The sequence below is a fragment of the Lissotriton helveticus genome, chromosome 1_1 (genome assembly GCF_964261635.1).
Source record: "Lissotriton helveticus chromosome 1_1, aLisHel1.1, whole genome shotgun sequence".
Classification (NCBI taxonomy): domain Eukaryota; kingdom Metazoa; phylum Chordata; class Amphibia; order Caudata; family Salamandridae; genus Lissotriton; species Lissotriton helveticus.
The window spans coordinates 1,295,709,416-1,295,853,594 of NC_136057.1; the positions used below are offsets into that span (position 1 = coordinate 1,295,709,416).

The following is a 144,179-nucleotide window of genomic DNA, read 5'->3' on the forward strand; positions in this document are numbered from 1 at the left end:
TGTATATACCCGTGCATCTCTGCCTTTGAGCAGAGCATGACGGGAAATGATGTTTTGTTCAGTTTTAGGATGCTGTCTGTCATCCATATGGCAAGGCCTTCCATACCCTAGCAAAAGTTGGGTATGGCAGACATGTGTCATTTGGATGTGAAGAGGCAGATTTTTTGCTTGTTGTTGTATGGTACAATGGAGATTCCATAGCCTAGGAAGATGCTTTCAGGCGGAGTCATGTAGATGTTGCCACACCTCGGGCGGAGGGTGGTCCCCGTGTGGACTCCACAGGTTACTGCAGTGGGGTCTGAGAGGAAAGTGGGGACTCTGTACCACAGTGTTTGTATGTAAATAAAGGAGCAGATCCAGGTGGGGCCTTCTCTTGGATCCATGCCTCATGGATTTTGCACATTGGTGTGTGTTGAGAGACAGTGTTGAACACCTCTGAGAGGTAAAGTATGATGAGGGCAGCACTGTTACCTTTGTCAGTTTCTGTGCAGTTGTCATCCCTTGTGTTGATTATGGGGGTCCATAGATTGTGGTATGACTTGGTGTAGTATTGGGATGTGTGCATGATGTTGTACTGTCTGATGAAAGTTGCAAGTAGGCTGTCAATGGATCTCTCAATGAGTATGGCTGGTATAGCTAGCAGGGAGTTTTCCATGGAATGTTTGATGTGTGTGGGCTCGACCTTGTGTCTAATCAGGAGTGACTTGAACTCACCGTGTTCCATGTAGTTGGTCAACAATGCATGTGCCTGGGAACGTTTGATGTTGTGACAGAGTTTGTTTGAAATGAATCTTGCATAGAATTAGAAGATGTTTGTGCGGCAGGGTTCCATGCGGCACACGGAGTGGCTTGACTTCATACACTACAGTGTGTCAGCGTTGATGATGGGTGTCCAGTTGTTGATTACTGGTTTGTGGTTGGTGGTTGTGTAGCTGTTGGAGATACATCTGTGCATGTCTTGTGATGCAATGGAGTTGGTGTAGTCCTCCTCAATGTTTGTGATGGAGTTCCTGAGTGATGTGTGTGGATGTTGAGCACCGATTCAGGTGCTGTCTGTTTGTGGGAGTAGGAGTATGTTTCAGTGGATGGTGACAGGATTGAAGGTGTAATGGACACAGCAACAGTAATTCGTTTCCATTATGGGGATGTGGCATGAGCTCATTAACTCTCCTGTTGTGAAGTGTAGCGCACCTGTGGGTACCGATGAGTGCCTGTGCTCAGTCACAATCTGGCAGAGTACAATGTTATATATGTTGTGCTGGATTACATTTGTGCTGGGCTACAGTTGTTTAGCAAGGTGGGATTTGTGGTTCACAAATGGGGTGTAGTTGATGGTTGCAATGGCATGCAGGGAGAAGATGTTGGTGATGGAGATGGCAAGAGGATCGCGGGACAGCATCGGTGGCCGAGAAACGTGTGTGGATGGTAGAAAAGAAGGCCAAAAGGACATATAGAGTGAGTAGCAGATGACCAGGAAAGAAAGAGCATCAGTAAATGGATGGGGGTGAAAAGTTTGGATGGTGAAAGGTTACAATGATTGCAATATTGAGCGCTAAGCAGGTGACAGAGGTCCATTTGTACACCATGGATGAGGCACAGGTGAACCGGTCGATGGAGGAAGCCATCAGACAATCACACTAAATAGTTCAGGTGCTTGTGTGAGGCCACATGCAATGTTGGATCTTTAAGTGGGTAGAGCAATTCCAAAGAGAAATAGTCATAAGTCCTGCTCCTCTCTCCCGATAGCGGACGTCATTGAGTAGTGTTACAATCATTAAAAATTGCAATGTGTCTAGGCATGATGTGGTTACATGAGACACACAATGCTGCATAATTTTGGCAAGCATTTGGGGCTCTTATGTGTGACCCGCAGTGCAGGATCCAGACTTGGCACTGTAGGGCCAAATCTTGTACAGTTGGGCAAAAACTGTGTGCAGGATGCCGTGTATGTGTCCAGTATGGGTAACTGTACATATAGAAGCAGAGCCATTGTGTGTGTGACCTATGTGCAGGACAGAACACAGTGTGACAAACGCTGAGCTCCATGAGAAGCAGAACTGTATCTACACTGCCACTGTACATGGTTCATGTGCAGTAATGTCCTTGTCAGGTCAATTGACACTACGGTAGTTTGACAGCTCCAGAGTGTCATACATCCCAAAGCACTGCGTAACTGCCTCTTACAAACTGCAGAGATGACATCATACACAGTACAATTTAGGCATCATGCCTGTGTGGAAATGGTGCCTTACATTTGCATTACACAACTCTTATGTGCATGTTTTACAGCACAGATGTTTTGTGTGGCCCACCACTGCATTCACAGGCCATGTGTGCATGGCAGTCAAAGTGAACAGGGTCATGCGGACAACATGTCATTCACCTCCACAGTGATGTTGTTTTTCCTGTGACTGTAATGTTTTTCCTCACGTTTCTTGATGCCTGGTAATGACACATATTTACATTTCTTCACTCACAGATGGTCGTCAACCCATCACACGGGGTGACGTGGATCAATTCCGGGACCCACACGCCACTGGTAAGTATTGGCATTTAAAATTGCCATGTTGTGGTGTCATGAATGTCAGTACCGAATGGTACACGTGGTTGATTGGCATTATGGGTGTATACCGCATGTCACTCTGCCACAATGTGCAGATGTATTTTGGGAATCCGATTTGTCTGCGAATTGGTAGTTGGATGTGGGGCAACACATATCATTCTCAGTTGTGACTTTGACCATTAAGAGACAGTGATGCAGCTTTCAATTCCTGCACATGATATATAGCACCAATTCAAGCTAACTAGTCATTCTTCCAAAAATGATGCAGGCAATACACTCCTTGATTTTAGAACATGGTGAGTAGCACTGCATAGTCAATAAGGCACACTTCCCTGCTGTGTGTATTGTCCAATGTAGGTGCAGTGGCTGTAGTGTTGTGCACAAGGATGCAGTGCGGTTAACGCCATGTAAGCGTAGACACGTTGGCACAGTGAGATCAGAAGATATGCTGCATTGCTGCTTCACAGTAGTGGAAGTGTGTAGCTCATAGTGAAAAGTAGAAATGTAATGTTATCCACACATTAAATGGATGTGTATATCAATTGCAGTTGCATATTAGTGCACTGCAGTGGTGTGCTCAGGCTGTGTCTGTGGTGACATACCATGCTTGTCTCTGGATCATGTGTACAGACTCCTCTGTCACAATTGGTGACATCACACAACAAGCATTTAGTGAGCATGCTTTCACTCTGTATCATCTGATCTCACAGTGATTTTGCTATGCGTGGCTCTCAAACACTCTGTGAGTAGGACTTTGGCATTGGCAATACCATAACCTCATGACCCCAGGGTGCAGTTGCTATGTGTAATCCATTTTTACTGTTTGTGTTGTGAACGCACGTGTGTTGTCATCTACTAGACAGTGTGATTAGGGGTTACATGACACCCATGAGTGGGATGAAGGGTTACAAGATATCTGCCCCTCGCAGTTTCAAAAAGTCAGATGTATAGTGATGGTTGAGTGAGTTAATGCACTTAGCGGTAAAGTCTGTGTTCATAGGACAACCTTGTTTCAAGTGTGATGAGTGATGCAGCCAAAATCTATTTGGTAGTAGGGGTGTCCCAGTCTTGTTCCTGTGCAAGTAGGCAGAGCTTACAATAGGTTGACATTCACTCCTGCAGACAGCCACACTAGCACTCATGTAAAAAAGTGCCAGTCTTGGCACTGACTAAATTAACTGTACACAGTTGCTGGTAGACACACATGGCTACACATGTGCATTGTACAGAAGTAGCTCAAACTTCCTTGAACGTCACCATGTTATCCCCCACTCCCCTCTTTTCCCTTGCCACTATGTTATTATGTTTTTAGACGTGTAGTTAGTATTGTTTGTATTTAGATTGAGAGAGTAGTTTTAGAATAGGTATAGTTAGTTTGTTAGTGTAATATATTTATAGGATAGGTTAAGATAGTGTTGGGGCTAAGTTTATTTTATCTTTGGGTGTGGGAAAAACTCTTCAGCCGAGAACATGGCAAAACGATTGAAAGTTGGGATATTAAAACCATTACGGCTAAAGTCAGCTGATCTACCTATATAGGGGTTTCCTGTTTGATATCTTACCAGTGGCATGGCTGGGGGTCTGGGGTAAAAGTAACTTAGGTTCGGCGTGGATATACCTCCATCACCTCTTTGAAAATACCAGCTTTGCAAATAAGGGATTACGCGCCTATCCTTAAAGTTAACAATGATCAAATCCCCTGGTACATCCTTTGGCCTATGCCCCAACCACCCCACTCTCCTTACATGGAGCATTTCCCCATCAAAGCTTGGTGGAAGTGGTCTGTTCTTACTCAACCAAAAGACTACTTTGTTTTTTAGCTCTTGATATCCCTCTGTTGTCTCATTGACTAGTTCTGGAACCCCAGAAAGGACACTTACATAAGGAGCTGCCTCTGGGGGCAGATCTATACGGGGTAGAGACCTGTTTAATTTTCCCTGATTACTACATTCCTTATCTATATTGGTCACTTTGTTTTCCTGTCCTACGTTGCCTGCTTCTCTCTGTGGAGAGGTGCTTCCAACATTTTGTAGCGGTTCCAAAGTGTTTAGTAATGATACTAACATGGGCACCGGCTCACTTGGTTTCTTGCTTTTCTCCGACCCAATTATTTTACTTGACTTGTTGTGGGTAGGAATCTGATTTTATAAGTAGTCAGCCGATTTCTTAATAAGTATAGTATTCGACTTAATCACTTCCTCTATAGTCCCCAATTTCTCCCCTATTCTCTTGACTCGTTCAACCAGGGGTAAAATTAGAGATTTCACAAGTAGTTCAATTTTTCCTAACAGGTCTTGGGTTTGGTTTTGGTGGGGCATTGGTGGGAATCGATCTACCACAGTTTTTTTGGGAGCTAAACTATTTTCCTTAAGGGGACTTCTATGTATTTTAGCAGTTTTCGCTAATCTTCCCCTGTGTCTGCCCCCCCCCCGCATTCTTTTTGAGGTTGAACCCTGTCCTTGCGGAATGGACGCAGACTGTCTTCATTTATCAAGTTTGGAGAGCCTAAGGCACTCTCTTCAGATATAATTTCTAGGCAGGGCTCAATGCTTAAATCCTCACGTGTAGATTCCCTGTTCAAAGCCCTAAAGGATCCCGAACCCATCAATTGGGACAAAGTACTGGGAATATTATTTAGATCCTTATCAATGCTAGGTGCTGGTGGTGTCACAGCTAACTGAACTGGTCCCAGCGAAGACCGCCTGTTACATACGGATTCTAAGGATAAACGCTGCTCAGTGAGGGCTATTTCACGTTCTATGGCTGTTGCAGCCCTAGTTATAAATTGGTCTAGGGTCCCCGTGAGTGTTCCCCCCGCTGAGGTCTTCCTTTGTTTACCCACTTTTGTAGCCATCCTAAGTATTTTTGTTTTCAAAAGTTGCCTGTCGGTCTATATATATGGCCACTAATAGCTACACAATCACCTATCTACATTGAACAACAACCTTTAACAATATTAAAGTCTATGATGTTGTCTTACTCCTCGTGTCCTTAGTTCAGAGCTTAGGAGGGTGGCCCAGCCTGGCTGCGTCCGGCCCCGGACGGCCACAGACGGCCCGCCCTTTGCCCGGGCTTCGCCTGGCACAACCCGCGCGCGATCCCGCGACGTGGGGGCTGTCCTGGATTTCAAGCGCCTCCGGGCGCGGAAATGGCGGTGATGACTTCCGCCGCGGAGGACCCTGGGAACTAGTCCCCCTCCACACAGCGGCCGCAAGTTGACAAGGTGCGGCGGCGGGAGGGAGACAGGGACAAAGGCAGGCGATGAGAGGGCAGGTCTCCTGGTGAGTTCTTCCAACTTCTCCCCCAAAGTGTGTTGGCAGCACCCGCTCCACCGGGGCAGTCCTGGATTTCAAGCGCCTCCGGGCGTGGAAATGGCGGTGCCGACTTCCGCCGCGGAAGACCCTGGGAACTGTGGTCCCCCTCCACACAGCGGCCGCAAGTTGACAAGGTGTGGCGGCTGGAGGGAGACAGGGACAAAGGCAGGCGATGAGAGGGCAGGTCTCCTGGTGAGTTCTTCCGACTTCTCCCCCAAAGTGTGTTGGCAGCACCCAGTCACATTTTTATAATATGTTATCTCTGTCTGCTTTTGAAGTTTCTACTAACTGAATACTTATAAATCCACAATTTAATAGAGAGCTAGATATCACTGAGATTATAAATTGGAGTGAAGGGATGTTACTAATTCCTCTTCAGTGCTCTGCGACCCTTAGGTACTAGCGATGTCATGGAAGGAAATCGTTTTTGTTTTTTTAATTATTCCCTTTACGTTATGTTCTATTTTTTTCTAAACGTATGATAACATGAGCACTAAATAATCACAAAGAGACCAACGCTAATATTACATTGTTGTGCCAAATCATGCGAAAAAAAACCAGTGACCGCGAGTACCAGGGGGATTTTTACCAAATACCGTAAAACAAATAAATCAAGGATTTCCAACTCGGGGGTCTTTAAAATGTACAGGGAATTTTGACAGTTTTAATTTTTGGTTGAATTGACAAACTTGGAACATACCTATCTACGAAGCAGAGGGTTGAGGAATTAGTTTAACGAAACTAATCATGGAGTTCTTCACTAAAAGTAACTGACTTTAATTGTTGTAGCAATTTTCTATATCTGTCTACTACCAGTAGTCTAATTTAAAGATTAGGAAATGGTACTAAAATGTAAAAACAGACAGAGATACAGTGACACCATAAACCCAGAATTTAATACATTAAACACAACCGATATAGGCAATATTACTGTTAATTAAATTGGCAGATAAATCCTGTAGTTCTAGCAAGAAATATTGGTGGTGTAATTAAAGCTCACATGCAAATTTTAGCACCATAACATAGGGCAGACCTGAGACACGTGCTCTCTGTAACCCCACAACAATCTCTGTCAAACTTTGGACGTCTACGAGTGTATCCACCTATGGTGCATCTGAAAATACTATTTAATGAGAGTCCAGTGGCGTAGCAAGGGGCATGGGGGGCGGACCTCTCTAGGCAGCAAGAGTTTTGGGGGCAGCGACCTCCCCTTAGCTCTCACCTAACATTTCGGGGCGGCAATCATCCCGCTCTTTAGTGCGGCCATCGAGGGGGTGGCAACAAGGCAAGAAAACAGCCAGCACCCCCCTGCTCCTCAATGCGGCTGCCTCGGGCGGCACACGCAGAGCCTCCCCTTGACAGTCTAAGGGCTAGCTACGCCACTGCGAGAGTCATTGTATATTTTGTAACTTTTTTTCCTCTATGGAAGAAATATTGTTGCCTTTCGAGATAATAATAATTCTCATTGTTGTACACAGATATTACTGAAAAGCATGCATAGCCCCAAGCAGTAATTCTGTTGTAACTCTGTACATTTACAACTATTGGGGGAGAGCACCTGATATGAGATTCACATTGAACGCAATGTACAGAGGCCCTCCCACTCTGGAGAGCTGATGATATACCGGGAAGATGGGGCCATGCACAAACGCCCCTGGTCCCAATAGTAAGGGCAGTGGTTATTGGGCTAGGCTTCCGAGGTCGCGCCGCCTAAACCCCACCCATATTTAAAGGGCTGCACGGTGGCAACAGCTCTCTTTGCTACGGCTTGCAAACGAGGTCAACGCAGCCAATTCTTCATCCGTACGCCGCGTGTAATCCAGCTGCAAGCAGAAAGGACATCTGGTGCCCCCTCCATTTCATGCCCTTGCCAGCAGCCGCACAGGCTGAAGAGTTTTTCCCCATCCATCATGCCAAGAGCAGAGTCCCCAAGGGGGAGGGAGGCTGATCTGGGTTGAATCCATCACCGTTCTTTAGCCCACTCTGCCACCCCAGTTCAGACATGGCCATATGCAAATCAGTCTGACCCTGTGCCTCATGGGAACAGTCCAGCCCGAACTGCCAAGCCATGGCTTCCCTGGACCGGAAACAAGCTACCGAGGACCGGTTTCTGGCATTTCAGCCGTCTTCAGCCCGGCTTGCTTGAATCCAGTGGCAAAGTGAGCAAGGGACTCACGTCTGAGCATACCCTACCAACTTATGGCGAACAAAGAAAAACCAAAGGAAATGAGGGACGGAGCGTTGACAATACAAGCACTCACCCCCAGTCAACTGATCTGGGTTTAATCCATCACCGTTCTTTAGCCCACTCTGCCACCCCAGTTCAGACATGGCCATCCCCTTTTAGTCTGCAAGTCAATGTAAAAGAACATTTCCAAATTAATGCACAACTCCTTTAAAATGTTAACTAATCCATCAACTTGTGGGTTCCACAGCATAAGTTTGTCTCTCAATTGTGGTATTATGTTCAGAAATGCTGCAAGTTCACTTTTATTCTGTGGCATATGCACATACATTTCTCCCACCTTTTCTCTCAATGAGTAAGAAAAAGCTTCTCCCTCATTCTGCTTATTATTTTTCTCAACTAGCTCTGGTGGCTTCTTTTCCTTATCCAGTTTCCTCGCTAGGTCTGGTGGTTTCTTTTGCTTCTCATGTTTTCTTGCCCACTGGTCTCCTAATGTCTCAAGCCCATTGCATTTAAAAATATATTTTATTTCTGCAATGTGCAAATGCATTCCTGAAGAACACATTTTCTCATTTACTTCATCATCCATATGTACCCTAAAACCTTTCTGAAATGGAAAACGTCCTGAAACATCAGTTTCATATCGGTCAGTCCATTATGTGTAGTTAATGCACATGCAGCTGTTTACTTACTCAGGGAAATTAATTATTTTTCCTGACACTGGTTCACATGTTCATTATTTAAATCGCAGGGACTGTTAATGTCTTCATGTTCACATGCTCCATTTAAAACACTAAGATGTTTCTCTTTTTCAGGGTCAGGGTTAATATGTTCCCCCATGTTCTCTAAGTTTTTAATCACTGCTGCTTCCTCAAACCAGATTTGAAAATCCCATTTTCAAATATATTTATGTTATCCTGGCTGCAGATGTTGTAAATACCATTTTCCCCTCACCTTTCAGTGCTTGGGTTAACTTCTGTTCAATAATCTGTTTATTCTGAGTTTCTGAAATAAACCCTGTCATAAACACTGCTTCTGCAGCTCTTTGAACCTTTTCAGTAGGGACCATATTAATTGGGACAGTCATAATTTTTCTAGGCATTATCTGTGCATCTGCAGTTTGCAATTCTTTGACTGAATCAGGCACATTTGAAACAGTAACACCTGGAGGTATCACTGTCAGTGCTGAATCAACAGGTAATGGGTCAATATAAAATCTCTGCATAGTTCTCTCAGTCTGTATATCTCTATGTTCAACAGAAGCAGTAGCCCCTGTAGTACTTACTGGTGTACTATTCTCAGTATATTTCAAGGAAACCACATAAAGTGGTGGACACTCAGTTAACATTGCATCCATTATTTCATCACCTGAATTCATATTTTATTTGAAGCTCTTTATCATCATAAATCCCCTTTTCCTGCATTTGGTGCTTTACCTTGTTATCCTCACTTGCTTTCTCTCTTGCTGTCTTTTCCCACAGGCTTAAGGCCTTACATCGTGCAGCTTTAGATGGTGTCTTTATTTCACATACACTTCCCTTAATTTGTCAATAATTTGCAATTCATAAGTACCATCTTTTGGAAACCTCAAAGCACCCTCTTTTTCAGTAATCTTGCACCATTGGTGAACCCACATACATGAATTTTGTCCCAAATTGGTAGACATAAAATGCACAGGTGTTCCTTCAGGAGCATCGTCAATAAAAAACACATTTTTCACTTTACCTCCTAACAGCTTCTATAAACCTTCAAACCTTCATGTTTGCAATAGTTCAATGCCATTTCTTTTCTCAACAGCTGTCGGTCTCAATTTTAGTCAGTTTTACTCCTACCACTGACCCTCCACAAAAACCTTACTGCAATATTTTCTGAGTTTTCTTAATCACAATTCTGTTAATAACAACATAAAAACATTCGCTACTCTGCCTGTTCCACTAAATAAAGGATAGATGTATTTTCACTGCGAGTAACACATTCCGCTTACTCTTCACAAAATAAGAACTTCCGTTTACTCTTCAAACACTACAGGTAAATCCATTCCGCTTACCTTTCACTCAAGCTCAGAAGAACCTGCTACTCCTTCAGTTTTACCCTTTCTAGGTTATGTAAGACCAAAGTTTCACAAGCGAACTCTTTTGCTGTCAATCAAGCTCAGAAGAACCTGCTACTCCTTCAGTGTGACCCTTTCTAGGTGATATCACACCAAAGTTTCACCAGCGAACTCTTTGCTATCCTTCACTCACACTTTTACACAGAAATTAGTCCCTAATTTAACGCTGCCAGCCCTACCTAGCTTCTCAGTGTTATTCCAACAGACAAGTAACCTCAAAGCAGTGTGGCTTCCGTTTACCATCCGCTATTCCTTCCCGGGATTCCCACAGGTGTGCATACCTGTGTTTCCAGACAACATAGAACAAGACACTAACTTACTTAACATGAAGAGTTAAACATGTAATCAATAATCAAAACAAATATGTCCTATGAAATTACCAATATAATCAATAACACCATCAATTCAAAATGCTCCATAATTTCACCAACAGTAAAAAAAACGTAATATTTTCAACACATCAAAAAATACATCCTAGCACATTAACAACATTTCACAACCCTATTGATACTCACATCACTTCAGCAATCACCTTCTTGCATCACCTTCCAGTACTGCTTTGCCAGTCTTCAGGTTCTGAGCATTGGAGTCAGGAATCAGCACTTGGACATTTTATCTAACTTGGGCAATTATTTTACTTCCCTCTTAAGGTCAATGATCCATTAGTTGAATAGTTGATGGTGAAATCAATCATCATTAATCACCAAACTAATCAATAATGACCATCCTCTGATTACCAAAAACTGATAGAGCGGTAATTTCATCTGGTAATTTCTCAAAGCAAAACCCTCATGCTCCCTCTATTTTACCGCTGAAAAGGTGTTGGGCCCTTCACACCATGTATTACCTTCAGGAGATTTAAATTAACCTGAACAGTCAAAAATGCAAATATTATTTAAGCTAATGAAGAGAGTTGTTGAGTATTTTAAAGGGTTTTATTTTCTAGTCAAAAGTTAATTTTCCTCTGACCCTTTATTCATTAGCAAAATATCAATCAGGTTATAGAATTTGGAAAACAGGAAAAATAACATTAATGCAAAACACTTTACATTCTGCATATAAGCATCAAATGTAGAAAAGAAAATGTGGCGCAAAATATCAGTTAAAACTCTTAAAGAGTTTCTAAGAAAAATAGTCTTGCAAGGCTAATCAATAATTAAATAGTTTGCAAAAATCTCCCAATAAGAGAAATAAATGCATAAGTCAAATGAAATCTTTTCAGACCTAATTAATTAGTCAAAGCATAAACTTAAAGTTGAGCATCTAAATCTAAAATGCCTTTCTATCTGTTGCTGCTCTTCTGCCACTCTGATAGGAGCTGCTCCTTGAAAGCACCCCTCCCTCACCAAACCTTAAAGGAATGTGGCCTGGTGTCAAAATATGACGTGCCAGGACTCTGGAAAAAAATGAGCAGGGAACCCCCCACCTGACTCTCCTTGGACGCCCACCCAAGGCTGCACCCATGACGATCTCGTGCCTAACCCCTAGAATGTCTGGTCAAATCTGTTCCGTCTCTCAAGAGCTCACACGCCCCCCTACAGCTTAGGAGCCTAAAGCCTAATGAGCCGAGAAGCCAACCATGCCTCCAAAGACGTCATTATTTATACTCTAATTCTTGGCAGACTACACAAAAATGTTGCATCTTCAGGAAAACTTGTAAGTGATTGGTCAGCCATGATGGCATGAGGTCTCACTATCCTGACTCATTCTAAAATCCTGACTATTCCAGTTTTAACAAAAGAAGCATAAATGAGTAAATACATTTTATACGTTTGCAACATTTGCTAGGAAAAATGTTTCTATCCTTTCCTCTTCCTTCCTTCCACAGCGCAGGCTAGCAGGCTAGATGGATACTTTAGCTAACTGGTACATTGGCAACAATCACAAGAATGTTCAAAGTTCAAAGTGGCCTTGACTCCTTCTGTTCCTGAGGGAAGGTGGCACAGTTTACGCATGCTATCTTCTCTTTAATGCAAGTCACAGCCTTGCTGGATTCACAGGCAGCCATTTAATTGTAAGCCCAAAAAACAAAACAGACACAAAAGAGAAAACTAAAGACACATTCTATTAATCTTCAAAGCTAAAAAGGCCACTTTTCTCTACACTGTAAAAACACGTTAATTCAGTGCAAGCATTTCAGACTGACTAGGCCTTACTTTCATATTTTTCATGGGCCATGTGTTTTAACTTGCACCAAAATGTGCGTGTCAATTTTAAATGCAGTCTGTGTGAAGCACAAAAATAAAACAATGCCTGGCTCCAGATGAAACCTGCTCCATCATGTCCATACTAATTTTAACTTACCCAAGCATCATTATGGTATGTCAGTGGTCGCTGTAACATCTCTGGTATCCAGCATACTAGGAATTGACTGCATGTGCCAGGGAGCGCCATCTTAAATCATCTTTGCAATCAAATGCACGGATTTCAGTCATATGCTATGGATATCCATCAAATACCAGGAAATAACAATATATGCAATAGGTCGCAAAGTATCACACTCATATGCTAGTGTTGGAAATAATATGGCAGGTGTTGCCATCATGGACCAGTCCAAACCACTGCAACATAAAAGGCTATACAATTAGCGGACATAATCATACTGGGTTTGATTACTTCAAGAAGATGCCAACCGAAAGCTGACTGTCATGAAAAAGAATAGAAGGCAGGCGTTTTTATTAAAACTGCGCAAGAAGTTACAGCAGAATTACACAACAGTGACTTTGTGATCTGTTCTATGCAGTGGATAGTCAGATCAACATATTGAAATATCGAATGCTGTGCTTTTTGTTATTTGTAACCTAAGGAAGGCTTGGGTCCTAAGCTACCTGGAATAGAACACTAATAATTATATACCGTAGCTACTATTTAAAGTTTAATCAAGAAAAGAGCCAATGGATTAAATACATAGGTTCTTGGGATTTATTTCACAATTTTTCTAAGTTATTCCGTAAATGCAACAACATTCAATTCATGTCAAACATTAAGGACAACACAAACCGATGACGTTTTTCAACATAGGAAATACAAAAACAATTTACAAATATGAAACAGTATTTGCAAATGTGTATAATAGATTGATAAGTTGTGTGTAACCAAAGGACAATTACAAAAATACAAAAAGTGTACATAAAGCACCAGTCCATAAATCAAACACAGCATCAAGGCGGAGTAGCAAGTCACAGCTTAATACCACTATTCATACTCCTGCCTATATGCACAGCTCTCGGTATCCCATGAATTTAGTTGATAGTGGCTTATGGGGGGAATAAATTGAGCCTTCTCCTAAGCCAATAGGGTTTGCTTTTTCTTGATTAAACTTTAAATAGTAGCTACTGGATACTTTAAAGTATATTGTCCTTTTTAGGTCTCACCTATGCCATCACGTTAGCGATTCCCTGGCGAGATATTAAGTAAGGGGTCTTTCAAAAATGCTCCCAAAGTCTGCAGGCGTATCAGGCACAGTGCATGTGCGCCAGGCGCGCGCACCATTTGTCCGCCTACAGCCTTTGGGCAGACTTTGCGGCCACTTTGAAGTTCTCAGTGAGCCGTGCGGCCACTGAGAACATCAAAGCAGCCGCAAAAGTGCTCTCCATTTGCCACCCCCTCCCTTATCCCACTTCCTGCTTGTTTTTTTTAGCTGGGGCGCCTCGCCATGCTGGGAGATAGCCTAATTTGACATGATAAGAGCACCTGTCACCGCAAGCCACGCTGCTAATTTCTTTACCTCTCCTTGCTATGTTAATTGCCCTCCTTTCTCTCCACTCTTTCCTCTGTTCTTCTTTTTGACTGTCATTCTGCATCTACTTTTAGCTCTCTCCCTACTTCTCGAAATCTCCACCTTTCTTTTGAAGAATTTTTCTCCCTGCTTTTCTCCTTGTCTGCCTTGGGCCAGCCCCGTGTTCCTCTCTTGTTCTCCCACTCAGCGCCCCCTCCCTTTTCTTATTATTGTTTTCTTTCATGGTGCTTTCTCTCTCTCTCTTTCATTTGCTTCTCACTTCGCTTATCCCTCTCGTTCTCATTCTCCTATTACTGTCTCTTACCTTTGCCTCCAATGTCCCCCGTAGCTTGCTTTGGCCCCCCCACCCATCTCCTCCGTTTCCACTTTCTTGTTATTATTATTTATTTAGTTTTTTACACTGTATCATAGTAAAAAACGTTTCACCCCCTTAAGCATTATTCCACCCTGTGTATTCGGAAGTATATATATCATTTCTTTGGGAACTTTACATTGTGGAACCTCTAGGTCAATGTTTTAACTAATACAGAAAAATAGGAAGAACAAAATTACAATAAAGCTGTTTTAACGGGCAATGCAACCTAAACATGTTTCGTATTCCTAATGAGAGCAAGCGTGCCACTTTCCTGCAACACTTTGGGAGAGTCCAAGTGTACATATATTACTTTGTCTCGAGAAGCTTATGTGCTCGTTTCATACACAGCTCTGTACACCATGTGCATGCGCGGTTGGAAGGCAATGGCGCCGCCCATCTGCTAAATGACCTTGCTTGTTAACAGCAGCTTCACGCGACGGGAAGGTTCACCAGCTTATCATTGCATTCTTCACTGAATGCTGCCTTGGATTGGTCGGTTTCCACTGAAACTGTCCTGGCAGCAAGTGGTACGGCAGAAGCGTTATTCATCACACTAAACGAGATGGCACAGACAGGCAAAGGACTCTGGCCCCTGACACTTCTACTTTACCCTGAACAGGCTTCCCACAACTCACTCTCTGCTCAAGCGGCAGTGGTTACTATCTCCCACCAGCTTACCGCTAGGGCCCCCCATTAGAATCAGCTCCGTCTGGTTCCGTGCCCCCAGTTAGTTTCTAGGTATTCGTACCTGCAATGTGTGGTTCAGTCATCCTTTATTACAAGGAGGACAGACCTGAGCTCCTCCTCTGCTTAACGCCTGACCATGAAACAACCAACCAGGCACCTTCGTTCAGAATAGAAGCCAATGAATGACCTTGTGGAGATATAGCAGGAGGTGGCTGTCGACAGAAATGTAATTTTCAAACTATGCAATCCAATTCATATAATCTCATATCACCTGATCCAGTCAATGAGATCACAACTGGCGAAAGAAACATGATGGGTGATAGAATTTCTTTTTGGCACAACTGATAGCATTTTCTTTCTTTGTACACATCAGTTAACTGAACACTTCTCACTATCATAGGAATGCCTCCCTCTTAAGATAGTTCTATACTTGCATCCCCTATGCTTTCATAAAATTGTGCAAAAGGGACTACTACATTTCTTCTTCCAGTCCATTAAAATAACTTCACCAGCCACTTGTTGTACACTGTTTTCAGCATTCCCTTTTTGTTCTTCTGAATGTACCACAAACAGGAGGATCCACTACAGATGCTAATCGGAGTCCCATTCCCTATCGATGCAGTAAACAAGGTATTGCATGACTTTCCCTTTTCATACACCTTGCCTTTTGTTCTTCTCCCTCAAAAACCCATCCCCACTCTTAAATCTCTTACATGTATATTTGACCCTGTGTAGACACCCGTCTGACAAAAGTAGTGTATGTTTTTCTACTTTCCCAAGGTTTATTAGCCAGACTCTTCTGTGAAAATGGTATACTATGCACAGGCATCTACTGTTATGTTAACTAGTCTCACATCCATATCTCTTTCCTCTGTTCCTCTTTTTGACTGTTATTCTACATCTACTTTTAGCTCTCTCCCTCCTTCTCGAAATCTCCACCTTTATTTTGAAGAATGTTTCACCCTGCCTTTCTCGTTTTCTTCCTTGGGCTAGCCCCGTGTTTCTCTCTCGTTCTCCCAATCAACGGCCCCTCCCTTTCTGTATTATTGTTTCTTTCACGGTGCTCTTTCTCTCTCTCTTTCATTTGCTTCTCACTTCGCTTATCCCTCTCGTTCTCATTCTCCTATTCCCGTCTCTTACCTTTGCCCCCAATATCCCCCGTAACTTGCTTTGGCCCCCCACCCCTCTCGTCCGTTTCCACTTTCTTGTTATTATTTGGAAGTAAACCCAGATCGCTGTATCATAGTTAAAAAATGTTTTAACCCTTAAGCATTAGTCCACCCTGTGTATTCGGAAGTACATTTATCATTTCTTTGAGAACTTTACATTGTGGAACCTCTAGGGCAACGTTTTAACTATTACAGAAAAAATAGGAAGAACGAAATTACAACAAAGCCGTTTTAACGGGCAATGGAACCTAGACATGTTTCGTATTCCTAATGAGAGCAAGCATGTCACTTTCCTGCAACACTTTAGTAGCATCCAAGTGTACATATATTACTTTGTCTGGAGCAGCTTGTGTGCTCGTTTCATACACAGCTCTGGCGCACCATGTGCATGCGTGGTTGGAAGGCAGTGATGCCGCCCATTTGCTAAATGACCTTGCTTGTTAACAGCAGCTTCGTGCCTTGGATCGATCTGGTTTCCACTGAAACTGTCCTGGCAGCGGGTGGTATGAGAGAAGCGTTATTCATCACACTAAACTAGATGGCACAGACAGGCAAATGAATCTGGCACCTGACACTTCTACTTTCACAATCACAAGCACACACAAAACCACACACACACACAACCACGAACACAACACGCACAACCACAACCACACACACACAACCACAACCAGACACACAACCACAACCAGACACACAACCACACACACAACTACAACCACACATCTACAACCACACACACAACCACACACACACTACCACAACCACACACACATGAACCACACACAACCATACACAACCACACACACAACCACCCACACAACCACACATACAACTACACACACACACAACCACACACACACACAGCCACACACACACACAACCACACACACACAACCACACAAACAACCATGGATACAACCACATACACAAACACACCATCAGTGCACACTTTCAATGGGCACAAACACCACCAGCCCTCTGTGCTATCTTCCACCAGGCACAAACACCACCAGCCATCAGTGCACGCTTCCACCAGGCACACACCACCAGTTGTCAGTGCACGCTTTCACCAGGCACACACACACCACCAGCCATCCGTGCATGTTTTCACCAGGCACACACACACCACCAGCCGTCAGTGCACGCTTTCACCGGGCACAAACACCACCAGCCATCAGTGCACGCTTCCACCAGGCACACACCACCAGTCGTCAGTGCACGCTTTTACCAGGGACACACACACACCACCAGCCATCAGTGCATGCTTTTACCAGGCACACACCACCAGCCGTCAGTGCACGCTTTCACCAGATACACACACCACCAGCCATCACTGCACGCTTCCACCAGCCACACACACCACCAGCCGGCAGTGCACACTTCCATCAGGCACATACACCACCAGTGCACAATTTCTACAGGAACACACACCACCAGCCATCAGTGCACACATCAATTGTTAACGCATCCATAATTAACTATTGTAGCAATCGTAGTATGGTGCACTTTACTTTTAAACATATTCATCTAAAGCCCAGCATGCCACCATTGCTAAAAAAATAAATATACTTTTTTTTTTGGCGTACAATTTATAGACTTTTATTGCAATTGATGTTGCAATATTTAGCAATGCCAATAGCGCAAACGTAATTAATGCGAGACCTATTGCATTGCAAATGCTTGTTGTTATTGGCACCATCTCCTGTTGTCTTTAATAAAATCGTTTTGCGATCTTTAACCAAAGTTGTTTCACCTTTTAGTTGCTACTAACAGAAGGATGTCCATGTAAGCTTCGGATGTGTTGAAACGTTTTATTGGTCGATAGAGTTGGCAACAATGATTTCGACTGTGGTGGTGTCAAGTACAGTGTGGTTAAACTCAGAAAGGTGGTATCTTTTTTCAAGTTCCTTAGACTGCAAGCAGGTATTGGTGTTTGAAATAAACTTTCATAGTATTTGTGTGAAGTTCCATATAATAAGACTAGAGGTCACAAGTCTTTTATGGTATGTTTACTTTCACCAGCGTGCATACACAAACATATGATAGTTAACACAAAGATAAAGGCTGCTATTGGTTCGATAAATACTGTAGTCAACAACACTTATGTTACAGGCTTCTGTTTCTGCCCATTTGTCTACATCTACAACTAACCCACAAGAAAGGTAGGTGGAACTCACCTTGTTGCCAGCAGTCGATGAGTCCTCTCCTAACGTGTGGATACAGCAACTAAACTGCAGTTCCTTTACAATGATGTTGCTGACCACAGTGTAAAGCATTTTCAGCTGTGTGACAATTTAGAGTCCAATAATGTACAGTTACCTCTTTATATCAATTTAAAATGGTGTGTTACAAAGTTGGGTTGGTATTGGAATAGATCAACAGATGTGTGTGTTGTAAGGAAAGGTGGACTTCCTCTTGCTAATAGGGCAAAGCAACGCCCCCAAAAAAAACACACGGTCAAGAGGCCAGCCCAGCTTACAAGGTGCTCGCTTTCTTCTCACAGAGCGCAAAACACTGGTAAGTACAATGCACATCATTCCATTCACCGTTAATCCAGAGATGGGCGCAGTCTTCATTTTTGTTACTGTCATTTGGCTCTCCAGGTTTCCAAAATCTAAAAATAAAAAACATCAAATTCATATTCTCACATCCAAGGATACAGATTGTGCTCCTAATGACTGAATATGTCAGTAATGCATACAAATATTAATTTTCCACAGCACCTTACATTGGAACCTGTCTGACTTCCATATAAAAGACACAACCCGACTGATGAGTCCTAATAAGGGTACAACTGGCTGGAACTTATGTTCTAGATTAGGGAGAACCTGAACTGGCAGTTTGGGCTGGACTGTTCCCACTTACAGCGTGAAGGCTTATTTACATATGGCTGGGTCCAAACTGAGGAGGTATGGTGTGCAAAGTAATGTTGGATTGGGATGCAGCCACTAGTAATTACCAGTGGCTTAGGTTAATTCAAGCATGCTATCCATCACTTTTTGTATACTACTGTGTGATGTCCTAAGTGGGAGGGTATGCCCAGATGTAGGTCACGTACACACTGGGCCACTGGAACCAAGCTATTCCTGACGGATGATCCTTAATAGGGGCAAAACCAGCCTTGGTTTGCTTCTGTGCTGGTTCAGTGCAAACTTGACCTGGCAATTCCAGCTGAACTGTTCTCACAGGAGCACGATCAAGACTGATTTGTATGGTTGGCTCAAAACGGAGGTACCATGATTTGCAAAGTAATGATGGACTGGGATGCGACCCTGAGTAATTACCAGTGACTGAGATTGAGTCAAGCATTCCATCCATCAGTTTTTTTTTGTTTTGTTTTTTAAAGTATACTTTAGTGTGATGTTGTAAGTGGGATAACTATGTTCAAACTGTCCCTGGCACACTGTTCCACTGGAACCAAACTGTATTTGACTGATGAGCCCTAATAAGGGTGAAACGGGTCTTGTTTGCTTGTGTTCTGGTTCATGGAGGATCTGGCCAGGCAGGTATTGCTGGACTGTTCCCATTGTAGCATGGTCAAGACTGACTTGCATATCACTGGATCCAAACTAAGGTGGCATGACATACAAAATAATAATGGACTGGGATGCGCCCCTTAGTAATTACCAGTGGGCGAGATTAGTTCAAGCATTCCATCATAATTCTACTCAACTCAAAGAAGTACTATTCATCAGCTGCGAATGAAAACCTGAGCCATTCATGCAGGATTAAAAAATGGACCTAGCAGATTTTAAATCTGTGTATGCAGAAGCCAGCTAATCAGCTGAGTTATCTTTTTAGTGGGATGACTTATCTTTCTATACAGCTCTCATTTTTTTAAGGAAGTTGTTTAATTGAGTGGTGAATGTTTTTTGTCTCTGGTACAGCGTTTTGATTTATATATCAGACCAATTGCTTGACTGATGATGTCACCTTATCAGATTTATTCAATCACCTATGAGGTTTTCACTGACAGATTTACGGTAAACTCTCTGGGACAAAGAGTAGATGTGTGGGGTATAACACTAGTAGCTTTCACTTCAATTAAGAGAAAACAAACTGATAGAAAGTTGGGTAATATTTGCCAGCCCAATTGCCTGTAATTTTTCTTTTCGCAGCCCAGAAAGCAATTGCCTTTTTAGAGTTTTGGAAAAGTCTGTGATGTTTACATCAGCCTACAAAATCTATGCATAAATGGTGATTGAGCTATACCTACATCACTCATTATTTACCAAAGATGTATCACCTCTCAAATTATAAAGGAAATACAAACTCAACCTCCCTTCTTGGATGCTCTGAAGTAGTGAGAAAGTACAGTTTGCCCAATAGCACTCTGTCACCTTTTAGAAGTCAATACATGAATTGCATGTTCTGTAAAAGCTACCAAATAAGTAGTTAAGCAATTAGCGTACTGGGAAAGACTAAATGATCATCATATTTTGGGACCTACTTGACTTCTAATTTGTGTGCGTGACAACCCAAATTCAGTTTTTCCCAAGGAGTGAACTTTGCTAAAACACTTGAATATTGCAATCTCTATGATTATTATCTGACATACCTGCTCTAATCATGTGATTTTATTGCAAGACCAGAGACTCGGATTATGTGCATGGCTCCTTTAAGGATTTTTTAATTAGCAACACAGTTACATAGCAACAGTATGATAAAAAAATGTAGAACATTCTAAAACAACAGGAATGCAACCTCTTTTAATGATGTTTCCTGATAAGTCATGTTCTTTTTTTACTCTGCAAGAGTGATTTAAATATGGCTGAGAGGAGTGGGCAATTTACTGGAATGTTTTCCTTGAAAACGTACTTTACTGATAATACTCAATGACAGCACACTTAAAGGGATAACTATTTGTGTTAATGTTTAAGATGATTTAAAGGTGGTTTGTGGATGACAAAGGAAATTTCATTGTAGGAGAGATTCATATATAATGAACCAAGGATATAAACTTTGGGCCATATGTATCAACACATTTCCCCATAGACACAGAATGGGCAAAACCCTTTGATACATCTGGCCCAAAGATTATTGGGATTAGGCGATTTTGATGACCTTATTATACTATGTATTAAGAAAATCTGATAACTTTATAATCATAGAAGAAGAGACTAAATAACTTGTTGACTGCTTACCCATTGGAGGAAGCACAAGATTTCTAATCTTATATGAGCATGCACGGTCAGAATTCAAAGTTATAGCAACGTTGCAGGTTACCGCACACAGCTAATGCTGTAACTAGTACTGCTTGATTAGCCTATTTTAACTTCAGTCTTCTTTGTGAGCTCTGTTTAGTGAGAGCTGGTTTTTTAAAGGCATGTGTGTTCACGTGGAAAGGGAAATAACAATAGAGATGTGATTAAGATGTCTTACTATAGGCGGCCATCTTAAATTGAGACATCATTCTATTTAGGAGGAGGAAAACAGGTGTTTATTTAGTTTAACTGTTTTATTTGCGATTCTATGATGACAGAGTAGGAGATGCTAGACAGTGGTGATTAGCTCTAGGGTTTTGCCAATTTGTAAAAACAGAATCACTTTAAAGTTTTTGAAACTATAAATAACGAAGGATGGATTCTTTGCCTTTCATAAGTTGAATTACTAGAAAAGAGCTTAGGAGCATGATTGCCTGGGGTAGTATGGCACAGCTACGAAAATAAAAGTAGTTAAGGGAAAAGTTCCTTTGCAACAGAAAGAGAAAGAACAAAATGTGTCCTTCTCTGACTCTGAGTAGAAAGATGTAAAGAGAAAGAGAAGCGGTAAGCAACGTTAGTTAAGCTGTGCCAGTTAATTAATGATAAAAAAACTGCAGTACAGGCTCTATCATAAAATAATTTTTGTTATGATAAAAGCATAAAGTGGTTTCTGCAAAAAATTGTAAAAAAATCTGCCTGTAAGGCAAGGAAGGATGACTCTCTAGGTACCATCTGGGAAATACATTAGAAAGGAAAATAACCCTTACATAGTCAGATGATGATATTTTGCAGGACGTTTTAACACTGCATGATTCGGATGATTAACATGATGATCTGTTTTTAGATGAAAAAAATGATTTATTTAGACCTCCAAGGCGTAGAGATGTTCGAGCCTGGGGGCATTCAGCATCCAAGATCTGGAGAATGGTGTTCATTGGACCAAGTATCATGATAAGGGCTCCCGGTTTTATTGTATTTCTTTTTTTTAATATTTCCGTCTGTATTTATCCATATTTAGTTTTTAATCATCTTAGTGGTATTTATCCATATTATTTTGTATTTTGTGCTGATAACTTGTATATTTCCACATTTATGTATAAAATAAACGTGCACTCCGTCTTTAATACCCACCAGGTTTTAGCACATTACACAGCCAAAATATAATAAAATATTAAACCCACGTGAAAAATATTTGCATAATATCACACATGCATGTTGAGCAATGCAGTCATTCAACCAGATCTCCTTCAGCTTTCTAACTCCCCATGATGCCAATATGTACAGCTATTGGCCAGAAATACATTAATCTCAGCATGGTAATTCACTCAAAAGAAGCCAAATTATCTGGATTTTTTCACTTTTAAAAATAAATACAGACTGGAAACACAATGCTTTCTGTCTGTATTTATCTGTAAAAATCTGAAAAAATGGAAAACAGGGAGCCCTAACCATGATATACGCATAAAAATGCGAAAGCCTCTAGAGCCAGAGAAAATAAATGTTTTAAGACCTGAGTGCTCAAGACCAGTAGTACCCAATAAAGAATGTTTAACCCCTGATTTAGACTGTAAAGTCACAAGCTACATGATGTTCAGCTAAGATCCAAAAAAAGGACAAGGGCACTTTCCCATCTGAGCTCTGGAGCCCTGAATGCCTCTGTATCTGGCCTCTAACTGCAGTAACGCGGAAGTTGTTTCGAAAGTCTTGTAAGAGATCTATCTCCAACCGACCCCATATCCTTTGTAAGGAAACAAACACTTCTGTTCAACTTCCACTCACTAGAATCTGTTAAAAAATCATACTTCCAACTGGTAATTTACACCATTCAAGACATCCCAATTGTCTCACCCTCGAATGGTGGGTGGAGGAGCACAACCTGCAGTTGAAAGGTTAGGTTGCAAGTAAAAGGGAAACCCATAGGCTGCTTTGGACACATCCTAGTCAGGCCAAGTCTATCTTAAGAGTTCCCCAGCTGACTCAGTTCCCACTCGCATATAATCTCCAAAACCGACCAAGTCAATGGCAGAGCTAACCCTATTCAAATTGCCATCCTTATCCATTCGACGGTCCACACCTACTGACCCTGCGTTGTGACCAAAGTCATCAATGGGTGAGATTATTACGATCAACATTACTGTTGTGAACCACACAACAAACAAATGCACTTCTCAACTTCCCCTCTGACCCTTAATATCATATCATTAAATGTCAGTTCCCTGAACTGTAATTTTAAAAGGCAACACTTTCTAACTTAACTGAAGAATAGCCAGGCAAATTTTGCCATGATTCAGGAACCTCCCCTCCCACCTGGGGAGGTAGAAAAACTGAAGGGGGTTGGGTAGGGACAGTCATTTCTAGTTGCTGCACTGCCCTGAAAGAGAACTACCAGTCCCAATCCAGCTTTCTTAACAAAAAATGTGGAGTTGTTGTGCTTATTAACAAACCTCTCCCACTCAAGTCTTGCACTCATTTACTGATGAGTAAGGAAGATATGTCTTGGCAAAAATACTGATCTGGGGTGGCAGAGTGGGCTAAAGAACGGTGATGGTTTAAACCCAGATCTGTTGACTGGGTGTGAGTGTTTGATTGGTTCAGATGCTCCGTCCATCACCACGCCCTTTTGTACCGCTTTGGCCGCCATAAGTGTGGCAGGGTATGCTCAGACGTGAGTCCCTTGCTCACTTTGCCACTGGATTCAAGCAAGCCGGGCTGAAGACGGCTGAAGTGCCAGAAACCGGTCCTCGGAAGCTTGTTTCCGGTCCAGGGAAGGCATGGCTTGGCAGTTCGGGCTGGACTGTTCCCATGAGGCACAGGGTTAGACTGATTTGCATATGGCCATGTCTGAACTGGGGTGGCAGAGTGGGCTAAAGAACGGCGATGGTTTAAACCCAGATCTGTTGACTGGGTGTGAGTGTTTGATTGGTTCAGATGCTCCGTCCATCACCACCCCCTTTTGTACCGTTTTGTTCGCCATAAGTTGGCAGGGTATGCTCAGACGTGAGTCCCTTGCTCGCTTTGCCACTGGATTCAAGAAAGCCTGGCTGAAGACGGCTGAAATGCCAGAAACCGGTTCTAGGAAGCTTGTTTCCGGTCCAGAGAAGGCATGGCTTGGCAGTTCGGGCTGGACTGTTCCCATGAGGCACAGGGTTAGACTGATTTGCATATGGCCATGTCTGATCTGGGGTGGCAGAGTGGGCTAAAGAACGGTGATGGTTTAAACCCAGATCTGTGGACTGGGTGTGAGTGTTTGATTGGTTCAGATGCTCCGTCCATCACCACCCCCTTTTGTACCGCTTTGTTCGCCATAAGTTGGCAGGGTATGCTCAGACGTGACTCCCTTGCTCGCTTTGCCACTGGATTCAAGAAAGCCTGGCTGAAGACGCTGAAATGCCAGAAAACGGTTCTAGGCAGCTTGTTTCCGGTCCAGGGAAGGTATGGCTTGGCAGTTCGGGCTGGACTGTTTCCATGAGGCACAGGGTCAGACTGATTTGCATATGGCCATGTCTGAATTGGGGTGGCAGAGTGGGCTAAAGAACGGTGATGGTTTAAACCCAGATCTGTTTACTGGGTGTGAGTGTTTGATTGGTTCAGATGCTCCGTCCATCACCACCCCCTTTTGTACCGCTTTGATCGCCATAAGTTGGCAGGGTATGCTCAGACGTGAGTCCCTTGCTCACTTTGCCACTGGTTACAAGCAAGCCTGGCTGAAGACGGCTGAAATGCCAGAAACCGGTCCTAGGAAGCTTGTTTCAGGTCCAGGGAAGGCATGGCTTGGCAGTTCGGTCTAGACTGTTCCCATGAGGCACAGGGTCAGACTGATTTGCATATGGCCATGTCTGAACTGGGGTGGCAGAGTGGGCTAAAGAACGGTGATGGTTTAAACCCAGATCTGTTGACTGGGTGTGAGTGTTTGATTGGTTCAGATGCTCCCTCCGAAAAATAAGAACATTGGACCAGTCTCTGATTCTAGGTACTGCTTATGCCCTGCATACCAACATGTCATACTTCTTCGCCTATCTATGTAGATCGAATTTGGATATGCAGGAGTAAATAGAAGAGAAGGCTGGAACATAACCATTGACTTAATCATGGATCACTCTGGCCCCCTAATAAAGGCAATGCACAGCACAGAGCCTTCCTTTCTGACGAGATAAAGGACCAGGGTTTCGGGGATGTCCGGTGCTTTGCTCACCCCCTGTCCATGGCACCTCTTCTAGGGCAGACTTTTTTCTTATCCAAGGAACTGCTCTAACTACCATTTCAGTCTCGCATAGCAGCTCGGGGAATATCCTGTCACTGCCTGGTCTCACTCTCCCTTCAAATAGATCACAGTCGACTAGTATGAGGATGCTGAAGGGTGCTCTCCTACAGCAAAACATCACCAGAGAACAAAGGCTTTCTAAATGCACATGCCCATACATACCAGAAAACATGCCCTCAGTGACATCTTCCCAAACCCTATCGGCATCAGGTCAGGTAACTTGGAGGCCCCTCCTGATGAGGGACTCTGCACACAAACCAAGGAATGCCCAGGCAGAAAGAAAACACATTTCTGATATCACAACAACCTAAACATTGGAGTATAATACCTTGCCTACTCCCTTTCTGCACCAACAGTTGGAGGTCAGGAAATTTGCTCTGCATACCCATTAGATGAAATTTTATTAGATTTGCAAACATCAAATAATCCCTATGCTCAATGGAGCCTTTTGGGAGGTAGACACATCACACTGAGCTATCTCCAACAAAGCCATCATTACCGTGCTGCCTAAAGATGGCAATGACCCATTCGAATGAGGGAGTTGTAGGCCCACAGTCTCTCTTAAAAAAAAGAAGGACATTAAAACCCTGACTAAAATACTGGTGACCAGATTGGCCAAAGTAATTCTTTCCCTAATACACCCCTCCCAGTTAGATTTACTTCTAGGGCACTCATCCAGGAACCACTGGCGCACCTCCTCTGGGCATACAAGAACCTGGACCGGTAAACATTAGACCAGTAAACATTGAATGCAGAAAAAGTCTTCCACCTGATCAAATGGTCTTACCTCTTCAAAGTTTTAGACAGATTTGGACTGAAAAACCACTTCATAACTAAAGTCAAATAGCTATACCAAAACTCAGGTGCATTAACTTAACTGTCGAGGTTTTCTGTCACACAGCTTCTACATTAGGCAGAGAATGAGAAAGAGTTGCCCTCTGTCTCTAATACTGTTCCTCATGGCCATGGAACCTTTAGCAATGACACTCAGACTCCATTCATATTAGTGACATGTCAGTCAACAGTACTACTATTAAGTCACTCTTGTACGATGATGACGTACTTATTACCGTCACCAACCCTGCTAGGTTGCGTCCCTTACTGACCTTGTGGGTACCTTCTCTAAATTCTCAGGATATAGAGTAAATGTAAAGGTGATGCTCATGTCCCAAATCACTAAGACATCCTGCATAGAGGGATTCCAATTCTGATGGGTACCTACAGGAATGATATACTTAGGGATCTTGCTCATTACCCAAATAGGGTGGGAGATAACCTTCTCCCACTTTAACCAAAACTTGAAGCAACTTCGACAGATGAGCTGTTCTCTATCTGTCTCTATGGGGCCATCTACAAGTGGTACACATGGTCATTTCACCCTCTTACAACTATATCTTCAGGATGCTTTCAATTATAACCCCTGAAAAACTATTAGTGCAAATTGACTGGGTCATAAAAACCTTCAGAGCAGTAGCTGGGGAGGGGGAGGTGGCGGGAGAGAGGAGGAGGGGGCACAGGGGCAAGGCCAGCCTATATTTTTTGTGCCTCCCATAAACATGTACACCCTTGTGCCTTGTAGAGTCGTCTTTAAACTGTCTGCTGGCAGGCCTCTTCATAATCAGGCTTGCTGGGGCAAGCAATGCGTGGAGCAAGGGTTTAGGGGGGATTATGGGGCAGCATTTCCAAGCTCTACCAGCTCAGAAACTGAAAATGAAAGTGAGGACTAAAGTTGCTGAATCTGTTTGTGCCCGTGCTTGTCTTTCTTTGCGATGAAATCAACACCATCAGTAACAGACAAGCTGCTTCTCCCTCTTTGCCACTAGGGAGTAGTGCCACAGAGCCTGTACAAGCGCTGCTGCGCAAGGCACCAGCGTCTGTTTCTGTGTGTCCCTAGTTTTGTCACCATGTAGGATGGTCAAGGTGTTTTTTAAATGCAAGCAGCTGAGCCCCATGTTTGATTTGTAACTCATGTGGTCGGCACCTTCCTTCAACGCTGTGCCAGACTGTCAACAACACCAGAGCAAGGATACTGAAACTGGTATGGACTCCTAAATGCCCTTCTTTAAGATTGTACTTCCTTTTTTTTTTTAAGAACACTGACTTGTGACAGATTAATTTACCACATGACCACAGTATTTATTTAATACAGTGTATTACTTAGCTCCTGTGAGAAATATGGGGCCAGATGTAGGTGGCTAAATACCGGTCTGTAACGCCGAAATTCAGTAAATTTCAGCATTACCGACCGGTATTTAGCCATTTCTAATGTAGGTAAGGCATCGGTAAATAAGGAATCTGTAAATACCGATTCCTTAATACCGATTCCTTATTGCTCTTGTATTTAAGGAATCGGTAATACCGTTCCTTAAATGCAATGTAGGAAGCACATTAAAGAGTGCTTTTGAGCCTTAAGAAATCGGTAATTACCACCAACTTCAAGTTGGTGGTAATTACCGATTTCCATTAAAAAATCACTTTTTTGCTTTTTTAAAAGTGCCATGTGGCACACATCCATGCCCCTAGGGCATGTATGTGCCCCACATGTGCACACATGCACATTTCAGGGGTGCAAAAGGGTGTCATTTGGACACCCTGGCACCCTTGAAATACCTCCCAGTATTACCAATTCGGTAATACCGAATCGCTAATACTGATTGTCTTCACATTCATTCCTATGGGTCTCCAAGCCCATAGAAATGAATGGGTAGGTATTCCTTATTACCGAATCTCAATTACCGATTTGGTAATAGGGAATATTAAGGATGTAGGGCCATATGTATGAAGCTAAATTTTCCTCGCAAACGCTGCGAATCGCTAAAAATAGCGTTTGCGATTAAAAATTAGCAATTTCCTATGTATGAAGCCAAAATCACATCGCAATTTAAGGAATCGCTAAAATAGCGAATCCTTAAATTGTGTGAGTCTGAATTCTGAGATTCCCTTAGCGATTCCTTATTGTGCGAACATCCAGTTAGCGATAATCGCAAAATCAGAAATCGCAAAGAAGGAATCGCAATGGAATGTATCAAAAAATCGCAAATTGCGAATTCACGAAATTCGCAATTTTAGAAATCGCAATTACCACCAAGTGGGGGCAGGTGGTAACCAGGTGAAAAGTATATAAGGAAGCCCACAATGCAACAGACTCTTTTCCACAATGTCTGGGCTGTACGTCATTGCGAGGAGGCGAAGACTGAGAGCTGCTGCGCAGAGGAGGAGACGCCAGGAGAGGATTTTCCGTGCGCGCACCACAATCTACCAGCGCACTGAGGAGGACATCTACACCCACTACAGACTGGAGGAAGACAGTATACTAGATTTAATTGAAGAACTAAGACCCTATCTTGAACACTCCACACGCAGGACACAAGCCATCCCCACTCACATCCAGGTCCTGTGTTCACTACACCTGCTGGCGTCAGGTAGTTTTCAGGGAGTGATAGCCACAGCAGGGGGGGTGTCACAAAGTGCCCTGTCGCCCTTTTTCTATGCGTTCCTCGATGCCATGGCACAGAGGATGCAACACCACATTCACTTCCCCAGCACCCCACAGGAAGTAGCCCAGACCAAGCAGGACTTTTACAATATTGCCCAATTCCCCAGCGTCATAGGATGTATCGATGGGACACATGTCGCAATATCACCCCCCTCAAACGATGAGTACATATTCAGGAACCGGAAATGCTACCATTCACTTAACATACAGGTGGTGTGTGATGCTAAAAACATCATCACTGACATAGTAGCAAAGTATCCAGGCAGCACACATGACTCGTTCATCTTTCGTCACAGTGGGCTATACCGTAGACTCACAAGAGGTGAATTTGGCGAGGGATACTTACTAGGTAAATGCATTTAAACATAGGGCACATTTCTACTGACTCCCATGTGCAATTCAGTGACTAACCATTTACATTTCAAACCACAGGTGACAGTGCCTATGCAGTCCGGGACTTCATCATGACACCCTACCTCAATCCTGCTACTGCTGGGGAGCGGCGATTCAATCGCTCACACATTTCCACAAGAGGCACCATTCAACGGACTTTTGGCATACTGAAGAGACGATTTTGATGCATTCATAAAAGCGGAGGAGTACTCCAATACAGCCCAGAAACATGTTGCAAAATAGTGGTAGCATGTGCCATGCTGCACAATATCGCTACCAGGAAAGGCACATCAGTGGAGTTGAGCGAATCTGAATCCTCTGACGTGGAGGGGCCTGGACCTGGAGGCATGGCAGCTGGTGTCGCTGGTGCTGCAGCTGGCCGCCAAAGGCGTGATGAGATCATGCGCAACTACTTCTAGGTATGTAATAATGACACAATGACAACTCTAATGTGTGTAACTGTGTTTTAATAGCAGGAGTAACAATGCCACATATCCTCTATGGCAACTACTCACAATCCTAATAACATGCACATTTTAAAGTCACAGTGCAACAAATAAACCGGTGTGACTGCAAAGTCATTCTAATTGTGCGTAGTAGGCCTATTGTTCCTGCCACTACGGCGCCTCTCCATGACGGGTGGTGGGGTGCTGTTACTCCGCACTGATTGTGCGTCTTCCTCACTGGGAGTAAGTACTCCAGGGCCTGCAGTACGGAGGGCCCGCAGCTCGTCCAGAGCAGATGTTGCCTGCACAACTGCAGTGGCGATATCCCGCATGCCATGTGAGTACTCACGCTGCATTAGGATGCTGCACCTGTTCTGGACGTTGATAGCAGAGGCCAATCTATTGATTGCCCGTGTGTAACGGTCCATGCACTCAAGCTCCCTGTGCCTTGCTGCACGTTCTGCTTGCAGCTCTCCACAAAGCGCTTGCATGGCACCCCTCACTTCTCCTTGTATGCCCCTGAGCCCTGCCCTCACCTCTCGCTGTAACGCCTTTCTGTTTTTTGCTTGCAGGCGCTGCACCTGGAGCATGTTCAATTCCAAGCCTGCAAACACTGATTCATCTGCCTGGTCCCCAAGCTGCTGGCCGTGCGGTTTCTGCGCCTGGCTGTGCCCTGTAGACCATGGCTGTTTTGAGGCCTGGACTCCTGCTGTGGCCGTGTGTCTTCGCACTGCAAATTGTTGTTGCTGTCCTCTGCCTCGTCCTCCATTGGTGGCAGTGGCCTCACTATGTGCCGCCTCTGTCTCTTCGGAGGATTGACAGGGCTATCCTCCCTATCTGATTCTGGCTCCTGCCCTGCGTCTCCAGTGTCTGGAGGTAAACAACCTTTACAGCGCAACTTTTACCACGCAGTGCCTTTACAACGCAACTTTTACAACGCAAACCATTACAACGCATCGCGCTGGGGGCGCTCTAGGATAGGGAATAGGTTTAATGTACTATCCAACATCTTCCCTACTATCCACGGGGACTGGAGTTGGAATAGTAAATTAAACAATTCACTACCCAACGCCTAAAAGCACTATGCGTTGTAATGGTATGCGTTGTAAAAACCGCGTTGTAAAAGCATGCAATGTAAAAGCATGCGTTGTAATGTCATACATCCGTGTCTGGATGTTCCCTCACTCTTCCACTGCCTGTTGGCTGTGTAGTTGCTGGTGCTGTGGACAGAACAGCACACATTTATTTATTTTACTCATTCGCAATGTGAAAATAAATTGTTTCACAGTTTGGGTTCACATTACTTTTTCTTTCCCCTTTCTTGACCTGCACACGCCAAAATTGCCTAGCGTTGTTGTTTACACAACTTTGATTTACATGTGACTACATCTCCCATAATGCATTGCTGTTACTGCCTTTGTACCTGCTCTAGCATGAAATGTGGTTCCCCTACCCTCTAGGTTGCTGCAGAGGGTCTGGGGGGTGAGGTGTGGTGTGTGATGGCATGCTTCTTACCTGGTTTGGATGTTTGTTGCTCCGAGCTGTCTAGGTCAGCCAGGCCCGTCACGCTCTCTGGTACCAGAGTACCCTCCACTAGTTCCTCCAGAGGTGTGGATTCTGGCACAGTTGAGGTCCCTCCACTGGTGATTCATGACTGCTCCAGTCTGGAAGCGACCTTTTCTTTAGAGCGCTGGTGCAGGTCGTACCAGCGCTTGCGTAGTACGTCCACACTCCGGTGTGTCACTCCCACCGCATTCCCTTTAGCCTGTATGGCTGCCCAAATGATTCTCTTCCTGGTCTCTGGCACCTTCAGGGAACTCCTCCCAAACAGCACATCATGGTGGTTTGGCACCATCTCCTGTATCAGGGTCTCAAGTTCTGCTTCTGAAAATTTAATTTTTCTCTTCCTGGAACATTCTCCTTCCTGCTGTTGCACCTGCTGTGTTCCAGCCATTTCCATGTTGCCACTTTCAGCCATGGTGTACCTGTAGCAGTTTTCAATCTCCCACTCTCCCTCTCTGTGACTCTTCCTCAGCAGCACTGTTGCAGCATGGGTAGTCAGTCACTTCCTGGTCGTGATGTCATCAAACTGCACCAGGTTTCCGATTGGCTGTTTAGCGAAATTCGCTAAATTGCGATTTTTCCCGTTAAGGAATCGCAATTTAGCGATTTTTTGGGTTTAAGGAATCGCTTTTCGGATTTTCGCAATTAAATAGAGATTTTTACCGAATCGCTATTTATTTGCGATTTGTTACATACATATCGATTTGCGATTCGGAATGTGCGATTCTGTAAAAATCGCTAATTCCGAATCGCAAATCGTGAGCTTCATACATATGGCCCATAGTATTTTTTACCGAAGCTTTACCTACATAGGAAATACCGATTTCTTAATAGCGAACGGTAAAATTCGCTATTAAGAAATCGGTATTTCTCATTTACCTACATCTGGCCCATGGTCCTTTGGTGTCAAATGTGCTTCAGAAGAAGATAATAGCTGAAAACATGGGGTTCAAATTCCAGTTTTCGCCTTAAAAAAAGTGTGAACTTATTCAAATTACTGACCAGCTCCTAAGGCATGGGTATTCACAAACATTTGCCCGGATGCCACAAAGATCTGTCTGTGGCATGCCCGAGGGCCGCATCAATGCCTGCAATGCGAGGGTCGGATTGATAAAAGGTGGGTGTAGGGGGATGTGAAGGAGATGCATGGTGTGGACAACAAACCAGGCCTCATGTAACTTCTGTGTGCCACTAACACTCTACTCATCTGGTGGCTGAATTGCAATATGTGAAATCAGAAAACCTGGTAACAGACCTGGCTTCTTAACTTAACGAAATTGTGTGATCCTAGACAATAGATTAACTTCACTTTGACTCCTAATACTTCACTATCACGTATGAGAGTCCTTTAAAATATACACGGTCAGTATGTGTGCTGTACAAAACCTCTGTTGTGTTTAATAACCATAATGTTGTTACAAATATATATCAACCAAGGCTACACACAAGGTGCACCTCACAAATGACCTGCCCCTTGGTACACTGATGGCAATGTTTTCAGAATGGGGGTGTCATGAGTGTTTGGAAACAATCACTGCTAATAAATGCCTCTCAATGTAGTGATATTATCTAATCTACTAAGGTAAAACGATCATGCATGATAATAAAATTCACGTTTGAAAAGTTTGAAAGAGTTTATTATATTTTAACATGTTTAGTGCAACTTGTCTTCAAGACAAAAGGTGCTCCTAAAGATACGTTGTCTAGGACACATTCTGTTCGTCTATACTGTTACTTTGGTTAACATGTAAATAAAGTATGCCTGTTTGTTTCACAGCTTTCTGAATGTTCCTGCTCTGTCAAGTGAACAGCAGCCCAGTGCTACTGTTCACCGAGGGGCCGCAATTAGAGGTCAGGAGGGTCGCATGCGGCCCCTGGACCGTACTTTGAGTATCCCTGTCCTAAGGTGTCAAAACGCAGAATGGTCACACCAGTAGGCCATCTTCTAAAGTACCCATTTGGGCCACACTTTAGCATAATATACCACTACCTTCCTCCCTAGCTTGTGCCGTCAGAAAGAAGCATATGTGCCTTATGTCCGCCACATCAGAGGCCCTTCAGCACTCGACTGACCACCAACTTCACCTGCGCAGTGAAACGGGTATTGGCTCCTGACTTCCTATAATGGTAAACAATTTTATTTGAAAGAAAGATGCCTTGCATATGATTAATTTACCAAGTGACCATTTTATGTATTTAACGCAGTGCACTATTTAATTCTTTGTAGAATTAAACAAAATCATTCTCCTTTTTATGTCAAAGGCAAAATGGAAGAAGATATCAATCCAATAACTAAATAGCACATTGTGTAACCAGGAAACCTGGGGTCCAGATCCCTGCTTCTTGCCTTTACCAAGTTGTGCGATCATAGCCAAATCCCTTTATTTCACTGTTTATCATTATCCTTGCATATCATGTTTGAGAGCACTTTGATGTGATCCAGTTCGGTATGTGACCTACAACATTTTCTCTTATGTATTTGCAATGTTGTTCATCTACCATAACAATATAGGCCATTTATAGGGGAGTGCATAACATCTGTGTTGTCTCTTAACTTGCTAGTGGCATCATTTTACAGTGGCAACAGGGGGTGGGCTGAGAAAGCAGTTAATGAATGTCTCAATGGACATATTTAGAAGTTTCATTTTTAATAAATGTCACTAAATACAGTGATGTAATCTAATCGAAACCCTTCTAAAGTTTTAAGAAAACCATGTATGGAATTTTAAGACTGCATCGTGTTTTTCCACATTTGTTGTATAATTTACACAAGAAATTACACAACACAAGTGTGTTAGCACTTAGGTAAAAGCCAGAGCGTCGGACTCAGCTTGACTCACCTGTCCCTGTTAATTTGCAGTCTTGCCCGTCTGTAATCCTGATTTCATCCATGCTTACATTAATGCTTTATGCAAGATGGCAATACAATATTACTTTTCTGAGCATAACTTTAGGATGTTCAGCATTGCTGAAGGTTAGATGTTTACATCATTTGCTTGAAATTGAGGAGTTGTATTAGTTATTTATATAGCGCTTTCAATGCCCATTGTGAGACCTAAAGTACTGATGGCCCAGCTGCATTACTTCTGAAGTGCCTCATACCCTGGGCAAAATCATCAAGCGCTTCGATTTGCTTTGTGTTCCTGAGCACACTTTGTAATGCACCGTTGGAAGGGGATATATCGAGGTGTGTGAGGTTTGGTGGAGTGGAGTGCTGCTGCGCATAAGCATGGGTTCTGCAGAAATGCGGATCAGTGGGGTTTCATCGTGGTGTATGAGGATCACTCAGTAGGATCAGAGGAACTGTAGCACTGACAGCTCTGTTGCATCATCAAGAGGTATTATATGGAAGAGGGAAGCAAAACAATGCAGACACCATTTAAACGCCACCTGGTAGCATCATAGAAATCACAGTAGGAGACACTGTTAATTTAATGTTATAGGTCTATCCAGGAACACCATAGAAGCAATGGAAAAACAACCCATCGGAGGCATTGTTAAAACCTCAGGTACTTTTATTTGAAGACTGTCCAAAAGCGACAGAGATGTGACCCATTACACTGCTAAACCCCTATGGACTAATATATGGAGAGATTAGGAGCAAATGAGGAGAAACACATTGAGGGCGCTGTTAAACCAGCAAAGCAATTGTGTGTGATATTCACACAAGATTAAATAGAGTGGCTGAGGGTTGGACAGGAGAGACGAAGAGCAGAAGAGAATGGGTTTATTGCCCCCACACCCTTCCAGATCCAAATGGGGAAGGAACCATTGGAAGCTGCTCTCAACATTCCACCCTCATTTGTATGCCTCGCGGGAGGCCTGTATAGAAGAGAATCAAGTAGCTGAAAGAAAGCAAAGGGGGAAAGGGTGAGGCCAGAAAAGAGAGGGGTAGTCCCAAACAACACTAAAAGAAGGACTCCAGTAGTTCGAGAAAGAAAAAGAAAGGGAGAGACTAGGAGATACAGAAACTAACACAAAAAGAGCATGGAATAAGAGGGAAAGGGAGAAAACTGGGAGAGAAAAAAACAATAGGGAAATGAAGGGGACAGGGAGGTGGAAGAAGAAAGACCCAAGTAAAATTAGGTGGAACAAAGTTAGAAAAACAAACATAATAATGTATAGCACAGGTATAAATCTTGTTAAATGTTGCTGTAGTGCCTTTCAAGGGAGTCTAAGTAGATTATATTTTACTGGACCTCGAAAAAGGAGCTCTTCGTTTTCTTTCAGGATGAAGTGTAGCTAGGCTGTCACTGGTGAATATGGGGCTCTGTCCAAAGCCTCCTCCTGGTCCTAACAGGGCCAAACAGGAGATTCATCACAAGGCAACCAAAGAATACTCTGGCAGTGGGATGACCTGGGGGAATATGAAGAACCAAGCATTACTCATACAGCACAGGAGGAGAAAGACGGTGGGATAAAGAGAGCGCCCTGGTTCAATGCTCCTTATTTTATTCTGCAAACGTTTTGTTGTACAGGGAATGTTAAGACTCATCACAGCTTCCATAGCTTTAGTCTTCGTGATCTTTCATGCACTTCTAAGTATTTAGCAGATTTTTCTGACATGCTTTCCCACCAAGAGGATTCTCTTTATCACTTTATAGGTCCATCTGTATGTGTTTTTCTTTGTTGTGTATATGGACTATTACTGTGTGTTTGGTCGTGGTCTGATTTTACTGTTTTCTTTTTCTTTTCTCAAGGCTTTAAGAGGAGGATGATCCTTATGATCTTGTTGCCCTCACCATAACTTGTCTTGAAGGTTGTGAACCATAGAAATAGAGCCTCATTCACATGGAGGTGATGTGAGATCAGGGTGCTGAAGCGGGACTGAATGTGAATGGGTACCATGGCTCACAATATTCAGTGAAATGAGAACCCATCTGTTTTAAACTCAGCTCCCATTAGTGATTGGGGAAGTTGCAAAAGTGGAATTCATCATTGAGAACATATATATAGTGATAGACACTCTACTAGGAGAGTTTGATCATTCATACTATATTTCAGCAAGCCATCCATGATGCATTCAATCTCCTGGCTGAAGTTATTCTGCAGAAAGAAGGGGCTCAACCTCGATGGTTTATGGTATCGAGATTGAGTCTCTGCGATACCGCTGGTTTATGCAGGAAAAGTCCTAGTGCGAGAATGTAGCTGGAGTTGTGGTGGAGTCATACCCACCAGCGATGCACCCTCGCAGGATTGGCTGCATGTTGGCCCTGGTCCCTCAACGGTTCTTCAGGCAAACATTTAGCCAAATGTTTGTAAGTCCCCATATTTTAATGTTAAGCAAGAGAAGTACACTCGGACACTAGCCAGGGTTTTAGGACCTTAGGACCAGCACTTGGGGTTCAGGTCTCACTACACATGAGCCACCCGCAGGGTCCATTTGAAAATGTCATCTAGACTCTTCCAGGAAAGTGGGCTTCATACTGCTTTTGTGTCCCCATAGCTTAACAGGTGGTCAGGCAACTGGCCTTTGGAGTCAATTTGTGTGTCCTGCCTACAAGTGGGAGCAAGCCCAGCCCATAGAATTCTCCTCACAGGTCTCAACAGCAGGCGCAGTCTTCCTTCTTTATTCCACAGGGACAGTAGAGTTCTGGACAGTCAAGAGTGCCACATTTTTGCCTGACACTAACCTGTGGGTTCGGGCTACTCCTGTCTTCTCCCTAACCAATAGGAACAAAGTTCCCAGAGATAACCATACCCACTTTTACAGCAGCTTCTGTGTGCCCTTATGCAAGCAATCCCACAGTGCCCCTCACTCCAAAAATCCCACATGGCAGAACATTCCTTCCCCTGTGCAGAGCTCCTATGGCCACCATAGAAGTGTGGGGAAAGGGGCAACCCCGTGTCTGTGGTCACTTAAAACTGGTTCTGTGGGAACTCTGCTTCCACTGGAATTGGTGCATGGCTGACTAGAGGAACAAAAGAATGGGTAGGCCTAGGTGTTAGCTACATTTGCCTGTGACATGGTAGACCTCTTTGAGGTTAAGTTCCTAGACACTGCCCAGAGGGTCATCCTGTAAGAGGAACAGTACACCCCTCACTGCCAAGGCCTTTGTCTCAGCTCTAGGAGCAAGTTCACAGCTCATGAAAGGCGCTATTCAGCTCTTGGGTGACATGTGGAAGCCTATGCAAATGAGCTACCAGGGTCTTATGGTAGGTAAAAGCAGACTTTTTAAAAGTACCGTTTGTACAACATATAATACAATTACGACTTTGGCATTGAATTGGGTTTGTAATAAATATTTTTGAAAAGTCCAAGAATTACCTTTTTAGCTGGTTCCTAGGCAGAGATAACTTTATTAACTTGAATAATATAGCCCAATGCTTTCTTGTGGGACAATTAACCATGCTATAATGAAAATAGATTTTAGGACCTTGTTACTGTAGGGAACATTAACCTTTTACATGTCCTACTTTTAAATACCAAGCCCCCTGTCCTCTGGGTATTTAAGGCCTACTTAGGGGTGACTTATTCATATTCGAAAGGAGGGATTATGCCTGTTAAAACGGGTTGTTTTGGCAAGTTTAATTTACCGTTTAAAACTGCACATACAGGCTACAGTGGTAGGCTTACAGACATTTTTTGTACTGCCACTCTAGTGATAGCACAATGTGTGTCACAATCCATTAGTGACATTTAACTTACAAACTCTGGGTACACTTTCTGTCAGATACTAGAGGAATAAGTAAAAAATGGCAGTTACTAGTATAAACAATTTTGACATGTTTTAGAGGTCAGACTACGCTCACTGGGGCTTGTTTAGCAGAGTACCAGGGCACAAACAACTAGCAGCATCAGTCCAAAACATTGGGTGATCATGTAAAAAGAGGCATTTAACTACAGGGTATAAATAATGACAAAACCAATGGTTTAACTTGTATGTAGTGCACACACACAAAACAATCTAAACATTCCTTGGGAGAGATGGCACATACATGCAAATATATAGATGTGACAGAACACTAACGGCGATCCCTGCACATAGATCAGCCGAAAAACATGCACTCATGTATATAGGCCTACAGGCACTCATACACATAACCCATCTGGCATGCAAAGACCCATACACACATAAGAAATTACATGTTATGTTGTTGTTTTTTGTATAGTGTTGTGGGCTGTAGGAAGGCCGTTTACTAGTGCTAGACGTGAAAGGAGCGAGGAGTGGAGGGAAGAAGATGCAGGGAGGTCAAATCATGTGAAGAATAAGGGGTCAATGTATGTTTAGAAATGGTAGACTGTTAGGAAGAGGCCAAGGCAAGCCAGGTACCCATGTCCCCTAACCATGACTCTAAAGCTAAGACGTAATCAACAAACATTCAAACACTTATTACTGTCCCAGAGAACATAGGTAAAAGTAAGTCAGTAAACAAGTAGGCATAAAAAGGGGGTCTAGTGAATGATTAGATATAAAAAAATAGACATGTATGGGTATATGTTTAGATCCACTTAACCCTTAGATCCTTTGCTGATGTAATCTAATAGAGCAAAGATTTATTTTATTCCCTAATCAATCTTTGGCTTTTCCTTAGATAACACATTTCTACAGGGTGATGAAATATATCAGTCTCCTATCATTTCTCTTTTTGAAACGAGTACCTGTTGTAACAGTGCACATTTGTGGGGGTTATATAAACCATACTGCTGGGAAACAATTGAGTTCTGAACAGAAGGACTAGAGCAAAGGTGCATTGTTGAAAATAAGTACAGAAATGCAGAGAAAAAGTGGGTAAGCTGCAATGAGGAGATAGCCTTCTATGAAGAGATTAGTTTCAAAAGTGAGCACCTAGTGTAATTTCTGAGAAGAGATGCATTTTCAGTCCCTTCCTGAATGCTGTTCTAAATGAGTGCATGGATTCAAACAGCTTGTATTCTGGTCCTTTCTAGCCTCTTTTTCTTCCATTGTCTTGTTTCAGATTTGAAAATGTATTCGCTCTTGATGTGTTGGACTTGGCCCTTTTTGGCAGGTTCACCCATAAACTTTTTTGCCTGAAGCCTCTGACGTAGTGGTAGTGACTTTAGGCCTCTGCGCACTTTGGCACTGTGGCCCAGTGTAAAGTGCGTGCGCTCTCTGAGTGTGTGCAGTAAGATGGGCCTTCCCTCCCATAGGAATGCATGGGGGATATGTGTGTTCGTGGTAATTCCTGATATGAGGGAAGTGCAGGGTCAATTTTAGTATGTGCGAACTCGTGAAAATAAATGCTGCGCAATAGTGTGCACAGATTCATTGTGCTTATTTTAGAAATGCCACTTTTAGAAGTTGGCATTTCTGTGTGCTTTGTGATGTGAATTGCATGTCTGGCTTGTGAGTGACAGGTGCTGGATGGTGCGACTGGATCCAGGAGCCAGGATGAGTCTGCCCAGTGGTGAATAGGGAGATCTGCATGTAGATGGGAGGGGGGAGTTGCACCTGGGACCTGAATAGGGCTGTGCCTTCCCTCCAAAATGCTGGCTCCACCTCCTGTGGTGCGTCTGATGTCCCTGGCCTGTCCTGTGAAAGGGAGTGAGGAGCTGAGCAAAAAAAGTGCTCCAAAGCTCCCCTGAACCAGCTGTATCTGGTTCTCCCATTGCCTACACTTTAAACAAGGAAAATTGTATATAAAAGAAGGGGGGGAAGGGGCTGTGACCCCATGAAAATGTTCATTACTTGGGTGCTGAATCTGCCAGGGGCCTGCTGCTGATGGGGCCAGGGGAGGGCTTGCCTCCCTGGGCCCTGACTTGCCCCTGGATACCATAAATAATTTTTCTATGGGACCCTTCTGCCTTGCCTGGGATGACTGGAGGACTTTCCTTTGCTGGGAGCTGTTTGCTCCAGTTCTTTATGCCCCCAGGACCTCTTGTGCTCCCAGCGCCCTGTGAGCACTTTGTCCTGGACTTTCCCTGAAGGAGAGGGAGAGCTTGGGGGCTGAGCAGCATCTCGCTGCAGCCCTTTCTGGGGGAATCCCCAGCCCTGGGATTCCCCCATTGTGCTTTTACGGCGGGTGCCCACCCCGCATTTGGCTGTGTTTTGTGGGCGCCCACCCCGCTGCTGTGCCGCTGGTGCTTTGGTGCTGCAGCATGGGTGCCCACCCCGGATAGTTTTATTACAATGCGCAGGTGCCCACCCTGCGTCTTTGCTCGTATTTGGATTGGTGCACGGGTGCCCACCCCACGACTTTGCTTTGTTGAAGGAGTGGGTGCCCACCCCGCTTTGTATTTTTAAAGTGGAGGGAGCCTACCCCTCAATGTGCCCGAAGAGAATTCACCGCCGCGGCCCGTTGGCAAAAGTGGAAGTCAGGCAGCATTGTGGGACATTCAGAGGAAGTCCCGCGCACGCCGCCGCCTGAGAAGCCGCCCGGATGAGGAAGCTAGCGCCTGCCTGTGCAGGGCTCCCATGCCTGAGGGAGAGCCCCGTGGGTGCCAGCAAGTCAAGAGGGTGGCAGCCAGAGTGGAGAAAAGTCCCAGGTCCCAGGAGGGGGCCCAGGTGAAGAGTACAGTCAGCGCGGGGCTCCCAGGAGTCCAGGGAAGCCCAGCTAGAGGTGCTGCCATCGCCTGTGAAGAGAAGTCCCCAGAGAGCAGCCCGGTGAGTGAGAAAGGGCTGGGGGGCTCCGTGTGACCAATTATTGGTGCCTGATCAAGGCACAGTGTCATTGTCCCATTTTTGAGCAGCCCCGTCTTTCAGGGGTCAGCTCCAACGACCAGGGGGCATGTTGTCTTTCATAGAGCCTAGAGGACTCTACCGTTTTGGGCCTAATTCATTTTAAGAAGGCCCAAAGGGGTCCAGGCTGTTTCCCTGTTGTGTGGCCACTCTTTACAGCTGCCCCGCTTGCGAGAGGGCAGCTGCACCATTCTTGGGGGTCATAGTTATTTCAGGAACCAGTGCGCTCCATGGGGGCATGGTTATTTTCAGAGCCAGATGGCTCCAACATTTTGCATATTGTTTCAAGGGCCATTGAAAGACCATGCCGCATTTTTACCTTTTACAGCTGCCCAGCAAGTACTGGGCAGCAGCACCGTTTAGGTATTGCTTTACCTTAGGGGAAATGCTGAAGTTAGGAGTGAGATGCACTCCTTCGCCCCCATCTATTCACAGCTGCGCTCCACTTAGTGCCAGCTGCTACGTTTAGGCCTGCGCAAAGTGTGCACCCTTGACTTTCGCTGCATTGGCAGCATGCCCTAACTTTTGGACAGAGGGCATTTGAGCCCCTTAGAGATGGCCAATTGGCCAAGGGGACTGTTAGATTTATAGGGCACCAGGCCCTAGTGTGATTTATATAGGTGCTAGGAAATGTAATGTATATACTATGTTTTATGCACCCTGATTTATGCTTCTAGATGTGTTTGTGATTATGAAGTTTTGCATACTGTGTTATGTTTTATTTTTATCTTCTACTGTGATCTATGTTTTTTTTCCCCCTACTGCATGTTTAGGAGATTATGGTCTTCTATGTTTTGGCTTATGAGGATGGCGCAGAGTAGATTTCTCACCTTATGGGATACTGTGCCTGATATGATTTATGTTACAGGTTGATGCTGAGTATAGTGTCTGGCAGTAGTTACTGGTTGTGATCTACATTTATGATATGCTCTTACTTTTACTATTTTTACCAAGTGATGATTCTGACAGCGGCCCACGTGGCCCTGTCATGTGTAAATAATCCCCTGTAAATATTGCCAAGTGCCAGTTGGCACTGTGTATATTGTGTGATTACTATGTAATGTGTTTTATGATAATACAAAGGCTATTTTTATATATAACCTTGTGTGGAGTTCCTTTTGTGGTGTGCCTAGTATGTTGTTACTGTGTGCATTGTGCAAATGCTTTACACATCGCCACCGGGATAAGCCTGACTGCTCGTGCCAAGCTACCAAGGGGGTGAGGAGGGGTTATCTTTGGTGTGTAACTGCCTTTCCCTGACTAGAGTGGTGGTCTCTGCCTGGCTCTGGCGCAAGCCTTAGCTAACCAGAGAACACAATTTCTAACAGTGCAGCATTACCATTCAAGATAGATATCTTCTCTGCTAGATACACTAGGGATTTTTGATTCTGGTTGACATTTAGATGGTACACCAGGTCTTGAGGCTAATGCAGCTTTCTAGGAAGAAAGGTGATCTCCTACTGGCTAGAAGGCCTGTCCTGATCCTCTCAAGTGTATCCTGGGAATTGTAATACATTCCTTATTGTATCCAAGTGTAGAGAGATCTAGTAGCTCTTGGCATACGTGGTTCATATTGCCGTACACACCAGAAAGGTGAAGTTTCAAGAAAATGATGCAGCCCTCAACTCCTCAATCAGTGAAGCTGCTTTAGGTGATGTGTTTGAATTTGATCAGGTCCCCAGTATGTAAGATGTCTTTCAAAGATGACTGTATGGAATTGGAGAAGCCTTTAAACAGAGTGTTGCTTTCATTCAAGTGGGAGGGGACCAGTTCCTGCACTTGTCTTACTTTTTTTATATGATATGTCCACAGTAAGAAGCGTATTACTTCTATTAGTGCACAACTTTGGGATATTGGTATGGTGTATCCTTAATCACATGCTGTCATTGTATTGCAGTTCACAATTTCCTATGCACTGCTTAGTAGCCCCTACTAAATTGGCAACTTTATGTTTACATTATTAACACTGATGGTAAAATATTTTTATAAACTACATTTAGGGCAATACATTTTAAACAAATTGTATGTAGATCATGATATTCTGGGGTCATACACTCACTGCCCAGTGCACCAAGGACAAGCCATTTCCTGTATTTCATTACGGGGTGCCATGCAACCTAAACAAATATTTCTAGCTACAGGCTTGAAAACCTTAATATGGGGTTTCTAGTCACCCTCGTTTAAAATCAATCAATCAATTAGGGGGTTTGTATAGTGCAAGCTACTCACTCGGAACGGGTCTCAAGGCGCTGAAGGACAGGGGGGCGTGGGAAGGGGGGCTCCATAGATACTGGCGGTTCACTGAGTTCCATCGAAGAGCCAGGTCTTGAGGTCCTTTAGGAACTTGGGGAGCAATGCAGTCTGTTGGAGGTGGAGATGGAGGGAGTTACATGCCTTGGTCGCGAGGAGAAAGAAGAAGCGCCCTCCTGTTCTGCTTTTCTTGATCTGAGGTACTGTTGCAAGGGAGAGCTGAGCAGAGAGAGTGCTGGGGAGCGTGGAACACATGGTGTTGTGGAGGGCCTTGCGTGCGTGGGTGAGAAGCTTGAAGGTGATTCTCTTCTCGACAGTGAGCCAATGTAGGGTCCGTAGGTGTTGGCTGATGTGGCAGTGGCATGGTAGGTTGAGGACTGGTCTGACGGCGGCGTTCTGGACATTCTGGAGTTTGCGGGTGATGTTCTTGTTGATCCCGGTGTAGAGTGCGTTGCCGTAGTCCAGTCTGCTACTGAAGTAAGCGTATGTGACCATTTTTCTGTGTTCAGAGGGTATTCACGTGAAGGTCTTGCGGAGTAGGCAGAGGGTGTGGTAGCAGGAGGAGGTGATGCCGTTAATCTGGCGGTCCATTTTGAGTTTGGAGTTCAGGATGATTCTGAGGTTGCGTGTGTGGTTCGTGGGGGCGGGGAAGTCCCCGAGGGCGGGGGCCACGAGGTGGTGTTCCAGGTGTTGGGTGGTGTGGGCCCATTATGAGTATCTCTGTTTTTACCGTATTGAGTTGAATGCAGCTGTTCTTCATCTATCTGGCGACTGCTTCCATTCCATCTTGAAAGTTGCATTTGGTGACGTTGGGTTCATTGAATAGGGAGAGGATGATTTGGGTGTCATCTGCGCATGATGTGATGTTGAGTTTGTGTGCTCTGTTGTTGGCTGTGAGTGGGGCCATGTGTTGAACAGTGTCGGGCTGATGGAGGATCCTTGATGAACTCCGCAGGTGGTTGGAGTCGGTTCTGAGAGGAATGAAGGGAGTCTGACTTGTTGCATTCTGGTGGAGAGAAAAGAGAGGATTCAGTCGAGGGCCTTGTTCCGGATTCCCGCGTCGCGGAGTCTGCGGGATAGGGTGCTGTTTCAATCAATTATATGCGCACTCTGAATCAGGAGGGTTACAGTTACCCCACATGCTGTTGTTTTATGCAGTGCACCACATATCTCAACTAATACACTGGATTCCCACATCCCCCAACAGCCCCATCAGTATTAGCACTTAATGCGATATGCTTCTAGGAGTAAGTAATTTAGGGGCCCTCTAGAGATCCCACCCCAGACAGACAATCCTGTGATTAAAGTCAATCGGACAATGTGAAAACATGTACACAGCCTTCTGAGTGTCCACCAATGGCTCCAAACCTCGCCACCCAACTGGAATAATTATGGCATACAAATTGGGAGCTTTCTATTGTCATGGATGAACTGCTACGTACATGCACTCAAACACCTAGATCAATTGTTTGTAGACGATGCCTGTAAAACTTTCCCGGATCTGCTCTCTGAATTTAACCTACCACAACCTAACAATGGTCTTATACCCAACTGAGACACTGTTTATGGAACTGGCTTGGGGGTGATATCCTTACACTTCAGCACTCCCTAGAGACCAGGTGAAGATAAAAGAGGGTGATCTCTAGCCTCTTGCTATAACTAAAGCAAGCACCAGGGGTAAAAGGGGAATGTACGCTGACACAAAGCAAAACATCTCCGTGATAGCAGATTTACCAGTAGGAATTACTGACAAACAGAAGTTACTGACATTATTTCATAATCTCAGAAGATGGTGGAGTTTATTTAGAGAATTCTTAGGGTGTACCAGAAGCAGAATTTCAGATGGAGAAGGTTAGAACTACATGAATCATTGTAGAGGTCAATTGCTCTATAACCTTTTGTAATTAATGACTCAAAATAACCCGGAAGAGCTATAAAAAGAGATTCCAGTTGAGAAACGAAGCAGATTATTCAGTCTCTAGATCCTATCTGGTACTTCTGCTGTTTTCCGAAAATCCTTGTACTTGTGAGGTGGTAAGGGTGCTTGCACCGATTCCTGTTCATACGTTCTACAAGTCTAAGTCTGTGCTTTCTCATTGACATTGTAAAAGTCTATGTCTGTGCTTTCTCTGTGACATTAGAGTAAAGATGTATCTACTGAATGCTTTCAAATGTATTGCTGATTTTCTGAAACCCCCGAAACCGGTCCCAGGAGGCTTGTTTTCGGTCCAAGGAAGATCTGGCTTGGCAGTTCGGGCTGGACTGTTCCCATGAGGAATAGAGTCAAGACTGATTTGCATATGGCTGAGTCTGAACTGAGGTGGCAAAGTGAGCTAAAGAAGGATGATAGATTCAACCTAGATCTGTGACTGGGGGTGAGTGTCTGAAAAGTTTCAGCTCTCTATCCATCATCTCCTTGTGTTTGCTTTGTTCGCCCTAAGTTGGCAGGGTATGTCCAGACGTGGGTCCATTGCTCACTTTAACACTGGATTCAAGATAGCCTGGCTGAAGAGGGGTATTATCCCGAAATCAGTCCCAGGATGCTTGTTTTCGGTCCAGGGAAGACCTGGCTTGGCAGTTCGGGATGGACTGTTCCCATGAGGAACAGGGTCAAGACTGATTTGCATATGGCTGGATCTGAACTGGGGTGGCGAAGTGTGCTAAAGAACAGAGACGGAATCAACCCAGATCTATGACTGTGGGGTTGAGTGTCTGAATTGTTTCAGCGCTCCATCCATCATACCCATTGTTTGCCAACGGCATTACTTACCCCATTGCCAGTGTGTTGAACGGCCCTAAGCTTGTTAGCAACTTACTTAATACCGGATTTGTAGTCTGTTCCGTCTATCCATCGCCACTCCTGTTCTTCGTCCACATCCGTGAGACCAATCCAAAAGCGCTGGTCCTTAGTTTTGCTTTTGAGGAAGTTCTGTAAAGAATGTGAAAGAAGCCATGAGATTTCAGTGAATTACTCCATTCTTTGAAACAACAGTCAAGATTGACATCATGGATCTGCAGTCTAGTCTAATGACAGCATATCTGCGAATAAACATCCATGTCAGTAGCATTAGGCGGCCTCCTTGAGGAAGAATGTGCGCTCCACAAATATGCCTGCTTTATTATGTTATTTGTCTCAAAGATTACTTTTATAGCAGTCAATCTTCTAGAATTTATGTAGAATGCAACTCAAGAGGCACCCAACAAAGTGGCTTAATGGAAAGTTTGGGGGTGAAAAATCATTCTGTCCAATTTTATTTTAAAGAATACAAAAACATTATGGGTGGACTGCTTGAATTAATCTCAGCCACTGATAGGTACCCAGGGCTGCATATCAATCCATTGTTTTTTATGGCACCATGCCACCTGTGATTAGACCCAGCCATATGCAAATTAGCTCTGGCCCTGCTACACTAGTAACAATCAAGTCACAACTACCAAGCCATGTCCTCTCTGAGCTAGAACACAAGCAACCTGAAACCAGTTTTGACCTACTTTGGCCACTCCTGTCAGTGTAGCTTGCTTCCAGTGGCACAGTGAACCCAGGACCTACGTCTGGGCATATCCATCACACTTAAGGTGTCACAATCAAGAGTAGAGAAACGTGCTGGGTTGAATGCTTGAATGAATCTCAGCTACTGGTAATTACTCAGGCCACATTAGAATTCATTTTTTTGCCCACTATATATCCTCAGATTCTAATTTTTCAATGCAGGGGCCACCGTCTCTTTCACTGATGATAGGCATCTGCTTCTATTGGTAATTATTGCTTTTAAAGGCATTCAACCCACCATGTAGCTCCCTTTACCTGTTCTCCCTCACTGGTGATGACAGCCAGGGTTGCGTTCTTAGATTCGCACTTCATCTTTGCAGCCATCCAGTTGGATTTCAAATTCAAGATCAAATAGCAACTTCCACCATAATACTCCCAGGTTTCAGGGCCTGTCCCGCATGGATTAGCTGGTAACACAGAAGTGACATTTGAAAGAATAATTAGTGAAGCAGCCTCCCTAGTCTGGGTATTCACCAATGGCAATGCCACACACAGCTCTTAGTATAATGTCTTTATTCTTCTGCGTGTAACTGCAAACTCAACATTATAAACCTGCATTCACTTCACTGTGCTTTAATGCTTATGTCACAGTTCTACGTAGTCCACCAGGACCCACAAAGGTTCTGTAATTGCTAGCTCATACAACACTACAATTAATGAAAATGCCCATTAATAGCAGATGCTCTATACAGGATATTTCATAGCATAATGCTACATACTGCAGAACAGCCAGGCATTTCATTCCATTGTGCAACCAAAACAGTAATATATTTAGCGAAGACAAACTAAAACAAAGACAATAAAAAAACGGCCTCATTATAAGGTAAACGAATGAGGACCTCTTAGTGTTGTGGCCATATATGGTGCCCAGAATCATAGTCTAGTCTAATGTTTTTATTTTTGCTAAGACATATCTTCCTTCCTCATCTGTCCAAGTGTGCAAAAGTTTCTGGACGATATTTATTTATAAGGAGAGCAACTCCATATTTTTTAGTTGGATTGCTCAATTGGGACTTGTGGTTCTCTTTCGGGGCGGTATGTCAACTAGAAATTACTCTACCCTCCAAACCCCCCTCAGTTTGTCTGTCTTACCTGGTGAGAGGTTGGTTTCCTGAATCATGGCAATATCCGCCTGGTTAGGTAAGTTAGCATGCATTTTAACATAGCTGGTCAGGCCATTTGACGTTTAATGATATGATATTAAGGGTCTGAGGAGATACAAGTGCTATGGAGAGGTTCCCATGAGAAATGAGGAACAACGGCATAGCGTGGGTTGCCAGCAAGGCAAGTTTTGTGTGACACATTTTGCAATTTGCGCCAATAAGAATTTTGCACTCGGGGCAACCATCCCTCCCCCCACCGCTTCCCCACTGATGTGCTCCAGCAGATCCTTTAATTGCGGTCTCTGAATTGCAATCAGAAGGAAGTGACCATTCGTAAGGGAGGCTAAAGGGGTGAAAACATTGCAAGAGCTGCTTATTTTACAAGGTTGCAACTATAAAAATAGTGCTTGTGAGAGTAGGGGGTTCAGTGTGATGAAAGAGAATTATTACCCCCCCTTTTGTCGCTATTTATGCAACAAATAAGACCAGAGAAACACTATACTGGTGAACTGCTGTGACTATGATTTTCAAAAACATGGAGAGAAACAAGTGTGGAGGGAAAAGTATGTTATAAGGTAATATAAGGTTTGGCAACAAGAAGTATGCATCCTTTGCATTTTCTGCAATGTTTTATTGTTTCACTGAAACACTAGCGGAACTTTTCACAAAAATATTATTTGGTAGTCGTTATTCAACACATAACATTGAATGGTAGAGAGACAAAATATCGAAATTAAAATATCGATGTTTTAATTTCAATGGTATAGAATATCGATGTGCAATAATATCGATAGACAGAATATCGATATTAAAGTATGTATGTTAGTAATATCGACATTTTGTTTAGTGTTATGTATTTTATTATGTTGTTTATATGTTTGTTAAACATGTTTTTTAATGTATGTTTAGAATTACTAAATTTGTTTAACTTTTACGTTTTAGTATCAGAGCGGGTTGAGGGTTTATAGGGGAATAGGGTGGGAAGTAATTTAATTATAAATAATTGATTAATATGTTTCAAAAATATTTGTGATTAATAAATAATAATTAATTAATAATTAATTGGTAATTAATTATTATTAATTAGTTAATTAAATGAATTAGAGTTAATGTAGTAGTATTTATTATTTTTTGTTATTGTTAATTAATCATTAATTCGTAATTAATTATTATTAATTAGTTAATTAAATTAATTAGAGTTAATGTACTAATATTTTTAATTTTTTGTTATTGCTAATTAGTAATTAATTGGTAATTAATTATTATTAAGTGATTAAATGACAATTACATTTTTTATGTGATTTATTTATGTGTAGTGGGTTGTGTGTTTATAGGAGAATAGGGTGTGACATAATTAAATTAAATTAATTAAAGAGATTGTATTTATTTATTGGTATTTATTGGTAATTAATTGTTAATTAATTAATTGGTTATTAGTGTTTTTATTATTTCATAATATTAATTATAAATAATGTATTAATAAATATTGTTTAGTCTTGTAAATATCTTGTTAATTAATTGATAATTAATTTTTAATTGGTAATTAATATGTGTTAATTAGCTAATTTATAATTACATCAATTTAATAATAATTGTTATTAATTTATTAATTGATATTTATATTAATTGTGTTTTTTTGTATCTGTAGTGTGTTGTGTGTTAAAGGGGGAGTAGTGTGGAAAGTAATTTTTACCCCTACGCTATCCAACGCTTTCCCTACTGTTGCACCCTCTGGAGTGGGAATAGTCATTTTTACCCCTACGTTATCCAATGCTTTCCCTACTGTTGCACCCTCTGGAGTGGGAATAGTAATTTGTACCGCTACGCTATCCAACGCATTCCCTACTGTTGCACCCTTTGGAGTGGGAATAGTAATTTTGACCCCTACGCTATCCAATGCTTTCCCTAATGTTGCACTCTCTGGAGTGGGAATAGTAATATTTACCCCTACGCTATCCAACGCTTTCCCTACTGTTGCACCCTTTGGAGGGGGAATAGTAATTTTTACCTGTATGCTATCCAACGCTTTCCCTACTGTTGCACTCTCTGGAGTGGGAATAGTAATTTTTACCCCTACGCTATCCAACGCTTTCCCTACTGTTGCACCCTCTGGAGTGGGAATAGTAATTTTTACCCCTACGCTATCCAACGCTTTCCCTACTGTTGACTCTCTGGAGTGGGAATAGTAATTTTTACCCCTAGGCTATCCAACGCTTTCCCTACTGTTGCACTCTCTGGAGTGGGAATAGTAATTTTTACCCCGACGCTATCCAACGCTTTCCCTACTGTTGCACCCTCTGGAGTGGGAATAGTAATTTTTAGCCCTAAGCTATCCAACGCTTTCCCTACTGTTGCACCCTTTGGAATGGGAATAGTAATTTTTACCCCTACGCTATCCAACGCTTTCCCTACTGTTGCACCCTTTGGTGTGGGAATAGTAATTTTTACCCCTACGCTATCCAACGCTTTCCCTACTGTTGCACTCTCTGGAGTGGGAATAGTAATTTTTACCCCTACGCTATCCAACGCTTTCCCTACTGTTGCACTCTCTGGAGTGGGAATAGTAATTTTTACCCCTACGCTATCCAACGCTTTCCCTACTGTTGTACCCTCTGGAGTGGGAATAGTAATTTTTATCCCTACGCTATCCAACGCTTTCCCTACTGTTGCACTCTCTGGAGTGGGAATAGTAATTTTTACCCCTACGCTATCCAACGCTTTCCCTACTGTTGCACTCTCTGGAGTGGGAATAGTAAGTTTTTACCCCTACGCTATCCAACGCTTTCCCTACTGTTGCACCCTCTGGAGTGGGAATAGTAATTTTTACCCCTACGCTATCCAACGTTTTCCCTACTGTTGCACTCTCTGGAGTGGGAATAGTACGTTTTTACCCCTACGCTATCCAACGCTTTCCCTACTGTTGCACCCTCTGGAGTGGGAATAGTAATTTTTACCCCTATGCTATCCAACGCTTTTCCTACTGTTGCAATATGTAGAGTAAGTATATATATTAATTTATATGTAGTTTTTAATTTATTTTAAATGTCTATGTATTAGTTATTAATTATTTAATATGTTTTAATGTTTATATTTTTTATTTGCTAAATTATATGTATTTTTAAATTATTTTTACATTATTATTAATAATACATTTAAAAAAACGATATTTTTAACTTCGATATTTTTGTATTACTATATTTTGTTTCTCGATATTTTTGTACTTACCTTTATGTAGATAGAACTCCGATATTTTTGATTTCGATATTTTTGTGTCAATATTTTTGTATGTCTATATTCTGTCTGTCGATATTATGTAATAGATTCCATTGAGTACCAGTGTAACATTACAAAGCAAAGAGTTACATAAAACAATGGTACGCAGAATCACATTGCATTAACATAACTTCAAGTTTAATAGACAATAACACATCAAAAATACAATATTGGGTTAGAAACTAACATATCCTCACACATCTAAAAACATAAGATTGCATTCCAAGACATTGATTAGCCTAAACTTACACCAAATAAAACTATACTGTATAAAAATATGTAATATTATATCACACACCTTATCATATCAAAATATTAACAGTGTAAAAAAGCTTATAACAGCAAAAAATATAAATATTTGATAAAACCAGTATGCTAGTTCAGTGGTCTAATGCCTCCGTTTTAGAGTAACCTGAATGTCAAAATGTGAATACCACAGGAGATTCCATCTTTCCGAGGTACAAAAAATGAGTACCATTGAATATGTATGATTAACACCTGTTATCAGTGTATAGAGACTAGGCACAAAGTAGAGTGCGCTTGATAAGCCTTTTTTTTATCAATAAAACTCAGTTTTGCGTAACAACATAAAATGTCACCACACACATCAAAAAACATAAAAACACATGAAACGTCTCATATTGAAGCATTGCATTCAAGACATTATCTAACATAATTTATAGCATATAACAACACAAATCAAAATACATCACATTGGATCACAGTATATGACAAGAAAGAGTCGCCTTTGAAGGAAAGGCGCTCTTTTTCTTGGGAAGCATTTCAAAACCTCATAAATACCATCAAGCTATGGTCCTGGCTTTATTGTGTTTATCTACGCTCACCTGCTTTTTCTGTAAAATATAGAATCTGTATTTTTCCATCTTCATTTAATCCAAAATTTTCACTTGTGCTTGGATATCTTGAGGTGTTCAGCTATTGAAGCTTCGTATTCCTATGAAGCAGCCTCCATTTTTAATTTTCAGAAGCCTCTTTATGCATAACTATTGGCCAGGCAGTTATGATAGACAGCAGGGAAGGAAATGGCAAACTTTTTTTTTTTTTCAAAAAAAGTATTTCAGACGGGAAACTTGATGCTTCCGTCTGTATTTATGAGAGTAGGGATCTCTGAAAATGTGAAACCACCAGCCTTGATAATGGTGACAATTATAAAGGACAGAATTAGCACATTCTCTAGTTCAGCTGTTGCTATATAGAATGAAGGGCAGCACATTTGTGTATTTAACTGAATAACGGGGAACCCAAAAAGTGGATCAAAACTTCTACTGAAGTAATATTTCAAATTCATTCTGTCGTGCAGGATGGGTTTATAAAGCCATTTGTTTGACCCCTTCCTGCCACTTAGGTTCCAAGCATTTGGGTACCATCTTTAGACAACTGCAATCAATTCAAATGAATTCATTGTTTGGAAAATGTTTGACAATTTTTACATATTTCCATTGTAATCAGCACTGCAACTGCTGCTTGCGATCTTACTTCGATGGTTCTAATACTACTTTATTTCAACGTTTACAATAGACTAGTTAATTTGTACTAGATGTTGGAAACCGACAACCTTTTTTGAAGACACAGGACATATTTTTTAAATCAACGGACATTAACTCAGAGCAATAAAGAGGAAAAGCCTTGTCTCCTTTCTCTCTCTACATATCTTTCTTATCTCATGGTGATACTTTTGATGTTCCTTGGTATAATCTTTTCGTATTTTCTAACACACGTATGAATTATTTTGGATGAACTATTTGTGACTTGATCACAACTGTTATATTATTCTTTTTGGATTTTCATCACCTGTATCACTTTTTTTTAATTGTATTTAACTATTTGTCTTTAAACCTAATAAACTATTGAACTAAAAAATAAAGAGAAAAACAGAAAAGGGAGAAAGGAGGCGAATTATGGGCAAGCAGTGACAAAGGGATAAAATAGGGATGAAAGAAGAACATGCAAGATTGAGATAAAGAGATAGGAAGTGGCTGAAGGTGGAACCAAAACTAAGTAGCCTTGGTATTTGGTGGCCAAGGTGGCTTTCAGCGTCCCTGCTGTCAGACTCTGCTGTCGGGCTCCTGTCAAAACCATAGGCCCCTGCACTTATTTTTTAAATTTGAAATTTTCAAGAAAATCTTGCCACACCTTTGAATATTGTTTTTAATAAATCAGGCTCATTCAATAGTGATTATTTTCCCAGAAATTGAGAGGGATGGTTTTTACATTCTGGAGCATTAACACTTTTCATCTACCTCCGTGATACAGCGTTTACCTTTGCCTTTGGGATAAATGGACAATCCTTAGCAGCGGTGTAACAAATCCTTAGGGTGCCCACTGCAAGGGTCCCAAGCACAAACAGTTGTCACCCACCCCGAAGAGGTACTTCTATTCTGAGCTCTGCATCCACAAAATGAGCAGGAGTTGGAGTAGTGTCAAATAGAGCACGGTTAACCATGCTGTATGAAGTTGCCTGCAATCAAAACCAGATGGTGCTTTACAAAATGGAAGTTCATGGGCTGACTGTGTTGGACCCTCCCCTGACAGATTCATACTCAGCCAACAAACCAGGGGAAAACTGTTTTCCTGTTGGCAGAGCTGCTGCTGGCTCATCATTGGGAAAATACTTTTTGGGAAGGGGTGAGGGTTGGAACCAGAGAGAATGAATGGCTTCAGAGCAGCATCCCTACTTAGGGAAGCCCTGTCTGACTTTATTCCACCTGGCATCAATTCTTCTTGGGTCCGAACCGAAATGAAAACCATTGCAACTATGAAGTGAAATAGTCCCGAAATGTCCCACATGTAGTAAGAAAAATCTCCCATTGCGTGTTGCACATTGGTTGATTTTCTCTAAATTCGCCCCCCCCCCCCACTTGGAGGTCTGTCCTTGGAGAAAACACGTGCAATGTAAGGTGCATGTCACTATATTCTTTTTCATCATGGAGGCTGGAGCTGATGTATTTAGTTCTTTATACAACAGGTGTTGTAGGCATGCCACTGCTAACCATGCATGCTTTAACTGCAGTGAGCTATGGCCTAGTAACTAAAATACATATTTCACAATCAAGAGATATGTTGCCTCTTCACCATATTTTGTGACGAGAGACTATCGCTCTTTTCCATGGCTAATGAACCAATCCTGAGGATAACGAAGGGTTAAGAGTATTTATGAGGAAAGGAACAATGGTGGGAGCAAGCCTCTGAAAAGCAGACATGGGGCAGAGATCGTCAGAAGGACCAGATTTCAAGAGAGAGTAAATGAGCCACCCGTGAACTGGTCATTATAGGAAGTACCTACCGTATTTTCCGGCGTATAAGACGACCCGGCGTATAAGACGACCCCCTACTTTGCTTGATAAAATGTAGGTTCCGTGCTATACTTGCCGTATAAGACTACCCCCACTTCCAGCGCAGTCCAACGCAGTCCTGCATAGCCATTTTGAGAATTTATTTTATTTTATTTTGGCTCGTACTTTGTACGCTTTTGTTACCTGCACACTTATCACTTTTTTCTCCAGGAATGTACCGATTGCTACCTCATGTATTTTAGTTGCTCACTATTGTCACTTTTGATCCATGTAACTTAACGTTTGCTTTTGTAATTTGTTCATTTGTAATTTTTCCTCTTGTATCAATACTGTTCCTACTGTAAAGCGCTCTGACACCTTCGGGTAAAGTCCGCGCTATATAAAATCGCATAAACCTTTTAGTGCATGATTGACGCCTGAGCTAGTGACGTACCAATATCCCCCACAGCCCCCGCGGTGCGAGGGGAGGGGGAGCTCCAGCACTGGGCACGTACGGCGGATTAGAGCCCCTGGCTGGGTCCGAAGTGTGGCCGGGAATTGGTGCAGCTTAGGGAACTCAAACACAAGACGAACACAAGATCAGCCCCTCGCCAGCCAGTGCGGCCAATACGCCTTACCGGTAGTATTTTCACTGATTGAGCAATTTATGTTACAGGAGGATTTCTGTAGAAAAACAACCACATCAGCCAAATTAGCTTCGATTCACGCGGTAACGTAACCTGTGCTTTTGCTTTTTCAAGTCTGGAGATTGCATACAAAGTTCAAGTCTGGAGATTGCATACAAAGTTCAAGTCTGGAGATTGCATACAAAGTTCATATTTTATACCTATTGCCAAAAAAACACGTGCTCTGATTGCGTGCTCGCGCAGTGTTTTATAATGCAGAAGCAGTCTGACACCTTCGGGTGTAGTCCGCGCTATGTAAAAAACGCATGAAAACATACCGTCAAATTTGGCACCCGGCGTATAAGACGACCCCCGACTTTCCAGAACATTTTAAGGGGTTAAAAAGTCATCTTATACGCCGGAAAATACGGTAAGCATTAGCTACTGAGCTAGAAACAGGCCAGGGGAAAAAACCAAAAATGTTCTCATAGATTTCATATGTTTTCCTGTGAGAGAGCAAGCAGTTGCTAAAGTTTGACTAGTTCATGAATTAGGACAGCTTCCTGGTAGAATTAAAAGGAAACCTAATCCGGCAGTAAAATAAAACAGCTTTCTCAGGATTTAATACATTTCTCTACCTACACAGATAGAGATACTAAACATCACAGGATTTGTCTGAGCAGAAGTGCCCCCATCCCAATTCAAACAGATGGGTTAGCAGTTTTTCTGTGTGGAGAGATGGGAATTAAATCTGTGAGTTGGTAAGAGGACCACGCTTGGAGCTTCCAAAAGGTTAGCAGAAACTGTCGCTATGCCAAGTTTCCTAAGGAGGCGAACCTTCGAAGAAACTCCAGCTAGCATGGTCAAATTTAATGAAGCGGTAGTTGACATAGAAACCTGAATTAGGTTCTGTCAAGGCAAACAGTGTAATACCTATTGTATCTATCAGGTAGGAAGAGTGCCCTTGGAAATGCATTAAGTGCATCTGTGGGTTTCAAGATTACATATTAAGTCATGCAGAGCGTACTGGTCGTCTACCCAAATATTGAAGTTACCAAGAGCAGAAGAATGGGGGAAACAAGAAGAGGATAACTTGACTGGGTGGGTCAAGAAATTTGCTTCAAACTGGAAAGGTCTGCACACCAAGATCAAAATAAAGGTGTTGCAGAAGACCACGAGTTTAATCAAAGTATCCTGGTCCCTGTCATATAGCATGTGGAGCTCAGAGTGGTGCCATTCCAACAGTAGGTATAAAGAAATGCACATTTAAGCTTGGGTTAATGAGAGCCCAACAATGGGATTTGAGGACTCTCTGGGGGTGATGAGCAAATCTTTGATAGGAGGCCTAATTGAGACATACAGTTTTAAATGGGACTTTAATGAAGATTCATCTTTTCCTATTTAGAGTATGGCCTCATGAGAATAGTTAAGTATGGGACTTCTCAAGTGGCACTCATCTTCCTGGCCCATCGGTCCATTCATGGCTAATGGAGTATCGATAGACTTGCCTTTGGTGCACCACCGGCCAGGATATATGCAGACTTGTGGTGATGTCAAAGGTCAAAACAGGTGATTAGACTGGTAAGCGCTGGCGGGGATGAAAGAACTGAAACCAAGCAACCTCACAACTCCAGTCCAGAGTATAAAAGGCTTGGAGAAACAGTTGGAAAGAGAGCAAGACAGATGCAAACCAAAATGTTGCACCTGGCAACACACAATACAAGGCACAGAACTAAGGAGTAAGAGCAAACAATAATAAAATAAAGAGTGATCTCCGCACACAGTAGTGTATGTTATACATCGGCCAGCCAAATGATTGCATCAAGTACTTTCCAGCCTCATGGTTTAATCACAAACTACAAAAATACAAGAAACGTAATTTCTTTCTTTTGTCTAGTGCGGTCACACTTCTAATTTCTGGAATTTCTGCCTGACCTGAAGTAAACCCGAACTGTGTTTATTGTCTCTGCTCCTTGATTCCATACTCCAGTTCTGGAATTGGAACATTATCTGTGGAGATAAGGCCCTCTGGGACTCACTGCTTGCTGATAATATAGGACAACAAATAGGATTTTGCAAGTTTCAAAATGATCTATTAGCATAACATTGATGTAATTGCAAATTACATCAATTGATTGTGATGTCAATGCATGGAGCTCACTTGCCTCATTTCCCAGTACTCGCTGTGGGGTGGATTAGCTAGTAACAGATGCATTTCTGGCAACAGGGAGCGGTGCACAGGTCATTAATGAATTCATGCATTCTGCACCTACACACCTGCAACTGATCACCCGCAACCAAAGGGCTTGCCTCCAAACTTTTTATAGTCTGTGGTGCTCACATACAGCCCTGCCAAAGTAACTCAAGCCTGACCTGCAATCCTCTGAGCCTTACAACCTACTTCAGTTATGTAGTTGTACAGATGAAAGTTTTAAAGAGTGTTGGTCCAGTTCAAGAGGATCAGAGCTACTGATCCTAAAACTGATTTTGTTGTATCCTATGTAGAAAGACACCAGGAGCCAGGATGTATATTTAGGTCTTCTTTATTCAGTCTTCAGTTCAGGTTACATCTCTCTGTACTCCAGCAGCCTAGTGTGGTACCAGCCCCACCAGGAGCAGCCTGCCTACCTGCTCAGCCCATCTCTAACTGCCACATTCATCCCACTCAGTCACCCAGGCATTCCACGCATCACAGGCACACCAACATTCTAAGACCAAGTCACATTCTGGCTGAGCAGCTAGAGGCAGCAGGGCTAGAGTACATGTTATACATTTAAGTAGGGTATAACATTATCCCTTTTTCCTTAAACAAAAGCAAAAAGGAAACAAGAGAACTAAGCACAGGTAAAGTAATAGTACAAATCTCTAGGATGCAGCAAGGAAAACAAAACATCACAAGAGAAAGACCCATTAGGTAAAGAATGGATGGTTAAGATAAATACAATAGTTCTCCACACAATTTCCATTCTCACTTACCCATATTTTTCTAGGTAGCCTTTCTGACATCTGGTCTTCCCAAATTTCCTTTTCCAAAACCTCCATTATCGATCTTCTCCTAGCGGTGGCCTTTCAACAAATCACTAAATCCTGGAAAAATACTTCAAATCTCTCTTTTCATGCTTGGTGGTATGGTGTTTGCTACAATCACAGACTAGACAGAGCTTATGTATACCCCATTCAACTTGCTATCAAACGTGATTTACTGTGGTTACCAGTTACTAATTTTGTAGATATATCTGCTCAATCTCGTCCTTTACATACCCCTTCCCATGAAGAAGTTCCTAAACCCCCATGATATGCCTATTATGCCTTTTTCCTTTTTAAGAACAGATTGCCTTTTTCGTATTTTACAGTGGTTTATGTAGAAACCTCCCATGTTTCCTGCTTCTAATATTTTATGCCTTTGATGCATTTCATATATGACTTGTTCTTTTTCTATTTTTCCTCTCCTCTTTCCCCTTTCTATATTGTATTATTCTGCCCCTTTTTGTATTGATTGCTTGTATTCCATATTGCTTATTTTGTATCTTTATTTGAGCCAATCTTTCTTTTCAATAAAGTTTCTTTAAAACTTAAAAAAAAAGATAAATACAATAGAATAGCAATATCCCCCATCCCCCTTAAAAAAATATTTGTAAACATATTTCAGTACGTAACATTTTGTACCATATACTGTAATGTAAAGCACTACAACACAAGGATAAAAAAAAAAAAAAAAAAATGCCCAAGAGCATAAAAATGAATAGTGCTAAAGATAGAAAACCTGCAACTTCAATCCCAAGAGTAAGGGAAACAAAAATAAATGGGTCGTCACCCATAGAACACCCGTGAAGGGCTGTACTATTGTACTGCGCGCAACTGTAAAGTGGATTTAAAACCCACATCCAACCCCAATAAGGGTTAACCTAGGTACATATGTATGGGAACTAACCCATGACCCAAACCCCTTGAAGAGGTTACATACCCCCAAGTAGGTGTAACTAACATTCTAAATTATAGGAGCAATTAAACCCACAACCATCCCCCGTGTAAGGGACCTATGTGATAACCACCTACAAGGAATAAAGGAAACCTCATCCTCAATAAATCATACACCTGTGGCATCACAACACACAAAACTGTTAGGAAGCGAAACAGTAAAGAATTCCATTAGCTGTAGACCTTATATGCATCACACCGGTAAGCAATGAGTCAATAAAATAATGCATACATAGACATGCAATAATGCTGTGCACACCACTCGAGGCATAAATGTTAATCATAAACCGAGTGAACTACGACACCACCCATGATAGATCAAATATTGTGGAAATATGCACTAAAACATATTATGTGAGAATACATGAAATCATAACACAGAAAGAGATTGGCAGAGAGGAGCATCACTTTAAACACATTTGTACCGGCGAACCCTTGAGTTAAATATAATGATGTCCTCAGTTCTACATCAGAGGTGCAAGAGAATTATAGAAATTTGTAGACACTAGTGTGGAAATACTTGAGTAGTGTAAACCGGTTTACACCGTATTCCTAAAAGTCATGACAGCTCTTTTCGAGAAAATGAACATAAAGTGAACATGCCAAAAGTAAACTGCCTCCGACCTACTTGAAGCGAAGGAATCCACAGGTTTGTGTGTCAAAAGAAATCCAGACACAATACAGCTGCGTTGTGCTCACACTCCACAAGGCTTCACAGAAGGGAAAAGTAACAGAGAAAAACACATTTACCTTCATTTTTTTTCAATGAAGAACTGAACTAGTGACCTGTCAATCCATTTTGGATCAAACTTTTACCAATTGAAAACCCCAAGCTCCTAAGCACACCTCCGTGTGTGGAACGCCGTTAATCCGACAGCGTGGTTGGTAAAATAAAAAGAAAGAGTAAATGTGGAAAATGACCCACTAAATGGCAGTATAATACAAAAGATCAAATAATATATACCACACAAACTACATGACAATTATGAAAGCATCAGAAATACATTTGACCAGCCGGGGTGAAAAGGGTGGGTGCTAAGTTGTGATGAAATAAAAACTGTAATTTCAAAGGGAAAGTCAGTCAGCTGTGAAATTGTACCAAAAAGGAAAACCTTCTGAAGAAATGAAGCTCATTTGAAGTCTCGATCGATTTCCTTCTCCGTCCAAATGCTGCTCAGCTGAACCAAGTAATATTTTAATTGTCAGAGCACTCAGCTGTGAAGAGAAATTGACATGTTTTTTCATGCAGATAAGCTTTAGGCACGTTCATACGCAGCGTAGACAATCGTTCAGTAGAATTCCAGAACAGCTCAGATGACTGGTGATGCAGATCTTTCACCGAAACCCTGTGCAGGATTCTACTGCGTCATCAGATACAGCAGGCAGCTCAAGGGTGAAGAGCTCCGGTTCCAACAGACTTTCACCGAGCGTTTCATGCGCACAGCTGATCCCAATTAAACAACCCTCTGAGATGCATTTCCAAGCAACAACGTGGCACAAACAATAAACAGCCACAAGCCCCTCCCGCTAACCTCCTCACCAGATCGACCGAAGAATAACCAAAAGCCCAATCAGCCGCTGGAGAAGTGGAAATACTTCTCTTCCATAAACTGAGCCGCTGGAGGAGATAGTAGGGGATAAAGTTAGACTTTTGCTGACGTTTTTCCTCCGTTTTTCAGACCATAACAGTCTTTATTTCTGTGATAATCTTCTGTCTTCTTGTCTTCAGTGCCAATTCAGTTTCACCTTGTCTGGCTGTGAATACACCTTATGCAACTCATCCAACTCACAAACACTTTTGTACATTACCATGTGGCTGGAACACCAGATGAGGCTGTAGTTGAACTACTACTCCAACTCACTGTTGCTGTAGTATTCCCAGGCTGTAGTGTCAGTTGGTGGAGACACTGCTCGTTGGGGCTGTCCATAGGAAGGACACTGGTGGGGCTGGCGCTGGCTTGCCTGGAAATACTCTCTATGTGGATCTAGTTGCTTGTAGGATCTCTTGGTTACTCTTTTAGTTCCCTAGTTTCTTTGTTTCAGTGCTGTACCAAGAGTCTCTAGGGTCCAAGTCTGCTCGTCGCCCAAAAATTTGTTGTGTCCTATGTAGAAAGACCCTGGTAACTAGATTCACAATTAGTGTTAGACTGGGCACAAGCAAGTTTGTATTTGAAGATTAAAGTTTGTTGTGTGCCACGGAGGTATCACCTGGTCGGTCAATGGGTGTGGGGTACAAATGAAAAGAACAGCGTCCCCTGGGTATAGGTAACGACCCTCTGGGCACAACTTTGAAGATCAGCCGATCTATTATTTGTTCATCAAAGTTGTTTGAGCTTAAATATTCAAACCACAATTTGTAAAGTTCATCAGGTTGAATTTAATGTATCAATAGCATGAGGCTCGATGTTTAATATCACATCCAGGAATTCTCTGCTTATAAATCATGTTTTACATCCATAAAGACACTTGAAATGGCATAGTCCCAATGCATTTCGTGCCCATGACAGGCGCTTCGTCAGGGGAATCTGTAAACAAACAACGAATTGCAAATGAGGGTCCATACAATCTACCAGTTAATGTGCAGCTTACTAGTTCATAAAAAACCAAAAGTTATGCCATGTGATAGTTCTCACTAAAATACGTTTTTTCATGGCGATTAGCACGTGAAATATGAAAACTCCATATAAAAACACTGTGTGCTTCTTATTTAACATGTGTATAATGGTTAACATAAAAAGAATTAGAAAACATAAATAGATTGTGGCGATGCATATTTGAATTAACATCGTACAAAGTCTCTACAACAATCCTAAAAACTCTCATGGATGATATTGCGGTGTTATTCAAGAATTACTCATTGGCAACTGTCAAGAAAAACGTGACTATCCCGAACAACGTGCAAATGTGCTCGTGTGTCGTTTAACCTTATAAACCAAATCACGGCTTGGAGAAGCTGACTCTCCCGTGTGGTGTGAACGTCTTACCGCTTAGCAAGGTTTCCAATCTCTCAAGTGTTTCCTGAACAGGATTCTCGTGTGTCGAGTGAACTCGGCACTGTAATATGACCACCTACAGTCGGGTAACCCCAGGTTATGAAAAAGGAAGACGGACTATTGTATGCAGCACGAGAAACGTGCGGCCATTTTGGAGTGGTTAATCCAATCATTCAGGAAACTCGTCTAAATACGTGTGGTGTTCCCAAAATTCACAAAGATAAATGGAAAGCCTAATTCATGTATTCAAGATCACATTTTGAACAGTGAAAACGATGTATGAAATTGTAAAAAATGAAACATAAATAAAGAATAAGGGTCATGAATGTCAGTTCACACAGTGTGTCCATATTAGTTACAAGATTCACAGATAGCATGAAAGTTCCAAACGATCATTGAGCCCATGGGGCTTCAGAGAATCGAGTCTAAAAATCCATTGTATCTCTTTTTGTAGTAATCTCCTGTTTACATCTTGATTCCCTGTGTTGGCTACGGTTTCCAGTACCATAAACTTTAGCTGTGAAATATTGTGTCTTTCTTCATTAAAGTGCAAGGCAATAGTTGATTTTTCATTCCTTGTCCTTTTATTGCTCTTATGTTCCGTTACTCTTGTCTTTATCTTTCTTGTAGTTTTGCCCACGTAGACCAATCCACATGGGCATTTGAGAGCATAAATAAGGTTCATGGAGTCACAGGTGGCTGTTACTTTCAAACGTATAGGCGTACCCCGTCTGGGGTGATTGATCGTGGTCCCTTTAATGATTGCATGGCAATTGTTGCAATTGTGGCAGGGTACCGTGCCTTTGAAAATTTCTTGTTTTGTTGTCCTAGTATCTTTTTTTATCAAATCTTGGATATTTTTACTGCGAGTGTATGCAAACCTTGGGTTACTTTGAAAAATACCTTTGAAATCCGGTTCATTTGATAAAATTAACCAGTGTCTTAGGATGGATTGTTTGTAAGCACGGCTTTTTGTGGAGAAAGTTGATACTATGACTGAACGTCTTTCTGTGGATTTTAGTGTAGTCATGAGTAACTGTTCACGCGTTTTTCTCTTGCATTTGTTCTCTGCGTTCTCTAAGACTTTGGGAGGATATCCTCTCTCCTTGAATCGTTGAATCATATCTCGTATCTGTGTTTCAGACTCATTAGGTTCAGATACAATCCTCTTCACTCTGTACAGTTGAGATAATGGTAGATTATTTTTGAGGGAATTTTGATGAAAACTACCATACAGTAGTAAATTGTTCCGGTCTGTGGATTTCTTGTGTAAAGTTGTTTTGATTCCATTATGTTCCAACTGGATCAATACATCCAGGTAAGCAATAGTCTTCTGGTCTATTTGATGTGTGAATTGAATCCGATCATTTTTCTTGTTCAAATCTTCTAGTTGTTGTAGTAATGTTTGTTTTGGGCCCTGCCAAAGAACAAAGATGTCGTCTATGTATCTGTAAAAGATTCTGGCATGTTTCTTCCACAGTTCATTGTTTAAAATATGGTTAGTTTCAAAATTGATCATGAAAATATTAGCATAGCTCGGTGCTGCACAATTTCCCATGCTGGTTCCTGTAAGTTGTAGATAATGATGTTCTTGCCATTTAAAGTAACTTTGATATAGTGTGAAATTTAGCAACTCCATTAGGAAAACTTGAAATTTCTGATCCAATGATGATTGTAGTAGTGTCGTTTCACCAGCTTCTATCCCTAGATTGTGGGGGATAGACGTATATAAAGATTGAACGTCTATGGTACATAGCCATGTCTCTTGATCCTCTCGAATGCTGATTCCTTTTAACTTGTTCAAAAAATCTGTAGTATCCTCAATTTATGTTTGAGCATTGATCACAAAGTCTTTAAGACGTACATCCAGAAATTGACCCACTGATTCATGTATACTGCCTCTTGTGTTGACAATGGGGCGCATTGGTGGTTGCTGTAAATCTTTGTGGATTTTGGGCAACATTTGTAGAGATGGAACAGTCGGAAATTGTTTAGAGAGAAAGTTCTTAGTTTTTGGTGCAATCGTGCCCTCATCTACTGCTCTTTGCAAACTTTCGGCGAGATCAGCTTGAAATTCCTTGGTTGGGTCATCAATCAATAACGCATAAGTCTTCGTATCACTTACATGGGCGTTCACTTGTGCGACATAAAAGTTGGTGTCCATCACCACCAGGGCTCCCCCTTTATCCGCTTTCTGGATTGTAATTTCAGAATTCTCTGATAGTTTTTTCAGAACGTTGAATTCTTTTTTGGACAAGTTCTGAAGGTTAGAACGATGTCTGAATTCCATTTTGTTAATGTCTTGTAAAACCAATGATTCGAAGGTGTCTAAAGACTTGTGGCTCAAGGGTGCTTGAAATGTACTTCTTGATTTCAAATGTTTAAGTTGAAGATCTGGTTCTTTATTCGTTTCAGTGGTAACAACATTCTCAAAAAAGTGTCTTAGCCTAAGGTTACGCATGAATTTGTAGAAGCTGATGTTGAGTTCCAACTTGTCTGTGTGGTGTGTCGGTACAAATGATGTACCCTTTTGTAGCACCTTAATTTTATTTTTGTTCAGTTTATATGTCGAGATGTTAATCACCAGTTGATTACTTATCTCTTCTTCCTGTTGGTTCTGCCGCTCTGCGTGGGAGCTTTCGGGGCTGTTGGGGGTGCGCTTTCTTTTACCCCGCCGGGGTCTCCGTGGTCTGTTGGGCCTTCTTCTAAAAAAGGAACATTTGAAGGAGGTTGGTCACTAATGCGAGATTGAGCGCCTCTCTCTCTTGTTTGAGATGGTCGGTTGTCTCCTTCTGAAGATGATGTTTCTGTTTCAGTGGTGTTGGTTTGGGGTCTATTTTGGCGTCTTCTTGCATAAACTTCAGCCCAGGAGTACACCTCCCCCAGCTTTTAGTCAATGGTGTCTCTCTTATATTTGCGAACCTTGCGCTCATTAATTTCATCCGTATATTTGTCAAGTTGTTGATTAATGTCAGACATGACCTTCTCTCAATCCTCGTTATCCAACATTTCTTGCAACTCACCCTTGGTTTGTGAAATTTCTTTGTTAAGATCTTCAATGACTTTGGATAACTCCTCAATAATAAGCAGGATAAGATCTAACGAGCACTTATTGAGTATGGCGCACCAGCGTTCGACAAATTTTTGATTGTTTTTGCATAAAAGAGGTTTTAACGGTACTCTTAGGCCTCTTGGGATTCTCTGTGCCCGGTGGTAACGAATCAAAGTGCTGGCATGAAGTCTCTGGTTGACCTCACGTTTAGTGAGGCATAGTACTTGTTTAATGTTGTTTTCTTTGCTTTTTTTATTGGTGGTAGTAATGGATTCCTCATTGATCAAAGCGTATATTTTTGAAGCGTCATCCGTAATATATGCAAACGTTTCCGCTCTGGCATCCGTTAATTTCGTGATGTCATCATAATTCGCCATTTTAATTGAAACAAAACTTGTGTGGCCGTGCTCCGGTCTGTGTTGATCGACCCTGGTAACTAGATTCACAATTAGTGTTAGACTGGGCACAAGCAAGTTTGTATTTGAAGATTAAAGTTTGTTGTGTGCCACGGAGGTATCACCTGGTCGGTCAATGGGTGTGGGGTACAAATGAAAAGAACAGCGTCCCCTGGGTATAGGGAACGACCCTCTGGGCACAACTTTGAAGATCAGCGGATCTATTATTTGTTCATCAAAGTTCTTTGAGCTTAAATATTCAAACCACAATTTGTAAAGTTCATCAGGTTGAATTTAATGTATCAATAGCATGAGGCTCGATTTTTAATATCACATCATAGTGTCAACTTTCTCCACAAAAAGCCGTGCTTACAAACAATCCATCCTAAGACACTGGTTAATTTTATCAAATGAACCGGATTTCAAAGGTATTTTTCAAAGTAACCCAAGGTTTGCATACACTCGCAGTAAAAATATCCAAGATTTGATAAAAAAAGATACTAGGACAACAAAACAAGAAATTTTCAAAGGCACGATACCCTGCCACAAGTGTAACAATTGCCATGCAATCATTAAAGGGACCACGATCAATCACCCCAGACGGGGTACGCCTATACGTTTGAAAGTAACAGCCACCTGTGACTCCATGAACCTTATTTATGCTCTCAAATGCCCATGTGGATTGGTCTACGTGGGCAAAACTACAAGAAAGATAAAGACAAGAGTAACGGAACATAAGAGCAATATAAGGACAAGGAATGAAAAATCAACTATTGCCATGCACTTTAATGAAGAAAGACACAATATTTCACAGCTAAAGTTTATGGTACTGGAAACCGTAGCCAACACAGGGAATCAAGATGTAAACAGGAGATTACTACAAAAAGAGATACAATGGATTTTTAGACCTGATTCTCTAAAGCCCCATGGGCTCAATGATCGTTTGGAACTTTCATGCTATCTGTGAATCTTGTAACTAATATGGACAAACTGAGTGAACTGACATTCATGACCCTTATTCTTTATTTATGTTTCATTTTTTACAATTTCATACATCGTTTTCACTGTTCAAAATGTGATCTTGAATACATGAATTAGGCTTTCCATTTATCTTTGTGAATTTTGGGAACACCACATGTATTTAGACGAGTTTCCTGAATGATTGGGTTAACCACTCCAAAATGGCCGTACGTTTCTCGTGCTGCATACAATAGTCCGTCTTCCTTTTTCATAACCTGGGGTTAACCGACCGTAGGTGGTCATATTACAGTGCCGAGTTCACTCGACACACGAGAATCCTGTTCAGGAAACACTTGAGAGATTGGAAACCTTGCTAAGCGGTAAGACGTTCACACCACACGGGAGAGTCAGCTTCTCCAAGCCGTGATTTGGTTTATAAGGTTAAACGACACACGAGCACGTTTGCACGTTGTTCGGGATAGTCATGTTTTTCTTGACAGTTGCCAATGAGTAATTCTTGAATAACACCGCAATATCATCCATGAGAGTTTTTTGGATTGTTGTAGAGACTTTGTACGATGTTAATTCAAATATGCATCGCCACGATCTATTTAGGTTTTCTAATTCTTTTTATGTTAACCATTATACACATGTTAAATAAGAAGCAACCAGTGTTTTTATATGGAGTTTTCATATTTCACGTGCTAATCGCCATGAAAAAACGTATTTTAGTGAGAACTATCACATGGCATAACTTTTGGTTTTTGATGAACTAGTAAGCTGCACATTAACTGGTAGATTGTATGGACCCTCATTTGCAATTCGTTGTTTGTTTACAGATTCCCCTGACGAAGCGCCTGTCACGGGCGCGAAATGCATTGGGAATATGCCATTTCAAGTGTCTTTATGGATGTAAAACATGATTTATAAGCAGAGAATTCCTGGATGTGATATTAAACATCGAGCCTCATGCTATTGATACATTAAATTCAACCTGATGATTTTACAAATTGTGGTTTGAATATTTAAGCTCAAAGAACTTTGATGAACAAATAATAGATCGGCTGATCTTCAAAGTTGTGCCCAGAGGGCCGTTCCCTATACCCAGGGGACGCTGTTCTTTTCATTTGTACCCCACACCCATTGACCGACCAGGTGATACCTCCGTGGCACACAACAAACTTTAATCTTCAAATACAAACTTGCTTGTGCCCAGTCTAACACTAATTGTGAATCTAGTTACCAGGGTCGATCAACACAGACCGGAGCACGGCCACACAAGTTTTGTTTCAATTAAAATGGCGAATTATGATGACATCACGAAATTAACGGATGCCAGAGCGGAAACGTTTGCATATATTACGGATGACGCTTCAAAAATATACGCTTTGATCAATGAGGAATCCATTACTACCACCAATAAAAAAAGCAAAGAAAACAACATTAAACAATTACTATACCTCACTAAACGTGAGGTCAACCAGAGACTTCATGCCAGCACTTTGATTCGTTACCACCGGACACAGAGAATCCCAAGAGGCCTAAGAGTACCGTTAAAACCTCTTTTATGCAAAAACAATAAAAAATTTGTCGAACGCTGGTACGCCACACTCAATAAGTGCTCGTTTGATCTTATCCTGCTTATTATTGAGGAGTTATCCAAAGTCATTGAAGATCTTAACAAAGAAATTTCACAAACCAAGGGTGAGTTGCAAGAAATGTTGGATAACGAGGATTGGAAGAAGGTCATGTCTGACATTAATCAACAACTTGACAAATATACGGATGAAATTAATGAGCGCAAGGTTCGCAAATATAAGAGAGACACCATTGACTACAAGCTGGGGGAGGTGTACTCCTGGGCTGAAGTTTATGCAAGAAGATGCCAAAACAGACCCCAAACCAACACCACTGAAACAGAAACATCATCTTCAGAAGGAGACAACCGACCATCTCAAACAAGAGAGAGAGGCGCTCAATCTCGCATCAGTGACCAACCTCCTTCCAATGTTCCTTTTTTAGAAGAAGGCCCAACAGACCACGGAGACCCCGGCGGGGTAAAAGAAAGCGCACCCCAACAGCCCCGAAAGCTCCCACGCAGAGCGGCAGAACCAACAGGAAGAAGAGATAAGTAATCAACTGGTGATTAACATCTCGACATATAAACTGAACAAAAATGAAATTAAGGTGCTACAAAAGGGTACATCATTTGTACCGACACACCATGTATTTATATAGCGCAAATCACCGACCCGGTATCTAAGCGCTTGCTTAGGGAACCCGTCCTGGTATTCCCCTGTGAGATACCCCGGCAGGGTATCCACAAGGTGAAAGCCAGGCATCCCACCGCTAGGGGCCGTAGCGGAGATTAAGCAAGCTATTGCCCAGAGTCGCAGAGTGTGACCCCGTGAGTTGAGTAGGTACCGGAGCGAGAATTGTCGAGTCCGTGGAATTTTTGAGCCCGAGACCCGCCGAGGCGGGGAATCAAACCCTGGTCCACAGCCGATCTCAGCTTCCGGGTCTGCCGCCTCTAACCACTGAGCCACGCTTCTCCACTCCACACCACACAGACAAGTTGGAACTCAACATCAGCTTCTACAAATTCATGCGTAACCTTTAGGCTAAGACACTTTTTTGAGAATGTTGTTACCTCTGAAACGAATAAAGAACCAGATCTTCAACTTAAACATTTGAAATCAAGAAGTACATTTCAAGCACCCTTGAGCCACAAGTCTTTAGACACCTTCGAATCATTAGTTTTACAAGACATTAACAAAATGGAATTCAGACATCGTTCTAAACTTCAGAACTTGTCCAAAAAAGAATTCAAAATTCTGAAAAAACTATCAGAGAATTCTGAAATTACAATCCAGAAAGCGGATAAAGGGGGAGCCCTGGTGGTGATGGACACCAACTTTTATGTCGCACAAGTGAACGCCCATGTAAGTGATACGAAGACTTATGCGTTATTGATTGATGACCCAACCAAGGAATTTCAAGCTCATCTCGCCGAAATTCTGCAAAGAGCAGTAGATGAGGGCACGATTCCACCAAAAACTAAGAACTTTCTCTCTAAACAATTTCCGACTGTTCCATCTCTACAAATGTTGCCCAAAATCCACAAAGATTTACAGCAACCACCAATGCGCCCCATTGTCAACACAAGAGGCAGTATAAATGAATCAGTGGGTCAATTTCGGGATGTACATCTTAAAGACTTTGTGATCAATGCTCAAACATACATTAAGGATACTACAGATTTTTTGAACAAGTTAAAAGGAATCAGCATTCGAGAGGATCAAGAGACATGGCTATGTACCATAGACGTTCAATCTTTATATACGTCTATCCCCCACAATCTAGGGATAGAAGCTGTTGAAACGACACTACTGCAATCATCATTGGATCAGAAATTTCAAGTTTTCCTAATGGAGTTGCTAAATTTCACACTATATCAAAGTTACTTTAAATGGCAAGAACATCATTATCTACAACTTACAGGAACCAGCATGGGAAATTGTGCAGCACCGAGCTATGCTAATATTTTCATGATCAATTTTGAAACTAACCATATTTTAAACAATGAACTGTGGAAGAAACATGCCAGAATCTTTTACAGATACATAGACGACACCTTTGTTCTTTGGCAGGGCCCAAAACAAACATTACTACCACAACTAGAAGATTTGAACAAGAAAAATGATCGAATTCAATTCACACATCAAATAGACCAGAAGACTATTGCTTACCTGGATGTATTGATCCAGTTGGAACATAATGGAATCAAAACAACTTTACACAAGAAATCCACAGACCGGAACAATTTACTACTGTATGGTAGTTTTCATCAAAATTCACTCAAAAATAATCTACCATTATCTCAACTGTACAGAGTGAAGAGGATTGTATCTGAACCTCATGAGTCTGAAACACAGATACAAGATATGATTCAAAGATTCAAGGAGAGAAGATATCCTCCCAAAGTCTTAGAGAACGCAGAGAACAAATGCAAGAGAAAAACGCGTGAGCAGTTACTCACGACTACACTAAAATCCACAGAAAGACGTTCAGTCATAGTATCAACTTTCTCCACAAAAAGCCGTGCTTACAAACAATCCATCCTAAGACACTGGTTAATTTTATCAAATGAACCGGATTTCAAAGGTATTTTTCAAAGTAACCCAAGGTTTGCATACACTTGCAGTAAAAATATCCAAGATTTGATAAAAAAAGATACTAGGACAACAAAACAAGAAATTTTCAAAGGCACGATACCCTGCCACAATTGTAACAATTGCCATGCAATCATTAAAGGGACCACGATCAATCACCCCAGACGGGGTACGCCTATACGTTTGAAAGTAACAGCCACCTGTGACTCCATGTACCTTATTTATGCTCTCAAATGCCCATGTGGATTGGTCTACGTGGGCAAAACTACAAGAAAGATAAAGACAAGAGTAACGGAACATAAGAGCAATATAAGGACAAGGAATGAAAAATCAACTATTGCCATGCACTTTAATGAAGAAAGACACAATATTTCACAGCTAAAGTTTATGGTACTGGAAACCGTAGCCAATACAGGGAATCAAGATGTAAACAGGAGATTACTACAAAAAGAGATACAATGGATTTTTAGACTTGATTCTCTGAAGCCCCATGGCTCAATGATAGTTTTGAACTTTCATGCTATCTGTGAATCTTGTAACTAATATGGACACACTGTGTGAACTGACATTCATGACCCTTATTCTTTATTTCTGTTTAATTTTTTACAATTTCATACATCGTTTTCACTGTTCAAAATGTGATCTTGAATACATGAATTAGGCTTTCCATTTATCTTTGTGAATTTTGGGAACACCAAACGTATTTAGACGAGTTTCCTGAATGATTGGGTTAACCACTCCAAAATGGCTGCACGTTTCTCGTGCTGCATACAATAGTCCGTCTTCCTTTTTCATAACCTGGGGTTATCCGACCGTAGGTGGTCATATTATAGTGCCGAGTTCACTCGACACACGAGAATCCTGTTCAGGAAACACTTGAGAGATTGGAAACCTTGCTAAGCGGTAAGACATTCACACCACACGGGAGAGTCAGCTTCTCCAAGCCGTGATTTGGTTTATAAGGTTAAACGACACACGAGCACGTTTGCACGTTGTTCGGGATAGTCACGTTTTTCTTGACAGTCGCCAATGAGTAATTCTTGAATAACACCGCAATATCATCCATGAGAGTTTTTTGGATTGTTGTAGAGACTTTGTACGATGTTAATTCAAATATGCATCGCCACGATCTATTTATGTTTTCTAATTCTTTTTATGTTAACCATTATACACATGTTAAATAAGAAGCACACAGTGTTTTTATATGGAGTTTTCCTATTTCAGGTGCTAATCGCCATGAAAAAACGTATTTTAGTGAGAACTATCACATGGCATAACTTTTGGTTTTTGATGAACTAGTAAGCTGCACATTAACTGGTAGATTGTATGGACCCTCATTTGCAATTCGTTGTTTGTTTACAGATTCCCCTGACGAAGTGCCTGTCATGGGCGCGAAATGCATTGGGAATATGCCATTTCAAGTGTCTTTATGGATGTAAAACATGATTTATAAGCAGAGAATTCCTGGATGTGATATTAAACATCGAGCCTCATGCTATTGATACATTAAATTCAACCTGATGAACTTTACAAATTGTGGTTTGAATATTTAAGCTCAAAGAACTTTGATGAACAAATAATAGATCGGCTGATCTTCAAAGTTGTGCCCAGAGGGTCGTTCCCTATACCCAGGGGATGCTGTTCTTTTCTATGTAGAAAGACACCAGGAGCCAGGATGTATATTTAGGTCTTCTTTATTCAGTCTTCAGTTCAGGTTACATCTCTCTGTACTCCAGCCAGCTTAGTGTGGTGCCAGCCCCACCAGGAGCAGCCTGCCTAGCTGCTCAGCCCATCTCTAACTGCCACATTCATCCCACTCAGTCACCCAGGCATTCCACGCATCACAGGCACACCAACCTTCTAAGACCAAGTCACACTCTGGCTGAGCAGCTAGAGGCAGCAGGGCTAGAGTACATGTTCTACATTTAAGTAGGGTATAACAGATTTGTCAAATAAAAGTCTAGTATTAGAACATGTAGGTGCAGCTGGCTTCAAACCAGTCTCCTGCTATTAAAATAGGACAGTTGTCACAAGAAATTCTACCTGTATGATTCAGGCCTGACCTGCAGCACCATCCGTTTGCTGACCCAAAGCCAGGACCACTGCAATCACCATCATCCCGCTTTTATAAAATGAGTGCTCTTAACGCCAGGTGTGCCAGTTCACACCAGTCCAGAAGTGCAGCCCCATTACCCTGTTGTTCCATAATCAGAGCCTTAGATAGCAGCCCTGCAATATTCTTTAATCTCTTTTGCGCAACCTTTCTCAAAAAGAAGACTCAGCACACCATTTCCTCAATCACTGTCTATCGACACACCCAACCTGGACTCACCCTCCTACCACTATTCTCCTCTATTCTCATGACTCTCCTCTTCCAACCCCACTCTCCTTAATGGCCCTCACTTGCCCATCTTGTCTTCCGTTATGAATATCCTTCCCCACAACCTCCAGACCAGGGTGGAAATCCACTATAGGGCCGTTTCTGAACGGCTTGTCTGACATGTCATTGTGTAGGCTGGCTTTTTGGCTGTTTATTGGCCTGTTTTATGGTCTGGTGGGCATTCATTTACTGTTGATTTCCCTTTTATTATTACAGACATTGTCTGCACTCTTAATACAGTCTTCCATACCTTGCAAGACACTTATATAGTGAGTCTTTACAAATTAAAACCTGCCCTGATTTGCAAATGTGGCCCAACCTTTTACCTATCTAACTCACTAATGGAGGCCATTTTCTCTGGTGCCCAGGCCAATTTGCTTTCACACTCCGCCCTACTTGGACAAATTAAGAGCTGAGTTGTGCATGTATGGTTTCCGCTCTGCAACACATGACCAACCTACCAAGCTATCCCTCTCAGGTCCTCTTGGCCTACCTCATATGTTCTCTGGAGGTGTGGATATTAGCAAACCCAATTTTAAGTGATTGTGGGATTTCTTTGTTTGTGCCTCCTGCTAGAGGACAGGGTTGTAATGAGCATGCACTGCAGAGCAAGTGAAGGACCCTGTATGCAGAAAGTAGCTGTTGCAACCCACTGAGTTGCACCATGTGCACTGGACATGTCGAGTTGCTCACCTGTAGCCTGATTGTGCTCCTCGGGACAAGAAGATAATAGTGCAAGAGGGCACAGTAAGTCTGGACCCATAAGGGTGAGACTGTATTCTGAAGGACTGTGGTGAAAAAACTTAAGGGCCCAAGACAAGAGAGCCACTCCCTTTCGCCCCTGCATGGATGTCGCCAGCACAGGTGAAACATGAAGACAAGAGCGAGACTAGAAGTCGAAGGCAGGCATAGTCAAAATTAGCAACAATCATTAGGGGAGCAGTATGACTCAGAATTATGTGTTAAGTCACATTTTATTGAAAACACTACTATGTTGTTCTGCGATGGATGCAGTCAAGAAACTGTGCCTTTGGTTATGCTGTCCCTGTGCGCACCGTCTGTCATCACCACCAATGTGTCAACATGCAGAGCAAAATATGATGTGCGTGCACAACCTGTGTATCCAGTACAAAAATCTAATTTTCCTATTTTTTTATGTGCTCCTGGGGTATCGCTCTCCAGTCTGGAGCATCAACTGTTCAAAGCAAGAAGTAGGGCGCCCTGAATAGGGTTCGTCCCCCTAGGCCCAATCGAGACCCTGCAGACGGTATTTCACGTTTATTCATTCATAAAGAAGAATCATCCAGAGTTTGTGGTTGAATGCTTCAAGAGTTTATCCAAAATGATATGATCTTTAGATTGCATGAATGGCAAGCCAACTGTTTTGGCTAACCACTGCATGTAGGAAGACACTGTATACAGGCTCAACTAAATTGTCCCCTGGCGAAGGGTCGAGTGCCCGAAATGCATTGGGATGGGCATGAAGCAAGAGGAGGATAATTATGCTTTATAACAGTTTTATGTAGATAGCTCAGTGGGTTACTGTGAGATCCTTTTGTTACTTGAAGTTCATAAGTTGCAATTCTAATATGGCACAGTGAGCAAAGAACCAGCATCAAAGAACTGCATGCAAACTGCAAGGTGTAGGTTTAGAACCTTTTTGCTTTTTTCACAACCTTTCATTACTCTGAGATTGCTAAAATGGCTCCTGTGGATAGCAATTCATTCTTATTAGTGCCCAATAAGTGTTACATTTTAAATCCTGAGGATGTCTTTCTCCAGACCTAGAACTCTTAACAAACAAATCCTACCGCCATGAATTATGTGTGACTCCTACCCTTTGCAACCCTAATTGCCTTATTTTTCTTGCCTAAGTGTTGTACTCATAGATTTACGCACTTGCATGATTCGTTGTCTCCGTATACAATGTGTACCTGATGTAAAAAAGCTCTGACACCCTACATTTGGATGAGAAGCTCTATAAAAGAAACTAAATGCGAGAGAGGGGCCATGGCAAGATGAGGGGCACATTTGCGGTATAGTAGTGAGGGAATCCATAGTGCAGGAGGAGGCACGAGAAAAGAAGGCTGCATCATGTTTATGCTATTGGCTTCAGAAGGAACCAAGGTTGTGTGGAACCCACTGGGAATCAGCTTCTTACAGATTTCTTCAATGGATGCATTAGTCCAATGAGGTATTCTACTGGCATAGTCTGAAATAAATTAAAACCATGGGCATCATCGTTTGTCCATGAAAACATATCTATTGCAAATGTTCATTATAATCAATGAATCCCATTTAGATTCATTGCAAGTAAATGTATCCTTTCTGAATAACCTGGAAAGTAGCATGGATACGGCTTTGTGGAACAATCTACAAGGTTAGCACATTGAATGCGGTTAGCTAGCCATCTATTATGATGTAGTTAATATCCTAAGACTTTCTAAAATCCACTCTCTCTGATATAGCTCCTCCAAACACACTGACTCTACATGCTGAAATATATAGTAGCAGAGTGTGCCAAGTTCAGGAAACGGGCTCAGGGGCATATTATCAAGGGGGTTTATCTCCGCTTTTTTGGCTTTAAAAGCCAAGAAAGCGGAGATAAAATGATCTCCCTATTAGCTAGCTGTCGCTAACACCAGTTAGCGACAGCTAGTAGGAGATAGCGACCATCTTGGGCCCCGCTTTGCATGTCAGTGATATTTATCACTAATGACATGCAAAGTGGGCGTGCCAAGATGTTAGCGACTGGAAACAGTCGCTAACATCGCTATCTCCTATTACCAACTTTTGGAGATATTCACGCTAAGCGCGAATATCTCCAAAAGCTAACACCTGCCCCTGAGCAGTTCTTAGCCATGTTATCCAATGGTAGGTGGATAACATGGCTAAGAGCATTAGCTCGGTAATGCATGAATATCACTGACTTTTCAGCGATATTCATGCATTTCGGCCGATTTTTATCACTTAGGAGATAAACCTTGATAATAGGAAGGTTCCTAAGCGATAAAAATCGCCGCAGCTCAGCGATAAAAATATCGCCGCTAAACCAACATAGCGATAATTATCGCTAGTTGTTGGTAATATGCCCCTCAGTTTCTTCTGTCTCAGCAGTTTGATTTTAGCCTGGCACTCCTATGACACAACCCACGATTCTCTTGCCATGAATAGGCCCAGCATTCCATTTCTGTCAGCACTCTTCAGTGTAGACAGAATGTCTCCATTTTCCCCCCTACCATGTCCAGGCAAGTTTTGGAATTAATAAACTTTCAGATAGTGACCTGTTTTGTTGGTGTTTACCTGTGGAAGTTTCTCACTGCATCCACAATAATTTCGAGACCGCTTCAGGGGGTAGATTCCAATAGACCCATTTTTTGTCAATGGAAATTAGAAATATATATAGCAGTTCTGTCTCTTGGCCACTGTCTACCTCTTCTTCGTATATGCCAAACAAGTTCAAAACTGGCAGGTTCCTCTAATGGCCAAATCGTTATTTTCCGAGCCAGGATTTGTGAATTTCAATTTCAGTTTCCCCACTCGACTAAGTGATATGATTGATTAACAAGTGAATAAACAGGACATCAATGGACAGATATACACATAAATAGGGGGATAGATAGATAAATAGCTGGATAGATAGAAAGAAAGCTAGATAGATAGATAGATAGATAGATAGATAGATAGATAGATAGATAGATAGATAGATAGATAGATAGATAGATAGATAGATAGATAGATAGATAGAAGTGCCTAGTTGATTTACACAATTGAAGGCAAATCCTAACTTAAAACTGCATGAATTCCTGGCGAATTCTTTATGTAACTTACCATCCCATTTATATTGGTCTTATATTGGTAGAACGTCTTAAAATATAAAGTATCATACTATTGCATACATACTTTGAAAACATATAATATCGCAAACCTTCAAATAAAAACTGCCCATCATGGACCAACACATAAGATAATGTTACATCACATTAAATCTCACAGCATAACATTATCTTACTTGACAACAAAACCTATAGGAGGGAAAGCTCTTCATTAAACTCTGTAAATGCAAAGATGAATTGTGAACTTACCAGGCAAGTCTTTCTTCATACTGTTCTCCAAATCAGTCAATTTTGATGTAAGGGTGCCAACTAAAAGTTAAAAACAAAAAGCAAGCATTTGACTCTCGCCCATTTTTACCTGCAATATAATCACTACAGAATACAGGCTCCTTCCCATATGAACAAAAAAATGTAAACTTTAAATAAAATGCTTGCATTACACCAAAAGTGATAGATCTTCGTTTTAAAAATATAGTTTAGATCTTATATATTATCTTGTTTTCAAACTACTTGAGAAATATTGGTACCATGGGGAGAAAATATTTATAAGGCTGCACATTGAGTGAACGAGAATGGCCTGCTCACACTGTTTCCCTCAGAAAAGGTTTGAAAACCCTCCTCTTCAAGCAGTGGTGTAAGAAAGGTGCCATGCATATTCTAACTTGTCAACTAGAAGGAGTGGGGGTGCGGGAGGGAGCATAAGAGAGGACGAGAGGAAGCGAGTCAGACAGAGGGGTAGGCAGAGAGACAGTAAGAGAGAGAGCAGTGGGTGTGTGTGTCAAACAATCAATTGGTATTTGTATTGTGTGACTTGCCAACTGACAGGGTATCCAGGTGCTGACACACTGTGTGATCGTATGCTCAGCCTTCTCGTGGTCCAGAGGGTATCATTTAAAGTTAATGATATACAGCAAAGGTACTTTCAAATTGTATCAACTGTAAAGGCACAAAGAGACTTCTTAATTTTCTTATCTTTCATGAGTGAACTTTTATACCTGGTTTGAGCAATCCGTACATCGTGGAGAAGGGGGGTCACCATCCCGAAGGATAACATTACTTGGTTAGCCCATTAGCCTGCTGTCTCAGCAGCAGGGCTGACATGTCTATATACATACAGAATAAAAAGGATATACCACAGTGCTTTTCACTTTATCCCAATAAATAAATGCTATGTAAGAAAAAAAAAACTGCCGAACATTTCAGGTGAAAATAACGTGGAGCAAAGTGATAGTGTGGTATGGAGAGAAATAGTGCACCTATATATATGTTAGAATGTGTGCACTTCTCCCCCTCAGGCTTTTAGCTTAATTGTAGTGTGGTATAACTTGCAGTATAAACACAACATGTTTGTGGTTTCAGGAGCCTCAATAGAATGATTAGACCACTGTTATATATTCTTCTGACAGGCCTGCCTACAGCCTGGATCTCTGACTTCCAGCCTCACTCAGAGTGAGCTGCGAAATTCACACCACATTGCTGCGGAAGGGACAGGGAGCCCCGCTGCCTCGCACAGGCCCAGTATGTCCAAGTATGAGCTCTGTTTACTCCAGCTCACTGCTGCACATGGGGATTGTTCAGGGATTGTTAGAGCACTACAGTGAGTGACATTAGGGGAAGTTAGAGCCCCGGAATGGGTAGAGCATGTCCCTGATCCTGGGACGGTAACAGCCTGCCCACCAATGACATTCGGAATGGGATGTAGGAGCCCGTCACTTGCCAGAGTGCAGTGACGCTGCAGCCTTTGTTAGGTGTACAAAAGCCAAGCCTTGTCTCCCGATTTGCTTCCTCACTGCCTGCAGCAGTGTGCCTCCAGCTGTTTCAGCTCCATGGACTCCATCGTGGGTAACTCTCCTGCAGCCGGTCCCTCCATCATGGTCCTCTTTTGAGTCCTGTCCTGGTCAGAATCCCACTCTTCTCTCGAGCTCTCCGGGCCCGGCTCGCAGTCCGCCTCGCTCTCTCCCCCAGCCTCGGCCTCCAGTGCATTCAGTAGTGCCAGCCGAGCCAGGCCTCTTCTCCCAGCCAATAGCTTCCTCAGCCAATGGCAGCCCAGGGCCCAATCCCTCGTTGGCGGACTGCGAGAGGCCGCTGGTGCGAGTGTAGCAACCCCTCTCAGCCAATACAGACGCTGCTCCAGCAGCTCCAGGATTGGCTTAGCAAGGATACTCGCCGCCTATTAGGAGACCGAGGGCTGCGGCATTGATCAACACTCGCTCTCCTAATGCGCCAGCCATAGCAAACACTAGTGCGCATGACTGGGCTGGTCAGAAGAATTCTCTGACCCAAACACAACATGCGCACTGCTGCCTGCTGTGCGCTCTGCGCCACCCCCTGACCTGCTGAGTCTGACAAAGACATGTCAGTCAGCATGACGCCAGGAGTCAACCTGCTGGCTGCCCCGCCTGTCTGCTAAATAACTGCCTCGGGAGTCGGCGGGCGCGGCTTGTGGGTCAACGCCCGAGCGCCCTAACGGACGCACCGCCACTGCCTTTACGACATTGTGCAATGGTGTCTCCGTGAGTCTAGCAAAGGTTTTGTACTGGAAGGATACCCTTCCAGTACAAAATACTATGCATAGACTCATTTGAACCCTTTTCCCTCTTTGTGTGCTGTACAGTACAGCTCACGTACAGTCTGAAAAAGAAGGAGAAAATAAAGCATTTCTTCTTCGTTGCGCCTACTTCAAAAGGGCACAGTTTTCTGATGCTAAACCCTGTCCACTTTATTTAGTAAATAGGGTTTTAGTGTCAGAAAACTTGGGTAGTTGCATGGAGACGCCCATGCTTCACCCATGGTACGCCCCCTTGGTGTTTAGCGCTGGAAAATAAATTAGAAAAAAAGGTTTAGCGCTGATTTGCGTCACTTTTGTGATGCAAACAAAGAGTACAATCTAAATAAATCACCGCCCAAGGGTTTATCTGTAGCATCCTACTCACTCAAACATGGAAAAAGGTTCCTCTAGAATCTGGGGTCTGAACTTAAGAAAATAGCTTACATTTTAAAACTAGAAGTCTTTCTGTTGTATTTGCATAATTTGGACATCTCATAGTCCACCTCATAGGTGGTCAACATAGAGCAAAAGGAGATGTTGAGCCAAGCTAAATAAAGCTTGAATGAGGGAACACATTACAGACAGTTTATATGTCAATGAAAATTGGTTGGAAATGTAAAGATTTTCTCGCTCATTGTCTACTTTTCCTTGGATATATCAAGCCATTTTAAAACAATTTGAGAAATACTGCTAGTGGATAGTTGTATGAGAGTTGAACCAAAAGACATTACTTCTAATTCCAATTTCAGTTTCCCCTACTTTACGAAATATTTTGAAAATGGGCAAGTTAACAGATATACTTTACTTTCAATAGTTCTTTTATCTAAAAAAATTACAAGACCTCATATTTGATCAACTTGAGGGGCAGATTCAGATAAAAAAATGAACAGTTCCAATTAAGTTATTCAAGAAGTCACACATAATCGCTCTCATACAGCTCCATAATAATGCTAATAATAATGCTAATAACAATAATATTTTTTTATATATAACTTCATACAGAGTGTCCTAAATATCAGATATTAGTCTTCCTCAGCTTAATGATATTATGCATATGCCTGTTTCAGAAAATTGTACCATTTACTAAAATCGGATAGTGCTGGTTTACTAGTGCACACATCTTCAGTTACTATGGTAAATGTTTTTCTTAATGCCTCAGTAGACAAGATGGGTCGGGAAACAACCTTTACAATGCGGTTGTTACATCGCATTAGCATTACAACGAGATCGTTACAACGACTGTGTTGTTACAACGCGATGCCATTAGATTGCAAGTCATTAGATCGACTTGCTCTAGACAGAGCTCCAACCTAATGAGTAGTATGATTTACTATTCCAACACCTTCCCTACTGTTGCGCAGGGTGGAGTTAAAATAGTAAATTATGCTATTCCTAATGTTGGAGCGCAATCTAGTGTAAGTTGAACTAATGACTTGCGTTGTAGAGGTATTGTGCTCTAACTATGCGGTCGTCGTAACAACCGTGTTGTTATGGAACGCAATGTAAAAGCATGCGTTGTAGCATGCTATATTCATATGGGTCATATATAGAGTTTGGCAGAAGATGCAGTGGGATGAAGAACATTACGTCTGTCACCCTGACGGATTACTGTCCGACAAAGTTAGAGATCACCCCTGGCCAATCGACAAGCTCTGTACTTTGGCAGGGATTGTATCATGGCGGTTTGTGTCAGGGTACAAAACGTTAAGTGGCTGTCCACCAAACATTACCAAATGTTTTTTTTTTTCAAAGTGGGAATTCGGTATTGAAAAACAGAAAACTAATGTCCCCACACCCAGAGACTTTTTCCCTGTGTGTGGGTGTCAGAAAAGTGACACAATGTACATGTCTGCAAACACTAGCTGGGTGTCAGAAAAAAAAAGAACAAGGATGTCACTATCCAATCTAATTAGGGCAGCTTCCTTTGGCAGTCCCCACTCCCGGGAGCCAATTAAGGAATCTTTCCTTCAACTAAGCCGATGGTGGCTCCGTTGACAGAAATCTGGTGGTCATTTGATCCTAAAAAGGGTGGGCGAACCGTCATTTTGACAAGCAAGGGACTATGTTGTGTTTGTGACAGAGTACTCTGTCCTCCAAACTATAAATCACCACCTATCTATTGTCCATTATAATATGCACACCAAGCTGCTGTTTAATGATCTAGTTCATGTCAGAACTAAGGAAATATCATAAGCGCCGACTGGTATTTTAGTTGTGAATATGTCTATTTTTCTAGTGGGTACATCAAGACACAAAATGTAATGGTTTTGCAACTTAAGTTTAATTGAAGTCTTAAATGATATAATAAGAAGAAAGTTCAAGACGGCATAGTCTACACCATGGCATAGTCTACACCACATAGTAAATTGAAAAGAGCAAAACAAATATGGCACAAGCAAGATTTCACACAAGTTTGCACTGTTTATGACATAGGAAAGAAGCAAATACACATTTCTCTAGTTTCAAATCTGAAAGATTGTATGACATTTAGGGGAGATCAATTTGTTCAAATTCCGTTAAATGAAGTGTTTCTTCAACATAGATTATTCATTGAATGTTTTGATTACACAAGTAAAATGAAGTTTAAGGTAAAGAGTTGTATTTTGCCTATAGTTGCACAATTTTAGTCCTTCTGTTGTGCACTCCCAAAAATTATCTATGTAACCTGGAGGGAGGAAACATTCTTTGCTCCATTCTGTTGTATGCAAGAAACATAAGCAGCAAATATTGAACAGTTTTGTGTTTGTGCAAGGTTTACAAATTATGGCTGTGTCCTATGTTTATAAAGCAGAGAGAGGTGGAACTCACTGTTATTCTGTAGGGTGGAAATTTGGTCACGTATGGCTCGCTGGCCGTCAGCTGAACTTTGAACTGTCACACAAACAGAAAATGAGATAATTAGGGTAGGTTTTCAATAATTAATTTGTAAAGTTTCCAAATATTCGTTAAATACATTCATATGTAATCTGCCTTGTGTCGTCAATCCCTCTAAAGGCTCAAAAAGTCCTTCTGTTAAAAAGTACTTTACCAAACTGCGATACCAGCAGACTTCAAATGTATAAAACTATCCTTTTCATCTAGTGCTCACTATGATTTAAATCTCCTCTATGAGTTTAGGTAATTGTGAACTAAAAGGGGCAGATTGAGGGAGGTGGAGACTGGAGATCTACACAGATCTGTCCGTGTCCATTAAACTCCTCATACTGCATGTGCAAGTGTTTAAGGTACTTTGCACTGTCAATGCATCCCAAGTGCTGCATGTTGCACGTTCAAGTGTTTCATGCGCCTTACACTGTCTGTGGGTCGCAAGATCCTCATTCTGCATGGCCCCTCACATTATCCATGCATCCACAGCTAATCTTAGGGCATGTTTAAGCGTTTCAGGCTCTTTACACTGTCCTTGGGTCCCATGATCCTCATACTGCATGTCCAGGTGCTCTGGGAACCACACCCTTTCCATGTGTCCGATGAGCCTCATACTGTCTATGTTTTTCAGGTTCTTCACTCTGCCTCCACAAGTTGTATCTCAGCATTTTCACACTGCATGTCTATTTTTCCCAAACTCCTGATTCTGACTATTTACTCCAGGTTCCTGACATGGTCTGGGTATTGGCCCTGGGCTCCTCAGTCTGTCTGTCCTACGCCTGAAGCTTTTGACAGTGTCTGTTAATGCACCCTCACTTAACAACACTGCCTAGAATCATCACCCTTCTCATCCTCTCTCTTGATCTGCAAAAAGCTTCTTATTCCGTCAGTGTCCAGAGCTCCTGACACCATCTGTTCAGGTACCTTAAGCCCCTTACACGCCCTTAATCTGAATGATAGGAGACTGTTCAAGAGCAATTGCAAGGTAGGAGCAATGGCAGCGATCTTCTTTCAACCAATAGAGTGCAGTGCTCCTCTCCTGCAGTCAGAAGAGAATAAAAGAGGCCAACCGACTCTCATACAAGCACCTTGACTCCTTTGGGTATTTGTTTGCGCTTTATAAGTCCAAATAACATAAAGTATGTTATTACTCTGAAAGGACCCTCACACTGCCAAGAAAAACAGGTGGGGCCTCATTTATGAAAAGTGACGCATCGCTGCGTGAAAACAGCGATGCGTCACTTTTCACTGCGCCCTCCTTGCAACCCCAATGATGCGTCATATTTACAATATGACGCATCATTGGCAAGGAGTTACAGGTACGTCAGTATTTCTGACGTATCTGTATGGCGCAAAAGTGACGCATTGCTGGAGTGTGTCACAAAAGTGACGCAACTCCAGCAATGTATCCTTTTACATGGGGCAAGCCCCATGTGAAAGGGCCTGCGTCAGTCTTACGCCAATTGACGCATTTGTGTCCTAGAAGTGGCGCAGTGAAATCACAAAGATTTCACTGTGTCATTTCTACGACCATTTCTTGCGTCAATACGCCCCCCCTTGCATACATTATACCTGGCGCAGGTATAATGTGGCGCAGGGGTTTACAAAGTGACGCATCTACCTAGATGCGTCACTTTGTAAATATGGTGCAACAAGGCGCATTTTTTACGCCACTGGTGCGACACAAAAAGTGACGCACCAGCGGCGTAAAAGTGACGCAAAGCCTCATAAATGAGGCCCGTGATATTTAATACACTGCAAGTAATAAATTGTACCTTGTCTGAATACCTTACATCTATACATGCTTCCCATCGCTGTTTCTAGCAGGATGCTTCAACTCAAAATCAGAAGCAGTAATCGTATTCACATTTTTAACATTTCCTATTTTTGTCTAATAGATACAACGATGTACATAATGTAAAAGAAATTAAATGTAAATGTATTTGAAATCAGAAATCATAAAGGATATAAGTAGAATATCAATTACTATGACATAAACAGCATCCCGAAGGAGGTGAAAAATAAACTGAAATCAGCGAAATAAATATGGAGCAAGCAGCATTTTACATTAATTGTACTTTGTTGACATTAAAGGAAACAGTGATGAATTGACTAGATAGAAGCATGCTGAGTGGGTACAGACTTATGGTATTTGAGACAAGGGACCTTTCGTCACTTGTAGCCCGCAACTCACCTAATCCGAAGAGGGTAATGGAGGTCAGCCTTTTCTCTTAACCAAGGAGATTAGTGCTGGTGAACCTGTATCCCCATTCCAATGAAAGTAGTGGAGGCCAGCCTACTCTTGCAAAGAGAGTAATGGAGATAAACCTACTCTGTCTCCATGAGGAGAGATCCTTAGAAGTCAATCTACTCTCTCTAGAAAGAAAACATTGGAAGCCAGCTGATGAACCCTCCCAGACTGAGCTGTGAAAGCCATTCTACTATCCAACTGTCCAGAGAGGTGTATTCAGAGCCTCCCTAATCTAGGCAATATATGTGGAATTCCACTCCCCACCACACACGTGAAAGTGGTGGGAGCCGTCCTGCTCCCCAACTTCTTTGTGAAAGTTTTGGAAGTATTAGTCCTAGTCTTACTCTGAGGTAAAAAGTGGAAGCCTTCCTACTTTCCCCACCTAGTTGAGAGAGTAGAAATCCTCCCCTCTCGCCAACATATACAGAAGCATCGCAGAATCCCTCACCTAACTGAGGAGATTCCCTCCCCTAACTGAGAAGATTCCCTCCCCTAACTGAGAAGATTCTCTCCTACTCTCCATACAGGTTCTCTTATTGGCCTTATCTAGGTACACAGTAAAAGGCTTCCTACTCTATTCACCATTATGAGTATCAGAAGCTCTCCCACTTCCCATCAGTAGGTATGAGTTGTGGAAATCCTCCTCCTTTCTTCTGTTTCCCAAACCCATCTTCTATAGCAGGGCTCTTTAACCGCATGCGTGCGGCCGTTATTTTCGCGCTGTGCGGCTTTTTGCGAAAAGCCGCGTTACATGACGAGCTGAGCTCGTCATGAGCATGCGAGCGGCGCAACTCATGACGAGCTCAGCTCGTCATGCGCATGGAAGGGGTTAAAGTCAGTCCTGGAAGACCAGATGCATTAAGATAACTACATTTTTCTAAATGGGGATATGCTAAAAATGGAACTGGCCCTCTGGGACCGACTTTGGAGAACCCTATTCTATAGCAATGAAGCTCCACTGCTGTGGTCCGAGTGCGGTGGTCTGGGCTGAGGTCTAAGTGCGGTGGTCTGTGCTGAAGTCTGAGTGCAGTGGGCTTGGCCTTCCATGGCTGGAGATTCTCATTGCTGCTAGAAGCCTTTTGTGGGTGGCTGCAGGGGTATACACTGCTTGTCTTGGTTTAGGTCAAACAACAAAAAAGTATTCATTTATCTCACGCTAGTGTGGTCAGGCCATACACCACTCAAGAGCCCAAATACGGCAAGTGGCAAAGAATAACCTTCAACTAAATGCCAGCAGGAGATGAGGCACTACTCAGCGCTTGGACTTTAAAGGCAACACCATGAGCAATTTCATCCACACACACACACCCCCAGTTAGGATCTATCAACTCCTATTTGACGATGCCTCACCTTCAGATCTGAGCTTGGTTAAATCCGTAGTGTAGTCTGATTTTAAAGCATCTTGAACTAAAGGAAGAAACAAACAGGAGACTGAGTGGCACATTTGTGCTCTTATTATAAAACAGTTTCTTTTAATACGTTTTGATGCTTGCTTTACCAAGGACTTTTATGAGCGTCTATATGAGACCAGTGACAACCAGCATGCACATACATATACCATGAAACATCTCCATGCTACATTGCCCTGCATGCACAAAATTAAAAGTGTAGGGCCCTCCAACCCCCCAAATGTTATCTTTGTCCTTAGCATGAGGAGTCAGCTGAAGCTACACTGTTTGCAAACATGTACAATGTGTCACTTTATAGATGGAACAAATAAGACAGAGGCGCTTAAAATGCTATAAAATGGGATTGTTAATTTGTCACATCACAAATGGCAGACTTAAAATTACTCAGGTGCACGTTGTGGTAATCTCAGACAAATGGCTGTAATTGTTCTGAATTGGTCCTGAAGGGAAAAGTATGGGATCATCAGGGATCTTTATATTCAGAGAAGGAAGACCAGTGTCTAGTCCTCAAGCTGCTTCATGGCCACTTCAAAACATTTTCCAGAAAGCAAGGTTAAAGGTTAAAAGTGTCAATAGGGCTGAGAGCTACTTCATTGTTCGTCATACCTTTCAATTCTGGGAATAATGTCAATATGTCGAAGGGAGGAAAGTTGGTTTTGGCCATTCAATACATTTTCAGCGGATGGTTTTGATACATACCTGCTGTGAAAAAGAGTCAGATATTGTTGAACCCTACACATGCCAGGATCTCTCAACAAAGTGATGGCACTTCACTGTATTTAATCATAGTTTGTTCGGGAAAGATGAGCAGAGGCATCTGGATGACTGAAAGCAATCTCATTAAAATACTAGAAGAATATTTTGTATTACTTATTAAGGTTTGTTTAGAGGATTTATTTCACTCTCCATCCTCTTCAAAGTACTCGCTACAAGGGTGATTGTAATTATGTAATGCCTTGATTTTGGTACTTTTACTTTTTGTTGTTAGTATGTTATCAGTTATCACTCAAATAGGTGGCATAACAAAAATAGCATTTCAGGTTGCATGTGAAAATATAAATTACAAAGATAACAATCGCACCACAAAAACAAAGACCATACAAAACTATTTTCCTGCTAAAAGTTCAAAATGGAATTTTTAGCTGGTCAAAAATCATATAGATAGATATTTTTGTACGGTTTTTATTCTTGCAATAGATATTTTGGAGTCTTTATCCCTATAGACTCTTTATAAGTCTATACTTTCAAACAATTAAAATGTCCTGAGTTCCGGAGGGTGGAGCCTTGTACACAGAGAGATCTCCCACTATATCATCAGCAATTTGAAAATGTCTAATCACCCAGGAAGGCCCAACCGTACATATCTGGGTACCATGTGGGTTGGAAGGACTTATGAAGTACCCTCAGTTCTTTGTGCTATAGGCATTGCGTGTGTTTTTAAAGGAGAAATACGTTATTTCCTTGGTTGTTAGCCATTACAGTAGATCAGTATTACCTGGTACCTCGTGATGACCTACTTTATAAACTTGCAAATTAATTTGAAACCCGTGCACTTGTTAATGGGCCACTGAAAAGCCATAGGGTTGGGGTAACGAGATGCAAACTAAGAGAAATGGGCTCTGTCAGTGAGCTAGATTTGGGAGTGGGGCTGCTTAAGGTGGGATCAATGAATCTAATATGACACTGGTGCATGCATATACACCATTTCTGTGCTGTGATTGGTAAATTTATTTTAAACAGCTCTGTAAACAGGAAACAGCAACATCTACTCTTTTAGGTTATGTTAGAGGTTTATGATATGTTGAGTCATATGGTTTAGGTTATGTTGAATTTTTATGTTATGTGTTTTATGTTAGAGATTATGTTCTAGAATGTATTATATTATGCTTGGTCACTATTTTATGTTTTGGTTATGTTTAAATGTTATTTTATAATTTTTGGGATAAGAATGTCCCCTTCATGGTATACAGGTGTGGTCCCCTGTCCTGAGTGTCCAACTGCAAGTGATGCTGGGATTATGACTGTTATTTCTGGCCCTGGCACAATGTTAATCTAGCGTGAGCACAGAGGCCTAGGTTTGTCCATCACTATGTGAGGTCCAGGACCTGTCCTATAGCTTGAGCCGGTGCACCTAGCATGTCCTCCAAGTTAACAGTAGACTACTGTCCTGTCCTGGGTGCTCCACCTACAGCCATAGTGGCAGCGTACCTTGTTTAGTCATTTGTAGTGTGATCAGACATTTTTGTGTCAATGACAGCATATTCTACTGAACCCTCTAATGTAAAGTTCCCCTGTTATGTGAAACCCAGAACTGAGACCAATAATACCATTGTGGTGCCTCTAGTAGTAGCCTGGCAGAAGATGGAGGGTGAGGATTGTTTATCCAGACAATAGAAATGTATTGTCTGCATTCCTACAGGTGGAGGTGGAGATCCAGACACAGAAAATAGGAGGATTGAGATAAGGCTGCCTTTAGAAATTCCATGTAGGTTCCGATTGGTTCTTCCTGAGGCTGTCATATGGTAGATGAATGGTGTTAGGGGTAACTGCAGTTTCTTCAGCTCAGGGTGATGAAGTTTCTAGGCAGGACCTTCCCTTCTCTTTATCTCTGGTTACTGCTTCAGAAAGGCTTATGATGACAACAGCGCTGGGACGCCCCTGGGTAGCCAACGCGCTTTACAAATCCTCATTCCATTCCATTCCATTACATTCCATTTCATTCCATGCTCAGAGAGCTCACACTTCACTGTGCCACTGTTGTGTGACCTGCTGCTTGGAGCCAGTCCTACTGCTACCTGCTGTGAGAGACATCCCTGTGCACAAAGGCTGTTTTTGGAGGCTGCCTGAGATTAAAATAAGAAAAGGAACAACTCATACCAGTTATGAAACATGAGACAGTGGATCCACATCCCTTGTTTGAGAAGTGTGCATAAAAGAGCGATCCAAACTGCCCACTTTGTTCCAGTTACAGGTTCTTCTTGAGCAAACATTCCTCTCAGAGCTGCTGTTTAACCAGAGTGGGGTGTCTGTCTCACAGGCAGTCTTTCAGAGGTGAGAGGATATCACATGAAGCCAACACTTTCGCTGAAAGAGCTGAGGAGCTGCCTGAAAAGCCTAGATGCCTGCCTGCTCAAGGAGGGAAAAAGTGTGCCTGGCCATGGAGGAGGAGACATTTTCCTAGAAGTGAGGCTTAAGTGTTCCCGGTGTGAGGATCACTTAGAGTAAGTAAGAGGGTGATTCTGAGAAATTGATCGGGCTGGACATTATATTGTTGTGTCTGTTGTTTGTTGAGTTCCAAGCTCTGCTCCTCCCCTTACACACTTTCTCCCTGAGAAGCCTGTGACAGCTCACCCTCCCAAACCAAAGAATCAAGTGTGGAATAGGTTGAATTTGTCTCAGTTTGCACAGTCACTGTAGTACAGACCCTATCAAAACAGTAACAGATGACTTCCACCACCAGTGCTGGAGCCTATAATCACCTGTCTACCCTGTGGTTTCCTGAATGGGGGTCTGGCATATATGTTTTATGTTATATATTTCATGATCCCTTTTATTTTTGCTATGCTATGTGGGTTATGCTATGTTGTAGAGATTTTAGAGCAACAAAACCTGTTGGTATGTCATTTGACATCTCAGCAATTTTAGGCACTATGTATAAAAAATTAACAAACAGCAAGATATTTGAATAAAATGTCTGTGTGTAGACTCTTATTAGTCTTTCATATTTCCAATGTCCATTAAAGAAGTATCACTGACTAGGAAATAAGATGTATATTACTGCAATGAAGGTGCAAGAGATAAGTTAGTTTGTGTTGTGCACTCCATAAATGGATAAAAAACATAAATCTGCTATTTGAATCTCGTACTTTATCCCACGTAAGACCACATGGCGGTCGTGAAAGTCTGGCATGGACTGTGTATTCTTGGTCTCACACCCACCTAACCTTGAGTTAGACAATCACCATGGGACGCAATTAAAATAGTTGTTGTCAAAACTTACCACTGCTTTTCATGGCAGAGAGGACCACTGCAGTGTCATTGCTTTTCACCTGCTGGGGTGGTTTTGTGGCTGCATTGACCAAGAATAAAAATAACAGTACAATCATGATAATACTTTTGGTATGCTTAAACAGAAGTTAAAAGTATCAAATATATTTAACATGGCACCCAACCTGGCAGATGTCAATTTTTTGTGAAGAGTATTTGTTATTTAATTTATCAAGTTTTTCTAAAAGCACAGAACATGCAAAGTGCGTCTTAGTGAAGTACAAACACATAAATAATAATTATTTATATTTCACAGGCTCATAAACGGCACAGTAAAATACAAGCTGTAAAAAATTACAATGGAGGAGATAGTGGCCAAAATGATTTGCAAATATTGAAAAGAACTCCTTGCCCCATCTGGTTTTAAGTGGCCACCAAGAAGGCAGAGCTCTGCAGTAAGCACATTATAGGTGAGAACGGCTCATGATGAATTTGCAAGTACAAGCAGCTAGTAGAAGTCCTAATGACCTCTATGATCCCTGGCGTGACCTTGAGCCCCCCTTGCACTGACCCCTGCTACTCCTACTGTGCTCTCCAGCCATTTTTATTACTTCTTTGGTTGATACTTACTCATTTTACCCAGGACCCTCTATTGTAGTTGGAGTCTGTTTAGTGGTGATGAGTGGGAAAGGGGATAACACGGGGTCCCCCTTGAAAAGCTCATTCTAACTCCATCACCTGTACTGATTTGTTCTATTCTTTGGCCCAGATTTATCAAGCCTTTGCGTTGTCCTTGTGTTGCGATAACACAAAGGCTTCAGTAACATTTACAAAGTCACACAAGGGACGATTTGCACCGCCTTGCCTGGCATTGTAAAGAAATGTAATGCAATGGAGCAGCTTGATCTGTGTTCTGTTACATTTCAAGCCGCGTGGCGTTCCGTGGGTGGAGCACGGTGTTCCCATGCATCCACCCGTGGATTATGGCGCATTCCGAGATTATCTCGTGTTAGGAAACCTGGGAGAGCATCAAAATACTAAGCCTTTCTTAGTGAAGGCATAACAATGAGAAATATCTATAAGTCTTTAAGTTTGTGAGCATTTTTTTACACTTGCCCGCTGGCAACAGACGTGGGGCTTGCTCCTGCTTAGCGGGTGTTTTGAAAATGCTCCGCCAAGTGAAAGCAAACACAGATTTCCCTGACCACGCTGCTCCGAACAGACAAACTGGAATGTCCAGGGGATGGGCTCCTCGGAAATTGGCATCTGAGCCGGCCCCGGGGTATGGGGTCCCCGGGACCAATAATGGCTCAGGAAGGGTGGCGCGTAGCACCTCTCCCTTTGTATGTAGTTTTGGGGCCACTGAAGTGGGCTCATCGGGGCATTTAGTGGCTCAGGAGGGGCCAATCCAAAATGCACGCAGCCCCAGAGGATGGGTCAACAGGCACAAAAATGGCCTGGGAAGGTAGGCTAATCGCCCCTCCTCCCTTTCAAAATGCACCGGACTCTGAGGAATGGGTTCCCCTGGGCCAAAAAAAGGCCCAGGGAGTGAGGCTGCATGCCCCTCTCCCTTCAAAAATGTGCCAGACCCCGGGGGATGGGGTCCCCGGGCTATGGGGGGGCCACGGGCACGGCCCTCACCCAACAAATAAAAGCTTTTCCCTACCTTGGGGGAAAGTTCAAAAATGAATACTGAAGCCTGTGCGTTTGAATAATTACCACAGATTGGTGGATGATCCGCAAATCTGTTGCAAATGTTTTTTTTTAAACTGTTTTGGTCCCAGGCAGTGTCCCTGTGGGACCCTACCAACAGACCTGGGGTTCAGGGCATCCCAACTCTGCCCCCTTGTGTCTTTGATTAGATTTTATGTAGAATTCAAGACTGAGTCCGAGTCCTAAGATGGCTGCCACCACTTCCTAGATAAGGTGATCGCAGCCAGTCAAATGTCAGTTTGAAGTCTTTGGGATCCACAAGGCTCCACATCCCTAGATATATAAAGTTCTTGAGAATTAATGGCTCAAAATCTATGGAACGGATTTACACATAATTACAACAAGCGTTGGCAAATGCAATAGGTTTTGCCTATGTGATTAATAATACTTTTTTGTTGTTGTGAGTTTTAGCCTGGTGAGCAGATGTGCAATATAAGCTACTGAAACTTCGGAAAAGTGTTGTGACTTGTTTATTCAGAAAGCCAATATATTGTGCAGTAACTTGTGGTAATATAACATGGGGAGATTATATAAAACCAAGAAAGAAAAAACATTCAGCTAGCAAGCACGCTTGAAATGCATGCAGCCATGGAGAAATTAAGTAAAGGGAGGACAAACCAAAAAAGCACAGTGCAAGCACTGTGCAGGCAAATCGTACACAAGTGAAATTAAATTTGCGGTTTGCAGCATTCAAGAACCCACACTGAGCATTACACCAGCTCTCCTTGCAAGAGCAGAAACCGACAGAACAGATTCTTATGAAATGTGGCAGTAACTCATGAACAGCCCTTGAAGTGATTTTCTCACTCAGCTGTGTCATTCAATGTATTAGTATACTCAGAGTCTACAACGGAGTCATATCAACAAAGACACATCATTTGAGTTTGGGACAGTAAAACACAAACCTCATGCAAACCATGTTGGGAGGGGTACTTGTGTGTGTTTTTTCTTATATGGGTGACGTCTACCCATAGGAGACAGAAGCTCCATTGTTTAGGACTGTGACTGAGAAGATGGATGAGGTAGATAATGTCTTTTTTGAGGTAGTATATGGGTATACCTCTGCAGCTCTCGGAGCACTTACAGGCTTGTTGACTGATATTGACTGTTTTGGGACACTGTAGGATGCAAACCAGGCATTTCTCATATCACTTACAGACCTGTCTCCAGATTTACTGCCTGGTCCCACACAGTACACAGTATGTTACGGTGCAACAATTAGGGCTGTGAATTATGTTTATTTTTACGTATTGCAGAGCAGTTGAGCTGCTGTGCAAAATAACTTAAAGTTAAAAGAAAGGGCTATGACAGTGACAATGCTGGCCGCGTCATATCGCCTTCTATCACATTTTAAGCCATGTTGCACATCAGCTTAAGTTGTGCGACATGTAAAAACGTTGACAAAGCCAATAGATTTTGCATATTGCATAGGTGAACAGTGGAGGAAGAAGAGGACGTTAACTTGTGTTATTTCTCTCATGGGCAGGCAGAGGCATTTGTAGGACTTGCCAGAAGTGGTCCTGCTTGCTTAAGTCCAGTGTGACTCTTGTACCTTACTTTCGTACAGTTTATCATTTATTTGCTTGGCAGGTTTGCAGACTTCCTGTGGGCACCTGAAACCGTGAAAGGAGTATGTATATAACTTGCATGCAATTTTTGCAGGAGAAGCTGTGGTGTGAAATGGACCACCCAGAGTCACCCTTGTGCATGCTTTGAAATGTGATGTGTGTGTGCAGGAGTGGTGTGGGGGAAGTGTAAGAATGCATGCAAGTGCAGTGAGAGTGGTTTCTGAATTCAGCGTGAATCGTAGGTGAGTACAGAGTGAGTGGTGACTGAGGGCAGGGTAAATGATGGATGAATGATCAGTTAGCAGGTGCTGAATGAGGGATGTGTGAGTGGTGTGTGAATGCAGGTTGAATGGTGGAATGGTGTTGTGAGCACAGGGGAACAGTCTCTGAGCTTGGGGTGAGTAGTGTATGAGTGCATGGTAAGGGGTGGTATTGCATGGTGAGCAATGTCTGAGTTCAGGGTGGGTGTGAAGATGAGGGTGTAAGAGGGCAACGTGAGAGGTGTCATCTCAGTGGGACTGAGTGGTGTTTGAGTGACGAGTGAGGCGTGTCAAAGTACAGGGTGGGTGTATAGATTGAGGTCAAGATGAGAGGTGTCTGAGCTAGGGTGGAATTTTCTGATTGTAGGGTGTGTGGTGCTTGAATGAAGAGTGCATGGTATCAGAGTGCAGGGTGGTATGGAGAATGAGGGTAGCTTAGGGCAAGGTGGGAGGTGTCTCGGCAAGTGTGAGTGGTGCTTGGATAAAGGTTGAGTGGTGTGAGAGCTCAGGGTAACTGTGGAGAATGAAGGTGTCTGAAGGCAAGGTGAGAGGTGTCTCAGCGAGGGTGAGTGGTGCTTGAGTGAAGGGTGTGTAGAGTCAGAGTGCAGGGTGAAAGGTACCTGAGTGCAGGGTGAGAAATGTATGAATCAGCAGGGTGAGCGGTGCATGAGTAGAGGGTGAGTAAAGTGAGTGTACAAGGTGAGCAATGCATGTGGGTGTAGGGTGAGTGGTGCATGTGTGTAGGCTGAGCGGTTTGTCAGTGCAGAGTGGGAGGTGGTTGAGTGTGTAATGCAAGATGTGGTAACATCGAGGTTGAGCAATCAACGTGAGTAGTGTTTTTCTGGTTTATGAGTGTATAATGAGAAGTGTGTGAGTGGCATCTGGGTTAAGAATGAGTGGTGTTTGTGTGCAGTGTCAGTGGTTGATAAGTATAAGTGAAGCACTGGGTGAGGGCCGAACTGTAAGAGTGCAAGGGATACGGCGTGTGGCTATAGCAGATGTAGTGGGCGAGTCATGGGTAAGAGGAGAATAAGGGAAGGGTGCTCAGTTTGAGAGTGCAGGTTGAGAGGTGAGTGTTGTGCCTGTGTGACTGCAGTAGGAACGAGTGTCAGGGTGAGAGGAGTACCCTTGTGAATGCAGAGTGAGTAGCATGCATCAATGTTAAACAAATAGGCTTTCTCAGTGTTAAGGCACAATATTTTAGGGAAGCTGAGAGTATGGAAGAGGCATATGGAGATGGGGCGAGGAGAGCTGTGAGAAAATGGAGGGAAGAAAGAGAACGGCCCGCTAAAAGTAAGAGGAAAGAACTGCAGACAGATGTGGCTAGGATAAAAAAGAGAATACAGAACAATAGTGGTATAAGGAATTCGAGAGATGGGGAAAGGGTATCAGAGAAAGAGACGGTGGTTAAACAAAATGAAGATGTTGGAGACTTTTGAGAATAGGTCAGCAGAGAAAGTGTGGGCAGCTGTAAGAATGTATAGGAGAGTTGAGAAATGGGGAGCAGGGATTTGAGTGTGGGGAGAAGTGTGTAGGACAGAGTCAAATATCAGGTGACATGAAAGCAGATGGTAGGAAAAAGGGAAGAAGGGGTCATTAAAAGTGAGCATAAGTGGATGGAAAGCACAGGCACAGAGCCTGTAGGCTTGTGCTGAAGAGAAGAGCTAAACATATGGTGAAGTGGAAAGAAGAGGTTAAGAAAGAAGAGTTAAGTAAGGAAAATATATTTTTAAACGTTACAATAAATTCAATCCAATTACAAAATGGACAGTTACACATTTTACTGCTCCGTACTGTCTTCAAGACATCTTTTGACAAAACTTGAAATACCTTTGGCAGTCGAACAGTCACATGTAAGCAGACCCAAGCCTGAGGATTTCTGGTCCGTTGGTGCAGTGAACAACTGAGGTGTGAGCTGTGCACCAGGAAACAAAGTGCTATGAGTGGAACGAACTCTTATCAGGGTGGGTGCTCCTGCGACCTGCTCTTACCACGGTGTGTCCTCGTGGGACCACCTCTTACCAGGGTTGGGCTCGTGGGACCAGATCTTAACAGGGTGGGCATTTGTGGGACCAGCTCTGACCACTGTGGATGCTCATGGGACTATCTGTTACCAGGATGGGTACTAGTGATTGAGGATGTTGGAAAACCTGGACAACCATATGTTACATCTAGAGGGAGATGGTGAACTTCTACAACACTAGTCATGTATCAAACAGTCTGTGTGTAGTGCAACCTACATGTCAACTACATCACCAGACTCCACTGAATTCATCCTGAATGGTGATGACATGGTAGGAGTGGGTAAAAAGAGATGTTTCTGCTCTGGATGTGGGGCCTGAGTGACTGTTTGGGTAAGGGGTGTGTTGGCAGAAGGGATTGAGTGACCCACTACAAGTGCTGATTGGGGCCAATGTAAAGTCTGTCGTTTGAGTTTGGCTATGATGGGCTTAAAAAAATTGCAGTTTCTCACCAGCAGCCAGCTCTGCACTTCAGTGAAGGCCAGCTCACAGTTTTCATGGCGGTGTTTCTCACAGCTGCCGGAACTGTAGAGTTGTGGACTTAGAGGGTCAGTGGGCGCGCCAAGGCTTTAAGAGAATCACTTCTGAGTGGACTATTTTTGTGACTATGACTCGCGTCCAGTGCCTGCTGCAGCCGCCAGATATTAATGCTGCAGGAGACAAAGTGGGCTTCAACATGGGAGGGGAATAGATTGGGGCAGGGGGGTACACCAATTTGCACATCAAAATTGAGCTGAATGTGGTGCAGTTAAATATCCAAACTACTTTTTCTCCTAGTCACCTATGGAAACTGTAAGTGCAAAATGAAATCATCTCGAAATGTAGTGGCCAGATACTAAAACGTGATGGACAGCACCTGGAGCCATTGTCTGAAGGGGATTCAGCTAAAGGCCCTGGACTGACCCACACACTCTTTCTGTATTGTTGTGTGTGTTGTGATATGAGCTCTTCCAAAGAATCTAAAGCTACTCTAGCCATACATAAAAAGCAATTAGGGCCTGATTAGGATGGCAGTGAGACTGCCACTGACAGGCCGTCGGTGGTGGTCTCACCGCAATTGGAATCATTTTTACCTCCTGTCACATTAGGATGGCGGGTGTAGTGGTGGCTGTCAGAAAGACCGACCGCCACGCATCCGATGGGCTCTTTGAGCCTGCCGGTGTGGTGGGGGGGGGGGTTGTAGTCCCTACCATGGTGGCGGTGCTTGCTAGGCACCGCCTTAGGGATTACAACTTTCCTTTCCACTGCGGAAAGTGACTTTGGGAGCCGGTAGCGGGCCCCCCTTCCCCCTTGGCCCTTGAAATTGGGTGTAGGGGGGCACATCCCTGCACCATGTAGCAGGCACCGCATGGTGCCCGCCATGTAGTGCAGGGATATGTTTACTGTCCATTTTTCATATTGTGCCAGGTGCTGCAGCATGCAGCACCCACCGTGCTCCCATTGTCCGATAGGGTGTGCTATCCTAATCAGGCTCTTAGTGACAAGCCTATGCTGGATCACTTCTAGAGGAACATTGACGGATCATCGACTCTCTTAAATTTACTGAGCGCAACTCTACAGTGAGTGATCTTCCCAGATCCACAAGAATTGACGTCCCCATAGAGAATGTAAATGCGACAGTGGTTGGAGCTGTACAAACTAGAAGCATAGCATACCTGCGAAGGCAGAAAGCAGGTGGCCCACGTCGATAGGAAAGTGGTAGGAAGCAGTGCTAGGATTTGGGAGGGACATGTAAGCACTATCCACACAGGTCCCACCTCAGCGCTACTCACCTCTTGCAGCTGGGTACGTATTCTAGAGTCCGGAGGCTGATAAAACTGCTTCGCTGGGTGACGATTGCCTCATGTGCTGCAGTAAAGGAAAGCATCTCACAGAGATGAAAGTGAAAGAGATGCTTCAGGTCAAAGGGTGTTTATTGCTGGCTCACTTCAACCTTTTTCTCGCACCATGCTCTGTGCAAACACAAGCATGAGATTGTTCCCGAACATAACAAACTATAGAGCGAGCAGCTGTAGCAGGGCTCCCACTGGTTGCTGGTGCTTCACGAGTTGTTCAGTTTACATACAAAAAGGAGCACTGGATTGGGTCCCTGCTTTGGCTCCGTGGAGGACTGTTGAGTGTGGTCTATGGTTGGCTTCCCACAAAGAATGCACTAGGATCATGTGGTCTCCACTGAGACCAGCACAGCGTGCTGAGCCCACGGCACTCGGGCAGCACTGTACCTGCAAAGCACGGATGTACTCATATTGTGGCGCATGAAGCAAAAGCAACATCGGGAAGGGGGGGGGGGTGATAGGGTGCACTGGAAAGATGGACCACCTGCACTCATTTTGAATGCTGGCATGAAATGAAAATGTGCACACTTGAAATGCATGCAGCCTTGGGAACATTATGTAAACAAAAAAGTTCCACAAAAGTGGATGAAAACAATACTTGTACCTTGGGAAACTAATAAGAGAAATACTCAAGGACCAACTGCAAATAGTATGCTACAGCCACTAGAAACAGAGGAAAAGTAAGTGGTAAGCAGACGAACCAATGAAAAGTAAGGGCGCGATGTAAGCCTCTTTTAAAATGTATATTAAATACATTAGATTTCACAAGCACAGCGCAAGCGCTGTAGAGACGAAACCTAAAAAACACTTGTTCTGGACCTAGATCTAGTTTTCTGCCAAATTTGGTGTAAATCCTTTCAGCTGTTTAGGCAGTAACTGTGTCTAAAATTCCTATGGGGAAAACACATTTTGGGACCCCCTTTTTTCTTAGCCCCTGTTTGCCAGATCACCCCAAAACTTTCCAAGTGCAAAGAAATCAAAAAAGAGCACTTTTTTGGAAAGTTTATGGAGATTCATCAACCTGCGCCAAATTTATTAGCAACCCCAAAAATGAATTTTCTTTGGAAACACGATCATAACTAAAACTACTTAGCGGAGATCCCCACTGGGTTATATATACCAATATATATCTATATATATGTATACATAGAGACAGATAGATCGATAGATAAAAGATAATATTTAAATCATCGCAAAAAATACATTACTATATTAATAATACTTTAACAATTAAAATTGAAATATAGAAACAAAAACAAAAACATATATCATAGTTAAATAAGTAAAATTATTATAAAACAGTAAAATGTAAATATAAAATATTTGTTCAAAAAAATAATATAAACCTTAAAGAAAAAATGTAAGTTTGAAAAAAAGATAACCAGCAAAAATGAACAACACTAGCAAAAGTGATGGCCTTTAATGGTGTCAGATTCACTAATCTGAGTCCAATCTAGACAAAAGTCAGGTAAGTGTTGGACTTTTGAAGGGTTAGATTTATTATTACCAGTCCAACGTAAGCAACAGCAGGGAAAGTGTTGGACTTTAAAAGGTTAGATTTACTATTCCCACTCCAATGTAAGCAAAATCAAGGAAAGTGTTAGACTTTGGAAGGTTTTCATTTACTGTTCCCATTCCAACCTAAACCGCAGTAGGCAAAGTGTTGGATTTTGGAGCAGTTAGATTTACTATTCCCACTACCATCTAAGCAACAGGAAACATATAATTGGACTGTGGAGGGGTTGTATTTACTATTCCCACGCCAGTCTAAGCAATAGTATTGAAATTGTTGGTTTTTTGAGGGGGTAGGTTAACTATTTCCAGTCCAACGTAAGCTACAGCAAGGAAAATGCTGGACTTTAACAGGTTAGATTTACTATTCCCACTCCACTATTCAAACTCCACAGTAAGCAAAAACATGGAAAGTGTTGGAATTAGGAAGGATTACATGTACCATTCGGACTTCTACTCATTTTTAAAAAAACATTTAAATATCCAAAGTTGCATAATATTTCAAATGTATTCAAAATATATAGTTATATTTCATTCAAAATAAAACAGAAATAATGTAAAAAATAAAACCCAAAATAAATACATGTAAAATAAATGCACTTTTGTCCCTTCTACCTGAACAACACAAACACAAAAAACAAAATTAAAATAAATTATAAGTAAAACAATAATGACTAACATAGTACTGAAATAAAACAAATACAATTAAAATCAATACAAAATCTAAAATGTGTTTCACCTATTCTACATTTTAAATACACTTATCAATGTATTAATGATTAATTGAAATGAAACAAACTAATTTTCATAAGAGGTAATCAATTAAATTATTCAGATAATTATTCAGCAATTAAAAATGTATCTGTGAACAATATAATTGAAATAACATCCCATTCTCCTTCAAACTCAACAACCAGTTATTAAAAAATAAATTAGTAATTAAACCATTGACAAATACAATATGCATAATAAATCTCAAAATGTACTTAAATAATTAAAATACAAATGATCAATTGACACATTTACATAATGAATTGCCAGGCAGTTAAACATGTAAAAACATGAAAACATGAATTAAATGTTAAATGTTATTATGTATGCAACTTCCCACCCTGTTCCGACAAACCCTACAACATCTACTAAATTATAAACGAGCAAATAAAGTGTAGAAAAATAATTACACACTAAAACTCACAAAATACACTCAAATAATGAAAATACAAATGAATCAATTAACTAATTTAATGAATTACCAATTAAATATTTATTTAACCTAAAAAAGTATTTACAAATAAAAAACAATGATATATAATTATTAAAAAAACTCCTGATCCTATACCCCTACAAACCCATCAACCCATACTAAATTACTAATTAAATATAAACATATTTAATTAAACATTAAAAATTACAACCTATATATATTTTTTTTATGTAAACAATTATATTAGTAATCCGAACACCTACAATGAATATAATAATGAATCTATTAAATAAATTAAAACATAGTTAATACAACTATATTAAAGTAAGTGATATTATATGTAATATTTTTTAAACAAGATTTTATACATAAAAAGCGAAGTTCTTACTTTCTATATCCTGCTCCTCAAGATTTTTGTAGTGACAATATGTTGACACAATATTCACAATACTTGAAATTTTTTACTTGATAGTCCTGTTATTCTCTGCCTGGGCAGCGAAAGAAAACACGAGTAATGCATAGCAAAGAGCCAACCTGTTAGTAAAGAGAGGGGACTGGCTTTTTTTGGCTTTTTTGCTGTTTCACCCATTAAGCCCAGCTATCTGACAACCCAAACCAATCTTGTCCATTGTAGTCAAGGACTGCATCAACTCATTTAAATTTTCAGTGGCCATTAGGGCACGGCTCATACCAAACTAGCAACTTGGCCACCAGTGGTCTCCAAAACTGTCACATTCACACAGTGAATTTTATATTTACATAAACCACAAAAGGTCAAAGTACACATGGGCAGGATATATAGAGAGGCCAAACACAAGTTCTATAAAGCGTTAAAAAAATGTACAGAGTTACTAACCATGTGTGGACGATGTGACAAACAGCACCACGATAAGCAGATAAGACACTGCCAGCAGGGCGCAGATCACATGAACCAGTCTCACCTGGCTGGGAAGGTATCTGTTGTCTTAAATAAACAAATAACATAAACAAACACAAGACATTAACTGATACAACAGGTACACATTGACTCATAGTTGAGTACAAAAAGGTATTCAAGTATAATAGTGCGATTCATTATAATTAACAATCTGTACTGCTGAACAACCAACGTTATCATGCTTGATATATTTAATACTAACAGTTATTACACAACTCAGTGGCACTCTTTTTATTGGCACCAGAAGAATAAAAGCAGCATGTACCTGCTGTGGATTCCAACCTATCACTTTAAGGGGACAGTTTATTATTTACAAACACCAGATGGGTTACACTGTGATACACCCCTGTTTTAGCCCACTGCCTGTATTTTGTGTTCAACAGAAATCTCAACGATTCACTTTTCTACTGGTGAGCTAATGCTAATAGAGTGCCAAAACACCATGCTGTTTACTGTAACAAGAATGGATTGAATGCCTCTTTAATGGCGACCAGGTATGGCACATTCGCATAGCCAATGCTAGTGAGGTAGGGTTAGAAAAGAGAACCTACATTCACCTCTGTCTTTAGGTTTGGCAGAGGGCACTGCCAACGGTAACTTGGCTACAGACTCAAAGGCAATGGATGGGGTTTTCAGTTCAATCTTCCCCTCTACATACTTAAGAGTACACCAGAAAAACACACAGAGCAATTTGAGCGATACCCTACTGTAACCAGAGGCATGTGTGGAAGTTGACCGAGTCCCTTTTCTTTCAACCAAACACCAAGTAGACTGCCACATTTAGTAAGGGTACGTTTCTGTCATAAGACCCCCAGGGAGGCATTACGCAAGAGGTGGATGAGCTTTATAGCCGTCCATGAAAGAAAGTCTAACACCAAACCAATCTTTTGGTTCATATGCTTGATCTAGTTTTGGGGGTGACCGATACAATTCATTGTATTAAAACCTCAGTTGAGACGCAAGACATTTGAAAGACCATGGTGGAATGGCTATTCCTTTTCATCCAGACTCAATTTAAAAAAGGCACTAAATAATTTTTACAAAATTGGTTATTTCCGCCAAAGCAGAATTCTTTACTAACTTGGATGCTGAGAACTCCAGCCAACTCCAGTAGCTCATCCATATAGTTCTAACCTTTGCTTCTGCAGTGTGTGCCATAGTCACAGTCAAAAAATCACAGACTCTGGCTGATCGACATTCAAAATGTTTTGAGGAGAAAATGACAAGCATCTGTAATTCATTGGCACCACCTGGCGAGAGCCTCAACCCGCAGGTACAGTTTGCATCAAGGCCTTTGACTTTGAAATTTGGTATAATATCAACTGGACAGACAGCTTTCAGTTCGACTACAATGACTAATGTGTAAGCGTCTATTCCATGTTTAGAGGATTTAGCTCATATTGCTCCTAATCAATTTACTAGTACTGCTCTGTCAATATCAACTAGCTCCCCCCTGGACCCTATCTCTCCTCGTCAGGTGGGAAGAGGCTATGCTAGAATTCACCCCTCACCTCCCACCTTTATTGGTGATCTGAAACCACTCTTTGGCAAATGGCTATGTTCTGCTAAAAGAAGACAATGCTAAAACTTCTGCTGAAGAAACCCAAAGGAAGCCTTGAGGTATTTTCCAACTTTGGGCAAGTATTCTTGCTGCCTTTCTCAGTGACGAACTTAGAGACATATGTGAATCAGCTCATCTGTTTTCAGCTTACTTTGAGCAAAATCAGGTTTTATATCCAGTCCAGTCAGGCTTCCGAATCTCTCATACCACCAAGACAGCTTTACAATCAGTGTTTGATGATCTGCGTTTGCCAGCAGACAGAGTTGTATGCCCAGCACTTGTGCTGTTGAACCTGTCCATTGCATTTGTCACAGTATCACTTCCCATCCTTTTGAACAGACTGCTGTGGGAGATTGGAATCTGAGGTAACATTAATTATTGGTACATGTCCTATTTGAAAGAAAGGTGTCAAGCAATCTATCTACCTCCATTCAGGTTGGAGTTTAAGCCATTATATCAAGGAGTGGAATAGGGGTCCGCTCTAATCTCAACCCTTCTTAATATGTACATCCGTCCTCTGGCTAGACTAATCAGAGCTTTTGGTTTCAGATGTGTGTACTATGCCGATGATGTTAAAATAAACATAGCCATTGACATGGGTGTGAACTCTGCGAATCCTTTCATCGGTGCATGTTGATAGTTTTGCCTTGGCTGGAAAGCAATACCTTGAGGTTTAACACAGACAAAATTGAGGTACTGCAGTTTGGGCACACTCAAATAGCCTGCTCTTTTCTGGCTGATTTTTGGCTTACTTCTTGGGAAACCCCACCAGACCCAGCAAAGGTTGTGAAATCTAGGCTCTTTGAACCAGAATTACCATTTGAAGACAGGTTAACCACCCAGCATCTAATTCCATCTCCTAAAGATAATTAAGAAATTGTATCTGTATTACCTAAAGCCACTTATTGGGTCCTAATCCAGACGACTAGTTTAGATCACTTGACGTTCTGTATCCCTTTTTCTGGGCTTGTTGTTGGTATTGATAAAAAAGCTACAAATGGTCCAAATGTGGCAGTAAAATTGGCCTTGGGCCTACCGCGGTATGCATTCACTTCCCTGGTATTGCACGATTTACACTGCCTTCCCCTTACCAACGCCAAATTCAAAAGGGTTCACTGTTAGGGCAAAGCTTTCTCAGTTCTAGCAGCCAAACTTTGGAATGAGCTTTCCCTCACGCTTCGTAAAACTCAAGATCTGCTCCACTTCAGGAAGGACCTGAAAAAGTTGTTTTACAAGATTTAACTTCATCCTTTATCTCTGGCTTATAGTGGTCCTCTTAGCACCAGGGCTCCTTTTTAAGGTATTCGTTTAGCTCTATAAAAACTATAACATAACAAAACATAACATGGAGAAAGGGATCCTAGTGCTAGCCAAAGTAGCACCTTCAGTTGGTGAGATTTCCAGTTTAGATCCTGGCCCAAGAGTTGTCCAAAATTAAGGAAGAGTTTGCCTTTTTAGGTCAAGTATTCGAGACCTCTTGTATTTACTTATGTGTTTTTGTACTTTGTGGTCTCTGGAGATCAGCCCTAGGACTTGTCTGCTTCCATGTAGGGACTTTTGGTTTCTGTTCAACTGCCTTTATTTCACTGTCTTTATAGAAAATGACCAGTAGAGGTCAGTAAAATACCAGAATTGCATTCTGCTTAGGGACTTTATCTTTTGAATTTTTCTGGCAACTGCCTCAATTTAACTTTCTTGATAGAAAACGACCAGCAGAGGTCAGTAAAATACCGGAATCGCTTAAAAATTCTCTAGATTCCAGTCCATAGAAATGGTCTTTTCTTGTATTTTCAGTGATATGAGCATCAAAGGCCCTGATTTTATATTAAAAACAGCTTTGGACAACACCATTTTCCAACTGAAAGTCAATATTTCTCTCCATGTGTTCCCATGCCTGACATGTCAAGCAGTTTGGTGCTTACTTTACTTCCATGTTAAAGAACAGTAGATGTTTTCAGCAACCTGGCTAATGTGCTGCACAGCTAAATACATACAAGGTCCCAAAGGCGAAACCGATTACATTGCAAATGCTTGTTATCTATAGAAAGAGAAATAGGGCAGAGTACTGGGCCCTGATTGGTACCTATAATCATGTGAAAATAACAGCAGGTGGTTCTTTGGGTGAACGTGTACCAAGCAACCATGTGCCCCTAGGGAGTGGCTAACAATCCTGTCAATCAATCAGGGGAAGAAAGAAAATGGATAGCCTTCCTATTAGGTGCTGGCGAGCAGGTTATTTAAGGCTTTTTCCAAAGGGGTAAGCCAAGCTGCTCCTCTTCTCCTTATTTCTGCCTGTGGCTCACTGAACCTGCTGGCAAGAATCCTGAAGAGTGCCTGGTAAGGACAGTCTTTCCCTCAGTTTGTAATGAAACATCTTCCACTAAGAACTCCTTACCTGAGAAGCCTGGAACTGCTTGACTACCCATCAAACCTGTGATTCCCTGCATTTAGACCTGCTGCTATGGCCTGCATTCTTTGCCAACACTACATTAAAAACTTTAATTTTTTTCCCCAACATACTCCAGAGAGGTTCCATAGGAACACTCCTCTTGTTCTTCCACAGGGGGTAGGACCAGAGACAGGGTTGGACTGTACAATTTCAATACTGCTATTTAGAGAAACTCATGCATTCAAACCGCCTTTGTTGCTCACTGCCTTTGCTAACGTTCCCTTGCTGCATCCTGTTCTCTTTCACCAAACCCACCGCACACCACTTTGCCCACTGCTACCCTCACAGAAGCTGGAACAAGGTCACCTAAGAACAGCTCACCACCTCTCTTAGAAAAGCACTCCACTGACATCCACAGAGGCCAACACTTCAGAACGCAACATCCACCAATGGCTCTCCAACTGCGCCGACTCTTTAGCTCCCCTGAAAAAAAAAACAAGAAAGCAGCACTCAAAGTAAGCCAGCTGGTTCTCTCCTGCCCTTTATGAGTCCAGACGCACCTGTAGATGTGTTGGGTAGAGATGGAGGAGAAGCCAGACCATGAAAGTCCTCTCAGCCTTCAAGACTGCTGTCACTGCATGCTACTGCCTCATCAGAAAAACAAAATAAGTGGCCCTACAAGAAAGGATCAATGCTGGCGCACTCAATAGTAAATAATTTTTTGCCGTGCTCAAAGAATTTGTAAGAACCAGCACAGAGACTGCTGACATCCCACCTCACAAGACCCCTGCCACAACCTTGGTACCTACTTCGACCGCAAGATCAAAAAGATGTATGACAGCTTTGACAGCCTCGATACCCAAGACCCTCCCACTCCATCCACTAACACCACATGCTACGATGCTGGACTTCAACAGACCCTACTCAGCTAGACTCGCTTCACTGCGGACGATTCCCTCAAGACCTTAAAGAGTATACACTCTGGAGCACCCTCAGACCCCTGCCCACATCACATCTTCCACAGAGCAGGCACCACCATCGCCCCTGAACTCTTCCACCTCATCAACTCAGCCACCTTCCCAGAAGACTGGAAACACGCTGAGATCAACCCCTTGCTTAGGAAACCCAGTGCAGACTCAACAGACCTCAAGAACTTCAGACCCATCTCACTTCTCCCCTTCCCAGCCAAAGTCACAGAGAACGCCATCAACGCCCAACTTTCCGAGTTCATCGAAGCGAACCACATCCTGGACCTATCCCAATCTGACTTCCAAAGCAACCACAGTACGAAGACCACCCTCCTCACTGCCACTGATGATGTCCACGCCCTCCTTGAATGAAGCAAAATGGCAGCACTCATCCTCCTGGACCTTTGTGTCGCCTTCGACACTGTCTCTCACCGCACCCTATGCACCAGACTCAACTAAGCCAGGATCAGTGACAAAGCCCTGGAATGGTTCCGTTCCTTCCTCACAGGCCGAACACAGAGAGTCAGACTACCTCCATTCCTTACGGAACCCAGAGAGATCAACGGCAGAGTGCCTGAGGGCTCCTCCCTGAAACCCACTCTTTTCAACATCTATATGGCCCTGCTGGCAGCTATCGTCAGGAACCAAGGACTCAACATCGTCTCCTACGCCGACGATACCCAGCTGATTCTCTCCCTCACAGACAAACCCACAGTCGCCAAAAATGTTCACGATGGGAGGAAGGCTGTAGCCACCTTAAAGAAGAACAGTTGCCGCAAGCTCAATTCAGAGAAGACCATCATGGCCTCCACCCCTCCACTTGGGATTAATCCAGGTGGCCTGCAGTACTTGGAACCCCACACCCACTAACCACACACAGAACCTCAGCATCGTCCTGAACCCCTCACTCACCATTAGCTGACAGATCAAAGATGTCTCATCATCCTGCTTCCACACAGAACGCCTGCTCTGAAAGAAATTCAAGTGGATCCTCACCGAGTCCAGAAAGTTGGTCAGCCACACACTCATCAGAAGCAGCATCGAGTGTGGCAACGCACTCTACACTGGCATCACCCAGAAACTCCTCAAGAAACTGCTGAACATTCAGAACGCATCCGCCAGACTCAACCTCAACATTCCCCACCGCAGCCACATCACTGGTCACCTGAGGGACCTCCACTGGTTCCCGGTCAACAAAAGAAATACTTTCAAGCTCCACACACATGCCTACAAAGTCCTACACGGCGCAGGACCTGCGTACCTCAAACACAGCCTCACATTCCACGTACCCACCAGAGACCTCTTCTCCGCCCATCTGGCCCTGGCTACCATCCCACGTATCTACAGGACCCCTGCCAGTAGAAGATCCTTCTACCTCCCAGCAAAGACCTGGAGCACAGCGTCTTCAACAGACCAGCAGCTCCCCCCCCCCACCAGCGCCTTGAGACCCTTACTGGTGAATAGTCACGCTTTACAAGCCACCTGATTGATTGAACAATAGGGGCCCTGACAGCTGCCTTACATCAATTGACTTGTCTGGTTGATAGTTGACCCATGCCATTAACTCTTCAATAGAACATGTGGAAGGAGTATGACCCTAGGTCGATGTAATCACAGACTCTCTGTATGCTCAGAACCCACTGTGACACTGTACATCCACCTTGGCTGTTGTGTGACCTGGTTCCCCTCCCCAAAGAAATTCCATTATTGTGTCTATTTTTCACTTTTTGCAAGTGCTGTTATCAGCGTTTTGAACCAGCACCCCTGATCTAGTATTTTTTAGGTGTGGGATGCAGCCGCGGGCCGTGGAGGGAGTTACGGTGGGGCAGGGAGGCGGGGAGGGGGAGGGGTAGGGTGGAGGGACCTAAAAACCGGCATATGGATAATTGCAGGTAAGTACACAATTTAATTATTAAAACGAATTTCGTAGCGCGCACTGCATAGCAAAATGCGATGCTGTGCGCGCTACGAATTTGCTTAGTTTTATAATGATGACTTTCTCACTGAAAAGGGAAGACTGGGTTTTTAATATTTAAATTTCAGACAGAAATTGTAGATTAAACATATATAATATATATATATATATATATATATATATATATATATATATATATATATATATATTACCTACTGGCGGTCGCCAGTAGGTATATATAGTTAGGATTTTGTCTCTATGGGATTTTTGAAAATTCTATGTCTAATAACTTTGGCGTTTGTGGACGGAATTGGCTGAAATTTTCAGGAAAATGGAACATTTTGTTTCTGAGCAGCCCCTGAAAATTTGGGGGAGGGGTCGTCAAGGGGGGGCCGAGAAAAAAGGGGGGTCCCAAAACGCGTTTTTCCCATGTTAATTTCCATAGGGCGGTTGGCCTCACTTTTAGCCCGAACGGCTGAATGGATTTGCATGAAAATTGGCAAAATTGTAGGGACTCTTAGCCCGATGTGCCTTTGCTAGGTCTCAATATATGTGCTCCTGTGAATTTTGAGTAAATTAAGTTTAAAAAAAGATATATATCTAGAGCCGTGCCCCGGTACGCGTACCGGGGAGCGCTTAGGGCGCGCCACGCGACTTACGGACGGCAAGCTGATTGGTTCTCGGGTGTCTGTAAACATTCGAAACAGTCCGCAGCGGCCGCCATCTTGTGTCTCGGTAGGATTGAGACACAAGAGGTGGCAAAAATCAAAGGGGGAAATGAGAAAAAGGGGGCAGGGTACACCCCCCTGACCCCCTAGTTTTGATGTGGGGGCCATAAAAGGGTCCCGCGGGTAAAAAAAAAAAAAAATTTTAAATTCGATTTTCGCGGGGGGCGCACCCGGTACGCGTACCGGGGAGCTTACTGGGGAGCGTACCATGGAGATAAAAAATGACAGATTTTTTTTCACAAAAAAAATAGCATTTTTTTATAAATTTGAGGTCGTTCTGAAAAGAACTTTTTTTTTTGATTTTGTTGTTTTAAATTTTTTTTAGACTTTTTAAAACAATTTTATAATTTTTTGGGATTTTTGTCAAGGGAAAAACAAAAAACAGGGATTCCAAAACTGCTCAACAGGAGCAAAAAAATGTGAAAATTTAGGGACTGTCAGGGCAGCGGTGTTGCTGTTTCTTTATGGCAATGAGTTCAACACTCTGCTCCCCATAGCAGAGCAGTTCGTCACACTCCGTGCACAGAAATTTGATGCCTTCAAACTCTGGCTGTATGTTAGGGACCATTCTTCTACGGGATGGTCCCGAAGGTGTTGCTCCACCAGTGGAGGTGCTGCCGCCATCTGTGGGTAATTTCCGAGCCAGCTCGCTGACACTCTCCCTCGCAAAGTTGTTTGGGTGTCTTCTTTTGACATGCCTGATTAAATTGGCATTTCCAAAACTATATTTTTTCAGAGGATTGCCTCTGGATAAAGTACTACCACATATTTTGCAGGTTACTTTGGGAGCGTTGACTTTTTTTTGTCCTTCAGGGATGTCATACAATTTCCAGATGAAATGTTTTTTTTTCTTCTGCCTAGGAGGGTCCTCCTCTAAAAATGCCTCGGAATCACTGCTGGATGACTCTCTTGCAGCCATTGTTGTAGATCAGGAAAGTAGGAGATGAAGATAGTACACAGAACAGCTCTTGCTCTCTCCAAGTACAAAGCAATAGTGAGAGAAATGGGTGGGTTTCACACAATTTGGAAACAAAAAAGTTCTGAACCAATGAAAAGTGTTATTTTGAAGTCACATGGTTTGACGCGCTTACGCTACGCGACTCCGGGCGCGTCCCGGGGCGTGTTTCATAAGCTCATCGGGGCGTTTACGTTGCGCGATCGTATGCACTTCCGGGTGCGCTAACGCGGAGCGTCATAAGACGCATCTCGCGGCTACGCGATACGTGTCTTATGACGCAAGGCGTGGCGGCTACGCAAAACGTCACGATGTTGTTTTCGTTCGCGGCAATAGCGCTATCGGGACGCTCATCAGTACGCGCCCCGAGGCGCGCCGCAAGATTGCGGTTACCCGTGCGTTCACCGGTCCGCGCCCCAGGAGCGCACCGAAAAGAATTAAAAAAAAAAATGACATAATTATACAATATAAAATTCGCTTTAAAATGTATTATTTTTTTTAAAATATAAAGATTTGCTATTAAAAAACCTATGAAATTCACTGAAAAAACCATAGGTTATAGACCATATATAGTTAGGAATTAGCATTTACAAAACCTTGAAAATTCACTGAAAAAACCATAGGTTATAGACCATATATAGTTAGGAATTAGCATTTACAAAACCTTATTTTACTCACACAAAACCATTGAAATTCCATATATAGTTAGTTGCACTAACTATATATCGCGCACCCGCAATCCACTGCTGATGATGTCACATATTACATCATTTATGACATGGTCAGTGACATCACTGATGACATCACTGATGACATCTCAAAGGACATCACTGATGACATCACTGATGACATCTCATTTGACATTACTGATCACATCACTGATGACATCATTCATGTGATGATACGATGAACCTCTTCGGACTCTAATATAACCTTAGATACACTCAGTGTAAACAGACACTCACAGACTGTCACACATCCATGGAGTTACTCACACACCTAGTCAGTCTTGCAGAGAATCAATCACACCTCCATTTCCTCAACTATATACTTATACACACCTTACTTATTGAAACATATACTAACACATATTTACTCTGTTATACAATCCCTGATACAAGTTCACAATGATCCATACAGCCACTCACACATTCACTGGCTCTTATGCACAGTTATTTATATATGTCAACTCTCACATGTACTGTGTTTTACATATGTACTTACTTTGACATGTAGCACTGAGATATCCATTCACTCACCAATACACTCATGCACACAGTCAACCGCCCATACAGCTGTTTCCACATGCACTTTTGAACCCATACATCTAGTGAATCAACTGCTCACACATCTATGCACAGAGTCATACACCTCCCAGACACCCACACACACACTCAGTCTCCCATACAAATAATTGGCCAACCAATCAATAACCCATATAGTTAGTCATATAGCTAATGATCAACACATGCATCAGATTACAGAACAGCAGACACAATGATGCACAATTTAAAACAGTTTAGTCACTAACCCATGCACTCAGTGAGACACATTTAATCACTCACTTATACGTCAGTCATGCACCTACTAAATCCTTCATCCAGACACTTATACATCCACTCATTCTTCAATATGTAAGACAAATTTTAACTTTACAGAAACATACAGTCACTGGATGTTGTCATCAGTGATGTCATCAGTGATGTCCTTTCAGATGTCATCAGTGATGTCATCAGTGATGTCACTGACCATGTCATGAATGATGTAATATGTGACATCATCAGCAGTGGATTGCGGGTGCGCGATATATAGTTAGTGCAACTAACTATATATGGAATTTCAATGGTTTTGTGTGAGTAAAATAAGGTTTTGTAAATGCTAAATCCTAACTATATATGGTCTATAACCTATGGTTTTTTCAGTGAATTTTCAAGGTTTTGTAAATGCTAATTCCTAACTATATATGGTCTATAACCTATGGTTTTTTCAGTGAATATATATATATATATATAAAGACGGTTCTGATCACTAGGATAGACAGACACCTCTTGAGAGGGCGTCAAGAGGGAATTTTCTGTTTACCACTCAGCTTTCCTATGGAGCACTAAGAAGCTGGTAAATGAATCCAGAAACGTAAAATAGGGGATAGTTGCGTTTTTTTACTGCAGTGCTTAGTTTCTGCAGGTGCTTGGAGGTACTGGGCACATACAGTGTGATGTTTGAGGACAACCTGGGCAGGGACTTAAATTTCATCCTCAGATTTTGAATAAAAGCAAGAGAGAAAACCTCAGAAATAGTAGGAAGAAAGCGGTAGAGAAAGGTAGAAAAACAGCCACAACGGGTAAAAACAGGGAAGAAAAAGAATCTACAAGAGTGAGATTAAGACAGGAAGTGCAGGGTGGTGGAAGAAAGAAGCGTGAGGTGGCAGTACAACCTTGGTTTTCCCAACCTGGCATTCACCAAGATCAGAGAGAGGGAGAGAGAGAGAAAGAGAGAGTGAGAGAGAGTGTGTATTTGTTTACAAATTAAACTTTGTTTTCTATCTAGCTTTCCTGGAAATATAGCTACATAAACAAGATGCTAATGGGGTTTTTAGCTGCCTGTTACAGTGGAAGTATTCTTCAAATGTTTCTTTATTCCCCACATCACTGAGTTTTTCAGGCGCCTCTTGGGTGCATGTTTGTATAAACTTCCACATAGGACCTATCTGTTCTAACTGAAGGATTAATGGCGAGAAGGAATGCTGCAGTAATTACAAGAAAGTATGTCGATGAAGGTAGAAATTGGCGCCTCATGTGCATAAACATGACGTTATGAGAATCTGACTATGAAGACATGTAAAGATGATTTAACAATAAATCAATTTCTGACTAAATAAGAAAGATCATTTCAACAGCAAATATTAAAGGCAAACTGACAATGGCCGTTAAAATAGCTCTGTTTGAAGGTAATAACCATAAAGTACCTTTTTTTTCCATCCTCATGGAGAGAAGGTTACTTGATCAAACTTGACCACCTCAGCAATTTGCTAATGTTCAATTTGCCATCAGCAGGGATTTCTGTAACTATTACATATGTCACATTTTTACCATATGTTATTTGTGTCTAGTTTTGAAAGCTAGTGGCTGAATATTGAATAAACCCACAACTTAATTAACTTCAAAATCATCTTTGCGATTTCGCCTTGGAGTGAGGGAGCGCATTTATTTTTTCGTAAGTGCTCTGTGATCCTTCGGTACTGCCAAAATCACAGAAGGATATCGTTTTTTGAATTCCCTTTCCATTCTCTTCTATTCTTTCCTAAACACACACACGAATAAACATTAAATGGGCCCACAGCCACCAACACTAGTAGTAAAAATGTTGACTTTGTACCAAGATACCCGAAACAAACAAAGTGAACTCGAGAACCATTTTACAAAAGACATTAACAAAATTAAATTAAGGATTTGCCTCTGGCGTTAGGGTCTTTAAAAAGTCCACTGAAATATGACAATACTATTTTTGGCTCGACGTATCAAAGTGGGAAGACTGAGGAATTGGATCCCTGAAATTGCTTTATGAATTCCTGACTAAAAGCAACTTTGTGCATTTTTCTTGTTCAAGCAATTTAGATATGTGACTACTACCACCAATATCATTTCAATATTTTATAATGTTATTTCAATTTCTAAATAGCTAGATATACAATGACGCCACAAACCCTGGAATTAAAACATTTAATACACTCAGTATAGCCCATGCTCCAGTTAATTACATTAGCGCAAACAACTACTCTCGATGCCAATAAAGTGCAAACACTTATTTTATCAATATGACCTCAGGCAGTTTTGACACGTTTTGTCTTGGTAATTCCAAACTGCCATAACAATCTATTTCGGTCTTTGTATGGGTACCAATTTACTCACCTCTGTAAACGTGAGTATCTAGGCGTACACAGCCTCACTCTGTTCACCACTACATTGATACATGGGAATACATTACTCCATGACTATTGTGATCTCCGTCTCTTTCTCCATATCTGTATCTGTTTTTTCGCCACTCTCTCTCTCTCTTTCTCTCTCTCTCTCATTATCTCTATCGCGTTATCTCTCTCCTTTTCTCTCTCTTTTCCTATCCCTTTTCCCTTCTCTTTCCTACTTCCTACCTCTTTCTCTCTCTAGCTCATTCTCCTTGTCTCACGTTTTTCCTCTTTCTGTCTCTCTCCTCCTCAATCTCTCTATTTCTTTCTCGCGCTATTTTCCACTCACTGTCTCGCTCTATCGGAGTGAGGCGAATGGGCACACCTCTTCAAAATAATTGAGAAATCTGCACCGGCTGCTTTCCCAGTTTGTATTGGTGCAGATTAACACATTTAAGAATACACAAAACGGGTGTTCTCTGGAAAGGTTTTGTGGATTCCAATGTATATGCTTAAAAGGGGCTTTGAGCAGATCCATTGGAATTATGTGGCAGCGGAGGATCTAATTATGTGGCAGACAGAATATATTATGCGGCAAGAAAAAGCAAATTTCACAGTGTAATGTGGCACATTTCGTGATAGTATTACTTCATTATTTTGTTATTCTTACCCTTGTTGACACTGTATGGGCACAGGTTTCAACTCATTATTACCAATTTTACACTCAACTACATCAATAAGCAACTAAAAAGCGACTAGTCAACCTTTGTGAAGGACCGTCCACTAAGCAGCAACTGAGTTGCTGTGTTTTTAGTGTCTTATGATCCCTTTGACCTGGAGACAATTTATTTGTTAAAATATGGAGATTATGCAGCAGATGATGGATTGTGTGGCACACGCGGCAAATCCATAATTTTCTGAAAAATTTATCAGAACCGAAAAATTCCAGGGGCTCTGACTTTAAGCAAGCATTACTGAACTTAAACTGCAAACGTGCATGTGACAATTCCTTTGCATGAAACTATTGCATGTTTTGCTCTTTTTTTGTCCATGGGAAAAAAATATTTATCCTGGTGGGAAATGCGTTCCCATACACCCCGCCAATTTCAGGGTTTTTCTTCATTTTCACCATGGAAAGAGATTTTAATTTTCTCTTCAGCAGAGTAAATCTCTGACCATTTCCCTGATTGGAATGGGTCATGGACAAGTTCGTTGATATCAAAAAGATACACCCTTGTGAGTGTTCCCAACATTTTCAGGGCATCCCCTCTCTGGATGGCCCTCTTCCCTCGTCTGGGAGGAGATTTAGGCAAGCACACTACATCACCATACTAGGGTAATATTACTCCATATTAAATCAGTGTACGAGTGCTATCCCACAACCTGCAAACTCATTGCCCTTTTAAATCAATCGATTGCTTTGTGAGTGGGCCTTGCAGTGTTTACTGGCGGTAGGTCACTATGGGTGAAAGCAGGTGATTTCACAAGTGACTCTTTGTAGAATTTAGGGCAAGCACCATGGCCCCCTGTTTCATAGATCCTATCATTCTACACTAAGCATTCTTAAGAGGTGTGTCACACGAAAGCCTGTTGCAAATCTGTACATGTGCATCTACTTTTGGATAGCTCCTCTCGTAAGGTGCACGTTAAGCACGCTAGATAAAAAAGCAATATTGTGCCTTCCTAAAACTGCAGTTACTGCAAAAGTTGCTAAAACAGGTGCACTAAACCATAAATGATCTTGCATCATATATAAATCAAACCAGTTTATTGAGAAACAACATGCAAGTAAATCTCCCTAGCAAATAATAAATGTCATGTAGTTAAAAAAAAAGGGTTGTACAAATTCAAACGTTTTTAAAGTGCGTTACTTTAAAATATATATATATATATATATATATATATATATATATATATATATATATATATATATACAGAAGAAAGATATGACACACTTTCTTCTAATTGGTTTATACCCAATCTCGAGGAATTACGTTTAGTGGTTGTTCAAAATGGATCCTTGAATCGAAAAGCAAGCATCTAATTCTGTTCACCAAGGTCTGCATTATCAACAAAATGGATTTCAGATTGCATCTTAGTTTGACGATGACTTTAGGTATGATCCACTTTTAGATGCTCTCTTCAATCAAAATCTTGGGAACTGAATCCTAAGGGTTTCTAGGACGAACACAAGGGACATTACCGTCTTTTATTTAATATATACCACTCATAACGCCGGTGTTCTCCGCGTTTCTAAGCACTACACATGTTGACAGAGTTATTGACCAGGATCACACCGTTTTCTGATCCAGTGGGGAAGCCGATATTCACATCCAGGCCTCCTAGTGCCGAAGCTCATGCCTAAACCTCTAGGCCACATCTCCCAAAACCACTTACCGGAGAACAGCCTGAAGTCATCATCCTGGAGCCCTTCTCGAGCCACGGCGGACTGCATCCTGACAAGGTCACGAGAGACGCCAGCGGAGGCCTTATATAGCCTTCCTTTGAGGTTCTCGGGAAGTGTAGGAGAATAAGAACTGTTTGTTGACTGTAAAGAGGAAAACAAGAGTATCTTGTAGGAAATAGAGCCTCAAGGGAGGTCGCAGGGGGCTGGGACATGCAACGCAAGTTTCATGCTAGAATTGTCTTTATTTTGCAAAAATGAAGCGTAAGAGACAAAGGGGACGGGTCAGCTCTTATTTCCTCGAAATCCCGTGGTCTTTCCTGTTTACACCAACCTGAAAACTTGCTATTTTGTGAGACGATGGAACGTAACGGGTGTCTTCAGCTATCCTTGATCAGTTGTTCGAGGTTTTGTTTTTTAGACTGGGCCGAGAATTAAACAATTTATTTGAGCGTCACAGCCAAATTGTTTGGATAACTGATTCCGTTCGACATAGGAGTGGGGCAGGACGAAGGCTGCCATTTTGTTAAGTAAGCTGCCTCAGAAGTCACATTTGTGCATAATTATGATTAAGTCCAGGGCTTTAAGTGGGATGAAAAAACTGGGGAGGTCTCACAAAGGGCCGTGGCCTGTGTAATTAGGTCAGTGGCCTACTAACAGATAGGATAACAATCTGTGCTGCTTAGCATAGTGTGCCGCCCGACTTGTATTTTGCTGTTTCTGTCATTGTTTTCAAATATATGATACAAGAAGTAACATCTTACCTACAACAAGTCCGGACTATTTGCTTTTTCAATGGCTGTTAGTTGCATAAGATAAATAAGCAGAAACTATATCTTGTATATAATATTGAAAAAGCTTCCACTTAAAGCCCTGGTGATGCCAAGTGACATGACGACTTCGTTGCTGCTGCTGCGTTTCAAATCCAGAGAGAAATCGACTCTGTTTAACCTGTTCCGTGCATGAGTCTCGATGGTCATGTGCTCATGACCGCCGGGAGCGGTCCGAACATTGCCGCTCCGCCTACGCGCAATTAATTCCCAGCCTGTGTGGGCATATTAATCAGTGGACGGAGTTCGGACGGCTCCCGGCCGTCATGCGCACACGCCTACTGTGACTGATGACTGCCGAGAGCCATCATGAGCACCGTGGGTAAATAACAGGGGAATGATTCAATTCAGGACAGAACAGAGGTGGGAATCCTAGTAAATGTGAAAAAAACAGAGTACCTCTGACACCATAAATCAAAACTTCACTTTTTCCCAAAAGATTTTTTAATTATCCCTGGGTTATAATCATATATTTTTTTTTGTACATTTGTTTTACAAAACCTGCAGTCCCATCACGAGACAAGCTCGAGCAAAACCTACTTGCCCTCTTTTATATACATAAAAAAATCTACATTAACTACTATCTAGGCCAAGGAGAGGGCAAAGTGATATTCAGAACTCAATGATAGAGCCCTGCTTAGTGGGCTCTATTGTGTCCAATTTCGGGACCTAGTAAAGAACTGAAAAAGTCCCAGAAACACTCAACTGTTAAGAGGCCCTTTAGTGTATTTCCCTCATAACTCACAATGCCAACTCAATTCAAAGATGTGCAATATTATACAATTTAAGACATATAATGAATAAATCAAGAATCCTAAAAAACGTGTGTGTTGTGTTTAAAATACAATTTATTACAAATCAAATAAAATCAATGTTATATAACATAGTTGTAGTGCCAAATTTCCACATGTAAAGTACAATCTGTTATACAAAATGTTATCAGTGCAAACACAAAGTTAAAAAATATATAATAAAAATCACAGTTGTTAGGGTTGTCGACGCAGCGTTTCGGTGTGTAACGATACCACCTTCATCAGGACAAACAATTCTATACAAAAAAAGCATATAATTAGACACATATATTGTTTTTTTTTTTAAATTGATATTTAAAAACAACATATTCGTCACAGTATTATGGCACATTTTTATTTACACGCGGTATTTTAATTATTTTTATGTAACAAAAAAGTATCATCGTTGCTACAACATCCTGGCATATTGAGTTATACTGGGCTATACACATGGTTCTTAACTATAGTGACACGAAATCACCATTAAGGTAGCTCTAAGAGAAAAATCATGATGCATACCTGTGAATTAATTTATTACCGTCCTTCTCATGTATAATTGGAGGTAGTTTGAATAAATCAATTTCGGGACCTAGCTTTTACTCTGTTCTAAATGGAGCATCTCTACAGTTAGAACCAACGCGTTTTGACCTTCTAAATGGCACGTCTTTATGGGAAGGTCTTAATTAGGGATTGAAAGTTTTCAAAAAGGACTTGTGTACCGTATGTACATCTTGTAGAGCATAGCAAGGGAAATCCTTTGTCTTTGTTGTGCTCACACCAAGTGGTGTATGCTTATCTTTTTCGCTCCTCGAGATGTGGTAATCTATTCGCCCTTCGCCAGGGTTGCAGTTCAACTGGAGAAGGTCCGATTTCTCTACTCGCTTCGCTGGTGGGCGGCGTGTTCCCACTTCTTTTTAATGTCTTCTGGCGGCAAGTAGTTAATGTTGAGGACAGAAAAGTAAAATCAGTCCTCGTACCTTTTCATTTGTTAAATTTAGTAGGACTACATTTCGCCTGATGTATCTTCCAGGATGCTACATGTAATTTGGACTTTTGTTTGGAAACAATTTGTTATTTATATCTATATTGAAAAAGCACAATATGATTATGTTTTGTTGAATGCATTGTATATATCTGTTGATCACAATCTTTAAGATTTTTTTGATGTATATAAAAGAGGGCAAGTAGGTTTTGCTCGAACTTGTCTCGTGATGGGACTTCAGGTTTTGTAAAACAAATGTTCAAAATAATAATATATATGATTATAACCCAGGGATAATTAAAAACTCTATTGGGAAAAAGTGAATTTTTGATTTGTGGTGTCAGAGGTACTCTGTTTTTTTCACAGTCATGAGCACCGCGGCACCGCGCCCACACCCCCCCCTCGCACCGCGGCGAAATTCACGCCACGGAGAAGGGGTTAATGGATTTCTCTTCCCCTATAACACTCACCTGGCATGATATAACGTCTCCACTAGTGAGCAGTGTAAGCACGCGTACAAGGATGTGCATGCTATGACTGCTGTCCGGAAAAAAAGGACCGCCTGTGCCAGGGGACTAAACAAAGCACGATAGAGACCTGTTTCGAGGCCCCCTTTAAAAAGCTGACGGTGCTCAGCACCGGTGAGACCCAGCCCACTGAAAGCCCTGATTAAGTCGACAGTACGACATAGAACCACTCAAATTCAGTGAGGCATGGCTGAAAATTCTTTCAAGAAAAGATTTTAGCAGCTGGTGCTGTAACTCACAAATGCGACTTTTACAAGTTTATACAGCGATTTAAAACTAAGATAAACCTTTGCAAAATTTGTGATCGATATGGGGGCACTGTAGCAGCACAGCATTTGGACTGGTTTTAGTTGTGAATCCTGTGACGTGTGTAATACCAATAGGATACGATTTTTGTAGCTGTCTCGATACTGGCCACATTGTGTGTGATGTGTCGTGACCTGTAATAAATGTCCCCCACTCTTTAGTCGGGAATTCTCTGCTGGTTTCTGCTTCCCAACGGAGTTGGCCTTTGGATTCTGGAATCTCCATTGAGGGGTTAATCAGGCAATAAAAGTCAGAGACCGGGCACTTGCCTGAAGTCCTCGACAATGGCCAGTGTTCAAAAGGGGTGAGTTGTCGTTCTGCCCTAGTTCGCATAGAGGGTAGCAGCACCCAATGTCTTATTTGAGTGTAGTGCCAGTGCTCTATTTCAGAAAGTGTGAAGTCTGTACAAAGTGTTTGGAAGGAGAGTGGGCCCTCCAAGTCGAATAAGTGGTCTACCGATCTGCAGCCTGCCTGCACCCAGACTTGAAATGAAAGGTCCTGAGAGCCTGGATGAAAATCCGGGTTATTGGTTATGGGGGTGAGTCGCGAGGGGAAGGTAGTGAAGCTCCTTTGTGTTGCTAGACTATCTCAAACTGTCAGTGATGCCTTAGTGATGGGAGAGAGATATAGCGATTTGGGCCGCGCATGCTTAGGGAGGAACTGGATGCCCCATAATGCTTGGCCTGCTAGTGCCCAGTCCATAAATAACCAGTACTACTTGGATTCGACCCTGACCATTCCACAAAGACCCTGCATTGGGTTGCCTGGTAGTAGCGAAGGAGATGGGGGATTCCCTGGCTGCCTTCATCCGGCGATCGGTAAATAAGATCTCTGCAAAGGTGAGGACGCCTGTTAACCAATACCAATTTGTTGATTTCTTGCTGTAGGCACTGCAGCGTCCAAGGCGAAGGCGAAACCGGGAGCACTTGAAAAAGAAACAAGATCTTAGGTAGGATCGTCAACAGACTTAATTTAGGGAAATGTTTTCACTATTGAACTGGAGCATTGCTTGGGAAGTGGGCATCAGAGAAAACATTTTCTTTTCTTAAGAGAGACACATTCAGCTTGTGCTGCTGGTAAGTGTCTTCAATGAAGGGACCACGGTCACCAGTGAATTAAAATATACGAGTTCACTGACCCCATGTTGGGGACTCAGGCTGTGCAGAGTCTTGTACTTTAGCATTCCTCATTCTTTTAAATGGGAGACATTGATTGCTCATGAACACTGCAATGACCCAGGCATCATCTGCACTTGAAAGGATCTCTGCCCTGTTCCCAACCTGGCTGTTAACCTCAGACCTTCTATGTAAAGAAAGCTCAAATGGCAAATTATATTCAGGGTCACTGAATTTATGCGGCAGGAGAGGAACATATTATGCAGATGGGTTGACCAAATTAGGTGGCACGAAAACGCGAATTATGCTGCGTAATACAGCACATGCACTGTCTCGAAGAGACATGTGTTTAATCTGTGGGTTTCAGACCTCCCACAGGTTTCCCATTAGCCCGCTCCATCATCTATCTTATATTCTCTGTCAACATTTATCCCTGGCATGCATGGTCATGCCTCTTCTTGTGTTAAGGCCTCCCCTCAGAGCATGGACCAAGTACTTGTAAACATCCACTGCTACCGTTTTATGACTGTTTTAGGACCTACTTTTTTATTCTGTTTTTAGCACTCTACACAGGGCTCTGCTTTTATCACCTCTGTGTGCTCCCATTCATTCTCATGCCCCATCTACACCCCTCCACTTCCCCCTCCCCGTCACTGGTTTTCCCTAATTTGCTGCTTACCATTTCCCCCACATCCTACCTCCTATCTCGCTTGCTCCTTCGAACCTCCCGGTGCTTGCCGCATCCAAAAACCACCCGTCACCCCCTCACTCCTTTAAATCCCATAGTAGTCTGTTTCGTTCTAGTGAGCGGTCATGCCTTTTAATGTCCTGTTAGTGTATAGCTAACATGCTGATTGGAATATGTGTGCATGGCTGCTATTACTTGGCACATGTGTAGTCTCTATTTATTTTCCACACTTGTGGGTAGTAGGTGTGTGTGGGTGTGTGCACCATATGTGGTCATTCAACAATGGTGGGTACAACTGGAAAATCAGACCTCAAATGAATCAGGTATGTGTTATCACAGGGCATGTTAGAGCTTCTGAAGTTCCTCCGTTTTCTGCTGTAATTGCAAAGCCACGTTTCTCCTATGCGAAATGATTGAACTGTTCATCTGTCACCTTGTTGCTTCTCATTTCATAGGGAGGGACTCTATTTCTTTAAATTTCTCCCGTTTGGATACTTTCATACTTTTTCCGCATTCAGCTGTGAAGTGTTTCCGAGTGCCATTGTTGCTTAACTTTAATACTCTTCAAAGGAGCTAAGCGGAGTCTTGATGTCATCAAGGTCTGCCTGCCCCTCTCTGTCCATGGCAAAAGTATTCATTTTAATGTGGGTGCTAATTTGATGTATTTCCTCATGTTCCCTACTGTAAACCAGCCTAACACTGTGATTGTCTTTGGTTTTTTTTGTGCAGTTTTATATACCACTTTTCACGGGGGACACCGTAAACTTAGGCAAATCACGTAGTCTCCCCGTGGCAGCCTGAATTTGCTTTTAGTTGCCCATCAACCTCCCGCCCATCGCTGCTTGGCCACACTGAACTCCCGTTGCACAGATCCCCTCTTTCCCAGAAAGCATCCTCCCCTGACTCTGCCTTTCACATTTGTTTCTTTTGTGCAGTTTTATGTAGCGCCAACACCACCCACATGTATTTGAGCACTTTATATAAGCACCCGTTACTTTTGTTTGTGCAGTTTTATATAGCACCAAACACCACCCAGTTCCACATTGTATGATTATGGCCAAATCCCTTAATATCCATTTGGCAGCACACATTTCCTGTTGGTTGCCTGACCCCCTCCCGCCTGTCACTGCTTGCCTTGCTGAATTCTGTTGCACAGATCCCCTCCTCCCCCAACTCTGCTTTTCACACTTTTTTGTGCAGTTTTATATAGCGCCAACACTACCCAAAGGAATTGGAGCACTTTACATTAGCACCAGTCACTTTACATAAAGACACGTTCACTTTTGTAGGCATGTGAAGATTAAGTGATTTGCCAAAAATTAAAGATGTTAAGCTGATGCCACAACTCAAACCCAGTTTCCCAGCTCCATGGTTGAAAGTTCTGGACCTTACCTCACATCCTTTCCCACGAGGATTCCACATCATCTCCCTAGCCTCAGCATCAATTCCACATTTTGTGATTACAGGCTCAACACTAAATCTCCGATTGGCTGCCCGCATTTGCTGTTGGTTGCCTGTCCATATCCCGCCTGTCGCTGCTTGCTCCAGCGGATTTACGCTGCACAGATCCCCTCCTCCACCAACTGGTTTTTAATTGTTTTTGCAGTTTTATGTAGCGCCAACACCACCCGAAGGTACTGGAGTACTTTAGGTAGGCACCAGTTACTTTGCTTTGTGCAGCTTTGTATATGTTAACACTACCCAAAGGTATTAGAGTGCCTTACAGTAACATCAGTTACCTTTTGTGCAGTTTTATATAGCACCAACACCACCCAAAGGTATAATACCAGCAAAAGGTATTGGAGCAGTTTACATTAGCAGGGGTGGCTCCTCTGCTAAGGCAGAGAAGCATCGCCCCACTGCTCTTTAAGCAGGAAAAACAAAACGATAAAAATATTGCTATTATCGTTGTTTTTTTCTCAGGTTCCGGGCTGGGTTAGGGTTGGTGGGGCTGGGGGCACTGGGGGGAGTGGTTTGCACACGCCCAGTGTGCATAACTGTTTGGCAGGCCGTCTTGGCCCCGCCAAACCGTCCTGAGCACTTTTTATGTTCCCCACCTGGCTGCATAACACCGCCTGGGAGGATACATGCAAAGGCCCACAGTCCCCATCTGAGCGCTGATCCATGGCGCTCAGACCCATCACAGTGCTGCCAGATTTGCCGAGAATTAACTGCCGCTTCGCGGTCCACACGGAGCTCGCCTATTCGAGAGATCTGTGAACCATTTCAGTAAGATGCCTCTAAGCCGGAACTCCCACCTCCTCCATCTGACGCTATCTCTAAACTCGGACGGAATCCGCCTATTGAGGAGACTGCATCCTTAACCCCTGACCCCTCCTCTTTCTGGACATATACTGGGGGATAAATATATATACCGTTCATGCGAGTCTAAACAAAAGGCTCCTGCTGTGTGAACCTATCTTTGACTCCGGCTGGAGCTATCCGAACTTTAATATAAAATTACTGAACGCTCTCTTTGGTGCGTGAAAGACAACTACATTCCAGAAAAGAAAGCCTTGAAATAAACCATTTGAATTGCTTGCCTTTCATCGTTATACTTCCACCATAAATTTTTACCTGTTTGTGTGTCCCCAACCCCATGGTACATCACCGCCCTGAAGAAGGTGCGGCCTGAATAGGCCCTACACCGAAACGCGCGTTGGTGTGGTTCCTGTGGATGCTTGCCTTTCATCGTTATACTTCCACCATTAATTTTTACCTGTTTGTGTGTCCCCAACCCCATGGTACATCACCGCCCTGAAGAAGGTGCGGCCTGAATAGGCCCTACACCGAAACGCGCGTTGGTGTGGTTCCTGTGGATGCTTGCCTTTCATCGTTATACTTCCACCATTAATTTTTACCTGTTTGTGTGTCCCCAACCCCATGGTACATCACCGCCCTGAAGAAGGTGCGGCCTGAATAGGCCCTACACCGAAACGCGCGTTGGTGTGGTTCCTGTGGATGCTTGCCTTTCATCGTTATACTTCCACCATTAATTTTTACCTGTTTGTGTGTCCCCAACCCCATGGTACATCACCGCCCTGAAGAAGGTGCGGCCTGAATAGGCCCTACACCGAAACGCGCGTTGGTGTGGTTCCTGTGGATGGCAGAAGTCTAGTTATTGTTAATAACCCTCTCCAACGTATTTTGCCTCCACAGCCCTACCTTTGTCTATGCAGTTATATTTCATCTTTACTGCAGGCTCTGCCGTACCAGTATGAGTGTTATGCATAAAAGCATGTGGAATTGACTGACTCGTTTAGTTTGAAAGTGAGTGTGATTTTAGTCTGATTGCATGGGATTGTTTGGGACGTATATGTATTTTTGTAGTTTGTGATATATGTATTATGAGAGGTACTTCCACCTTTTTTTATTGAATAATATATGGTGATTCTATCGTGACCCATGCTAATTGAAAGTATCTAGACAAAATAATAAACTAATGAAAAAAGTAAAATGAAAACTGTGTGATGTGTATTTGGCTCTGATACATATCTTTGTCACCACTTATTTAAATTGAAGGATCCTTTATGGGACCGTGATATATGCCCTGGCAGGGTTTTGCTGATTCTATTGTACCATCACAGTGCTGCATTACAGCGTTGTGATTGGCTTTGGGAAGCCTGGGTGCTTCCAGATTCCAGGACTCCTAGTGAAGCAGATGGCGAAAGAGGTAAGTGGTTTTTGTCCCCTTCTATCTTTTTGTACCGCGCTCCCCCCGCCACCCCAACCCTACCCCGTCCCTCCACCGTCACTGAATGCCAACCACTACTGTACCCTAGCACCAGTTACTTTACACAAGGACATATCATTTTTGTAGGCATGGCGAGATTAAAATTGTTGTTTAAAATCAAGGATATGAAGCTGACGCCGAAACTCGAACCATGTTTACCAGCTCCAAATCGGCAGCTCTGGCCATTACGCTACATTCTGTCCCGAAAGGACACCATATCATGTCCCTAGCCTCGGCCTCAGTTACACATTTTGCGATTACAGATAAATCATGTAATATCCCCCTTTCTAAATACAACAAGCATTGGCAAAGCCAGTAAGTTTGGCCTGTGCGAAATCTATTTTCTTTTGTCTCGGCTCGCACTGTGTCTAAGAGACATGATTTTTTCTATCTGTGGGCTTACGGGATGCCCATCACCTACCATTGGTAAACTTCAGTGTGCTCTCATTTTCTTTGATGCCATTCATCACAGCATACAGGTGTCATGCCCTCTTCTTGTGTTTGTCCCTCCCGTAGCACATATACCAAGTACATGTCTCTTTACAATGCTTCTAGTTTGCGCACCTATTTTTTCTTTGTTTTCAAGCACTCCATAGGACTACTTGTGTTTACAGGCCGTCCCCTGTATACACATACACACATACACACATAGCCCTAAAATGCATATGTGTGTACATAAACAAATGCCTTTCTTGAAAGGTTGTTAAACATGAACAGCACTTGTTTCATTTTTTGTGCATGATCCGGTGGTATTGCAGCGCTCACTCCATCCTCTGTCTTGACTTAGCGTGAACACAAGCCCATGGTATTGAAGCACTTTAAGTGCTCACCAGTTACATTCCTTAATGACAAATTCATTTTTGCTACTGATCCTGCTTCAATTAAGGCAGTTTTTTTACCTCTTCATTGTTGCTTCCTCCTGCCCTTTCCTGTTGTTTCTTGCCCATCCCCCCTTCATCTCTTGCTCCCCTGCTTGGCCCGTCCCGTCACTACCTCCTTCAAACTGCTGCTTTAATTTTTTTTTATGATCAGATGGTATTTGAACGCTTGGTTAGTCCTCCATCTTGCAGTAGTCTCCCTTGTACACATTTACACATACCACTAAAATGCATGCGCGTGTACATAACCGAAAGCATTTCTTAAAATGTTTTTAAAACACGAACAGCGCTTGTTTTTTTTTTTGTACAATCTAATGGCATTAGAGCGCTAGCTTCGTCCTCTGTCTTGCAATTGTGCAAACATCAGCCAATGGTATTGGAGTGCTTTAAGTGCTCACCAGTTACATTACACAATGACACATTAATTGTTGTAGGCAGGGGGAGGATAAGTGATTTACCCAGAATCATAAACTGTTCAGCCGACCCTGAGATTCAAACCTTGTTCCTGAGTTCCCCTGTCGGCAGCTCAGGCTGTCACACCACATCCATGCTTCACTTCAACACTCCTAAACTGTTTATCACTATAACTTCCACATCTGTTCAGCAAGACACTGTCAACACCAAACAAACATTGGCAAAGCTAATAGATCTCATCAATGCCCGAGCTATTGGCCTTGTCAATGGGAATGTCTTTTAGCCATGTTGTCTAGCAGAGCATCTGCTGTTTAGTGTCGCTGAAAGTCACTGAACAAAGCGCTATGATGCAGCCAAATCAGGCCACATCATAGAGCTTTTTTGTGTTAGAGGGGCAGGACAATAAACTCAACATGGGGTATGAAGAGACTCGGTATCAGCTCAACATTCTGTGATTCTGGGCATTCAGTGACTTTCAGCCATGCTGAACAGCAGATATGCTGCTAGACAACATGGATAAAACACATTCACATTGTAAAGGCCAATTGCTCTGGCATTGTCAAGACCTATTGACTTTGCCAATGCTTGTTACACTTGTTAACACTGTCTGGGCCTACGTTGCACCTCATTAGTACCAGTTTTACACTCGAACAAAGCCATTAGCAACAAAAAAGTGACCAGTCAACTTTTGCAAAGGGCGTTCCACTACACCAAAACATGTGCAGCTGTGTTTTTAGTAACTTTTGAAATGTTAGAGCTAGAAACACATTTTTTTGGGGGGGGGGAAATCTGCAGAATATGTAGCGGAAGATGAATTATGTGGCAGAAGCAGGAGATCCATAATTGTGAGAAAATCGTGCAGCTGCACATTTGCATAATTCTAGTGGCCCTGATTATATTTTACGTAAGTGCATTTTTATAGCCCTTAATACCCATAACAAACGGTAGCAAGCACTATATAAATGCAAAAACAGGGAGAAATGTATTTTCTCTTTTTATTAAATGGTGCTGAAATGATTCAGTGTCCATTAGACAATCCAGATTTTTTTTACCAACAGCATCTTGCCTTCTCTAGGGGAGTGCTTGAAGTTTTGCTTCTAAAAAGTACAAATACTGCCTAAAAACTAAGAATCTGCATAGTGATATTGGCAAATAGGGGGTCTGGGCAGTTAGTTTGTTTTGGTGGTTGATGGTGGGTGGCACCAGCACTTAATAGTTTGGGCAAGGATTTATAAAAGACGGTCCCACAGGAATAACATTTTCCTTGCTGCCGGTCCTGCCATACAGTTACTCTAACAGTCTGTAAACAGGCAGCAGCGGGGAACAGCCCATCACTGTGCTCCTCTACTTCTTGTTTGCTATGTAGCTCAGTTTCGGTAGAGTAGGACATACGCACCACAGTGAAAGGACTATCCGGGACACAGTCAGGGACACAGTCAGGGACACATTCAGGGACTTGGGCAAGTTCTGGTGGCTGGGTAGAAAAGGAAAGCAGAATGAGGAGTACAGCACTGCCCAGGATCAGACAGGGAGTCAGAGAAGGAAAGGGATCCAAAGCGGAAGCCTGCACAAGTAACAAAGATGGTTACGACTCAGAAAGGACAGGCACTTAAGTGATTTAGCATTCAGAATAACTAACACCCAGGAGGGACGTGCAAGACATATATATAACACAATTTACAATAAAGGGAATGTAGGACAAAGGACTCAGGAGCTCCATATGGTAAGATTGAAGCTCAATACAATCCTCACCCACAATTGCTGTTACAGAAGCTGACTGCAAATACCCAACTTATAGGATCTACATGCAAAGACAGGGTCTGTGGAGCGGATACCTATGGTGATGTTATAAATTAACTCAAAGACAATACTCACGGTAGACCAGAAACACCACCTAGGTTGTCAGGTGTGCTTACAGATCATGGCGATCAAACAGGAACACGCAAGGCAGTAACAGGAAGGGTGTAGAACTAAATACACACCCATAATAGACAAGGAGCTAGCAAGGAGGAATGCTTAACAGGAAAGAATGGGAAACAAAGGGCACACTTAGCAAAAGGTAAGTAAAAAACCCCACAAGGATACTAGAGGCTAATACTATAGGAACAGGACGACAGCAAGGTAGAAGCTAAAACAAAAGGTCAATGGAAAAAAGGCAGGGACTGGGAAATGGTAAATACAGAAGGAGAGAGACTACAAGGATGCTTTAAGTAATACTGGTTCAGGAATCAAGGAAACAAGGTAGCACTGAAGACAGTGCTAGTTCAAGGAACCAAGATTTAGCTACAGCTCAGAAATCAAGGAATCAAGGTACAGGGAAGAAGGGAAAAGAAAGGACACACTTTGGTAGAAAGCAAATAACAAACATACAAGGAAACTAGAAGCAAGACAGTAGGACTTGGAATACAGCAATCTAGGAACTGGAACAAAGGTAATGGGAAGAAAAGCAGGGACTTCAATGGTGCACCAAATAGTACTGGTTCAGGAATCAAGGAAACAAGGAATACCTAAGGCTCAGGAGTCAAGGTAGCACTAAAGGCAGTGCTAGTTCAGGGTTAAGGAATAGCTAAAGTTCAGGTATCAAGGTAACAAGGAATAACTATAGCTCAGAAACTCTGGAAACAATGATAGCAAAAGCTCCAGAAACAAGGGTCGGTCTCACAGGACCACAGCTGCAATGACCAATGCTGGACTGAAGGGTGTGAGGCCTTAAAAGAGCTCACAGTAATCACACACATAAGGTATGAGTAGGCTAACAGCTGCAAGACACAGGTGTGCTAAATTCCTCCACCCATCCTTGGCCTGCAGGCGTGGAGATGAACCCATAAGTAGAGGATTATAAGTAATGTAGTTTGAAGCATGAGCAGACTGGCTTCCACAAAACCCGGCATGGATTGAGAATGGATGGCAATTTCCAGATAGCGCCCAAATGGTTGGAAGTCAGTATATGCATACAGGGGAAGGTCCATAAACCTATTAGAAAAATGGTGGGTCGCACAATTCAGCTCCATGGTGGCAGACACGAGAGCACAGGGAGGTGTTGTGACAAACAGTAGGGACATAGGTGCAATTTTACTGCTCATTGTCCAGGGCTGCTGTGTGCTGACCCCTCACAGTCCACCTCATAGAACTTGGCCCTTGGTCAACCTGAGAACTTGGTTTTAAATCCACAGTGGCACTTCACTGGAAATTGTGCAGTTCTGGGCAAATCACTTAGGACATAATTTGGATGTCAGTCGGAAAGCCACATCCAAGGTTTCAAATCTGACCGTATTTCAATGACGGAGGTCTGATTTGAAAGTGGCAGGTTGATGCTCAAGGAGTCCATCGGCGAGGTGGAAAACGACATAATCCAGGTGTTTCCTCCCTCAGGATTTTGATGTCGGTTTCCAACATGGAAAGCCTGTCAGAAAGTGACTTTGGGAGCCCTTATCAGGGCCCGACCTTCTTGCGCAGCCTTGGGCTGGGGGCCGAATGGGCACCTATGGTGTTCCCCTGTAAATCCCTGCACCGAGATGGAGATTGTGCTGCAGTTGGTTTCTGACTGCCGTGCAAGCTCCTGTAGGGGAAGGGGAGTCTGAGACCGCACCATGTGCGGTTTCATCGTAATTGTGGTTTCGGACCGCCGACCCAAGATCATCAGTTCCGGAACCATAGGGATGTCATGTCGGTCAGAGGCAACTCTGACCGTCATCCTAATCAGGCCTTTAATCTGTTATAATGGAGTAATTGTGTGTAACTGGATAATTCAAAGCTTTAAACCCTCACTTGATGTAAGCAGTCACACTCCCCAAATTGTACAATGCTCCCATAATCCCCTGCTAAGTCTGTGCTATATAGGTATAAACACATACATGTTTTACATAGTTTATTTATCCCGCATATTCCACTCTGTAAATGCTCCTTCCTTTTGAGCTCTTTGAGAACTCCTCATTTTATGCCATTGTGATAGAGGTGCCAGTATATGTTTCTTTATCGCAGTACACAATCCACACCTTCAATACGGTTCCTAAAAGTTTACTTCTCAATGTCTGTGGGAGCACTTTCCTGTGTCTATCAGGAGATCCGCCTCCCTGTTCATCTTCTTGTTCCATGGAAAATTTGTTTATGTGTCTTACATTGCTTTTAGTTTAAAAGGCACCTTTCAATAAGTCTTCAGTGCTTTCATTTCTATATGTTAAATATACACTTAAGCATAAGATTTTCTATGTACCAAAAATCTTGCTGACAGCCGATACTTGCAGGTCTGGTGGACCTACTCCAGCATTGCTTACTGTCTGAGTGGAAATTATTAGCAAAGCCAATAGATCTAGCATTAATGTGCTGAAGTATGAAAATACAGGCATGCACAAATACTGTTTGCATGTGTAGCACATTAAAGCCAGACATATTGGCAATGCGTGCTCTCATACTGACTCTGAGGACATCACTGCCCGCATTGCGTGAAGTGGTAGCCCCACAACTGTGGCTTGAAGTAGTAGCACCCCCCTCCCCCCGAAGTTTTGGTTGGTGTTGGTTTATTGAACCCATCGAATTGGAAGCGTGTTTTTGTTTTTTTCCTCAATCTCTTCTTCAATTTTTCCTGTTTGATGGGCTAGTGTCATGTTAAACTGTAGCTTTTCTATCTTGCTGTAAAACAACATCTACTTCCTTATTTACTGTGGTTCTATTTATCTTTTAGGTCATGAGGTTGGTTGGATTACTGTGTTTTCCACCTCAAATACTTGCACGTGCAGCTGTGACTTGTCGGCTGGGCATGTGGCCCATTAGAGTCGGGAATCATAGCCGCATAAATGAGTTTAGAGGAAGATAAGATACTGCACCCTATGAAACCCTTTCTCTAACATCTCTTGGCATGTTTGCTGCTGACTTCCAGGAAAGACTGTGGCTGAGTCAGTTATTTGAAATCATGAGATACCTCCTACTCCTGACTGCCCCCAGAGCAGTGCAACATCACCAAAGTAGAGAAATGTATTATGCCCTCTAGATGGTCTCTTGATTTTTCAGGAAGTTTTAATAGTTAAGTTGATTAATGTGAAATTTAGAGATTTTGATTCAAATCCCTGCTAGGCTGCATGATTACATTGCCTAGATATAAACAGATAAGAGCTGCACTGCTAGAAAACATTCTGGGGGAGATTTACAAAAAAGTTGCGCAATGCAGCACAGCCCCCATGAGGCTGCGCTGCGTTGCGCGACAGGGAGGGAGCAAGAGAGCACTATATCTTCAAAGACATGGCTCTCTCCTCCCCTTTCCCTTGCTCCCTCGCTCATTACAGTACCGTAGCACTATAGTGCTAGGTTCTGTGTGTGAGACTAGCATAGGTTTTGTACAGGAAGTGTACCCTTCCTGTACAAAATAATATGCTCGGCACATGGAAAAGCTTTTCCCACTTTGCATGCATGCTCCACAGTGCAGCACGCATGCAAAGTCGGAAAAGGAAGGAAAAATTAAAGCATTTTTTCTTCCTTTCGCCTAGTTGAAAAGGGCGCAGCTAAACTCAATCTACTGTTTTTAGTAAATTGGGTTTAGCGTAAGAAAACTTGGGTGGTTGCATGTGAACGCCCATGCGCCACGCTTGGCACGCCCCCACTGTGCAAATTAACACGAAGCAGCACAGTGCACTGCTTTTCATTACTTTACGTTATTTCCAGCTCTAAACAAGTTTAGCGGTGGAAAAAGAATTACAAAAAAAATATTTTGCGTCACTTTTGTGATGCAAACACGGCGCAAAAACTTAGTAAATCTCCCCCTCTGTGTTTAGAGCATTTCTGGGGGCTGTGCACATGGCAAACAGCCCATCGGGCTATTACATATGCACATTCAAACATTTCCAAAAAACCTAGGATATAGCCTGATCCCAACCTGGGTTATCAAAATATCTGAAAAGATAAATTTGCATAAATCACATCAATTTAATCTAAATTGAACACATGCGACCTCTGACCCTGCTCGCAGGCAGGTCGCTCCCCACGCTGCTGCACGGCTCTGCCTGCATTGTTTTTGCCTAATCTTGTATTTTTCCCCTGTGCCTAACTTGCTTTCTCGCCCAGACTTGTTTTTATTCCCCTGTGCCTGTACTTGCTTTCTTGTCCAGACTTGTTTTTATTCCCCTGTGCCTGTACTTGCTTTCTTGCCCAGACATGTTTTTATTCCCCTGTGCCTAACTTGCTTTCTTGCCCAGATTTATTTTTATTCCCCTGTGCCTGTACTTGCTTTCTTGCCCAGACTTGTTTTTATTCCCCTGTGCCTGTACTTGCTTTCTTGCCCAGACTTGTTTTTATTCCCTAGTGCCTGTACTTGCTTCTTGCCAGACTTGTTTTTATTCCTCTCTGCCTGTACTTGCTTTCTTGCCCAGACTTGTTTTTATTCCCCTGTGCCTGTACTTGCTTTTTTGCCCCAATTTGTTTTTATTCCCCTGTGCCTAACTTGCTTTCTTTCCCATACTTGTTTTTATTCCCCTGTGCATGTACTTGCTTTCTTGCGCAGACTTGTTTTTATTCCCCTGTGCCTGTACTTGTTTTCTTGCCTAAAATTGTTTTTCCTTCCTGTGCCCAGTTTTCCCGCGGCCCACCCGATTTTCCCACCGCTGCATCCCTGCGGCCCGCCTCCCCTGCAATCCCATTCGCTGCCCCGCTCCCGCCTCCCAGCTGGTCCTCCCTCCCACATCGCCTCATATGGAGGCCGCACCTCGCAGCTGGCGCGCCGCGCAGTTGCTGCACCGCACAGTGGGAGCGCCGAAGGCGTGCCTAAGTCAAGCCTGTCTGCGTCTGGACCTCGCCCAGCGCCAGTACCCCTAGACCCAGCGAACGCCACAACACCCAACACCGCTACGATGCCAGAACCCTCCACGCACTCAACACTAGACGATCACACACCTGCTTCCTGGCCACCCCGAAGCGCACCCACGGAGCTTTCACCTGCCGGAACTGCAGCTTCACAAGCATCCGCCCCACCATGCTGCCAACCAGGAAAGAACCCATCCACCTCAGATGCATCCTTCTCAAAACCCGCTCCGCCCGCAAACACGCTGTTGAACTCTGGGACCTACAAGACTCAACGTCCCCATACGTCGCCTTCCTGACGGAGACCTGGCTGAACCCCGCCTCGACACTCGACATAGCCATAGCCGTCCCAGAAGGCTACAAGATCACCCGCGGACCGCACCAACGGAGCAGGAGGAGGAATTGCCATCGTCCACAGGAACACTCTCAGAGTCTCGACCAACATCGACGACACCCTCAGCACCGCCAAACACCTGCACTTCCAGATCCACACCGACCCCAACACCACCCTCAGAGGAACCCTCATCTACAGACCCCCCGGACCCTGACCACAGTTCAGCGACTCCATTGCTGAATTCGTCAGCACACACACCCTCGCCTCCATGGACCGCATCCTCCTCAGGGACCTGAACTTCTACCTCGAGAACAACAACGACACCAACTCCACTACCCTGACCGACAACCTAGCCAACCTCGGACTCAGACAACTCATCAAAACACCCACCCACTCCGCTGTTCACACACGTGACCCCATTTTAGGCACAAGCCCCCACGTCTCCTTCAACCACACCACCGAACTCCACTGGACCGACCATCGCTGCATCCACTTCACCTTCAAGAAACCCACCACGCACCACCGCACCCAACAGATGCCTCGCCGCTGCTGGAGCAAAGTTACCAAAGACCAGCTAACCACCACCCTTACCCAGAGCCCACCCCCCGACCCCACCAACCCCCAACAACACCACCCGCAACTTCAGACAGTGGATCAACGACTGCGCCAACACCCTCGCCCCCATCAAGAAACCCTCCAACAGTCACACCAACAAGAAAGCCAGCTGGTTCACTGAAGATCTCTGGGCCTCCAAGCAAACCTGCCGAAAGCTGGAGAAGATCTTGCTCCGTGAACGAACACCAGACAGCCACACAGCCCACAAGAACGCCACCCGCAGACACCATCACCTCATCTGATCCACCAAAAGGGCCTCCTTCAAAGACCACCTAGACAACATTGCGCACAACAGCAAAGAGCTCTTCAACATTGTGAAGGAACTCTCCAACCCCAGCTCCAACACCAACGACTTCCCACCCTCTTAAGACCTGTGCAACTCGCTCGCCACCTTCTTCCACCGCAAGATCGCAGACATCCACGACAGCTTCAATGTCACGACCGCCCGACAACCACTGAGACCTCTACCCAACGACCAACATCCGCACCAACCACCTGCTCTCCTGGACCAACATCAATGATGACGACACCATCAAGATCATGAACACCATCCACTCCGGATCTCCATCCGACCCATGCCCACACCACATCTTCCACAAAGCCAGCACATCCATTGCACACCATCTCCGCAAAGTCATCAACAACTCCTTCAAGATAGCAACCTTCCCGGAGAGCTGGAGGCACGCAGAGATCAACGCCTTACTCAAGATACCCAAGGCGGACCACAAGGACCTCAAGAACTTCCGGCCCATCTCCCTGCTCCTGTTCCTGGCAAAGGTCATTGAGAAGACTGTCAGCGAACAACTGACCCGCTACCTCAAGGAACACAACATTCTGGACCCTTCCCAGTCTGGTTTCCACAGCAACCACAGCTCCAAGACTGCCCTCATCGCCGCCACTGATGACATCAAGTCCCTGCTGGACAACGGAGAAACGGGCGCCCTCATCCTCCTGGACCTGTCAGCCGTCTTCGACACGGTGTGCCACCACACACTACAAACACGCTTCCACAACGCCGGGATCCAAGAGAAGGCTCTAGACTGGACCACCTCCTTCCTTCTTCGGCAGAACACAGAGCGTCCACTTCTCCCCTTCTGCTCCGAAGCCACCAAGATCATCTGCGGCGTATCCCAGGGCTCATCCCTCAGCCCAACTCTGTTTAACATCTTCATGGCACCGCTCGCCCATGTCGCCCGTCGTCACGACCTCAACATCATCTCTTACACCGATGACACCCAGCTGATCCTCTCCCTCACCAAGGACCCCCACACCACCAAAACCAACCTTCACTAAGGAATGAAGGCTGTCGCTGAATGGATGAGGAACAGCTGACTGAAGCTGAACTCGGACAAGACGGAAGTCCTCATCCTTGGATCCACCCCTTCGGCCGGGACGACTCCTTGTGGCCGACCGCACTGGGAACTGCTCCAACACCCACCGACCACGCACGCAACCTAGGGGTTATCCTCGACTCCACCCTCTCCATGACTGCTTCAACACCCTCCGCATGCTCCAGAGGATCTACAAGTGGATCCCCACTGAAACAAGAAGAACTGTCACCCAGGCCCTTGTCAGCAGCAGGTTGGACTATGGAAACACCCTCTACAGGAGCCTCAGCCAAACTCCTGAGACGGCTCCAACGCATCCAGAACGCCACTGCACGCCTGATCCTCAACATCCCACGCCACAGCCACATCACATCCCACCTGATAGACATGTACTGGCTCCCAGTCAACAAGAGGATAACCTTCAAGCTCCTCACCCATGCACACAAGGCATTCCCCTACACCGGACCAACGTACCTCAACAGATGACTCAGCTTCTACACCCCCACCTGCCAGCTCCGCTCTGCCGACCTCGCCCTCGCCACATTCTTCCACTTCCGAAGAGCGACCTCCGATGGCAGATCGTTCTCCCACCTCGCCGCCAAGGTCTGGAACAACCTCCCCATCCACCTACGGCAGACCCAGAACCTGCTAACCTTATTAAAACTCCTCAACACCTGGCTTTTCAAGCAGTAGCCGCATTCCTCACCCCAGCGCCTTGGGAGCCTTACGGGTGAGTAGTGCGCTTTACAAATGATATGATTGATTGATTGATTGCATAATTGTTGACTATCCTGAAAATATGGCATAGACTTATGTTGGGCACCAGTGGCCTAAACTTCTTGCACCCTGACCCCTGAGAGTGTTAGAGGATCTTATATGCACATTCTCTGGGAGGATTAAATAGCGGAAGGGCTGAAAAACAGTGCTTTGCGCTGTAACACGTTCTATCAACGTGCTTCCTAGTGAGTACATACAGGCCAGAGCCATTGTGTGGTCAAGAACAAATATTTTCATATCCTGTGAATGTAATCCCATGGCTGCTGAAAATAATAGTTTTGCAAAGTTGTAAGGCACAAATACTGGGCCCTGTAAATAGGTGGTTGTAATGCTTCAGTGTATGTTTGTACAACACATAACTGCCTCTGTGAAAATCTAACTCCACACCATATTGCTCACTGTGCACTTTATCAAGTGGTGTTCTCTCTGGAAAGAAGATAGAAGCTGTGGGTCTTCACATTTCACTTTAGAATCATCAAGCTTTGAGCTTCACAGGAGTTAGAAAAATGTGGTATTTCATCATCTAAATTTAGGGCTGCTACAATTTTGGCTTTATCACTTAAACATAAACAACGCTCAAAGACAGTGCCGCTTTCCTACTTTCATTATACTATTGCGAGACAAAGGCTACATCCAGGGCTCATTAATGAACGGAGAAACCATCCTCTAAACATCTTACTAAACAAGACACATTCTATCTGACCATGAACATTCTACAGGGAACCATGAACTCCCCCTTTCATTCCTAGATATTTTCAAGATGGCATTTGTGAAGCGCTTAATCCCACACCTGTATCACTTCAAAGAACTGAGGGTAACAGGACATGGAAGAGGGAGAACACAGGGAATGTGATGTTATGCCATGTTAGTGATTGCATACTCCTTAATGCTGCTTTTAGGCTGCTTCAAAATGTTGCACGGTACTGGAGAGTCCAAAGTGCAACAACAGTGAAGTTCTCTTATGAATGTAAGGATTCTCACACCTGTGCATCCCGCAGTCTGAAAATCAGGGGGAAGTGAAGCTTCACTCTACACTAATCCACTGAATGCCACTTCACTCTATGACACTTCACCAAATGCTATTCCACTGTTTACCTCCCCCACTGTGTGCTACTCCACTCCATGCCACTCCATTGTACGGCACTCAACTCTATGCCCATCCATTTTATGCTATTACTTTGGACACCACTACACTCTGTGCCACTCGATTATATGCTTTATCACTCTACCATACTCCACTGTACGCCACCCCAGTCTATGGTACTTCACTGTGCGCTGCTCCACTTCACACTATTTATCTCTATGCTATTTCACTCTACGCCACTCCACTGTACATCACTCCATGCAAGTCTATTGCCCTATATGCCACTTCAATCCTCTCTATTCTACTGTGTACCATTCCGCTGTACTCTATTCCACTCTATGCCCTTTCAGTGTACAACATTCTCCTTCATTCTTTATACCTCCACTCTGCAAAGCTCTACTACACTCTATGCCAATATACACTACGCTACTCCATCTCTGTACATTCCACTGTTTATGTTACACAACCCCACTCTACTCCACTCCACTCCACGCCACTCTATTAATGTCACACCAATACACTCTATCATACTTTACTCCACACTATGTTATGCCACTTCACTTGACTCTGTGTGAAACTTTACTTCACTCTATGCCATGTGATAACAATCAACTCTACGCAGTTCAACTGTATGACACCCAATTGTATTCTATGGTACTCCTCTGTACAAAAACTCTGCTACACTGTATGACACTCTCCAACACTTTACTCCTCTATATACCCCTACGCGCTCCTAGACAATAGTCTAATACACTGTATGCCACTATAGAACACTCTACGTCACTCTAATCCTATCCACTCTACACCAACCTACTACACTGTAGGACACACCACTCCTCTCTACTACATGCCACTCCTCTATATGAAACTGCACTCCGCTTTATGCCCCTCTCCTCCATTGTACAACATTCTACGATAGTTCACTGCACAACACGCCACTCTGTGACACTCCATTGTATGATACCACACTGTACAAGACTCTCTGCCACTCTACTCTACAAGACTGCGCTCAAATACACTAACTCTACAACACTGTACTCCATGAGATTTCACTTTATGTCACTGCACTGTACAACACTTAGTAGCCATGCTACATGAACTATACTCACACCTTCTCAATGCATTGCATTTACCATTTTATATTATCTTACTTATACCATCTAAAATAACATTATTTACAATAATAGTTAAGACATCACAAATCATGTCTTGTGAGATCACAGTGCGTGGTAAAATGGCAAGTTATAGATAACGTAGTATGGCTATCGAGTAGAATACACTTTGTATGGAGGTGTGTGAGTTATAATTGCTTGGAGGAGTTGCATAAATTAAAAAGTAAAACTATAAGTTTACAATTTAAAGTTTTTGTGTTGATTGTTTGTAGTTAAAGAACAAATGAAGTTATATTAATTTGAAGGTAGTGCGTAACCATAAATGTAAGGTATAACTATATCTTTAGAATTTGTAATGTGTGTGTACTTTAAGGGGCAGATTTACAAGTTCTGGCGCATCTCTGCAAATCAGCAAGGATGCGCTAGAACCGATGCGACACGCAATTCCCTCCCTGCGCCACCACGAATGTATCGCAATTACAATGTGGCGCAAGGAGAGGGCGAAGCGTGTCGCATCGTGTGGCGTAAGTGTGGCGCATTGCTGAAGTCGTGTTTCAAGAGCAACGCGGCTCCAGCAATGCTCAGGGGCGCCCTATGCCTAACATGCTGCGCCACTCCTTACACCTACTTCAAGCAGGCGCAGGGTCTTACCGCCGCATGGACGTAAAAGTGACTCAGTTTTATGAGGCATTCCGGCGACGGAACGCCCACCCTGTGCCGGAACGCCCACATGAAACCTAACGGGGGGACGGACATTCATTAACAAAAGAGATTCCAGCACTAGAAGGGCTAAAACAGGGATGTGTGTTGGCCCCTCTCCTTTTTAATCTATTCCTGGGAGATTTATCAGGAAGTCTGGACGAACTAAATGCACATCCTCCGAAACTAGGGGGTAAACTGATATCTAACCTAATGTATGCAGATGATGCCATCCTTTTAAGTCATACTAAAATTGGCCTTCAGCGTTTAATTAATCAAACAATCTTGTACGCTACTGAAAATGGAATGGAAATAAATGAAACCAAAACAAAAATCATGGTGGTCACTAAGAACATAAAGCTGAGACAAAAAAATAAATGGTATATTGAAAACACCCGACTGGAACAAGTAGAAGTGTACAAGTATCTGGGTGTTCTATTTGATCAGAAGGGAAATTACCAACTGCAAAAACTGGACATACAAAGAAAAGCTAATTCGCTAACTGCAGCATTTAAGATAGCACAGAAATCGCTTGGAAATCTAACCTATCGGCCACTTTTGAAAATTATAGGGGCTAAATTGCTCCCAACTATAACATATGGCAGCGATGCGCTAATGGGGACGGATGCGGTAACAATAAACAAGGTACTTTCCAAAACATATAAATCTCTCTTTTATCTTCCAAATAATGCTTCTCCAGTGCAAATTAGATTGGAATTTGGACTAAATAACCAATATTTCGCAAGAAAAGGCCAATTTATCAAAACGTGGTATAGGATAAAAAACGACCATGACAATCATATATCTCAACTTCTCTGGCAAGAATTAAATAAGAATATGAATTCTCATGCATGGAAGTATTTAAATGAGGCAATAGAAGAATTTGGACTTATGCCAATTTGGAATACTATGATAAGTAACGGCTCGTTTAAAAAAATAGTAAATTGAACAACAAATCACCTATCACTTGTAAGTGACAAAGATACGCTGACAAAAAGAAAGCACGCATGGTCCGTAATAAATGGATACCAAAAAAAGAAGATTCAAGAATACTTGGAGATACCCTGGTCTGAAAAATGTAAACAATGTCTTATAAGAGCAAGATTTGGAGTACTACCGGGCCTTAGTCACGTCCTTCTGTGGAAAAAAACTATCAGTAGCACATTGTGTAGACTTTGTAAAAGCGGTGAAGAAAATATTGTGCACCTCTTATGCATCTGTCCTGAACTCCGTAATGAAAGATGCGCACTGCTTAAATTGCAATTTAACATACGTGGGATAAGGACGTGCTGGCAATCATTGATAAACTGTCTTCATTCAAATGACATAATCATGAACGCTACCTTTGTGAGGTTCTTAAAAATAGTAATTACAAAGCCGGGTGATTAAATTACTAAAAATCCCTTTAATCAAAATTGTATCGAATTTTTAAAGAATATAATTAATTTTATTGTACTGTCATTAGATGTTTTAATATTATAAATATTGTAAGATTTTAAATAATCAAACAATAAAGAATTTTTTACTTACTTACTTACTTTTATTTTTACTCACATGAAACCTAACGCAGGTTTCATATGTTGCAGGGCTTTACAACGTGATGCATCTCCCTAGATGCATCACGTTGTAAATAAGTGTTGAAACCTGGGTCGGGTCGGGGACAATCGGTATTTGCCCGGCGGTATTGCCTCTGTGACCCTCTAGTTATTTAATCAATGAAGAGGCAGGCGCTGGAGACTGGAAGGCAGGAAACAAGGTTTTTATTCTCTCCGGAGGAGAACACAACAAAACGGGCAGAAGGTATCGTTCTGAGGTGCTCTAACTACATTTCTGAGGCCTGGCCTCTTATACACTGTTTTATGACTTTATTGCAGATTACATATTCATGTTAAAGCTTTGATGTATGGAAAAGACATTCCCGGAACTCCCCTTTGGGCCCGTTCCCACACACATTTACAGTTGAAGTCCCCACCCTAGTCACAACAGGTGATGAGTATCGCGCAGCTGGATATTCCGCCGAGTCACGGAATGTGGGGGGTTTGATCGGATCTCATGGAGTGGGGGCTTTGATCAACCCGGGGATCCTTTGATGGGGGAAGCTTTCTATTGTACGGGGAGGGGCAAGGAATGGTATCGGCAGTGCTGGGTGTCGGCCTGGGAACGGGGAAGACAAACGGGCATACGGGGAAAAAGGGGGTTTGCATCTAAGGGCCGGGGATCATGAAAGGGAAGAAGGGAGGTGTCGCGCTGGGAACAGGATGAGGGCCTGGGGCAGAGCAGCGCCGAAGAGGGGTTTATGATTCTAGGCAGGTGCAAGCAGGGGGTTGGTCAGCGTGCAGGCCTAGTGAAGGCGAAGGGCTATGTCAGGGGCCAGCGGCATGAAAAAGGGTTCGTTCTGATCAGGGCATTCTAAAATGGCGGGTGCGCACGACAAAAGTGTGGCATCAGGGGAAGAGGCAAGATGGCGCAGATAATGTTCACCAAAACGTACTAATTTTCAACAGTCCTCCCTTTAACATATTCAAGACATCTTGCTGGTTCATTTTCTACTCGGTTTCTATTGTGGTGGGCATGAGAAAGAAAACGGTAGGAACCCTAGATGAAAAAGAGTTGTAAACAATACATTTTAACATTTCTAGTTTTTAGGAGGTGGACTTATTTGATAAACTTTGATCAATTTGTTTTAGCAGGAAAGTCATAAAAATGTAATACAAAAAAAACGATTCTGTAGCGAGAGCAGCGAATACATTTCATAACGTGAACTGGTAAGTTACTACATATATCAGATTCGGATTGGAGCATGATTAATACAATGGCGGCTGGGAGAGAAATGAGGCATAGCAGAAACGGTGATTGAGGATGTCAAATGTTCGAAGTTAACGAGTTCTCATTATTCTTTGTTGTCTTTTCGTTGGCGCGGTGGAACACCGGCGATGGAGCTACGGGTCCAGCTCTATTCTAGGTCTCGCGTTGCAGGGCACGATCTTTCCCTCGTATTCCTGGTCGGAAAGGTCCTTTTCGCCCTGTGTCCTTTGAGGTGATTGTCAGAAAGTTCAGATGGAAGAAAAGCGTACAAAACAGTCCATAGGGTAGGTCGGAGAAAAAGGGGGATGGAGCAAGGCCAAATTAGGAACAAACTAGGGGAACGAGAGACTTCAGATAGGCGGGCGTGTGACCGAATTCAGAGAGCGGGGACTTGTCGGCAAACACTGGACATCGAGCAGGGGCATCAGGTCGGCCCTTTCTTCTCATGTTGTCGAAAACAGTGCCTCGTCCTGCAGCTCTTTTCTGTCGTGGTCTCGCCTTGGCTAATGTCACAGGTGTTCCTTAGTCTGCAGTCAGGCCTCGTGCTCCCACATCCGGTCCTTCTCTCCTCCAACAGCAGTACCCTTAAACAAGTTTGAAAAGACAGTCTTTAGAGAATTTTCAGATGAAGATAATCAAAAAGTCTATTTCTCTCCCAGCTCCAGGCAAAGAATGAAAATGTCCGTTATATTAATGTTCACAACTGGCATATGAATGACCGGTGACGAGCCTGTTGGATTTACTATGACTTTCCTTCACAATTATTTATTACAGTCACGACAGTTCATCTGATGGTGACCCACCTTCGTAAGACGGGTTTGACAAAGATGTGCCGTTCTCTAGGGCTTTATATTTACCAAGGGTACTGTGTGCTATCGACATGGTACTAAACAGATATTTTGCTGATGGACGAACATAGGCTAAACATTTATTTTCTATCAATGCCTCCTGCTTTTCAACTAAACATTTTCGCTTTCGGCATGGTACAGTGTAATGGTTTTCTTTGCTCCAGTCTAATCTTAAACTTTGCAAAACATCATTCTGGTCCCTATGCAGCCTCTCGCGGCCGGATTACTAAATTAGAGAAGACAGGGGTCTCATCGGAAGACACCTAGGGACATAGAAAACTTATGGTAAGGGCGTAAATCGACCCATCTCTCACAACCGGGAAGGAGGGGTAGTTTCATAACTCCAATTTGGAGCGGCTGATACAAGGGATGTAACAGGGGTGATCATTTTTTCTGTTTGGGTATTGCGACAATTCGGGGCGGGGAGGGTCGCGTATTCTGGGGTCCTTGTTTTATACCATAGGAGCCGTTGACATGTAGTTCCCTTATTTCGGGCCAGATTAGGGAACCTCTGTCGTCTTACCTGTCCTTTCCCTTACGGCCCAACCTCGATTCATTGACTTCTAGCGGAAAAGGAGAGGTAATGACACGGTCTCAGGGTGATTGTACTAAAGACAAGTTTTTGTGCAAATACTGACGGTATTTGAAGCCAATTAGGTGGTGCGCTAGGGGTGGCAGTCTGCCAATTTCGGGGCTAATCACTCGGAAGAGTGGGAGTGCAAAAATAGAGGGAGAGAGAGAGAGAGAGAGAGAGAGAGAGAGAGAGAGAGAGAGAGAGAGAGAGAGAGAGAGAGGAGAGAGAGAGAGAGAGAGCGCAACGGCAGGCTAAATAGTACACGTGCAACAGAGAGGGTGGCAGTGTATTCAAGAAAGGCTATTTAGTGCATTACACAGTAAAGGGCATTCACGGGTCTGCGTTAGAATCTTGTAATCATGCAGTTTGAGCATTAGACAGGGTAGAGGGGACGTGTCTTGAGAAAAAGGAAAGAAGAAAGGAGGTACCATTTTGTCGCACTTTCTCGCATTCTCGGTCCTTCGACCAGTTGGGTCAACGCCTCAGTCACACACACACATTCTCTCATAGTTTCGCATCATACGTGACATGGGTTCATTCGTCCGGTCTGGTTTAAGGGTGATCACTTTTTATCAGGTTGTGCTAATTTTTTTTCGGGTTTGTACGACGCGTGAGTAGTTTGCAGGCGTGCTTAGGCACCACCTTGCGGCGCTAGTCTGCTTCGTGTATTAGACATGGCAAGGCTTCAGATCTTCGCCACACCTCGGCTGTAATCTCTGATGTAACCTGCAGAGGGAGGAAAAAAGGGGGGTGGGGGAGACAGCATTCGCGCATATTCAAATACATGGATTCATAAGTCCTTTACTTACCTCTTACTCGTCTTTCCTCCTCGGGGCAGGGTCCCCGGGGATATGGTTTCTGGAGTCGAGGGGGGTAGTGTGTCCATATAGGTCGTGTGCGGGGAAACGTGAAAAGGAAACCAGAGGTGCTTAGTGCGAGGTATCTAGTCAAAGGATGTATCTCACTATCGGGATCCTTAAACCTCTTTCAACGCTGTGGCGTTCTAAGGTTCTTCGGTTCTTGGGTCAGCTC

At 42.8% G+C, this 144,179-nt stretch overlaps 1 protein-coding gene across 1 annotated transcript; it reads right to left on the reverse strand.

Moving 5' to 3' along the window:
- Positions 1-18,119: 18,119 nt before the first annotated feature.
- On the reverse strand, positions 18,120-116,046 carry LOC144822962 (hepatic lectin-like). Its single transcript, XM_078681044.1, has 9 exons — positions 115,915-116,046; positions 101,020-101,127; positions 90,064-90,132; positions 86,005-86,061; positions 82,347-82,409; positions 77,240-77,299; positions 47,185-47,336; positions 46,196-46,308; positions 18,120-18,739 (listed from the first exon to the last, which is right to left on the reverse strand). The coding sequence occupies exons 1-9, from the start codon at positions 115,970-115,972 to the stop codon at positions 18,601-18,603; spliced, it is 819 nt and encodes a 272-aa protein (XP_078537170.1). The 5' UTR covers positions 115,973-116,046; the 3' UTR covers positions 18,120-18,600.
- Positions 116,047-144,179: the final 28,133 nt, after the last annotated feature.

Excerpts from the sequence above, each read along its gene's own strand:
- LOC144822962 (XM_078681044.1), bottom strand. The coding sequence starts at position 115,972 with ATGCAGTCCGCCGTGGCTCGAGAAGGGCTCCAGGATGATGACTTCAGG. Across the intron at positions 90,133-101,019 it reads TGTCACATCGTCCACACATG|CCACAAAACCACCCCAGCAG; the intron begins GTTAGTAACTCT and ends TGGTCAATGCAG. Across the intron at positions 86,062-90,063 it reads CTCTGCCATGAAAAGCAGTG|TTCAAGATGCTTTAAAATCA; the intron begins GTAAGTTTTGAC and ends TTCTTCCTTTAG.